At 39.3% G+C, this 144,179-nt stretch overlaps 2 protein-coding genes and 2 pseudogenes across 12 annotated transcripts; 2 read left to right on the top strand and 2 right to left on the bottom strand.

Annotated features, from left to right (window-relative positions):
* Positions 1–21,569: 21,569 nt before the first annotated feature.
* On the bottom strand, positions 21,570–22,249 carry LOC123836155 (small ribosomal subunit protein uS14m-like; annotated as a pseudogene).
* A 10,518-nt stretch (positions 22,250–32,767) lies between these two features.
* KLHL7 (kelch like family member 7) lies at positions 32,768–102,063 on the top strand. 6 transcript variants are annotated; one of them, XM_045864580.3, is made up of 12 exons: positions 32,819–33,187; positions 49,202–49,332; positions 53,827–53,929; positions 54,838–54,931; positions 55,206–55,330; positions 60,956–61,131; positions 64,061–64,235; positions 75,843–75,985; positions 91,382–91,622; positions 94,664–94,865; positions 100,301–100,398; positions 101,383–102,063. In XM_045864580.3, exons 3-12 carry the CDS (start codon positions 53,851–53,853, stop codon positions 101,664–101,666), a joined length of 1,617 nt encoding a protein of 538 aa, XP_045720536.1. In that variant the 5' UTR covers positions 32,819–33,187; positions 49,202–49,332; positions 53,827–53,850; the 3' UTR covers positions 101,667–102,063. The 6 variants fall into 6 exon arrangements, with proteins under 6 accessions (XP_045720534.1, XP_045720536.1, XP_045720533.1 ...); XM_045864579.3 differs by having other exon boundaries at positions 32,822–32,891; XM_064575171.1 differs by lacking the exon at positions 32,819–33,187 and adding an exon at positions 33,585–33,838.
* A 7,044-nt stretch (positions 102,064–109,107) lies between these two features.
* NUP42 (nucleoporin 42) lies at positions 109,108–136,912 on the top strand. Of its 6 annotated transcripts, none has more exons than XM_045864574.3 (7): positions 109,108–109,433; positions 112,099–112,327; positions 114,045–114,139; positions 119,370–119,446; positions 120,198–120,284; positions 123,707–123,791; positions 131,708–136,912. In XM_045864574.3, exons 1-7 carry the CDS (start codon positions 109,322–109,324, stop codon positions 132,283–132,285), a joined length of 1,263 nt encoding a protein of 420 aa, XP_045720530.1. In that variant the 5' UTR covers positions 109,108–109,321; the 3' UTR covers positions 132,286–136,912. The 6 variants fall into 6 exon arrangements, with proteins under 6 accessions (XP_045720530.1, XP_045720532.1, XP_064431244.1 ...); XM_045864576.3 differs by lacking the exon at positions 109,108–109,433 and adding an exon at positions 109,564–109,647; XM_064575174.1 differs by lacking the exon at positions 109,108–109,433 and adding an exon at positions 109,583–109,736.
* A 3,810-nt stretch (positions 136,913–140,722) lies between these two features.
* On the bottom strand, positions 140,723–141,069 carry LOC123835970 (large ribosomal subunit protein uL29-like; annotated as a pseudogene).
* Between the last annotated feature and the right edge of the window lie 3,110 nt (positions 141,070–144,179).

Below are 144,179 nucleotides of genomic sequence, written 5' to 3'. Positions count from 1 at the left end.
GGGAGAAGTGGGGAGGTGGGAGGGGAGAACCTGATTCATACTCCAAAGCCTACCTTGGTGACATGGACACAGAGTTGAGAGCCAGCAGCCTGCCTCGGGACATGCTGTGGCAGTGGGAGAGATGGTCCCACAGTAGAAGTATTCAGACAGTCTGGCCAGGGGCTAGATGGGGGGAGACTTGGAAAGGTCTACAGCCAGAGAGAGCTGAAATGGGGCCAAGCCAACAAGAAGAGTAATGAGACCCGACTGAACCAGGAAAAGATAGACAACTTTAGCAGCTACTGAAGTTTTTAGCCAAAACTTGGACAAACTGACCAGTACACAATCAAGAACCAGGACAAGGTCCTAGGGACCCCTCTCCCTACCCATACTGTAAGGATACAGTAAGCTCTACTCCTTCCACATATACTTTCAGAGAAGGGGCCCTATGTCCTCTCAGATAAGAGAGCAATGAGGAGTAAAAATGTGGGAAATCTAAGAATCTGAGAATCACCTAATGAGGTGGCTTAAATTACTGGATCACAATACACGCTAAACCAGATTAAACTGAGTTTGTTTGGTTTTGTTTTTATCTTTCCCACCACCTACCAGGCCACAAGACCAAATCGCTATAGACAGAATAAAGAAACTAAATCTCTTCTAAATTTCTATGTCAGGAGTAATTTTGCAATCCTGCTTCAAAAACAAAAAGATCAAATAATGTTATGTTCACATCATATTGCATTTGACCCCATAAAAATAAGTAATCATTCGCTACTCAGAACTTTGTTGTAGATAAAGTCTTTTATTTATGAGAGGCTTTTGTGCATGGAAAATGATAACTACTATTTGTGCTTTGGTTAGTATCCAATATTTTTATCTAATGTATGTATTAAGGGTGATTACATTATTTGCCCAGAATTTTCCTGCCCTCCCTCTTTTGCCACAGTTTACTGTAGGCAGAGCATTCTTCTCTACCTCTTTGATACTGGCCTTGGCCCTGTGACTTGCTTCAGACAACGGAATGCGGACAGAAAAGAGAGCCAGTCAGTTTTGAGCCAAGGAATTAAGGTAGTCACATGTTCCACTCTCCTCTCTTGCACTTCTGCCATCTGCCTTAAGAAAAGCCTTGAGTAGCCACTGGTCCCACAATAGAAACACATGGAACATGCCTAAACTCAACTCACAATCTGAAAGAGAGCCACACAGCCTGCCTGAAGGCCATGAATATGAAAGTAAGTGATTGGGGAGTTACATTTTATACATCAGTATTGCAGGAGAAAACTGACTGATGCGGGCACCTGGGTGGCTCAGTTGGTTGGGCGACTGCCTTCAGCTCAGGTCATGATCCTGGAGTCCCGGGATCGAGTCCCGCATCGGGCTCCCTGCTCGGCGGGGAGTCTGCTTCTCCCTCTGACCCTCCCCCCTCTCATGCTCTCTCTCTCTCAAATAAATAAATAAAATCTTTTAAAAAAAAGAAAAGAAAAGAAAACTGACTGATGCATTAAGCAATTAGCATTTATTTATTTTGTTTTAAAGATTTTATTTATTTATTTGACAGAGAGAGAGCACAAGCAGAAGAGAGGGGCAGAGTGAGAGGGAGAAGCAGACTCCCTGCTGAGCAGGGAGCCCAACACGGGGCTACATCCCAAGACCCTAAGATCATGACTTGAGCCGAAGGCAGACACTTAACTGACTGAGACACCCAGGTGCCCCTTAGCATTTCTTTAAATACTAAGTGACTAACATCATCCTAAACATTTACACACCATTCATAAAACTGCTAAACCAAATGACAGATGTAAGAAGTTAAAATTTCCCAGATATCCAAACATTGATTATAAACTTATTTAATTATACTCTCTAAAATTACTTAAAATCACAATTTTAACATATCAAGTTCTTATAAATGTTTTAAACAACTTAGAAACAAAACACACGCACAATATTTTTTTTTAAAGAATTTTATTTATTTATTTGAGAGAGAGAACGAGAGAGGGCATGAGAGGGAAGAGGGTCAGAGGGAGAAGCAGACTCCCCACTGAGCAGGGAGCCCGATACAGGACTCGATCCCGGGACTCCAGGATCATGACCTGAGCCGAAGGCAGTCGCTTAACCAACTGAGCCACCCAGGCGCCCCACACGCACAATATTATATTGATTACCAGCACTGCCGGGTTTGGGTGGTCAAGTGATTGCTTCTCAACTGGATTTGGACTCTGATCACAGTCCAAATGATTCTATCCCAAACGACTAGTTATTAAATTAAACCTCTATTATACAGGTCTTCTTCAACTTATGATGGGGTTACATCTCAAAATAGCATAAATCAAAAATGCATTTGATACACCTAACCTACCAAACATCAGAGCTTAGCCTAGCCTACTATAAACGTACTCAGAACAGGGGCTCCTATATGGCACAGTCGTTTAAGCATCTGACTCTTGGTTTCAGCTCAGGTTGTGATCTCAGGTTGTGATTTCAAGATTGTGGTCTTGGGGTCCTGAGATCAAGCTGGCATTAGGCTCGGTGCTCAGTGTGAAGTGGGCTTCAGATTCTCTTTCCCCCTGCCCCTCCCACTGGTGGTCTCTCTCTCTCAAATAAAGAAATAAATCTTTTTAAAAAACTAATCGTACTCATATTAGGAGTCAGTTGGACAGTTAGGTAATCAGGGCCAGGGTCCCCAACAAGAAAATATGGAGTCAGGACAGCTCAGATAAAACAGCACCGATATCCTGTTTTGCAGCGTAGACAGGACCGCACTAGCATTCTGTTTTGCAGCCTTTGCAGAAATGACTTCGGCAAAACGTCCAAAAATAAGACAGTTAACCACAAGGCATTTGTCCCTATTAGGGGAAAGGGGCAATTAAGATATCAGCCCCCAGATGTTAGCAAAAAAGACATCAGCACAAAGACATTAACCTAATAGGTAGACAGATACGTGACCTAAGCCCTGCTTGGCCCAACTCAGCACAACCTGACTGCTTAAGATAGTCCCTCAAAGGAGCTCATAAAAACCCCTAAACTTAGAAACTCCAACGGCAGCCCTCTCGGGTCCCCTCCCTCTCCGGGAGCTTTGTACCACTGCTCAATAAACTTTGCTGCCCACCACTCTTCGTCTGGTCTACCTCTTCATTCATTGAAGTGGTGTGACCAAGAACCGCGGACACTAAAGGCTGAGAAATCCTATAACACTCAGAACACCTCCATTAGCCTAAGGTTGGGCAAAATCATCCAATGCAGAGCCTATTTTATAATAAAGTGTTGCATGTCTCATGTAATGTATCAACAACTGTACTGAAAATGAAAAACAGAATGGCTGTATGAATGGTTCTAAGTGGATCAGCTGTTGTCCTTTGTGATTGGGTGGCTGACTGGGAGCTGCTGGGCGCTCCCACTGTCCAGCATCACAAGAGAGTATCAAACAGCATTGCTGGCCAAGGAAAAGATCAAAATTCAAAATTTGAAGTACAGTTTTTACTGAATGCATATCACTATTACACCATTGTGAAGTCAAAAAAATCGTAAGTCAAACTATCATTAAGTCAGTGACTATTTACAGTTAAAACTCACTTTTACTTTCAGTTAAATGCTTTACCTATGGACTTTAATTTTTTGATTCATAGTTTCTCTCTAGATTCTTTCATGTTTTCTGTGCTGGCAGTATCTCTAACCAATAGTCTTACCACTATGATAAAACAGTCTGGCCTAAAGATGTAATTGGAGACTTCTGTTTCATGAATATCTTATTATAATATCTAGATCAGGGTTTTGCAAACTTTATGGTGGATCACCTGTGAATCTTGTTAAAATACAGACTTTGGTATAGTGGGTCTGGAGTAGGACCTGAGATTCTGCATTTCTAATAAGCTTGCAAGTAAGGCTGTTGCTATTGGCCCTTGAACCATACTTTGCACAGCAAGGATGTAGAGTTATCTTCTCCTGGGTGGTGAGGGATTAAGCCTACATAGTTAATTCTCTTCTTTGGGATGATTTGGCTCCTTTATTTTCTTGGAATATGTTATCTTCCTGCATGGCTATTGTGTGTGCTGAAAAATGTCAAATCTCTATTCTGTTACTTCATGTAGCTGCTGTTTTGGGTCAGTTTTTCTCTTTCTAGGAACAATATCCACCTCTTCTGATGTTCCCTGCATACATTCTTTCCTGTATACTGTGTGAAAATTAACAATGGGAAACCTCACTAAAATAGAAACAGGAGCAAAAAAATAAAAATAAAATAATAAAATAAAGTAAAATAGAATGAGGAGCTTCCGTAGGGGAGCTCTCATGCCCTGTCACTAGTAGTCCATTGCAACTCCAACAGAAGGAGATGTACCTTACAAGCCAACGCTACTTTACTATCCCAGCAGGAGGGAAAAAGGCTTTCCTCCTCAGCCCAATAGCCCAGCCAATGAGAGACGGTCACAGCTCAGCCAATGAAAAGCCACTATACTTCAAACTCCTAATTCATTCCAGTGGACTTTTTGTTTATAACAGTCCTCTGAACTTCCCTCTTTCTTCTATAAAAGAGTATACTTTTTTGTTTGGCGGATCTGCCTATAGTTCTTGCCCTAGCTTGCTTGTCCTGGACTACAATTCTTTGCTTTTCCCAAATAAACCCATTTTTCCTGGAAAATCACCGGCAGTTTTATGTTTAAGGGTAACAGCCAACAGAGAAAAAAGGACATTTGTATACTTTATAAACAGACTCTCAGGAAAAATTGTGAAAGACTTTGAAGTAGGCAAAAAATAAAAATTGTTGGGCGCCTGGGTGGCTCAGTTGGTTAAGCGACTGCCTTTGGCTCAGGTCATGATCCTGGAGTCCTGGGATCGAGTCCCACATCGGGCTCCCTGCTCGGCAGGGGGTCTGCTTCTCCCTCTGACCCTCCTCCCTCTCATGCTCTCTGTCTCAAATAAATAAATAAAATCTTTAAAAAAAAAATAAATAAAAAAAATAAAAATTGTTGGCTGTCCTGTCTAGCACATTTTTCCAAGTTTCCTTGTCTTTGAACTTGATGGGGTTCAGGACACACTACCCCAAAATATGGCATCTTGACATATGGCATATTTTAAGCTGAAGGAATTTAAGAAATGGCGTGTGCAGGAAGGACTTTCTGACCTTCTCCTGAAGCAGGTCATAAAATCTTCATGTGAGAGGCTGTTCCCCACCCCCATACACTGAGGAAAGGAACATCCTTATCTCCAAGACTCCAAGAGGAATCTGAACAAACAAGTCTTCCTGTTTGTCACAGTTTACTACACTAAGCTCATACTCTTTTTTTGTCCTATCATGTTTTTCTGCTGCTCTCCACTCTTCATCAAACCTAGCACTAAAACCCTCAGGTATAACCATTTCTTCAGGCCTTCATTTTCTTATGAAGTCTCTCTTGTCACAAAGAATTTATAGTCAACAAATTCTTGCCAATGTCTTTTGTTACAGAGGTCCCAGCCGAGAACTTAGAGAGACAGAAGAATATATTTTTCCTCCACTACAAACTATTTTACAATTCTGTAAATTGCAGTGAACTAATAATAGTACAAATAATTTCTGTCCATGCAAATGCAAATTAACAGTTGAAGGCAATTTACTACTGCCTCGAAATAGACCCATTATGCATCTCTCTGTAAATTCATTTCAGCTTTCCTTATTGCCTGTAATACATGGTTCTTTGCATTCCCCTTTGACCAAGTGAGAACATAGGGCTGGTTCTCGCATTAATTAATGAGTTAAATAATACTTTCTCATAGATTTATGTATATCTACATGAGAAAATCGTATAGATATAATGCCCTCTTTTAAAAATTATCTTTTAGCAAGGCATAGAAATTGAAAAGAAAAACCTACCAACTGTCTTTACCAATTAATTTCAATAAAAAGTAAAAATTGAACAAATCTATTCATCTTCATCATTCTTTTACTCACCTTTTTTAACACTTACTTTAACCTTCTTTTGGGTATTATTACGAACTTAATAAAAATAATCATTTCATTTTTAATTTTTCAACATCTAATCCGTCGAACACCTTTAATTTGGCTCCTTTGCCCTTTCAGCACTGGCACAAATGTGGTTTTTAAAGAATCCTTGTTTTCTGCCAATAGAAGGATATCTCCTGACCCATTTAAATTTTTTTCCTGTCTCTAATCTTGGAAACTGCTGCAGTCCAAGGTCAAGTCTCCTTCTAGTGGAGAAAGTATCAAAGACACAAATCTGAGCATTTGTACACAGGAGAGTTGGTGAGTGAGCAAACACTACCACAGCTGGGGCATTTGAGAAGTCGCAGAGCTGAAAATACACAGCTTTTTAAAGTCTTGTGTTCGGGGCACCTGGGTGGCTCAGTCGGTTAGGCATGTGCCTTTGGCTAAAGTCATGATCTTGGGGTCCTAGGATTGAGTCCTGCATTGGGCTCTCAGCTCAGGGGGAGTCTGCTTCTCCCTTTCACTAGTCTCCCTCTGTGCTCTCTCCCCACCGCTCTCAAGTAAATAAATAAAATCTTTAAAAAAAAATAAAGTCTTGAGTTCATATTGATTTTCCCAAGTATATTAAGTTACTATGTCCTACTTTTCTTATAGGCCAGAGTTTTACTGACCTCTGAGACTTTCTACCATGTTTCTGCTGAGGAAAAGATGCTAACCCCATAGAAAAATACAGAAACATAGGTTTCCAGATACAAAGAGGAAGGGGTTGGGGGATGGCTGCAAAACAAAGATTTGCATTTTAATTGTCATTTATTTCCCTGCTCTACTCTTGCATGGATAGTTATTTACATACAACCAGAGAAGGGAAAAGGGCTTGGGAAAATTGCTTCAGAGACAAAATGAGGACAAGATATGAGCCATGATCAAGAACTCAAATATTCTGTCTCAATCTCCATTCTTCTGGGTTCAAACTGGGTCCCCAAACTAGATGAAGTATAATGTGCATTTTAACTTCTTCCTTAGCAATGACAAAGAAGTCAATGTTCTCTGAGGACATTCTAACTGTGGCTTGCAGACCCCTAGAGCTGTCTCTAAAGAAATATGACTTTTTTTTACACCGATGGGGATGGGGGGTGGAGAAAGGGAGGTTGAGCTTGCCTATGAAAATCAGGTATCACTTGATTCTAAAGAGTTTTCCTCATACCAGCTAATTCCCCACTGAGTTTCCTCCCCTTAGGTGCAGATTTCATCAGAACAAATTGCATCGTGCCCCACCCAGAGGGCAAGGAGCCATGACTAATGTGAGATTATGGGATGTAAGCATCAAATACAGCCACATCTGAGTTAGAGGGCTCAGCATCCTCACAGTTCTCTTGGAAGGCAGCCAGAGGGTGGAGAGAGGATACGGCTCCGGTACCATGGATTGGTTTTGCCTTAGCACAGAGCTCACATAACCTTAGCTGACCTTTCTCTAAAAATCTAGATTGTTCCTCAAACAGAAACAAACTCAACATTTAAATGCTCGCTCTCTCTCTCCCACGGACGTGTGCGTATGCGCGCGCAAACACACAAACTGGGTGAATGTGGTTGCGTTACAGTAAGATTCTTCCTAAGACTATGTCACAGATTACCCGGTAAAGAATGAACTCAAATGATTTTTACAAACTTTGCGGCAATACTATAGGGTCTACAATTTATATTATATTTCACTCTTGAAAAGGGCTTCTTCCCTGCTTGTCTGAAGCAAGTAGCAGTTAATGCCAAGCAAGTATGAAGCAACAAAGTGCTACATTCATACCTGATCACTGAGAAGTTAATATTGCACCCAAGGAAGAGAAGTTATCCTCTAAAAATCATAAATGAACCAAATTTGGGAACATATTTAAATTACTGTCTCTTCTAAAGCATTTATAAGGACAAAATTTTGAGTTATTTGGCCTTACAAATGCAGGAGGATGAATGTATAAAAGATTTTTCATAATGAGGGTGATGTTAATAGGATGGATACCTGACTGCCCTACTTTCTGAAAAGATATTGAAATTTGAACAGGTAATTTACAAACTTAATTTATCCATTTCATCACATTCCAGTATTGGATAAAATTCATGGACAGATCATAGTCATAGTCTAGTTAAGTTTGTATATGCTTACTTCATTTACCGAATGTCTACTACGTGCCAGACCCTATGTTAGGAGTAGGGATACAGAGGTAAGGAGGGGGGTGCCTGGGTGGCTTCCGTGGTGATATCAGGACTGTGGGATCCAGGCCTGAGTCGGGCTCTGCACTCAACATGGAGTCTGCTTGGGATTCTCCCTCTCCCTTTGCCCCTTCCCCCTGCTCATGCTCTCTTTCTCTCTCTCTCAAATAAAGAAATAATTAAAAAAAAAAAAAAGAAAGGTAAGTTGGAAAAATAAATCCCTGCCACCAGGGATTCATTGGTCTGGTCCTGGTTTTACAAACAGTCCTCTGGCTGTTGAACTGGAGAGAAGCAGTTGTAGTAGTAAAGACAGCTAGAAAAGAAACAGTCATTTTGCCTAAACAGACCTCAGTGAGGAATTAGCTGGTGAGCAAAAGAGGTTTCTGAGCAGCCAAAACTGATTTCACACATTCCAAATACTGAAAGTCATGGGTCAAAGCCCTAAACATGGCCCCTCCTATTTATTCCCCCTTTACACACAAGTCGGGCAAAGATGATGATGAGGGAGCAGAAGGCAGGCTGAGGACAAAGTACAAGCTGACACCCCGCAAACACCCCCCCCCCCCCCGCTCCGACCCCACCTCCTGGATAGGATCTGTGTGACCTTCCTCAGGCACCCCTGGCTGCCCTAAGGCTAAGGGAAGGAAAGAGCAAATGATTAACTAATAGAGATCACAGTCCTGCAGGACAGGAGTATCCATCAGTTTACCAATGTCTTAGTGACTTACAAGGAAAAAGCATTCTTACCAATAACCTAACTTTCAGAGACCCATAACTCAATTTCCTGGAGCTCTAACATCACCCTCGCTTCATGAGTGATGTGGGAAACAGAAGCATCAAGAAAGTAAACAAAGTTAAGTTTCTTTACGACCTGCAGCCTATTGACAAGGACTTGTAATAGAAGGAGGGTAACAGTCCTCCAGAAAGCTCCCAGCTGTCTTTGTGTGTTACTGTCTTACTAGAAGAAAAACAACCTTAACTGGGCAGTAGCCAGGCCTCCAATATCCTGCGAATCTTCTTTAGCCAAGAAAGTCCTTTTGAACACCTCCCTTTTTCCTTACCCCCACCCCCAACTCCCAAGTATATAATCAGCCCTTCCTCACAACCCCAGTGCAGCACCTCTTTCTGCCCATGGGTCCTGTCCCTGGGCTTTCATAAAATCACCTTCTTGCGCCAAAGACGTCTCAAGAATTCTTTCTTGGCCATCAGCTCCGGACCTCACCAACATTCCAAAACTGCATCATTGGCATTGGAAAATACTGGCTCCTTTACGAGGTAAATATCAAGAATGTTCACAGATAATACTAGAAGGAGACTCTCCAGAGGGAAGGTGGAGTGAAACCAGGCAGTCCTGCTTTACCCTCAACTGATTCTGGTGGCCATTGTAACTTTGTTTTCACAACGCAGAGTACTAACCACTATACAATCACGGCCGTAACTTTGTTTTCAAAGTATATTTGACTACTCACAACGGATGAAAGGGCAAATAGTGCTACAAGCCTTTAAAGGTTACCCTCGAAGGACTTGATAAGGTGTTATGTTTTATAGCCTTTAGAGAAATTAACCCTGAAGATGTTATGGTTTTATTGCCCTGTAGAATGTTAACCAGTTTTGTGTCTCAATTAGTAATGCCTTCTTTTGCTAACTGTGTAGACGTGTGTGTGTGTGTGTGTGTGTGTGAAAAGCACTAATGGAAATCAGCTCTTTTGCCTAATTGTCTAATTCCTGATTCCCTCATTAAGAATTTAAATTAAAAATAGACACATTCTGGGGCGCCTGCGTGGCTCAGTCGGTTAAGCGTCCGCCTTCGGCTCAGGTCATGATCCCAGGGTCCTGGGATCGAGTCCCGCATCGGGCTCCCTGCTCAGCGGGAAGCCTGCTTCTCCCTCTCCCTCTGCCCCTCTCTCCACTCATGTGCTCTCTCTTAAATAAATAAATAAATAAATAAATAAATAAATAAATAAATAAATAAATATCTTTTAAAAAAATTAAAATTAGACACATTCTGATAAACAACTGTCTGAGAATTTTGCTTTTAAAGCTCTGTATTGTTCCACACATTATCTGACATATTTACCTGCTTTTCCAGGACTGATAGAGGGGCTCCTGGGTAGCTCAGTCAAAGCATCTGATTCTTGCTTTTGGCTCAGGTCACGATCTCAGGGATGTGGGATAGAGCCCCACATCAGGCTTCATGCTCCTCAGGGAGTCTGCTTGAGATTCTCTCTCTCCATCTCCCTCTGCCCCACCCCCCCTGCTCTCTCGCTCGCGCTCTCTCTCTCTCGCTCTCTCTAAAATAACTAAACCTCTAAAAAAAAATCCTGACCGAGGTTCACAGGTACTTGACCTATGTCGTTTTCTTCTTAGCTCCTACCCTGTCTACGAAGAAGGGAACCATCTTAACAGTCACCCCAGAGTACTGCTTTCTTGAGAGCATCAGTGCCTTTGTGGTTGTGCCCAAAAGAGAGAAAGGTTTTGCTCACAGCAGCTCCCTGGACCTCTCCTTCCCAGCATCTCATCAGCTGACTGCCACCATGAAGGACTTGATCTGGACGATTTAGATAACCAGTATAACCATCTTACTATAATAAAATACCAAAGTCTTATTAAAATAAAATACCCAAGCTCTGTGGCAAGAGAAATGGGCCCAGGGGCCTTTTCTGAAAGAACTTGGCAACATTTTTAACTTCCTTGTATTTGCTATTTCTGTTATTACTTATTTGTTTTCCTAAAAGAAGTGGTAAAACTTAAAATAAGAGGAGCCTACACTGAGGAGTTATGAGAATATTTTTTCCTTTTTTATTTCTGTTCAATTATCTCTCATCTCCTGTATTTAAGCATTGTTAGCAGTTTGGTTTATCATTTGGTTTCCAGACAGATCTCCTATGTATTTTCAATATGTTCTGCTATCTTGCCATGTCAAGAGGCTGTCTTTTTGAACCATTTCCTCACAATAATGAAAGATTTTCCCAACAGACTTTGAATATTGGTAGAGCAATGCAATACCTGGGGATTGTATTCAACCTATTTGGGAATTTAGGAAATCATTGTCATTTTCCCATTTGTGTGCCTATTGTTGGAAAAGCTTGTGGAGTGTGGGGAGAGGTAGATGAAGTATGGAGAGGAAGAGGATAGAAAATAAACCTAAAGAAGCTGGAAAGGGTTACCTCAAAGTCTGGTCGACAAGGCCCCAGTGAGAAGGGAGTTGGGGGCAGAATTCCAATTGACTTTACAGGGCCACTCTCCTTTGTGTTTGTGAGGTAGACAGGAGGATATGAAGAAGAATGAAGATAAATCTAAGTGCAGGAGAACAACTATCCTGGGGGGTGGGGGAGGGGAGGGAGCACTGGGAGAAAGAGACAGCAGATGTATCTTCAAAATAAGCCAGACAAAGATGTTGAAGCTCAGGAGCAAGGAATTCAGAAGCATGTGTTTCTTCCACGCACTTGACCTGAGTTCTGAGACACAATTAAATGCCTTGGGCTGAAATCCTTTCATAGAAGGATCATCATGTTGTCTTCTTAACTAAAACAACCTTTCAATTACAAGCTACAGTTACAGTGAATTAGAGTGTGACCCACAGGCAAAACAATTAAGCAATTATAAGAAGTGTACCAATCTCCTTGGGTTTCCTCTGTGTTCCAAATCATTTCTTGAGTGTATTTGAGACATTTTCTTTCATCCCCACGTCTTTTTTACTAGAGCACCTATGTGTAAATTTCATATTTTTTAAAGTGAGGATGCGACTAAATTATACTTTTTCCCCCCCTCACATAGCTTGGAAGACTAAATATGTTTGGCACTTCAGTTGGAAAAAAAAGAACCACTATATTCCTGGGGCATGGCCACTTGAATTAACATATTGGCATATGGGCTGAAGACCACCACCTTGTCCATTTCCCATCACATTTGAAAGAACTTTGACTTAATTATACTTTCAATATCAAATTTTCTCTTTGAGATTTAGACCCAAAATAAATGGTTTTGAAAGACATTTTTTAGCCTTCTTGCCTAGATATTGATGTGGGAAACAAAAGCGAAGAAAAATTATTAAATTTCCTAACTACTTACAGCCCATTGACAAGTCCTTGAAACAGGCCGAGTGACAATTCTCTGGGACTCAACTGCCTCGATGTTAATACTTTACTAAGTGCAAAAGGCAATCTTAGCCCAATCCCCCAGGATCCTGTAAGTCTACTTTAATGTATAAAAATTCCCTTGGAAACCTCCTTTATCTCTATCCCCCAAGAGATATGTTGGCAATCATCCCCCAAGCATATGACCCACTGATATCCATCTGAAGGGTCTCATGACTAAGGTTTTATTAGACAGTAATAAATGACCTTTTCCCAACAATAGCTAGCCCCCTCAAGTTCCAGGGAACCTTGCTTCCAAAATTCCTTAGAGACTTACGCTATCCCTAACCCCCTCCCAACTTGAAAGTGTATAATGGCCCCTCCTCATGACCTCAGTACAGCTCTTTCTGCCCACAGGTCCTGTCCCTATGCTTTAATAAAACCACCTTTTTGCACCAAAGAGGTCTCAAGTATTCTTTCTTGGCTGTTGGCTTCAAACCCTAACACTTCTTCTACATCAGATATGAATTTTTTTTTTTGTAATATAACATCAGGAGAGTCAAGACAATCTAGCCACCCAGAAAACCTCAAATTTGAGATATGAAAAAAGAAAATAATGCTTGGCAATTGAATTACTCAGTTAAAAGTTCAGAGCAGAGCCCCATTCTTCTGGCTTGTTCTTTCATGTTCAAGGCTCTTTTTGATCAGATCTTGGCAAGAAGAGAGAATAAATAGATATAGAAGAAATGTGGGAAATAAGTACCCACTCCTCCAAAGCAAAGATCTTTTTGCAGTTGACAAAGTAATAATAACACACAATGCTTTTGATTACTTAATATGTGCCAACACCATACTCGGTGCTCTAATTCCCACAACAATCCTGCAAGACGTGGATTATCATCCCCACTTTCTAGCTGAAGAACCTCAGGTTCAGGGAGGTTAAGGAACATGCCTAGGATTACACAGCTAGCAAGAAGTGGAAGCTGGGATGGAATCAGATTAGCTTGATGCTATTATGCCACTTTGCTTCCTGAAAGTTAAGTGACAAAAAGTTTCTGCCTGAGATCAGGGATAGATCCAGGTTTTGGAGAGTCTAATGGTCATATAATTGGGGGGAGAAAACTTCTTTAAGAAAAACAATACAAAAATATCTTACTTTTGCAATTTTTACAAAAATATAAGAGCATGTGATTACATGGTAAGGGCCCTTCCTGTCACCTGGAAGGAGTACGGGCAAGTAACCCTCAAGCTTCATTAACATCATAGACAGCCCACCTTTGTTGGGAATTCAACATTGCAGGTTAACTTTGCCTGGTTAATAGTGAGAGAAGGTGTTTTGTAATGCCACAGGACACTTCAGTAGTACCCTCCCACCCCCAAAAGTATTCATTACTGTTGAAAACGGAGATGCTCCTGGGAAAGAGGATGTGTTGGTCAGAGCCCTCAACACATGAAGTACTTTTGGGAGGAATGGATGTGAGAGCTTGTTTGTTTTCCTCTCAAGTTCAAAAGAATCAAAATCATTTGATGGACTTGGACAGCCCAACCCAAATTAGGCAACAGGAAAAAGCAACAAGACCCCTAGGAGATAACTTACCGTGAGGATGGGGAAAGAAAGATAGATGAAGAGATGAGCTGGGAAAAGTCAATCCCGAATCTGGATTCATTCGTGAATGTGCCCCCAACACAGCCAGCTGGAGGCCGACTCGGGCCTGTGTGTACCATAAGCATTTGAAGGTGGTAAGGCGGGGCTATATTTGGTATAGATCCCATTTGACAATGAGTTGTGCACTTCTCCCCTGTACAGTGAGGAACAACCATGGTCTCGGCTAAGATCTACAATATCCTTGGTGGCATAATTAGAGCCACAGCTTGAGACACAGCTGTTTGGCTCGGCCAGGGTCAGCAGACAGCAATCCTGAGGTTCAGCTCCAGCAACAGTAGTGACGATGCAGATGGTCACTGGGCAACAGGAACATGGCCTAGTCAGGGCATGTCTTCAGACTGCTCTGATTCCAGAAAGCAGTATACCAGGCATCTTAGCCAACCCTGTAACAGCGGCACATTCTGGAGTTAGAGCATCAGGGCAGCTCTGTGCAATCCTCTAGCCTCAAGAGGGCACACTGACTTTGGGGTTTGCCAAGAAAAAAATAATACTTAGAATGACTAACATCTGGACATGAATCAGCTACCCTGGGGCTTCTTGAATATAGTTGAGAAAGAAGACTCAAAAAAGACGGGACTTCCTGCAGTCATGCATGCCACACTAAATTGTATTGTAAAAGGAAATGTGACTGGTAAGGATCATATAAGGACATGTTTTTCCAGGTCACTCTGAATACTTCTCTTTTGCCTCTGCAGGATGCTTTTTCTCTTTGAGCTATATGAATCAGTAATCTACTTTTGCTCATTTGAATTCTTTTCTTGGAGACTTCATCATGCGTCTTCAATGACTTACATTATCTCAAACTCAATTTGCCTAAAACCCACCTTAGCAGAAAATGCTTACAAAATCAAAAAACAAAAATGAACAAAGGACATAAATAGGCAATTCACGACAGAAAAAACACAAATGGCCAATAAACATATGAAAAGATGTTCAATCTCATTAGAAATGTTTTAAATAACACTGAAAAAACTTTTTTTTTTGCCTGTCATATTGGTAAAGGTTTCCCCAAAACCTAAGCTTGCACTGTCAAAATTCAGATCTAAAGCTCTTTTTAAAAAGGTGATCCCAAGGTCTACAAGCTTGTTACCAGTTTCCTCTGTCCACTTGGGACTCTTCTCTCTAGGTGAATGATCCCTCCATTCATCAGGTTTCTTCACAAAGGGATCAAAGGAGGTCTTCTGACATTTAGAAAAGCTAAGAAAACAGTATGGGTCCAACAAAATTAATTGTTTTTTTCTAAATGTTCATTTATTCACTCTCTCTGAGAGCAGCAGAAGATCTGGATAGATGAAAAGACATTCTTACAAACCTTTCACCTGACTCTTTTCATTTGCTACCATGATGCCTTTGATGCCTTCAGGTGTCTTGTAATCCTAATACAATCTAAGCTTTTGGGGGAGGTGGAAGGAGCCCAGAACCATGTTATAGTTCTTTGACTTCTGCTACTGTATTTCTCACACAGAAAATGTGAGATAAACATTCATTCATTTCTTGATTATCTTCCATACAGTATAAAAATTTCAATAATAAATTCAATTCAGAAAGGTGGGTAGCATGGTTGTTAAGTACCTGAACCCTAGCGTTGGGCAGATTTAATTTCCTATCTTGACATTGCTGTTTACTAGCTGTTTCTTGACTTTCCTAAGCCTTGTCTTCTTATCTGTAAAATGGGGAGATAGCGGTATGGTTCTTGACACAAGTATGCACTCAATAACGTTATATTTGAGAAATTATCTCGTAAACAAGCTGTAATATGTAAGCCTATTAAATCTTTAGATGCTTTTTTAAATAGCAGCAATGTCCACAATAGCCAAAAAATAGAAAGCACCCAGATGTCCATCGACAGATGAATGGGTAAAGAAGATGTTATACACACACACACACACACACACAGAGGAATATTACCCAGCCATCGAAAAGAATGAAATCTTGTCATTTGCAATGATGTGGAACTAGAAGGTATTATGCTAAGCTAAATAAATCAGTCAGAGAAAGACAAATATATGATTTCACTCATATGTATAATTAAAGAACATAGGGGAAGGGAAGGAAAAATAAAATAAGATGAAATCAGAGAGAGAGATAAACCATAAGAGACCCTTAACTATAGGAAACAAACTGAGGGTTGCTGGAGGGGAGGTAGGTAGGGGATGGGGTAACTGGGTAATGGGCATTAAGGAGGGCACATGACATACTGAGCACTGGGTGTTATATGCAACAGATAAATCACTGAACTCTACCTCTGAAACTAATAATACACTATATGTTAATTGATTGGTTTAAATTTTTAAAAAAATGAATGTGATTTTAAGTTGAAAAATAAAATACCAGGCAAAGCAGATGCCCACTACAAGAGGGAAAAAAAATCTTTGGATGCTTTTTTAAAAGTACTGAGCAGTGGGCGCCTGGGTGGCTCAGTTGGTTAAGCGACTGCCTTCGGCTCAGGTCATGATCCCGGAGTCCTGGGATCGAGTCCCGCATCGGGCTCCCTGCTCAGCGGGGAGTCTGCTTCTCCCTCTGCCCCTCCCCCCTCTCATGCTCTATCTCATTCTCTCTCTCAAATAAATAAATAAAATATAAAAATAAAAATAAATAAATAAATAAAAGTACTGAACAGTTCAAATAACAAAGTGTTTTTGCTCACATGTATATAAAATCTCCATGACCTCATAGTTGCTTTTTTTTAAAACAACTTCACTGAGGTGTAATGGGCATACAATAAGTTGCACATAAAGTATACAATTTGTTAATTTATATGTAATAATATTTGTAATAATAATATATATCACATTATGAACACTTAAGTTGTTTCCATATCTTGGCTATTGGGTTTAATGCTGCAGTGAATGTGGGAGTACAGATGTCTCTTTGAAATCTTGATTCATTTCCTTTGGATATATATGCAGAAGTGGGATTGCTGGATCATATGGTAGTTCTATTTTTAACTTTCTGAGGAACCTCCATACTGTTTTCTATTGTTGCTGTACATTCTCACCAATAGTGCAAAAGGATTCCTTTTTCTCACATCCTTACCACTTGTTATCTCTTGTCTTTTTGACGATATCCATTCCAAAAGGTGTGATGTGATCCTTCATTGTGGTTTTGATTTGCATTTTCCTAATGTTTTGTTGAGCACATTTTAATGTACCTATTAGCCATGTCTATGTCTTCTTTGGAAAAATGTCCATTTGGGTCCTCTACCCATTTAAAAATCTGATTGTTTTTTGCTATTGAGTTGTATGAGTTCCTTATATAGTTTGATTATTAACCCCTTATAAGCCAGTTTGTTTGCAAATATTTTCTCCCATTCCATAGATTGCCTTTTTATTTTGTTGATTCTTTTGCCGTGCTGAAGCATTTTATTTTTATGTAGTCCCACTTATATTTGCCTTGGTTGCTTGTTCTTTTGATATCATATCCAAAAAAGTCATTGTCAAGACCAATGTCATGGAGTCTTTGACCTATGTTTTCTAGGAGTTTTATAGTTTCTACTCTTATGTTTAATTACCTAATCCATCTTGAGTTAATTCTTATAAGTGGTGTAATTTAGGGATCCAATTTCACTCTTTTGCATGGGATTGTCCAGTTTTTCCAAGCCATTTATTATAGAGCCTATCTTTTCCCCATTGAGTTTTCTTAGCTCCTTTGTCAACTATTAGTTACCCTTACAGGCGAGGGCTTATTTTCAGACTCTCAATTCTATTCCATTGGTAGATGTGCCTATTTTATGCCAGTACCATACTGTTTTGACTATTATAGCTTTGTAGGATAGTTAAAATTGGGAAGTGTGGTGCCTCCAGTTTTGTTCTTCTTTCTCAACATTGCTTTGGTTATTCGGGGTCTTTTGTGGCTCCACAAAAATTTCAGGATTTTTTTTCCATTTCTATGAAAAATGCCATTGGAATTTTGATAAGGATTGCCTTGAATCTATAAATGGCTTTGGGTAGTAGGGACCTTTAACAATATTAATTTTTCTAATCCATGAATGTGGGCTATCTTTCCATTTGTTTGTGTACTTGTGGATTTTACAATTTTTCTGTTTATTTCTAGTTTCATATCACTGTGGTCAAAAAAGATACTTGGCATGATTTCAATCTTCTTAAATTTGCTAAGACTTGTTTTGTGACCTACCATATGATCTATCCTGGAGAACGTTCTGTGTATGCTCGAAAAGAATGTGTATTCTGCTGTTGCTGGATGGAATGTTCTGTGTATGCTGTATATGTTGTAAGGTCTATTTGTCTGTTTGGTCTAAAGTATAGTTTAAGTTCAACATCTTCTTTTTTGATGGTCTAGCTATTGTTGAAAGTAGGGTACTGAAGTCCCCTACTATCATTGTATTGTCTATTTTTCCCTTCAGATCTGTTAGTATTTGCTTAATATATTAGGTGCTCTAATGTTAAGTGCATGTGTATTTACAATCATTATATCCTCTGGATTAATTTTCTACTTTATCATTATATAATGACCTTCTTTGTCCCTTGTCATAGCTTTTGAGTTAAAATCTATTTTGTCTGGTATAAGTACAGCTATTCCTGCATTCTTCTGGCTTCCACCTGCACAGAATATTTTTTTTGTAACCCTTTCCTTTGAGCTTATGTGTGTCCTTAAAGATGAAGTGAGCCTCTTGTAGGCAGTATATTGTTGGGTCTTGCTTTTTTATCCATTCAGCCACTCTATGCCTTTTGATTAGATAATTTAGTCTACTTAAATTTAGAGTAATTATTGATACAGAAGACTTACTAATGCCATTTTACCCATTTTGTCTGGCTCTTTTATAGTTCTCTTATTCTTTTTTTTTTAAGATTTATTTATTCACTTGAGAGAGAGAGCAGGGGAGGGGCAGAGGGAGAGGGAGAGAGAATCCCAAGTAGAGCTCGGAGCCCAATGTGGGACTCAATCCCATGATTCCATGATCACACCCTGAGCCAAAATCAAAAGTTAGATGCACAACCAACCGAGCTGCCCAGGTGCCCCTGTAATTCTCTTGTTCTTTTCTTCTTCTCTCACTTTCTTCCTTTGTGAATTAATAATTCTCCATAGTGGTATGCTTTGACTCCCTCTCTGTCTTTTGTGTATGTACTATAGGTTTCTGCATTGTGGTTACCATGAGTCTATATAAAACATAGTATATTTATAGTATACTTTATATTGATAACAACTTAACTCTAATTGCATACCAAAACTCTACCTTTTACCCTTTTATGTTTTTGATGTCACATATTTCCCCCTTTTATATTGTTTATTCATTAACAAAATATTGTAGCTATAGTTATTTTTAATACTTTCATCCTTTACCTTTTTACTAAGGTTAAGTGGTAAACACATCACTATATTATCCCATTAGAATATTCTGAACTTTGACTACATACTTAACTTTACCTGTGTGTTGTATATTTTCATATGTTACCAAATAGCATCCTTTCATTTCATCTTGAAAAAATTCCTTGCAGCATTTCTTGCAAGGCAGGTCTAGTAATGATGAACTCCCTGTTTTTGTTTGTCTGGGAAAGTCTTTATCTCCTTCATTTCTAAAGGATGACTTTGCTGGATAAAGTATTCTTGGATGGCAGTTGTTTTTTTCTTTCAGCTCTTTGAATATATCATCCCACTTGCTATTCTAAGATTTCTGTTGAGAAATTGGCTGATCAACTTATGGGGGTTCCCTTGTAAGAGACAAGCTTCTTTTTTGCCTGCCACTTTTAAGCTATTTTTTTTGTCTTCAGTTTTTGACAGTTTTATTACACTGTGTCTTGGGGATCTTTTTTAATTGAATTCTTAGGGAGACCTATAAGCTTCATGAACTTGGATGGCCAAATCTCACCCCAGATTTGAGAAGTTCTTGGCCATTATTTCTTTAAATAAGACTTCTGCCCCCTTCTCCCTCTCTTCTCCTTCTCTTCTCCTTCTGTGCCTTCAGTAACTCGCAGGCCACTTCTTTTGATGGTATCTTATAGTTTGTGTAGGCTTTCTTCAATCTTTTTCATTCTTTTTTCTTTGTTCTCCTCGGACTGGATAATTGCAAACATCTTGTCTTCCGCTTCAGATTCTTTCTTCTGCTTGATCCATTCTGTTGTGGTTTTTTTTTTGAGGGGGGGGTCTTTTTATTAATTTAAATTCAATTAATTAACATCTAGTGTATTACTAGTTTCAGATGTAGAGTTCAGTGATTCATCAGTTGCATATAACACCTAGTGCTCAGTACATCATGTGGCCTCCTTAATGCCCATCATCCAGTTATCTCATTCACCTACCCCACGCCCCTCCAGCAAGCCTCAGTTTGTTTCCTATGATTAAGAGTCTCTTACGGTTTGTTTCCCTCTCTGATTTCATCTTGTTTTATTTTTCCAGGTTTGTTTCTTTTAGTAACGAGAATCATGCTGTTTGTATTGTTCTTTGATGTGCTTGTTGAGATGTTCTCAGCCTAGCACACTTCTTTTATCCAGTATATATTCCACAGCATTAGGTCACTATTTGGGTTGCTTCATTCTGCTGTTATAATTATGCCCACTTTTGTGAATAAACTTGAGCACAGGGGCTGGAATTTGAGGGGACGAGTGTCAGTTTTAGTCCTTGTCGATCTGAGGTGAAGACATGTTGACTTGGCATTGAGCAGGTGGCAGGCAGTGCGTGCTGACTTGGGCAGGAGGGCGGCTGGACTGTGGATTTGAGACCCACAGGTTGATGGAACTGTGTGTGATGGGGACATGTTTGGTTTTGCTTCTGGCCATGAATAACTTTAACTTTTGTTTTTCTAGGAAACTCTATCTCTCCTTCTATTCTGAATGAAAGCCTTACTGGATAGAGTATTCTTGGCTGCAGATTTTTTTCCCTTTTAGTACTTTGAATATACTGTGCCACTTTCTTCTGGCCTACAAAGTTTCTGCTGAAAAATCCATTGATAGCTTTAGGCGGTTTCCCTTGTATATAATTGCTCTCCTTTTTCTTGCTGCTTTTAAAATTCTCTCTTTATCACTACTTTTGGCCATCTTATTTACTTTCTGTCTTGGTGCAGACCTCCTTGGGTTGGTGGGCTCTCTGTGCCTCCCGGATCTGAATTTCTCTTTCCTTCCCCAGATTCAGGAAGTTTTCAGCTATTATTTCTTCAAATAAATCTTCTGCCCCCTTTTCTCTTTCTTCTCCTTCTGGGATCCCTATCATGCAACTGTTATGCTTGACAATGTCACCGAGTTCCCTGGGTCTATTCTCATTTTGTGTATTTTCTCCCCCTCTCATCTGCTCAGCTCGATTACTTTCCATTACTCTGTCCTCCAGGTTACTGATACGTTCTTCTGTTTCCTCTTTTTTTTTTTAATTTTCACAGAATATTTTTTATTACTCTACTCCTTGTACTATGTATGGAAACAGTATGGTTCTTTTTTTTTTTTTTTAAGATTTTATTTATTTATTTGACAGAGAGACACACAGCAAGGGAGGGAACACAGCAGGGGGAGTGTGAGAGGGAGAAGCAGGCTTCCCGTGGAGCAGGGAGCCTGATGCAGGGCTCGATCCCAGGACCTGGGATCATGACCTGAGCCGAAGGCAGACGCTTGACAACTGAGCCACCCAGGCACCCCAGTATGGTTCATTTTTAAGTCCAAGAGAAGAGATAATTCACAGATAGCCAGAATTCACTGACAGAATGAAACTTCTAAATTTCTTAATTTAAAATTAAAAAGTAATTTAACTACAGGCAGCATCAGCTAGACTAGACTCCCATACTGACCCCTATAAAACTAGGTTTTCGTCTATTAGAGAAGCCTCTTCTTGCCAGAACTGGTTTTCCTGCTCAGTAGGTTCCGGAGTGGGTCACCATATTGCTCGCTGGACCCCCGACAGCTGCCCATGGTCTGCTAAGTGACGGAAGACAATACAACTAAGCCTCCAGTGCCGCTTCACACCACGTGGACAGGACGTCATAACACACTGATTTCAGATTCTAACAGGACAGGTATCCCAGGGAAGGGCAGCAATTTCTCCATCAGCCACTTCCTGAAGATCTTTTGGCAAAATGGTATTCTTCCTGAGTAAATTGATCTGTAGCCTCTCATATGCATATTCATAGGCGATTTTTCATCTCTTCACATCAGGCAACATTTTCCAGTCTACCTAATAACCTTGAACTTGGCCTGAAGGTGATGAAGGAACCACCTGCCACACAGTCCACAGCAGAGAGCCCAGCATGGAAGCAGCCACGTTGTCTGCTTCTTCCTCTTTTTTGTTATTTATTCCAGGCAGTCTACTTTTAATTTCATTTAGTGAGTTCATGATCTCTAATTGGTTCTTTTTTAGATCTCCTATCTTTTTGTGGAGGCTCTCATGGAGGTCCTGCACTCCTTTCTCAATTTTAGTGAGTATCTTTATGAGCATTACTTTAAATTTGCTATCAGACATATTACTTATCTCCATTTTGTTTAGGTCTCTTGCTATGATTTTGTTCTGCTCTTTCATTTAGGACATATTCCTCTGTCTCCTCATTTTGTCTATTGCCGTGTCTGTTTCTAAGTGTTAGGAAAGTCAGCTATGTCTCCCACACTTGAAGGTAGTGGCTTGATGAAGAAGAGGTCCTGCAGTGCCCCCCAGTGCAATGTCTCCTTTTCACCAGAAAATGGTCTTCAGGGGTGTCTCCTATGTGTGTTGCTGCAGGGGTGTCCTGCCGTGGTGGCGGAGCTGTGTTTGCCTTCAGTCCAGCCTGCGGTGGCTCTCTGCCTGTTGTGGGCAGAGTCTGGTGCCTGCAGTGTTAGAGGGCCAGTCAGGGGCTGCCCTGGGCTTGAGCTGAGTCAGACCAGATGTTTGCCAGAGATGCTGCAGGGCACTTTCCCTGTGCTGTGCCCTGAGAAGCTTTTATTGGTGGGTGGGGTCTGCAGTCAGACCAGCTGCCTGCCCCCGCTCACTGCTGGGGTTGCAGTCAGACTGGTGTGTAGTTATCTTCCCTCTCCCTGGAGCAGGACTCACTTTGGAATGGTGCTGGCCCTTGTCAGGGCTGCTTGCACACTGCCAGGCTTGTGGCACCGCTTGGATGGGATCTTGCCAAGAGCATTATTGGAGGGGGTAGATCCACTGTGCTGTGGCCTCTTGTCTACGCCCAGCTGCACAGAGTCTCTTCTGCCAGTCTTCGGGTTGCTTTCTGGGTTATTTATGCTGATGTGGGTGTTCTCTAGGTGGCCACACTGCCCAGGGTGAGCCCAGCGTCCTCCTACTCCACCATCTTCCCAGCAGCCTCTGCTCCATTCTGTTGTTGATGTTCTCTGTTGCATTTTTTTCCCCCCACTCCATTCATTGTATTCTTCAGCTCCAGTGCTTCTGTTTGGTTCTTTTTTTATGATTTCTATCTGTTTGGTACACTTTTCATTTTGTTCGTGTACTGTTTTCTTAATTTCATTGAATTGTCCCTGTGTTTTCTGTTGGCTCATTGAGCTTCCTTAAAACAGTTATTTTGAATTCTTTATCAGGTAAATCACAGAGCTTCATGTCTTTGGGGTTGATTACTGAAAAATTGTTGTGAGGGGCGCTTGGGTGGCTGTGTCGGTTAAGTGCCCAACTCTTGATCTCAGCTCAGGTCTTGATCTCAGGGTTGTGGGCTCAAGCCCTGCATTGGGCTCCATGCTGGGCATGGAGCCTACCTTTAAAAAGGGGGGGGGTGCCTGGGTGACTCATTCAACTGAGTGTCCAACTCTTGATTTTGGCTCGGGTCATGGTCTCGGGGTTGTGAGATCAAGCCCTGCATCAAGCTCCATGCTCAGCTTTGAGTCTACTTAGGATTCTCTCCCTCTGCCTCTCCCCCTGCTTACTCTCTCTCTCTCAAATAAATAAGTCATCTTTAAAAAATTAAAAATAAAAAGAAATTGTGATCCTTTGGTGATGTCATGTTTCCTTGATTTTTCATGTTTCTTGAAGTCTCACGTTGCTATCTTTACATTTGTGTAGTAGTCACCTTCTCCAGTCTTTTCCTGACTGACTGGAAGAGCGATACCTCCCATCAGTCCTGCTAGGGCTTCTGAGGCTTTCTCAGACCTTCTATGAATATGCCTGCTTCACGCCTTTTGCTTTCTCTTGTGGCAGAATTCTTTTTTTTTTTTTTTAAAGATTTTATTCATTTTTTAGAGAGCGAGCGAGAGAGAAACAGCATGAGAGGGGAGAGGGTCAGAGGGAGAAGCAGGCTCCCCGCTGAGCCGGGAGCCCGATGTGGGACTCGATCCCAGGACCCTGGGATCATGACCTGAGCCGAAGGCAGACGCTTAACCATCTGAGCCACCCAGGCGCCCCATGTGGCAGAATTCTTAAACTCGTATGCCTTATCTGGGTCCTGCAAAGCACCAGGTCAAGTGCTGATAGCTTCCCTTTTGCCTTCCCAAAGGAGGTACTAAATTCTCAAGTTTGTGGTCTCTCCCAGGCTTACAGATTTGGGCTTTCTGCGTGTGCTCACTAGCTGTCTGCAAAAGCTCCCTCTCCCTGTCATTGGGAGTGTACACAGGGAGCTGGCCATGGGGTGGGAGTTTGTGTGGGTGAAGCACATAGAGTGCTGGGGGTACCTGTGGGCAATATTGAGGGGGATCCGCGTGCAAGGCATCCCCAGTGGCTCATGGGCAAGCCTCCCAGTGGAGTCCATGTCAGGGTTAGAGGATCTGTGTCCCTTACGCACAGTCATTCTGAGTCCTGGCTGCTATTCTCCCAGCTACGCACCACCTCTATCCCCTCACCCCTCCCACCCCACCCCCATCATGCAGCTCATGACTCAGTACTCTGGATTGTGATTAGAGAGAAATGGGCCTTTTGGGCAACATCCTGAACAGGTAGGAAAGTCAGGTGTTCATTCACATGCTTTTACTTTCTCCTATGGGAGAAATCATGAGCTGAGAAGGGCTCTCTTAGTACTGAGCTGGGCTGCCTTGTGGGAAGGTTGAAGCTGGTAGAGTCAAAGCATTCCTCTTACTCTCACCAGTGCATTCAGTCTTGAATTTTGTATGTTTGGGCTCCAGTGGTGTGCTGGATCTTATCTGCTGGACGCTTGGACTTCCACAAAGACTCTCTCATCTGTGGGTGATTGCCTAAATCAGTGTTCTCCAGGATCTCCTGGACTGTGGCTAAGAGAGACAGAAGCCAGTTCAAGGGCTACTTCAGGGTCCACAGCCTAGACTGAGGTCTGTATGTCTATTACTTGACCCACAAGTAGGCAAGTGCCCTCCAGATCCTGTGGTTTATGGGGCTGGTAGCAGAACCAAAGCCAAACAAGGCTGTACCTAAGTCTTAGGAGTATGAAGCTCTTTTGGGTCTAGGGCTGGAACTACAGTAGGTAGGTAGGTCAGCTGCCTGAATACAGGCCTGTCCTCCCAAACAGCTCTCCTAATTCTTGGACTGCACAGGAGTTTCACAATCTCCTAACTGAATCCTGTAGTTTCCACAAAGGCACTTTTGCTCATGGATGGATATCAAATGGTCGTTGTTGAGGAGAGAGTACAAGAAAGGGAGACCTTATTCAGCCATCTTGCTGACATCACCATTAGAGCTCCCCCAAATTTTTCTTCATGCCCCTTTGTAATCCTTCCCTTTTGTCCCTCCCTGACCCCAACCCATAGCCCAGGCAACCACTGATCTGCTTTCTATCAATACAGATTAGTTTGCATTGTCTAGAATTATATAAATGGACTCATACAATATGTACTATTTTTTGCCTGCCTTCTACTCAGCAAAAAATTATTTTAATATTCATCCATTTTTTGCATGTATCAGAGTTCATTCCTTTTTATTGATGCACAGTATTCCACTGTATGGATATATCACTTTCTTTTAATATCTTCACCTGTTGAACATAGAGTTGTTTCCAGCTTCACGCTATTACAAATAAGTCTTCTACAAACATTTTTTACAAATATTAGCAGGACATATACTTTCACTTCTTTGGAGGTAAATACCTATAAGTTGAATGACTGATTTATCTAGTGAGCATGTGCTTACTTTTAAGAAACTGCCAAACTGTGTTCCAAAGTGGTTATACATTTTATGTTCCCACTGGCCATGTGTGAGAGCATCAGTTTTTTCCGCATCCTCACACACTTGATGTGGTCAGTCTTTTTAACTTTAGACATTCTTTTGGGTATGAAGTGGTATCTTATTTGGTTTTAATTTGTATTTTCCGGATGGTTAATAATGCTTGTTTCCTATCTATAAATATATTTTTTGGTGAAATATCTGTTCAAATATTTTGCTTGGTTGTTTTTTTCTCCCCAAAATTGTTTCCTTTCTTCCTATTGAGTTTTGAGGGTTCTTTACATATTCTGGAAATGAGTCATTCATCAGATATGTGATTTGCAAATATTTTCTCCCAGTCTGTAGCTTGTCTTTTCATTCTCTTAACAATGACTTTTGAAGAGAAGTTCTTACTTTTTGTGAAGTCTGAATTATCAGTGCCTAGCTCACAGGGCCGTGAAGATGAAGGGAGTGATATAGAGAAAATATGTAACAGTGATTACAATATAGTAAGTTCTCATGAAATGTTAATTTTTGTTGACTTTATCGAAGGAAAAATGACTTCGATAATTAAGACTGATTGTCAGCTTAAGCCCCCCAGTTCCTTACCATTTATGATTATGAGCTGTGTAAACAAAAATTAGGGCTCTGAGTTTATTGAGCATGTATCCATTGCTGGCAAGAATATAATTTGGTACAACCACTTTGGAGAGCAATTTGATAAAACGTGGTAAAGTTGACAATGCATATTTCCTCTCTAAGCAATTCCACACCTGGACCTTACTTAGAATGTCACACATATACACAAGGAGATACATATTTATATATGAGTAGCTATGTTTGGGTGATAGAAAAAAGTCTAAACAACCTAAATGTCCCCTAATAGGAAAATGGATAAAGGATGGATATTGATACAGTAAAAAATCACATTGTAGTAAAAAAATGATACTTAAAGCTCTAAGTATTAACGTAGATGAGCTTCATAAACATAATATTGAAGAAAGAAAACAAGGTGCAGAAAAATACTCCTTGGATTACTGCAAGCCTTTAGCTAATTTTCAGCAATCTGAAAAAGCTGATTTTGACAATTTCCCAGTGTTCTTGTCACTTTTATGGGGAAATGGATTTTCAGAGGTCCTTACTCTGCCATTTTGCAAGTTGAGGTCACACTTGTAACTTACATGCTGTATTATAAAATATATGCATGGCAAGTATATTTATACCATTTTTGACTAGAATTCAATGAGTACTAAATCTTTTGCTTACAATTTTACACATCTGAAGATGTGAAAGAATTCTGCACAGATCAGCTCCTGGCTTTATATATTTCAAACTTGTTTCTCCTCTACTCCTTACACACTTTCAGTGTTGGGCACTGTAGGATATATTGTGGTAAGATCTCTGGCCCTACATCTTTGCATTGGCACAGTGGACACAGGGACCATTATTGGAAGTCACACATACATCAGAAGGGCTAAAAATAACCTAATTATATAGAAGTAACTATGATCCACAAAAGTATATGCTACTAACCCCCAACAAAATGTATCCCCAACTCAATTTGTTCTTAGTCAGTTCCCAAGAAGTCCTCATCCCTCCAATACCACTTTATAGTAAAAAAAATATGATAAGGCAAAATCAGAGTAGAATGAGACAACAGACTCAACCTATAATGGTTAGAATATCTTTTAGAAATTTTACAAAACCAAATGACCATATGAACACATTGCTAGGACCCCAAACTTGATAGGGGTCTATTAAAGTTAGAGATCCTGAATTTTAAGCTCAGTTAACCTCACTGTAGCTCTTTCTATCTCTATCTATCTCTGTCTCTATCTCTATCTCTATCTCTGTCTCTATCTCTCTCACACACACACACACACACACACACACACACACTCCACCTGGTCTCTCCTTTGACTTCTCTTTGGATTTCTGGTTTTGTTTTGCTTAGTCGTTTGTTTGTTTTTCTCTCTATGCAGTTCCTGCAGACTGCCTTTTTCTGCTTATTGATGCATATGACCCGGAGATGGCTGCCTGAGCCCCTTCTACATATTCCCTGTAGAAAGACTGTACTTTCAGGGATCATTTCTATAGTTTGTTACATATTCCCTGTAGAATTGCTAAGTGCCAGCTCACTAACATCTATCTGTCCATTTTCCAGAGAGAAGCTAATTGCTCTTCCTTCCACTTTATTAATTGGCTATCTTTGATTCGGGTGTTCAACTGTGATCCAATAAGCTGTACCAAGTATAAGTCCCACAGAACAAGAGCCTCTTTAGGCCCCATACTACTACACGTGGATAAAGGATTGAATAATCCATGGAAAATAGGAATGGGCTAACCTGATACCTCAAAAGGCAGTATACTACGGCAAATTGGTAGGTTCAAGCAATAGGTACAGCAGCCCTCGCCAAACACTTCATATGCAAATATATTGTGGATTTTCTCTAAGAACATATATCTTATTTCCCAAATTTGTAATCACAGGGATCCTATTTCAGGGGGAGGTAGGGGAGGTGGGGATCCTATTTCAGTGGTTCATAGCCCTAGAATTCTGAGGAACACATTTTGGGGAATTCTGGATTAAATAATAGTAGTGAAATTATTAACTGAGTGAAGTAATATTGTTTGTCTCAGGGTGACACCAATCTAAGCATTTTTGTAATCCTTATATCAGTTACATGTGGCAGGTTCTATTCTTATAAATAAAGAGACTGAGGCATGAGAGAAGTTGAGCAATTTGCCCAAAGTTGAACAACTAAAGAGTGGGGGTGCTTGACTGGCATCAGGCAAAGTTTCATGCTTAACCTCTCTGCATTATACTGAAGACTATTAAGTGTGAAATAGCATTATATATTAAAAAAACAAGGTACATACCCTAATTTAAAAAAAATTATTGCTAAAAATTGCTAATCATTATCTGAACTTTCAGTGAGCTGTAATCTTTCTGCTGGTGGAGGGTTTTGCCTCAGTGTTGATGGTTGCTGACTGGTCAGGACGGTGGTTGCTGAAGGCTGGGGTGGCTGGGCAATTTCTTAAAATAAGACAACAGTGAAGTTTGCTGCCTCAATAGACTCTTCCTTTCACAGCTAATTTCTCTGTACCATGTGATGATCTTTAATAGCATTTTACTCATAGTAGAATTTCTTTCAAAATTGGAGTCAAGCCTCTCAAACCTTGCCACCGCTTTGTCAACTAAGTTTATGTAATATTACAAATCCTTTGTTGTCATTTAAACCATCTGCACAATATCTTCACCAGGAGTAGATTCCATCTCAAGAAACCAACTTCCTTTGCTCATCCATGAAAAGCAATTCCTTATCCATTAAAGTTTTATCATGAGATTGCAGCAATTCAATCACATCTTCAGCCTCCACTTCTTTTTTTTTAAGATTTCTTTCTTTCTTTTTTTAAGATTTTTTATTTATTTTAGAGAGAGGAAGAGCACAGGGGAGGGGCAGACGGAGAGAATCTTCAAGCAGACTCCCCACTGAGCAGGGAGCCTGACGTGGGGTTTGATCTCACAACCCATGAGATCACAACCTGAGTCGAAACCAAGAGCCAGACGGTTAAGTGACTTAGGTACCCACGCACCCCCAGGATCTACTCTTGCTGTTTTCACCACATCAACAGTTCTGTCCTTCACCGAAGTCTTGAACCCCTCCAGGTCATCCATGAGGATTGGAATCAATTTCTTCCCAATTCCCATTAATGTTGACATCTTGGCCTCTTCCATGAGTTACAAATGTTCTTAATGACATCTAAAATGGTGAATCCGTTCCAGAAGATTTTCAATTTACTGTGCTCAGATTCATCAGAGGAATCACTATCTATGGCTATAGCCCTATGAAATGTATTTCTTAAATAATAAGACCTGAAAGTCAAAATTACTCTTTGATCCGTGGGCTGCAGAATGGATGCTGTGTTAGCAGGCATGAAAACATCCTGCTGTGTTAGCAGGCATGAAAACATTTCACATCTCCGTTAGAGCTCTTGAGTGACCAGGAGTATTGTCAATGAGCAATCATATTTTGAAAGGAATCCTTTTTTTCTGAGCAGATCTCGACAGTGGGACTAAAATATTAAGTAAACCATGTTGTAAACAGATGTGCCATCACCCAGGCTTTGTTGTTCCATGTATAGTGCAGACAGAGTAAATCTAGCATAATTCTTAAGGGCCCTAGGAGTTTTGGAATGGTAAATGAGCATTGGTTTCAACTTAAAGTCACCAGCTTCATTAGTCCCTAACAGGAGAATAACCCTGTCTTTGACACTTTAAAACCAGGCATTGATTTTTCTTCTCTAGCTATGGAAGTCCTAAATGGCGTCTTCTTTCAATAGAAGACGGTTTCACCTATATTGAAAATCTGTTGTTTGGTGTAGCCACCCTCATTAATTATCTTAGCTAGATCTTCTAAATAATTTACTACAGCTTCTACATCATCACTGCTTCACCTTGCACTTTTACATTATAGAAACGACTTCTTTCCTTAAACCTCATGAACCAACCTCTGCTAGCTTAAAATTTCTGTAGCTCCCTCACCTCTCTCAGCCTTCACAGAATTGAAGAGAGTTAGGACCTTGCTCTGGTTTAGGCTTTGGCTTAAGGCAATGCTGTGACTTGTTTGATCTTCTATCTAGACCACTAGAACTTTCTCCATATAAGCAGTAGGGCTGTTTCACTTTCTTATCATTTGTGTGTTCACTGGAGTAACACTTTTGATTTCCCTCAAGAACTTTTCCTTTGCATTCACAAGTTGGCCCACAGTGTGGTACCTAACTTTGGTACCTAGTTTGGAGACCTAGCTTTGAGCCTATCTCATGTCTTCCTCTACTTTCAACATGTCTTCCTCACTAAGCTTAATCACTTATAGCTTTTGACTTAAAGTGACACAGACCTGCAACTCTTCCTTCTGCTTGAACACTTAGAGACCATTATAGGGTTATTAATTGACCTACTTCCCATACTGATGTGTCTCAGGGAATATGGAGGTCTGAGGAGAGAGAGACAGGGAAACAGCTGGTTGGTGGAACAGTCAGAACACACATTTATTAAGTTCACCATCTTACATAGGGGCAGTTTGTGGCACCCCAAAACAATTGGTTTGGTAACATCAAAGATCACTGATCAAGAGCACCATAACAAATATAATAAAAAATATGAAATACTGCTAGAATTCCAAAATGTGACAGACACAAAGTGAGCAAATGCTGTTGGAAAAATTGTGCTGATAGACTGGCTTAGCACAGTGTTGCCACAAACCTTTAAATTGTAAAAAAAAAAAAAAAAAAAAGCAATACTGCAAAGTGCAATGAAATGAAGCACAATAAAATGAGGTATATTCTGCAACATGTGAAATAACTGTTTCAGTATCAAGTAGGATGATTGCCGTTCCTTGTTTCTTTTGCTTTGTTACAGAATAGTATTCCATCTCATCACCTGCATTTTTGCCTTTGAATCCTGCATCCTTAGTGTCTCCCAAGGCCTTAGAGTTAAAAGACGGGTTTCCACTTTCTTTCAATGAAAAGAAATGTTTCATTTCTTTTTTTTTAAGATTTTATTTATTTATTTGACAGAGCGAGATAGCAAGAGCAGGAACACAAGCAGGGGGAGTGGGAGAGGGAGAAGCAGGCTTCCCGTGGAGCAGGGAGCCCAGTGCGAGGCTAGTCCCGGGACCCTGGGATCATGACCTGAGCTGAAGGCAGGCTTAATAACTGAGCTACCCAGGCAGCCCAATGAAAAGAAATGCTTACATACACTCTTATTCTTCAGTGTTCTGGGTCATTTAATAAACAAAATTTTCCTTGTTTCTCATTTCATGAGGAACAAATCGTTTCTCTTGCCAGGGTCCACTCTAGAACCTCAAATTACTGAAATAGAAGATCCGAGAACCTCTAGATTAACAGAAGAAAGATAAAGTGCACATAGGCATAAATGCCTTACTCTTTCATAAAAATGGAGGCTTATATGCCACCTGCTCTTTCATTTGAGTTATTGTATATTGTTTGTCCTCAAGAGAAAGTATGCTTCAATACTGTTATTTTCCATGAACTATGTCTCCGTGTATGCCTATATAGACCTAGGTAGAAAATTAAAAGGATACGTAGAAAATTTTCAGAATGTAAAATAATGTACCATTTCAAATAATCTTGTATTATTAGCATACACTCGAAAGAACAGATTATTATAGTTAAAAAAAAAAAAAATCCTCATGAGTTCCGTGACTGAGTTTCGTGTCACGGTAGAATACCTGGGGAAGACTAACTGGACTGAGGATTTCTGGAGCTGATACCTGATCTGCTTTCAAACACTGCGTAAACCGGCCTAAGTAAGCAGGCATTCCACATCCAGGAGACACCAACGGGATCGTGTGTTTTTGCTTTACGAATACCAAGCAAATAACTCTTGTGTTCCATGCACGATGCCTTTCCCTTGCAGTCCGTGATAATCTTTCATCATTTAAAAATATATGTTGAGGGCGCCTGAGTGGCTCAGTCGGTTGAGCGACTGCCTTCGGCTCAGGTCATGATCCTGGAGTCCCAGGATCGAGTCCCGCGTCGGGCTCCCTGCTCGGCGGGGAGTCTGCTTCTCCCTCTGACCCTCCTCCCTCTCATGCTGTCTCTCATTCTCTCTGTCTCAAATAAATAAATAAAATCTTTAAAAAAAAATATATATATATATATATATATGTTGAGCGTCTACAGTTTGCCAGTCTGTGATGCTGCAGGGAGGAGAACGCCAACCCGGTTCCTATGGCGCTTACACCGACAGGAGGTACCGCCTACCTATCCCAAAAAAGAAAACCTCACCCCATAATCTAAATTTGTGAAACCTGACTCGGGGGAACGGAAGGGCACGCACGCCCCTGCAGCGGCTGGAAGCGAAAACGCGCCGGCGGCCGGCGGCGACAAAGGCAGCCGGCCCGCACCCCGTCGCTGGGAGCGGCGCGCCGCTGTGACGCGCAGGCCTCGCCCCCTGCTCCCTTCAGCGCGCGCCCGCCCCCGCGAGCGAAGTGCGCAGACTCCCCGGCCCGGCTCCGGTTCTGTCGGGACGCCGCCGAGCCCGCGACGTCGCCTCCCGGTGAGTGTCTGAGGGGGCCGCCAGGCCTTGTCCTTCCGCAGTGGCCGCGCCGGCAGCAGGGCGCTGCAGCCGAGTCCCGGCCGCGCTGTTTGGTAAACAGAAGCCCCAGCGTGCCCGGCGCGTGCAAGCCCTCGCTCGGCCCGGCCAGCCCCGGGCGTGAACCGAGCTGACGGAGGATGGCAGCCTCCGGGGTGGAGAAGAGCAGCAAGAAGAAGACCGAGAAGAAACTTGCTGCTCGAGAAGAAGCTAAATTGTTGGCGGGCTTCATGGGCGTCATGAATAACATGCGGAAACAGGTACCGCCTTTGTGGGAGCGACGGACGCCAGGGGGGAGGGGGTCCGGGACTCGCGCCCCTGGCTCCCTGGGCCGAAACCGCGCCCGGTGGCTCGCGGCTCTTCCTCGGTCCTCGCCCTTCCTCCCATTTTCGCACGCTGGTCAAGCTGCTGTTCAGTGGAGGGTCGCGCGTTAAACCGTTCTCGAGCAGCCGCGTCGCCGCGTCTGCGGATGCTGGGGCTCCCAGGTCACACTCCTGGGGGACTCCCCGGGCTGGCGTTCGGCGTCGCGTCTCGGTTGTGTAACAGCTCTGCCCTAGTTATCCCTTTGTGAGGCGAGGATCCCTCCACTGGCGAGCCGCTTTAAGGTGTCGTGAGATCTTGTGCGAAGAAGCCCATTGGCACAGCCCAAGCCGAAGCCTCCAGAGAGGGGAGCAGCGGTGCTGGCCTGAAGTCAGCTGCTCTAAATAACGATCCCCGCCCCTCCTCTGCGTTAGCCGGGTGGAGCTAGTTGAAGACAGATCCTCCTGTGCGTGTTAATTTAGAGCAGAAACAGTCACCGATGAATGCCGCGCAGTCTTTTAAGGCCCCTGTGCGCCTCTGTTATTAAGACGAGCCCTTTGTTCTGTCTTTGATGTGTGGCGCATTAATGAAAGTCTTCACGTCGGCGAAAGGTGGGTTATGAAAAGAATGGATTTTAACACGGAGAATGTAGACTAGAGAGGTTTTTTGTTTTGTTTTTTTTTAATTCCATAACATCTTATACCAAAGAGCATAGAAAAGCCACTTGGTTACTTTTTTTATTCCGTAAGCTTTATTCTAAAAAATACGCATCTAAGGAGATGCGGGAATGTTTCTGTTTTGTAACCGTGGTTCTGTTTTTAAAGAAGACAAAAGCAGGATGTATGAATAATAGCAAAACCTCGTTTGCTTATCTAGTGGTTCTGATGAGAATATGGAAAACAGTACAGGAATTTAAGATTTGTATGAAGATACTAGCTTCTGGTTTCTTTAAGCAAACTCTGACTGCCGGGATCGTCTTTGTTCATCAGCTCCTGGCGTGGTGCGTGAATGCAGTAGATACCTGTCCGAATGCCTTTAAATCTTTCCTGGCTTTTGTGCTGAAGTAGCTGTGAACGTCTGAATTCAGTATTATGTGTAACTTACTTTCATGTATCTATTTCCATGTATACATTCAAGTTCCTTTCGTGTAAACCTTTTTATATTTACACCACCAGTGACTTCATATTACTGGTGCATTTAACAAGTGTCTGCTTATAAAGGGTGAACCGCCTTCACCAGTGCTCAAATTTGTTTCCAACAGCCCTCTCACTCCCCCTAGATATGTGGTTTTGTCTATGAACGCCAGCATGGTGAAGCATTGCCTCATTCCTTATGTAGATAGGGTGCAGCTGGGTTGCAGTATCAGTTGTTTACTTGAGGAAGAGGGGATTTTTCTGAAACTGTATGTTCAGCTCTTTGGGTTTAAAAATTGATTCATATCCCGTCCTTAGACTCAGCTTTAGACTATATTAACATCTGTTTATTTACTGTTAAGCTAGAAATAAAGTTAACTGAACAATCAGGATGCTGTTACTGTTACTTAGTAGGAAGGGGAAAATAGATGCTGGGTGGAACAACCAGGGATCTCTTCCACAGTGGTTAACTGACCTTAATCTGTTAGATTCTCTCTTTGTCAATGGCTTTACATGTTATTCGGGTATTCTCCAATAGAACTTTTACCAACTTCATGGAATCCTGCATCTTTTGCAAGATGTGCAGTTTCACTCTGCAGTTGATTTACGTTGTACTCGTATTGTTCTGTATAACATCTTAACACAAGAGAGACTCGCCAAGAATGACTGACAAGGGCAGTTGATGGGAATTAGCAGAAATAGAAACCCATCTGGGCCAGCGGAAGAATGTTTGAGTGAGAACCAATTTTATAAGTGTTCTTGTTCTTTAGTGAATATTATGTTGTGACTATTTTTGCTTCCCCATATGACCTCATTACTTTGGGGATCAGAATAATGAGTGCCTGGATGACAAGGACCCCTCTGTACATACCCAGAAACATTCTTACAGGAAGTTGAGAATGCGGTGAAATTAGAATGTCTGAATTCCAGTTCCTGCTCTACCGTTAATTAGTTTTGTGATCTTAGATAAATATGATTTAGGTCATTTCATCTCTCGCCAGCCTAGCAACCAACTCCATACATAGTGGGCCAGCGGGGGTTCTTCAGAGCCAGCAGCCTCAGCTTCTTATGGAGCCTTTTCCTTCATCATCCTTGCAGTCATTTCTAGCCTTTTGTTTTTAAAGTCAGCTTTCCAATGAAGTATAGGATTCATTAAAGGATACAAATCATAAACATGCATCTCAATGAATTATTACAAAATAGACATACCACTGCCAACAAGAAAAAGAACATGAAGAGTACACTAGAGGTCCCCCTTTACACTCTTCTCAATCACTAGCCACCCCCCAAAGGTAACCACTGTTTTAACTTCTATCACCATAGATTTGTTTTTTCCTGTTTTAAAATGTATATAAATGGAATCATACAGTATATACTCCTGAGTCTTGGTTTCAGAAAGCTTAACATTATTTTTGTGAGATTTATGATGATGTTCTATGTAGCTCTAGTACATCCTCATTGTATTTAGTATTCATTGTAGAAATATACCACAGTTTATCCATTCTATCATTATGGACATTTGAATTATTTCTAGTTTAGCACTATGAAGAATAGTACTACTTTGAACATTTTTGTATATTTTGTACATGTCTTTAGATGTGCACATGTATGCATTTCTGTTGGGAAATACCTAAGAGTGGAGTTGTGGAGTCATAGATTATGCTACACTCAGCTTTAATAGATACTGTCCTACAGTTTCCAAGGTTGTGCCAGTTTATGCTCATGCCAGCCATGTATTAGGTTTTTACTCTACCTCCTTATCAACACTTGGTATTGTCAGTCTTTATAATGTTAGCCATTCTAATGGGTATATAGTAGCATCTTATTTAATTAGGTTGAGCACCTCTTTATTTTCCTAACTTTTTGTTTAGATTAATTTTATTACTTGATACCCTACAGAGGAGCTCTACAAAGCAGGGCTAGGTCATAGTCACTACTGCTCATATCTAATTGCTTTTGCTCTTGTGTTAATGAAGTCTAGGAGACCCTTAACATTTTAGGGATATGTTTTGAGACCTTCCTTAGTACCACTACAGTTTACAGTTTCTTTGTGTTAAGTGAATTAAAGCATAATTAGAATTTAGAAGCTTATGTTAAAGACCTACTGAGAATTATGTGAGAGAACCAAAACTGATTTAAGGAATGGATGCTGAGCAGTCAGCTGGGCTTACTAACTAAAAATGAATCAACTTCTGTACACTCACCTCTTCAAGATTGTAAGTTACTACTAGTCATTAATCTTTAGGGTCTCTTGTGAATAATCTGTACCCTCTGCATTAAATCCTCAGTAACAGAAACACTTCTTGAGCATTTCTTTTCTACCAGCCATTGTGCAATGTGTTTTACATGCTTTGTCTCATTTAATTCCGCCAACAGCTCTCATTGTCATCTCCCATCATCCAGACCTTCCTATTTTTAACTCTCTGCTGTCTTCTCCTTTTGTCTGTCCAGTTTAGGAGATAATCATCTCTCTTCACTCCCTTTCCAATGCCCCAGGCTTTCTTGACCTTCCATTCTTTTTTCACATCCGTCTGGTAAAAAGCATCGATGACTATTTACCTTTTTTGTGCAAGGTTTCCAAGCACAGCTGGAAAATATCCCATTACTGGGCAGTTCTTTGCCAGGTAAGTCCTGATTTCAACTCAGCTGTCAGTACTGGTGATCTCCATTATTTTACTGTTTTCCTCTAAAATGAGTCCTGTCTCTGTATCTTCACTTTCAATAGATCACCCCCTTTTGATATCATAAATAAATAAAAGACATTATTTTGGTACTATCTAACTTTTAAATTTCCACCACCATATCTATACACCTATTTTGACAGTTTTTAATTTTGCTACAGTGAAGAAGCTGCCTCCTTTCCATCTAAAGCCAGTACTTTCCCTTGGGCTTTGGCTCCCTCAGTATTAGCCTAGTCAGAAAAGTTATATTGTTGGTTATTCCATCTCTGTTGAGCATCTTTAACTTCTCCTTCTCTACCTGAGTCTAGCATTTAGGCATGTTTTAATTTCTCTAGCTTTTAAACCAACCATCCAAACCAGTCCACCTATTCTTAATCTCAACATTCCTCTATAAATAATAACTCTCTCCCCGCTATTAAAACCAGAGGATGGGTAGATTCACTGCTTCCCCCCCCCCTTTTTTTGGCTCATTGTTGACTTACTCCTCTAGCTCAGTTTGGCTTTCTAACTCATCCATTTGGATGAATACTTACTGAGACCCACTGCATGCTAGGCGTTTTGCTAGATTCTATAGTTGCAGTGATGAGCAAAACCAGACAGTCCTTACTCTCATGTAGTTTTAGTCTAGTAGGAGAGTGAGACATTAGTCAAGCAGTCACAGAAAAGAAATGTAAAATTGCAACAGTGGTAGGTATTATTAAAGAGAAGAACGTGATACAGTGAGGGGTATGATTGGATGATTTGACCATCAAATCAGGAAGATTTTCCCAAGGAACTGGTAAATGGCCTGAGAGCTGAAATAAGAGTACGTGTTAATTAGGCACCTTAAGGAAGAGCTTCTTAGGTCAATGAACAGCAGATGCAGAGGCCCTGAGTCAGAGACCTACTTACCATAGAATGGCAAGTTCAGGAGGCTGATTAAAGGCCAGTATGACTGGAGCACAGAACATAAGGGGGAGGATGGTGTAATATGAAACTGGAGAAGTAGCTAGAGACCTGCCCATGCACAGCCTCCTAAGTCAAGTTAGGAGGATTTGCCTTTATTCTAAAACCCCTTCAGATGTGTGTTGTGCGAGAGAAAAAGGGGGAGAGAGAGAGAGGAGGGATCTGCAGGTATTTGTTTTTCTTTTGAAAAAGATAGTTCCTGATCTGTGGCAAATGAGGGAGTTCTCAGAGTGGTTGTTGGCAAACCAAACAGGAAGTTGTTCAGTAGCTCAGTGAGATGGTCCCTTGAACTAAGGTGGTAGCAGCAGTAGCAATGAAGAAAAGGTGACATATTCAAGAAATTTAGGAGGTAAAATTGACAGCACTTGGTGATAACTTCCACATGTGGGTGTGATGACTAAATTAGATAACCAAATTAAGATAACTTGAAACAGGATCTGATAAGTTCACAATAAATGTTGGCTATTTTTGTTGCTATTATGATAGTGATGGTTGACTGGATGCTGAGGGATTCGATACAAGTTTTCGGTTGTGACCTCTAGGATTCTAGAATGCATAACTAGGTAGATGGTGACACTAGGAGATACTGGAAAAGGATCAAGGCTTTGAGGAAAGGATTATAGTTTGTATTTTAGATATGTTCAGTTTACAGTGCCCATGAGACATTAAGGTACATATGGTGAATTGACAGGTCTGGAGAGTTACAGGTTAAAAGTGTAAATTCGTGGGGCACCTGGCTGGCTCAGTCATACCTTGTGCAACTCTTGATCTCAGGGTTGTGAGTTCGAGCCCCATGTTGGTGGTAGAGTTTACTTAAAAAAATTTGCGGTGGGGGAGGCGCGCCTGGGTGGCTCATATGGTTAAGCGTCTGCCTTTGGCTCAGGTCATGATCTCCAGGTCCTGGGATCGAGCCCCACATCGGGCTCCCAGCTCAGCGGGGAGTCTGCCTTTCTTTCTCCCTCTTCCTCTCCCCCCTGCTCATGTGCTCTGTCTCTCTCTCAAATGAATAAATAAAATCTTTTTTAAAAAATTTTATTTTAGGGGCACCTGGGTGGCTCAGTAGGTTAAGCATGTGACTCTGGATTTTGACTCAGGTCACGATCTCACAGTCCTGAGATCAAGTCCCTTGTCGGGCTTGAGCTCAGTGGAGAGTCTGCTTAAGATTATCTCTCTCCCTCTCCCTCTGCCCCTCCTCCCGCTTTCTCTCTCTAAAATAAATAAATCTTTTTAAAAAAGGAAAAAAAGGGCACCTGGGTGGCTCAGTCAGTTAAGTGTCTGCCTTCGGCTCAGGTCATGATCCTGGGGTCCTGGGTTGGAGCCCCATGTAAGGCTCCCTGCTCATGGGAGTCTGTTTCCCTCTCCCTTTTCCCTTTCCTCCCACTTGTGTGTGTGCACGCACGCACTCACTCTCTCTCTGTCTCTCAAATAAATAAAATCTTTAAAAAAAATTAAAGTGTGGGGCGCCTGGGTGGCTCAGATGGTTAAGCCTCTGCCTTCGGCTCAGGTCATGATCCCAGAGTTCTGGGATCGAGCCCCGCATTGGGCTCCCTGCCCCAAGGGAAGCCTGCTTCTCCCTCTCCCACTCCCCCTGCTTGTGTTCCTGCTCTCGCTCTGTCAAATAAATAAATAAATAATCTTAAAAAATAAAAATAAAAATAAATAAAATTTAAGTGTTAATTTGTGATTATCTGCAGATGGAAGATAACTTCTTTGTTGAAACCATGGCGAGTCAAGAATAAGGAATGAGCCTATAAGGAGGCCCCTCCCCCCCAAAAAAATGGCCAGAAGAGTAAGAGGAAAATGAGAGTTTTCAGAATCTGAGAAGAAATTGTTTCAGAAGGAGCATGGCAAATTTTGAAGCCTATGAGAAATCAGAATATAGCAACACAGGAGAGCTAATTGACTGTAGTGAGTGTTGTTTTGATAGGGAGACAGATGGAAGTCAGATTATCTTGAGTAAGATATGAGACAATTGAAACAGCTTTATTGGAGAAATTTGGCCCTGAAGGAAGTAGGGGAGTCAAATGAAGTTCATTTGGTTTTATTTGTTTAAATTGGAGAGATATAAGTGTGCTTAAAAATCACTAAATTCTAACTCTGAAACTGATAATACAGTATATGTTAATTCAGTTGAATTTAAATTAAAAATTTTTTTAAAAAGAATTCATTTGAGGTGTAGAGCTTGAATGTATATGAGACAGAATGGATAATTGATAGATGATTCCTGAGATGAGATCTAAAGTAAAGGTAATTAATCTCTCTTGGGAGGAGGACAGTTTCTCTTCCATAAGAGTGGGAAGGAAGAGAGATTAGTATATAGTTGTGTTTGGAATCAGGAGAATAAAGGAGTTTCTGTCCAGAGGCCTTTGTTCTCTCTGAAAAGTAGGAGATGAGATCATCCACTAAAATGAAGGAGGAAGATGAAGCTAGAGGTTGAGGAAAGTAATTTTTGTGAAGAGTAGAATTGGTATGATGGCTGGCAGTATTTTTGAGGTTAATTATCATGGATTTGTAATGAATATTTATTCTTAACCAGGTCTTCGCAGCCCTGATATAATCCCAACCTGTTTCAGTCAGATCACCACTTTTCTCTTAGCCATTTCACTCCAGGCACCTGTCTTCCTTCAGAGCCTGAAATGTTGTAACAATGCCTGTTAACTCTCTTTCTCTCCTACTCATGCTTGCCACTTCCTCCCTGAATGCCCTATATTATGTCAAGAGCCTCTATTATATATATTCCATTCCTTTCGTTCACGCACTGATCATCTATATAAAGGCAAGAATGACTCCTTATTTTAAAGTATGTCTTCGCTGCTAGGCTCTAAGCTTCATGAGGGCAGGGACACTGTCTTATTCAGTGCTATATTGCCAACAGCTACAATATAGGTGCTCAAATATTTGTTCCGTAAATAGATGTCATACGTATGGTTGATAACACCTAGAGGTTGAGGGCAGAGTAAGAAGGAAAGTGGACAGAAGATAAAACTCTGGGGGAGCACCAGCATTTTAAAGGATAGGAAGAAAAGTGCATTGGAGATTAAGGTATGGAAGGAAGAAAGACAGCAGGGAATAATGTCATTCAAACCAAGATACAAGTTACAAAGAAGAGACAGTCAGGAGTATCAAATGTATTAGGGAGGCTAAAAAAGATAAAGTGTCCCCTGGATTTGAAAATTGGTGGTTTTAGCAAGTTAAGTTTTAATGGAGTGGTGGGGGAGGGGGCAGATTTTACAGGACAAAGGAGGGACAAAGTGGTGAGTAGATGGAGAGGGACCTGCCTTCTGTATGGCCTAGGCTTTTCAGGATGGGATTAATGTTGTTTAAATTCCAATAGTATATACCCAAAGAATATAAAAATACTAATTCAAAGTGTTTATAGCATCATTATCTACAGTAGCCAAACTATGGAAACAACCCAAGTGCTCATTGACTGATGAATGGATAAAGATGTTGTGTGTACACACACACACACAAATATTACCCAGTCATAAAAAAGAGTGAAATCTTGCCATTTGCAACAACATGGATGGAGCTAGAGGGTATTATGTTAAGCAAAATAAGTAAGAGAAAGACAAATATAATTTCCCTCGTTCATGGAATTTAAGAAACAAAATAAATGAGCAGAGGGGAAAAGGGGGGGCAAACCAAGAAATAGACTCTTAATAATAGAGAACAAACTGATGGTTACCAGAAGGGAGGTGGGGGGAATGGGTTAAATAGGTGAAGGGGATTAAGGAGGGCACTTGTGATGAGCACCAGTTGATGTATGGAAGAGTTGAATCATTGTACGCTTGAAACTAATATTCCATGGCACATTAACTAACTGGAATTTAAATAAAAACTAAACATATATTGATCTCCGCATTTAAAAAAATAAACTCCAGTAGTATAAAGTGCATACTACCATCATGACACTTACCCTACGTGTGTTGAATGAATGAATACAGAAGTGTATCTTAAGGGAGACATGATTGTATTAAAATTCCTTCTGAAGAGAAAGACAGTCAAGATTTGGGAGATGCAAGAACTCTTCATGCCAACCCCAAAGGCCTCTAGCCTTTGGGACACTGCCTTCGTTGGACTTCAGCTGTAACTACCACTAATTGTTTCTCTTTCAGAGTTTCAAATCCTGGATAGAGAGGATCTGATAGACCTAGCTTGGGTGGAGTGTTAACCCTTTGAATCAATTATCTGTGCTAAGGAGAACAAGGTCATGTAGCACAAACATGTCTTGAAAGACTCATTTTATGTACTGAGGCCATTTCCTGAGAGGGGAGAATTATAAGTCAGGTAGCTACTCCAGTGAAAAACCACTACAAAAATTTGTATCTTTGAAACAGCCAGCATATTAAATATTTTAGTACATAATAATACAGCATGTAATTTAGTTACATTCTGTTAAACTGTCAAAAATGTGGTTGATTAATATTTAAGAGAGACATTCTTAATGCCATCTATGCTAAATATCATAAATTCTATACTTAATATCAGGTTAACCTACTGGAAAATGGTATGCCAGGAGTAAATGAGTTCTTTTTTAGAACTTCTCTTTGAATTGCACTTAAATCGAATCACAGTTTAATATTATACTGTAAGCGTTCATCATGAAAAATTATTCTAAAGTGGCTTGTGGGGCACCTGAGTGGCTCGGTCAGTTAAGCATCTGCCTGCAGCTCAGGTCATAATCCCGGGGTGCTTGGATCAAGCCCCGCATCGGACTCCCTGCTCAGCAGGAAGCCTGCTTCTCCCTCTGACCCTTCTCACTGCTTGTGCTCTCTCTCTCTGTGAAATAAATAAAATTTAAAAAAATAAAGTGGCTTTGTATCTTCTATAAAACTTCTTTTAGTAGTGTTGCCTTTAGTCACTCATTGCTATGGGAAACAGTATGCTATAGTGGAGATAAGATGGATTTTGGAATCATATAGATCTGGGTTTGAATCCTAGCTCTGTCTTCTTACTAATTGTGTGACATTGGGCAAGTCACAACTTCTTTAGCCTTTTATGTTTGTACCTGCACAACAATGATCATAATATTATATTGACCTCACTTTCTGATGTTGGGGATAGTGAGACAGAGAATGTAAAAACTTTTTTTTTTTTTTAAGATTTTATTTATTTGAGAGAGAGCACAAGAGCGGGGTGAGGGGAAGAGGGAAAAGCAGACCCCGCTGGACAGGGAGCCCAATGCTCGATCCCAGGACCCTGGGATCACGACCTGAGCTGAAGGCAGATGCTTAACCAACTGAGCCACCCAGGTGCCCCTGAAAACTCTTGATAAATTATTCAGCATTATCAAATATTGTTGGTATTGCTGTTATCACAGTGAATCTCCTGGAATTATTGGTTACCAGGCAACCAAAAGATGTTCTCTCTTAAGTCAAAATAATGTATTGCAAGAACATCAGGAACTTAACATATTGACCACAGGCTGGAAGATGAGCAGGCATGGCAGACAAGCAGAAACCCTGGCATTCTGTGTTAGCTAGGCTTCAGAGACTCTGGAGTCAGTTAGAGGGCAGGGGCGGGCAGTCTTGACTGCTTGCCGCAGCTGCCGCTGCCGCAAAGACAGTTCTTCCTCCCTCTTTCTATTATTTGCTCAAAATTAAAAATCCTGAAAGTAGGTATATAATTGGCTGGCCTTAGATTGTTTGCCAGATTTGGGCTCTGCTGAGTGAACAGAAGAAATAACTGACTTTTATCTTCCATAATGAGAGGCGAGCTCTGAGAATTGCCCTCTCACCAACGTAGTTCATAATGAGGAATTTTTGGGAAATGGGAGCTTGGGGTTCTAATAGGCAGGAAACTGGATGCTAGATTGCCAGAATCCATTAAAAAAAGTCATCAAGTTTCATCATTTCAAGATTCTAAGGCCTAAGTCTTAGTAGATTCTTTATATGATTGTGGAGGGAAAAGTTTCATAGTTAAAACTTATATAAATATAAGAGCAAGGATGAAAATAAAAATAGAAGCCACATTCATTGCTTATGATTTATTTGTTAATGTTTTTATTATTCGTGATTTCTTCCTTCACTGCCTATTCCTATTCTTGGTCTTTAGCCAACTCCTCAAGATTCTTTATCTGATGGGGTGACCTAATCCTTTATTCCTAGGTGCCTTGAACCTTTGGTCTTGCCTGTATAGGGTCACTTTAGTCTTTTATTAACATTTATTACTAGATTTAGCAGTACCAGCAAAGGGCCTGGGATTTGATTTTATGGTATTTATAAGCTGATTAGTTAGCCTATTGCTGTTTAATGGATGCTGGCAGAAGACATGAGACTCCTAGGTTAGAGACAACAGACTTGATTACTCACAGCACAGCATCATGGGCATCCACATGTATGTGTCAGTTCCCCTCGCCCCACAAGTACTGAGGGTGACCCATTGGGGCCCAGATGGGTGTTATACACACAGTGGGTTTGTGTTGTAGCTACAGAATGAACACTGAGCTTAAGGAATCTGCCATATTATAGCAAACAGTAAGCAAGCCTATTCCCTATTCTTATGGGGAAGACTATCACATCCCTTATGATTCCTTGCTGCCAACATAACCCTGAGAAATGGTGCCCCAGGTAAAAAGTGTCAGGGCCTTGCCTTCTTGGCATGTCCAGGAAGATATGTAGGAATTTAAGAGAACCATAGAGGACTCCTCTTTCCCAACGACAAGAAGGTACCCAAGGGGATCCCCTGAGCTCCAGCTGTCTTCTGTCCCATAGAGAACAGAAATCTTTTTTTTTTTTTCCTTCATGGCCAGGTTCAGGCACCTAACCAAATGTAATAACTTTTGTTCTTTTTACCCAGTGCCAGGAGGATGCCAAAATTCCCAGGTTGTAGTCTTAACTGATAATTCTGTAAAAACATTTCTCTGTCACTTGGTTGAAGCATTCTTCTTTTGGGTCCTCATATCTTTAAACTGGCAGAATCCACCTCCAGAAAGACTAATTGCTGAGATCAGAAGCAAAATATTTGTGAGTGAATCATTAAGCTTAACAGTGAGGGGAGCTTCTTCCATCCCTTGGTTGCCAGGCTAAGTCTGACTATATAGAAACCATTTTGTCTCTGTAAATTTTTTTAAATGTTTATTTTTTTATTTTTTTAAAGATTCTATTTATTGATTTGACAGAGAGAAAGAGAGCACAAACCGGGAGAGGCAGAGGGAGAGGGAGAAGCAGGCTCCCCACTGAGCAAGGAGCCCGATGTGGAACACTATCCCAGGACCTGGAGGTCATGACCTGAGCCAAACCATCTGCCCCTTGTCTCTGTATATTATGTGAAATCACATCATTTGAAAATGGATTCTGCTGGTGGCGCCTGGGTGGCTCAATCGTTAAGTGTCTGCCTTCGGCTCAGGTCATGATCCCAGGGTCGTGGGATCGAGCCCTGCATCGGGCTCCCTGCTCCGCAGGAAGCCTGCTTCTCCCTCTCCCACTTCCCCTGCTTGTGTTCCCTCTCTCGCTGTGTCTCTGTCAAATAAGTAAACAAAATCTTTAAAAAAAAAAAAAATGGATTCTGCTGCTTAAAAAGTTTGAAAACCCCTGTTATAAGGCTTTTCCCTGAAAGGAGGAGAATGAGTACACACACACACACACACACATTTATATATGTGTGTGAGTTTGTCTCTGTATGTGGTGTGGGGAACAGAGGGTGCTGGGGCTGGGAAAATATGTCTGACCTTCACCTCACCCAAAGGAAAGGAAATGACGTATATTGAGCTCATCTCTCTCTCCTACAAGTTTTGCCCAATGAGAGAGAGGTTGTAATCTAATGAAGCTAGAAGTTAAGACTCTGCTGTTTTATTAATGGTGTGATTATTCTTTTGAGATTCACATCTACTTAAGATCTCCATCAGCTAAGGAGAATAGGTAAGGTATGTCTTATGGTGGACTCTATAAGCTGGATTTGGGCCCCGCCGTCTCTTATTCCCCACTACAGGACATATGAATATGCAAATTCCAAAATTTAGATTATTGGGGTATATGGGTGTGAGTAGATGGGGATTACCAGGTACTCACACATTTATCAATAGTGTGTTTTTTTAATATATATAATTTTTAAAAGATTTTCTTTATTTGAGAGAGAGAGTACATACACATGAGTCCAGGGAAGGGGCTGAGGGAGAAGCAGGCTCCCTGCTGAGCAGGGAGCCCAGTGCTGAGCCCCAGGGATCATGACCTGAGCTGAAGGCAGATGCTTAACCAACGGAGCCACTCAGGCGCCCCAGTAGTGTGTTTTATTATGTCTCGCTTGGCTATTAATCTTTATGTAAACTCCCTGATGAGAATCTCAGAGGGCTGAATAGTAGACCAGGAACCAAAGCCCTATCCCAACTCCCAACAGACACTAACTGGACCGAGTAAGTAAGAATTTATTTCCAAGTTTGTTTGTTTTTTTTAAGGTTTTCTGTTTGGTTTTTGTTGGTGGTGTTTTACCTGCACAGGGAGCATTTTGTTCTATCTTAAAGGCATCCTCTACAATAACTGTTCTGTGTATCCTCTGTAGACCCACTTAGAAAGGTTATTTAATTTTTTTACTCCAGAAAGCTTTTAAATGGGTAATCTATTAACTCCATACTGGAAATTCACTTCTATTTCCCATCTCAAATTTTTCTCGACCAAAATTTCATTCTTAGCTCTCCAGATTATCTGCAGTGAACAACCAAATGACAGCTTAAAACACTCCATCTAATTCCGTACTAGCAATGTAAAATCTGCTAAATTTGACTCTTATGAACCCCTTCATTGTTAAATTCCCACATCTGTGATCTTCCTGTGAGTTAAAATTAAAGGCCGTTCCAAATATGTGCTCTCCCTGGTTTCTTACACTGCTCAGTCTCAGCCAGAAAGCATTTGCTTAAGTGTTTGGGTAGATTCTGGGAAGCTTTCTTCAGCAGCTGCAGCCTGGGCTATCTTCCATTGGAATATATTTAGTTAGTTTAGCAACTCCAAAGGTGAATTTCTCCAATTTCAAGGTAGTTGGTGCCACGTGTTTTCAGAGTGTTGAAGGGCCCTAGCACCTTAGCACAGCATCATCTCCGCCCCCAGAAACCTGGAAAGATACAAGCAAATCTCCCATCTCTACAATAAATAGTGCAGATGTTGACACCTCACGATAAAGTCCTAACCCACTGTATTGTTCCCAGACTAAAACACAGAAACTTCAGTTTCTAGGGAACAGAGAATCTTCAAAGAAAACATAAGGATGTTGGGGCGCCTGGGTGGCTCAGTTGGTTAAGCGACTGCCTTCGGCTCAGGTCATGATCCTGGAGTCCCGGGATCGAGTCCCGCATCGGGCTCCCTGCTTGGCGGGGAGTCTGCTTCTCCCTCTGACCCTCCCCCCTCTCATGTGCTCTCTCTCTCATTCTCTCTGTCTCAAATAAATAAATAAAAATAAAAGAAAACATAAGGATGTCTGGGCTTTTTGCTTGCACAGGTTGCCAGTCTGTGTTGGCTGTCTGTAATTTGCAGACTCTAAACTCAGGTGAGAGGAATCACTTATCAAGAGGCTAATAGGACACTTTACCGAATAGGGAAGGAATTTCATCTATGTGTAATAATGCTTCACTGACCGGATACCTTGCTCTTGGAAAAATTTGCCAGGGGGATTTACCCAGCTGCCAGGTCTTCTAGAGTCTCCCTTTTTTCCCTGTTGTCTGTCCTGCACATTTAAATCTTAATTTTTATTTCTCTTTTGAACCTTATGTTGTTGGCAGTTGAGTTCTGTGTAGTGACGAAGTATTTTGAGAGAAGAATGATCCACATTTGTAGCAGGCAGTCGTGCAGAGCAGTTTGTGGCCTTGCGTTCTCTACAGTTCTGATCCAACTAGTTGTTCTGTACCCCATGTCCCCATTATGATCCTATCCTGCTGTGAAATTCCTTGTTTCTACTACTAATCCTATCTCTTGGAGGGGTCTTTTTTCCTTTCCATTTATCTCAGCTGGAGAATGACCTTTGATTCCTCTAAAGCCTGTTGGTCGCATAGGGACCAACATGGCCTTGACAGTGTGCTCCTCAAAACCTTGCCATTCCTCATTATTTGAGTCTTCCAGGCTTTGGAAACTCAGTGGTAGCAGACATACTCCTTTTTGTTACCTGTATGTGTCAAAATAGGCTATGACTCTGTTGTCTGTTTGTTCCTTTCAGGCATCCCCAGCGGAGTTGTTAACCTGTCAAGTTGAATCCTTTTCTTCCTACATAGTATAGAGCTAACACTGTTTAGATAAGAATACCTTCCTTCCTTTTCCTTTCCTTTTGATTTTGGGCCCAAATGTTTGTTTTGCTGCTTCTTCCGTTAGTGCCTTTCTTATAGACACCATCACAGTGGAAATGAAGAGGTCCATGTGTTCAGGATTGGTTCAGCTGCTGCCAATCTTCACCACCCTCAGTAAAGTAATTACAGCTATGGACAGGTTCAGCATCTAACTTAGGCTTGGATTATGTCTGGGTTATTTGGCTTCCCTTTAATGTGACCTAGTACTCTCCCTTAGAGTCTTTTTTCCACAGACTTCCCAGATATGTTCTACTATAGTATGTAGCATTCCTGTCTTTCCACCCATATCACATTGCAAATTACATAATGGATGAACTATTTTATTGCTGATCTTCCTTTTCCAAAACTTTACAAATCTGAATTTAATGTAATCACCTGTTACAACTGTCTCAGTCTTTAAGTATAGTCCTCTAATTACGTGTTTGATTTCTTTAGCTTTAAGAGAGCTCTTAACAAAAATTTCTTCGATCCAGGCTTTTTCTGAGAACTGTTTTAGACTACTGCTGAATTTTACTTTTCTTCTTCCGTATATCTCTTTGGCTTATATCACCTTACTTGAATAAATAACAGCAAAAATAACTTTTTTTTCCCCCTAGCCTCATCTTTTAAAGAGCAGTTATATCAAACTGTATTTCCTCTGCCTTTTAAAGCTGTTTGACCTAACTTGTCATGTTTCCCTTAAGGAAGAAATCTGCTTTTCCTCTATTAATCTGGGTGTCTAACTTTGTTTTTCTTTTACTTTCCCACTTGCCTTATTGTGATTATGTGTCTTTAAATCCAGTGCTATTTTTCTTGCTTTTCTGAGCAAATAAGATTCCTAAGGCCTTCTTAATTTTTCTCTTAGCTTTTGAGTTTATTATGGCTTTGTTGAGGCTTTTCTAGTATCTCAATCCAAGAAGATGATTTACCCCCATATAATAAGGGCTTCATTTCCCTTTATCTTTTCAGTGATTTAAATCCACCACCCAACTATAGTTGAATCTACAGTCTACTCAGGGATTTATACCCAGGGCCAACTTGAAATCACGCTGGGCGGGACTGATTGCAGAACCTTGTTGACAAGCTACATAAATCCGAAGGTTAGTCATTCCTCAGTCCTCTTCTTGGGATACGATGAAGGATAGAATTTGGGAATAGAATTAGCTGATTGCATGCCTTAGTAATGCCAGCACATATTGTTAAAAGTTAGAGCCTCGCACAGTGCTGTGGAGCTTACGTGGAGCCTACTGCCTTTTGCAGTCCTACCTGGCAAACACGTAAAGAGAGCAGAAGGTCATTCTACCAACACTTGCCTGAAATTCTTGCCTGTTTTGAAGTGAAATCTTTCCTAACCAAAGGACTGTTCCTGCAGAAGTCCCTAATAATTATAGGCACTAAAGCATCGCCTAAGTTTCTGTCTGCAGTGCATTGAATGTCTCTGCATACGGATTTCAGCAGCTCTCTTCCACTCTTGGTTCCCAACATTTGAAATGAGTTATGTTCCATTTTGGGACAGACTTATAGAAGAAAGTGAACCAGAAGGCCTGGCAATGTGTGGTCCGTGACCTCTACTTTATTCGTGCTCATCCTATAGAACCTCTTCCACAAGTGACAGGGGAGAAAAGGACTGAACCTTCCTTCCCAGTACTTAACTTGCCCCAGAGAAGAAACACTATGGTATGAGAGAGAAATCTAATGTTTCCCCTCAGTGGGTAACAGTTATACTAATACTATTTTTTCAGTTATCCATTCTCTCATCACATTTTTAAAATTAATAGACTTTGCTTTTTAGAGTAGTTTTAGGTTTACCAAAAAATTGAACAGAAAGTACAGAGTTTCCATTTTCCCTCTCCCCCTCCCAGTTTCCCCTACTATTAACATCTTGCTAACACAAGTATGATACATTTGTTAAAATTGATGAGCCAATATTGTTACATTGTTATTAACCATAGTTTACATTAGGGTTTATTCTCTGTGTTGTACATTCTGTGGATGTTGACAGATGTATACTATACATGTATCCTGTTACAGTATCATAGGAAATAGTTTCACTGCCCTAAACATTGCGGGTACTCCAGCTTCTTACCACATTTTTGAAATAGTATCTTTATCTATATTAAATTGCTATTTAATGTAGATCCCTCACATTTCTTAAGTTTATTTCTCAACATTTAATTATTTTGTTGCTGCTATGCGAGGTTGTTGGATTTTTATTTTTTCCTCATTTGTGTTTCTTTGTGGCTTACTGCTCACATATAGGTTAGCTAATTGCTTTTTCATATTCATCTTACTTTTTATTTAGTTCTGTAAGTATTAAGTTTATTTATTTTCTTACTGATTTTGTTACCTAAAAACCCAAGTCAGCTGCTCATTGCTCAAAAAGCCAGTACTTAAGAGACGAATTTTGATTGGAAAGGAATATGAGCTTTATTCAGGAGGCGGGCCACCTGGGAAGAAGGCAGACTTTTGTTTAAAAACCAACTCTAAGGTTTTTGCCTGGCCCAAAGATTTTTAAAGGAACTTTAGGGCAGTTAATCAGTGAAGGGGAGCACAGTGGTCTATAACACTTCTTGATTGCATGCAGACTCAATGGTACCAGCTACAGACATTATAGCTGTGCTTGAAAGTTGTGTATTGGTGCCCCGGGCTGGGGGGGGAGGTTGTGCGAGAGAGTTTGGTTCCTATACAAAGAAAGGTTTAGTTAATCAGGAGGGCTAAAGATGCTTGCTAAACTTAGAGACTGGTAAGTTGGCCAAAGGGGCCGAGGCAGAGGCAATTTTCAATTTGGCTAAAATTTTCAGATTTCAGATTATTCAATAATTGAATAATAGTAGTGACAGCGTTATGTGTCTCTTCTCAAACTTAAATGAGAATGCTTCTTTTGTGTCACTATTAAATGTGATGTTTGCTTTTGAGTCAAAACACCTTCAGCATACAGATACATCATTTTCTTTATGAAAGAGTATAAAAGGAAATGAATTTTTAATTTTGCCATCTATTGAAGTTTTTCTCTTTTAACCTGTGAATATGCTGATTATATTAAAGAATTATTGTTCTGGAAGCCTCCTTGCATTCCTAGAACAATATTTGAGTAATAACCCTGCTGAATTCACTTTGCAAATATTTGACAGATCTGTAAGTAAGTCCCTAAAAGAAGAAAAAAGTGCAAAAGTGCAAAGAAAATGTGACTAAAATACCACCTGGTAGTTAAAAAAGAAGACAGCAAGGAAGCATAATAAATTGTGTAAAAGAAGATGGCCTATGGAGGAGGAAACATAAGTTATCAGTAATAAATATGAAGGATCTAAATCCTACTAAAAGTAATTTTAGATGGTGAGATTTTCAGATTAAGTCACACAAATCTATGCAATATCTAAGAGACTAAAAATTCAAAAACTGAAAATAATATAAAGATATAACAAATATGGGGGGATATAAACAGAAGTTGCCAGGGTTTTTTTTTTCTTGTTTTATCCAGTAAACCTGTATTGTTCAGAAGGTAGTTTTGTTTAAGTTTCTCTTCAATTCACATAGGACTTGTTACCTTTCATATTCTCCAGTGTAACCCAGATCTCTGTCTCTTCCCATTTTCTATCTGCAGATACACTCTTCCTGAGCAGAGCCTCTCTCTTTAAGTCAGTCCCATCTCCTGTTGAAACCTGTTAAGTTAGTGTAGTACAGTCACATGTACCATTTGGATACAAAAGGTTCCTCCCATTCCGTCCATAACATTAATATCCAGCTGGAGATTATTCTTAGAGAAGACTAAATTGCTGTGCAGAGATCTGTCTGATTTCTTTAACTTCCTAAAGTGCCTATAAATTCATGGCATTAAAAATCCCTATTGCTGAGTGTATATTTTGGAAAGGTTTTTCGCTGCATTTCAGTGTAGTTGTACATCTTCTGGAACTTTCTGTCAGCAGCCATAGAACCCCTCCCTTATCTGACTTGCTTGTTCTTCTGTCCGAATTCTTTTTCTTCCTTCCTTCTTTCCGCCTTTTTCTTTCTTTCTCTGGAGCAACTAGATCAGCTTGTTTTGGTGGTAACCAAATAGTTGACCTGGTTTTGCTACCTGGTATTTTTGGTATGGTATGTGGCAAAATCCATAAGAACTATGCCTACTCTGTACCTCCCCCACCAAATTAAAGGAAATAAAAATTTAAAAATTCAAGACACTATTGGGATAACAATGGCTTTAACTATAAGTAATCTGCATGTAATTCTAAGCAGTAGTCCATAGGCCTTACCAAAAAAATCTTCACATGGCTGTTAAAATGAAATTTTGTTCATCTTTTAGCCCACTATAAAATAAAAATAAAGCCCATTTCCTTTCTTGTACTGAGCAGTACCATCTCACTTGGATTTTTATTTGTGGAGTAATAAAGTAGAATATAGTGACTTACCTATCCAAAATTGTATTAGTAGTTTTATTTTTTTAAGGATTTTATTTATTTATTTGAGAGAGGGAGTGAGAGCACAAGCAGGAGGGAGGCGGAGAGGGAGAAGCAGACTCCCTGCTGAGCAGAGAGCCCAACAGGGGACTCAATCCCAGGACCCTGAGATCATGACCTGAGCCAAAGGCAGATGCTTAACTGACTGAGACACCCAGGTGCCCTGTATTAATAGTTTTAGTAAATACTTAAAATTTACAAAATGCCATATCGTCTGAGCTACTAAGCCAATATTTAGATTTGTGATAGATTTTTTTTACTCTGAAAGTATTATTTGCCTCATATTCCCAGTGCTAAAAGAGTGCCTAACATACCACAAGCTGCAGATTTTCTGAGACTAACCTGTACATTATATCTTTAACTTCATTAAGAAATTGAAATTTTGTTTGACAAAAAAGGTATTCTTTCTTCTTGAAATTCATCTTTAAGCGTTCCAGTAAACCTTAAATTTTTTCATTAATATTTCATTTCGTCAGCATTGTAAGTATTTAACTCTGCCTTCTTTTAGGAACCTAGGGTGACACCACTTTGGCCTTGGTCAGAAATCACAATTTAAAAGTGGTTGCTATCCAGCTCCTATCAGACATACATTTGAGAGAAGTGTTATAAGGAAAGAGTGCTGAATAGTCATTTGGTTTGTCCACTCTATTCTGAATTGTTTTTGTTTCAAGTTAGATCTGTGTAAGCTACTTTCTTGGGAAATACAGTGTGTACTTTGGAACTTATTAAGAATAGATAATTTTTTAAAAACCCAGATTGCTATGTTTGAAAAACCATCAAGGACATTGCTCTTATTTCATTTAATGTTCCCATAAAATCTCACCATGAGAAATACCTTGAATTTGTGTCAGAAAAAAAATTGGTTTCCCTAAAGGATAAGTAGACTTCTGATTATAAAGATCTTTTCTTTTTTCCCCCTGTTTTTACTGCTGGGAAGCTCAGTACCACATTTTGATACAGCAAATCATGATAGCAACTCTGTAAGTCCTTTCTAAATGTGTCTGATGAACAGATTCTGTGCTGGACAAAGACTGGATTTGAATAGAAAATAGAGATAAAGCATTTGTCAAGGACCGGTTTTGTATGTTTGCTGAGCCGGACCAGTGAGCCCCTTTTAATTTCATTTATTTCTCTCTTGACTAGAAAACATTGTGTGATGTGATCCTTATGGTCCAGGAAAGAAAGATACCTGCTCATCGAGTTGTCCTTGCAGCAGCCAGTCATTTTTTTAACTTAATGTTCACAAGTAAGTATCTTAAAGTAAAACATAATATTTTTTCCGTGAGAATGAGGTAGAGTCTAAATGAAAATATCTTCCTAGTTTTTAAAGCACTTAAGAAATTAAGGCCATAAAACAATGAAGAGATTGAAAAGTGGTTATGATGAGGATTGAGCAAAAGAAAAATGTCCTTTCATTAGCCGTACAGGCCCAAGACTTTTATGGATGAAGATACAGTTTCTACTTGAATGCCCAGTTTTCTTCTTAACCTTAGATGGAAAGGCAAAGAAGAAAATAAATGTTAGGATAATTTATCTAGCAAGTTAAACTAAATAAAAGTGAAATATGAAATATAGCATATCATACTAGAAAAAACTCAGATTTAGAGTTGAGAACTGCGTCCAAGTCCTGGTTCCTTTGCTTAGTACTGTTTTATGAGCTTGATCAGGTTATGTAATACATCTGCCTCAAGCTTTCTCTTTGGTGCTCTGGCTACCTATGAGGTTTTTGGTAAAGAATGAGCTTTGCTAGCTATAACTTACTGTATATATAATTGTCATTATTCTTGTAGATGTTTGCCAGCTACATCAGATGTAGTTTTGCTCATAGCAATTTAGAAGAGTGCTACCAAATTATTTTAGGACTTGGGGAAATACTGAATCTATTTTTATGTATATGTTTACTTGGCCTTTTTTTTTTTTAAAGAAATATACTAATTAACTAATTTCTTAGCTTATTTTAATTTAAGACACATCTCAAGTATGGAGAATTACTTTGCATTTATTATAGGAATATTGGGCTTTCTGGGTATTTTTTTCCAGAGAGATCTCTGTCCTATTATTCTTTTCCATATTTAACATGGCCTGGAATGATCTGGTCCTCAGTTAAACTGGTAATAGTACTCATGCCATTTATATTTCTGCTCTTCATTTTAGCTAACATGCTCGAATCAAAGTCCTTTGAAGTTGAACTCAAAGATGCTGAACCTGACATTATCGAACAACTTGTGGAATTTGCTTATACTGCTAGGTAAGTTAAGGAGGATCATTTCTGTTGTAGAGAAGAAAGGTTGGGATCTACCATGGCAGAATATTGTGGTGACAAATTGATGTCCTCCGAATTCTTCAACATGAAAAACTACAAGGATGGGGAAGTTTGAGGAACCTACACCATACTGATGCAAGGACTGAAAAGTTTTAATTTTCTGTCTAATTTCAGGGGCTAGTAGGATACATTTTACAATAGCATTATTGAAATAATAAAACATTGTAGGAAATTAATATTCACTTTAACTTCTTTGCAGAATTTCTGTGAATAGCAACAACGTTCAGTCTTTGTTAGATGCAGCAAACCAGTACCAGATTGAACCTGTGAAGAAAATGTGTGTTGATTTTTTGAAAGAACAAGTTGATGCTTCAAATTGTCTTGGTAAGAAATCAGATTCGTAACTTAAAATAAAAACAAAAACAAACTTTAATGTGTATTTTAATTTTAAAAAGTATGGTTATAAGTATCCTCATTTAATTTTAAAGACATTGTCCACTAGAAAATACACTTAAAATGCATTTTAAGAGACACTTAGGGAGGTGCCTATTAACCTGCGCAGCAAGAAGCCCATTAAATACTGTATTAACATTTTATAAAATATAAAATAACTTTAATAATGAGTTTTAATGAATCTGGAATGGAGAGTAAGGATTGCATCTGGTGGTGGTGTGATATATGATATCATAAGTATGAATGTTCACCATTGAAGCACTTAAGATTGCTGAAGTCTGTCTTGAATGAGAAAACAGGTTGTATATATTGCCTGAGGTCTTATAGTTAGTATATGGAGGTGCTGAGGTTGGAATTAAAATAATCTTGTTCTTAACTACTACACCCTGTTGCCTCTCCACATTGTCAGATATGCTAGCTATTGTATACTAGAAGACTTAAAAATCCTAGACTATAAATTAAGATACTAATTAAGGGACTGCTGAAGGGGCACCTGGGTGGCTCAGTCAGTTAAGCATCCAACTTCATTTCAGCTCAGGTCATGATCTCGGGGTCTTGAGATCGAGCCCCATGTTGGGCTCCACACTCAGCACAGAGTCTGCTTGTCCCTCTCCCTCTGTTCCTCTCCCCACTCGTGCAATTCTTTCTCTCAAGTAAATAAATAAATACATTCTTTAAAAAGACCAGACCATATACATAAAAAGATTTTAATCTCACCTGTGCAACAGAGACATTCTGGAATGAGTCTGTTTCTCTGAGCCATAGTTTGGGGCTCCATTCATCAATAAGATTAATGTTCCTGAGATTTTACTTATTTCTCCTTACATAAATATTCTCACAAAATTTATTGTAAAAAGGGAATTCAGAGAAGTTTTTGGAAGATGATGACTTAAGTATTTTTCCCTAACTCCCTACTGCTCTAAATTTCCAACCAGGTGATTCAACTAAAAACCAGCCAGAGTAGGGAGTGGATATGGTGGTACAAAGCATACTGTGGAACCTGGAGCAAGTTTGTGCTAACCACATCTTAGGCTTTGGGCTTCTGAGGAGACCATTTAGGAGTTTTACTTCTGGATGCCTTCTGTCATCATTGTTTTCAAAGCTGAGAGGAAGGACAGCATAGCAGCCTAGAAGGGAGCCTGATTCTCTGGCTAATCCTGGGGCAAATATAGTGGCCCACCCAGTTGAGCCAGTATACTGTCAGTATCCAAAGGAACTCCTTCAGCCTGTTTCTATTTAGCCCTGAGTATGGCTCTCCCTGTGAGCTGATCAGAGAACTCTGTCTTTGTTTTTACCACTTGTCAATTCTCTGCTGCCCAGAAGACCCCAACAAGCTGATTTCCATGAATACTAAAGGAACTCATGGCACCTAATGGAATTGGGCAAAGATTGTACTAGATTAAAGTAGTCCCCCCAGTAGTTTGGAGGACAGAATATCAAGCTAAACAGCCAAAATGAATGTTTCCTGTAGACAAATTTAATGTAAGAAGTGGAGAACTTAAAATAGAAAGGATGCATATGAAGGGGTGGCGGGAAGCTGTGATTTTCCATGAAATGCAATTGAATTGAAAAATAGAATGGATATTCCTAAAAATCAAACTAAAGAAGATCAGAGAAAACTGTCTTATGATAACAAAACAGAAATGCAAAGAAATGGAAATCATTAGTGAAAACATAAAAGACATGGAAGGAAGATAAAGGGACACTGATATGAGGTAGGAAGTCCAGAAGGAACAAATAGAGGAAAAGCAGTATCAAAGAAGTAATAAAAGAAAAACTTATTTGAGCTTAAAAAGACTTTACCTTTCACACTAAACTAAGTACCAGACCTGATGAAGTAAGATATTCCTCTCCTAGGGGCACCCAGGTGGCTCAGTCGTTAAGCATCTGCCTTTGGCTCAGGTCATGATCCCAGGGTTCTGGGATAGAGCCCCGCATCAGGCTCCCTGCTCCGTGAGAGGCCTGCTTCTCCCACTCCCCCTGCTTGTGTTCCCTATTTCGCTGTGTGTCTCTCTCTGTCAAATAAATAAATAAAATCTTTAAAAAAAAGAAAGATATGGGCGCCTGGGTGGCTCAGTTGGTTAAGCGACTGCCTTCGGCTCAGGTCATGATCCTGGAGTCCCTGGATCGAGTCCCGCATCGGGCTCCCTGCTCAGCGGGGAGTCTCCTTCTCCCTCTGACCCTCCCCACTCTCATGCTCTCTCTATCTCATTCTCTCTCTCAAATAAATAAATAAAATCTTAAAAAAAAAAAAAAGATATTCCTCTCCTCGATGTATCCTAGTGATATTTTTTGCCTCCAAAATCAAGAGAGAACTTCTGTTTGGGGTGTTAAAAATGCTCTGGCACTAGATAGTGGTGACGGTGGTACAACATGGTGAATAAACTAAATGTCACTAATGGTAAGTTTTATGTTGCATGTGTTTTACCATATTTAAAAAAAATCAATATAAAAAGAATTTATAAGCTTTTAGAGAGAAAGAGTATGGTAGGTTAGCCAGAAATTGGCCACAAATTCTTTCCGTCCCTATATGCATAAGCCTTTATATATGTGACTTTGTAGCTTTCCATCAAGAGGTAGAGAGTCTTTTCCCTGTGTAGTCTAGACTTGGCCATGTAGTATGCTTTAGCCCGTGGGACATTGGCAAATGTGACATGAGCAAAGGCTTAAAAAATGATTGTGCATTGGGGCTTGCCCTTCTTTGCTGCTGGGGACTCTTCTGCCATCATGAAAAGATTAGAGACCATTTGGGGCACAGATGAGCTGTACTAGCTGATGTCTGTACCAACCAGCTTACTTGTTACTAGATAAGTAAATGAGGCCAATCTAGACCATCCAGTCCCCAGCTGAGCAACCAGCTAACTACAGAGATTAGCTAAACCAGCCCAGTTCAAAAGAACCACCCACTTGACTCACAGAATTCCAAGAAATAATACATTTTTGTTAGGTTGAGCCACTAAGTTCTGGGGTTGTTTATCCTGCATCAGTAGATAACTGGGGCACCTGGGTAGCTCAGTCAGTTAAGCATCTACCTTCGGCTCAGGTCATGATCTCAGGGTCTTGGGATCAAGCCCTACGTCGGGCTCCCTGCTCAGCTGGAAGTCTGCTTCTCCCTCTTTCTGTCCCTCTGTGATCTCTCTTGCTCTCACTCTCTCTCTCAAATAAATAAAATCTTAAAAAAAATAACTATTATAAAAGTTTACTTAGAAAAGAAAGAGAATCAGAGTGATAATTTATCTGCAACAGGAAGTTAGAAGGTAGTAAGTAGCATAAGATATGCAAATGGTGGAGGGAGGGAAAAAAAAGAATTACATTTTAAAACATCATTCACTGGAGACATTGCAAAGACACAATGTATAATCCACCTAGGGGCGCCTGGGTGGCTCAGTCGTTAAGCGTCTGCCTTTGGCTCAGGTCATGATCCCAGGGTCCTGGGATCGAGCCCCGCATCGGGCTCCCTGCTCCACGGGAAGCCTGCTTCTCCCTCTCCCCCTCCCCCTGCTTGTGTTCCCTCTCTCGCTGTGTCTCTCTCTGTCAAATAAATAAATAAAATCTTTAAAAAAAAAAAAATCCACCTATAGCCTTCTGAGAAAAGTATTAGGGGAAGTACTACAGCAAAGTAAGAGGTAAAGATCTCAAGATAGGGATGTGCTGGTCAACTTCCTTTGTTACAAGCAAAATAAACTGACTTGCTGGCTTAAACAGAAAAGGAATTTATTGAATGCTTTTGAGCTACTCATAGAACTACCTACAGGGGCGCCTGGCCAGCTCAGTTGGGGGAGCCTGTGAGTCTTGATCTCAGGGTTGTGAATTCAAGCCCCACATGTGACGGGGAGTTTACTTAAAATAAAAAATTAAACACACCAAAGAATTGCCTAGAAATCTCAAAAATAAAGCTTAGGAAAAGTGTAAGGATTTGAACAACACAAAGTTGTTTAGATATCACAGAATCTTTTACCCAATAATCAGAGAACACCAATAGTTTTCGGGCACCCTTGGAGTGTTTACAAATACAAATTCTGTTTACAAAAACAAAATCTGGAGCACCTAAAAGAGACACAGGCTACATCTGCTGATTACAGCGCAATAAAGCTGTGAACTAACCTCCATAGGAGAGCTATTTTCTCCCGCTCCATTCTGAACACTTAGATACTTAACTGAAGAATTATTTAAATAGGCATTTATAAAGAGGTATTAAAAATGAACTCAGGCTGTATAGAAATATATGACAGTAAAGCACAGAATAAATCAAAACCTTTGGAATGTGACTGAAGTATTTCTTTAAAGAAAATTTGTAGTCTTAAATATTTCCAAATAAATGCATTTATTTTTATCTTGACTGAGTGTTGTACTCAAGGAGGTAGGGAAAAAAATTTTTGACACCTAATGAAAGTAGAAGAAAATACCTTTTAAAGTAAAATTAATAAAATAGAAAAATAACACTAATAGACTATAGATTGGCCAGAGAAAGAAAAGCTATTTCAAAGAATGGTATAAAATAGTTAACAAGTCTAAACAAGAAGGAAAGATGAGGGGCACCTGGGTGGCTCCGGTTGAGCATCCAGCTCTTGGTTTCGCCTCAGGTCATGGTCTCAGGGTCCTGGGGTCAAGCCCCCCTCCCCCACCCCCATTAGGCAAATTGAATCCATCGATGAATGTATTTTTAAAAATAATGCTTTACTGGGCTCCTGGGTGGCTCAGTTGGTTAAGCGACTGCCTTCAGCTCAGGTCATGATCCTGGAGTCCCGGGATCGAGTCCCGCATCGGGCTCCCTGCTCAGCAGGGAGTCTGCTTCTCCCTCTGACCCTCCCCCCTCTCATGTACTCGCTCTCATTCTCTCTCTCTCAAATAAATAAATAAAAATTTTTTTTTAAGATTTTATTTATTTATTTGACAGAGAGAGACACAGCGAGAGAGGGAACACAAGCAGGGGGAGCAGGAGAGGGAGAAGCAGGCTTCCCGCCAAGCAGGGAACCCGATGTAGGGCTCCATCCCAGGACCCTGGGATCACGACCTGAGTCGAAGGCAGACACCTAACGACTGAGCCACCCAGACGCCTCAATAAATAAAATCTTTAAAAAAAAAAAATGCTTTACCAAAAAAAAATAATAATAATAATACTTTGCCACCCTGGTGTGAGGTGTTGGTAATGGAGGAAGTTGTTCATGTGTGGAACAAGAGTATGTGGGAACTCTACTTCCTATTAAATTTTGCTTTGAACCTAAAACAGCTGTAGAACTTAAAATCGTATCAGGATTTTTTACAGTAGAATGTTGTAAACTTATTTTAAAATTTATTTGCAAGAGAAAGTGTTTAACACTAGCCAAGAAAAATGTGAAAAAGCATTGAAGGGGCTTTTCCTACAAAGTATCAAAATCGGCCAAACTTAAGTCAGTATGCTAATTGGCATAAGAATAAACAAATCAGTAGAACAGAAAAGGATCCGAATTTATGAAATTCATTCAGCCTCATATTTCTGAAGTCATACTTGTCTTCAGTGTATGTTTGGGGTTTTTTGAAGTTATTTTCTATTCATTTATTTTCTTCTGTATTTAGGTATAAGTGTGCTAGCAGAGTGTCTGGATTGTCCTGAATTGAAAGCAACTGCAGATGACTTCATTCATCAGCACTTTACTGAAGTTTACAAAACTGATGAATTTCTGCAACTTGATGTCAAGCGAGTTACACATCTCCTCAACCAGGACACACTGACTGTGAGAGCAGAGGATCAGGTGACTAAATTGTCTTCTCACGTTTTATCCTTTTTTATTTCTTATGTTTCATGTTTGGATACATGACAAGGAAAAGAATCCTATTAGGAGAGAATCTGTTCTTTACATCAAACAGAGTATTCCAAAATCTGTTTCATAGGAAAAGTAAATCTTGGGTGCCTATAAGGGCTTTCTATTTGAGAGGCCATTTGGTAGAAATAAAGCTATTGGATACCATGGTAGGAAGAACAATGCTTCCCCTCCAAAGATGTCCACATCCTAATACCCAGAACCAATGAGTATGTTACCTTACATGGTGGCAAGTGGGACTTTGCAGATGTGGTTAAATTAAAGATCTTTGAGGTCTTTAACCTCAGGTGGGCCCAGTGTAATCACGAGGGTCCTTAAATGTGGAAGAGGGAGGCAGAAGAGTCAGTGTCAGAGTGATGCAATGTGAGAAAGACTTGGCCAGTGATTGCTGGCTTTGAAGATGGAGGAAGAGGCCACAAGCCAAGGAATGCAGGCAGCTGTTAGATTCTGGAAAAAGCAAGGAAATGCTTTCTCCTCTAGAGCCTTCAGGCAGCCCTGCTGACACATTGATTTTAACCCAGTGTGACCCATTTTGGACTCAACCTCCAGAACTGTCAAATAAACTGTCAGAGGTGTAAGCTGGGTGCAGGCATTTGGGAGCTAGATGGACTAACAGTAACACTTTGATATGCAGACATTCAGTTAATCCCTCTTTTCAGTCCTACACCTTTCTCTGTATTTGAAGCCAGTAAATTTGTGATAATTGGTTACATCAGCAATAGAAAACTAATAGAGATACTGTAAGATCATATGCTTTGAGTTACTTTTGTTCTAAAGATAAAAGATTTGCACTGAGCCATTTTTTGTCTGGTCTTCTTAATGGCCCCAGGTCATAAGTTATATTAGTCTGCAAGTTGACAACTTGGACCTGGAAGACCTGACTAGGTAAAAACAAAAAACAAACAAACAAAAATCCTCAGTTCTGAGACCAAAATTAACTGACTTATATGCATTATGGAAAGGGAATTTAAAAGTAACTTTAGTCTGAAGAAAACCTGGCAAACAGTACCTACAGATCATCAAACCTGATGAGCACTACTTATAGGTTAATATTTTGAGTGATGTCATGTTGATATCATGCACCCTTAATATAATGTAAGGAGAATGGCATGGCAACTCTGTGGTCTTCCTCCTAAAAAACTGTAATCCTGGTCTAATCATGAGAAAAACATCAGACAAACCCAAATTGAAGGACATTTTACAGAATACCTGACCAGCACTCAAAACTGTCAAAGTGATCAGAAACAAGGAAAGTCTGGGAAACTGTCATAGTCTAGAAGATCCTAAGGTGACATAATGGGTAAATGTGATGTGGTATCTTTTATGGGATTATGGGACAGAGAAAAAAATTAGACAAAAAAACTAAAGTTTTAGAAGTATGGACTTTAGGGGCACCTGGGTGGCTCAGTCGTTAAGCGTCTGCCTTCGGCTCAGGTCATGATCCCAGGGTCCTGGGATCGAGTCCCACATCGGGCTCCCTGCTCAGCGGGGAGCCTGCTTCTCCCTCTCCTACTCCCCCTGCTTGTGTTCCTGCTCTCACTATCTCTCTCTCTCTCTGTCAAATAAATAAATAAATAAATAAAATCTTTACAAAAAAAAAAAAAGAAGTATGGACTTTAGTTAATAATTGATTCATTAGTTGTGATAAGAGTGTCATGCTAATGTAACATTTTAACAACTGGGTGCAGGGTATATGAGGACTCTGCACTATCTTTGCAACTTTTCTGTAAATCTAAAACTTTTCCAAAATTAAAAGTTTATTTAAAAAAAAATAAGCCAGTTCCCATAAAAAATTAATTCATATGGAGATCAGAACTTAGGCCATATTAACACCAACCCCAAATTAACCAATTTAAGTAGCTCAAACATGTATGTGGTAGATGTGTATGTTTATGAAATAATAGGTGTGTTTTCAGTGTGTCTAAACTCATGATTTGTGGGGCACTTGGCTGGTTCATGGGACTCTTGATCTCAGGGCTATGAGCTCAAGCTTCACGTTGGGCGTGGAGCCTACTTTATTTTTTTTAAAAAGATTTATTTATTTGAGAGAGCACGAGCAGGAAGAGCAGAGGGAGAGAATCTCACGCAGACTCTGCACGAAACGCAGAGCCAACTCAGGGCTTTATCTCACAACCAAGAGTCATATGCTTAACTGACGGTGCCACTCAGGGGCCCCTGGGCATGCAGCCTACTTTAAAAAAAAAAAAAAAAACCCTAATAATTTATAAATCAAATTGTGTTGATAAACTTGGACTTGTTTGGTAAAGATAAATGAGTGCTACAGTACTACTTTGAAAACAGTTCTTACATAAATATCCTTTAATGTATTTTTTTAAATATAGAATTTTTATATCGTAAAGTTTCTGGAAAACAGGTAAGTCTATCAATTCATAATTCAGGAATATCGTATTGAAATAAAATCATAGATGACCTTCATATCTCTTGGGATGGAAGCCCCCTGAGGAAATTAGCCTGTTTTCTTGGTACCGAGTGAACATGTATTAAAACTACCATTGACCAGTAGATTTCTTTCAGTAGAAATGTACATCATAGCTCCTTCTGAAAAGAAGTTATATTTTGTTTCAAAAAATCATAAATTCAATATCCTCCCTGTGATTACATTATATAGTAGTAATTAGTTCTAAAAATATTTCTCTACAAGAATCATTAGAGCAGTGGGTAAACTGTTGTGAAGTACTGGCAAGTGTCTGGGAATGAAAGAAAATAGCTGAATAAAATATTGGGAATAAGTGGTTGTGTCTTCATGAGATCCTCCCCCAACCTTCAATATGAGAGTAAATAGGTAATTGGAAATGTTGCTGCCTTCTAAGAACTTTACTATGCTGTTTTCCCCCCTTAGGTTTATGATGCTGCTGTCAGATGGTTGAAATATGATGAACCTAATCGCCAGCCATTTATGGTTGATATCCTTGCTAAAGTCAGGTTTCCTCTTATATCAAAGAATTTCTTAAGTAAAACGGTACAAGCTGAACCACTTATTCAAGACAATCCTGAATGCCTTAAGATGGTGATAAGTAAGTTGCCTTGCTGTCCATTTATAACCTGATCCTGTAGCCAGTTTCTCTTGAGCTTAAACCCTTTAGAACGGATCAGACTCCGCACCAGGGAGAAACATTCAAGACTTAGCTCTTTTAGATAATTAATCCACTGGGGTTGTCAGCTGTCTACTTGGAGAAGACTTAGCCCCAGCCCTTATTTTATAGGGACACGTGTGGTAGAGGGTAAAAATTACTTATGCCTTGTTTTCTTTTGTGTGTGATAGCTTTCTTGCACTTCCTTTCTGGTGTTTCCTTTTTTATTTTATTCAACCAAATAGTGTACTGTGATCACTTTTTTTTTTTTTTTGGCCTGGAACTAATAGCTGCCATATTTTTTCATTTACTTAGTTTTTCTTGACTTGCAGGCTACGTCCCAACCCCTCTGGAAAATGCTCCTTAATAAAATTGTACAATTAGACAATCTGTTGCTTTTCTTTTATTTCCTGGAAACATCCTTCATAGAGCCTTCCTTCTACATATTCCTATATGGACTGTTTGCACTCTGATGCTAAGGCACACTTGTCTTGGACTTCCCTTCTCTGCCATCCTGGGATGTCCTTTCACTCCTAAGTTAGACCCACTGTCTCCTGGAACCCAGGTCTTCCCTTTTCATAATTCTCTCTATTGAATGGAATGTATCCCCTGAAAGGTTCCTGAGAAAGTGTATAGGATAGTAAATATTTGGAGACTGATGAATCTCATATCTTTATTTTACTATAAAACATTGAAGGATTCTTAAACGGGGTATGGAATTATGTTGAAAATCATTTTCAGTTAGAATTTTGAAGGCATTGCTCCATTATTAACTAGCTTCTAGTGTTATTTTTGAGAAATATGATGTCGGTCTGATCCTTTTATTTTTTATTCCTCTTTGTAAGCATTTAAAATCTTTGGGGGTGCTCCTGGGTGGCTCAGTCGGTTAAGTGTCTGACTCTTGGTTTTGGCCCAGGTAAGTGTCTGACTCTTGATTTCAGCTCAGGTCATGATCTCCGGCTCTGATCTGAGATCAAGCCTGGCCCCAGGCTCTGCACTCAGCCGGGAGTCCGCTTGAAGATCATCTCCCTCTGCCCCTCCCCCACTTGTGTGTGCACATGCACGCGCACACGCGTTCTCTCTCTCAAATAAATAAATATTTATTTATTTAAGATTTTATTTATTTGAGAGAGAGTGCACAAAATGGGGGAGGGTCAGAGGGCAGAAGCAGACTCCCTGCTGAGCAGGGACCCCAATGCGGGGCTCCATTGTGGGACTCCAGGATCATGACCTGAGCCGAAGGCAGTCGCTTAACCAACTGAGCCACCCAGGCGCCCGCAAATAAATAAATCTTTAAAAAAATAAAATCTTTTTTCATATCCCTGATGTTCTGGAAGTTCACAATAATGTAACTTGGTGTGCCTCTTTCTTTTTTTTTTTTTGAAGTTATGTTGGGCATTTTCTATCTTTTCAACGGATTTCTTCGTTCTCTATCATTGGTATTGTGATTCTTCAGCAGTTGAGTCTCTAATCTTTTCTTGTCTCTCTTGTTATCCATCTTTCCCTCTTTGTTCTATCTTCTGGGAGATAGCCTTAATTTTTCTATCAACACTTATTTCAGCTCTTTTTAATTTCTGTGAGCTTTTATTTATTCTCTAATTTCTTATTTCATGGCTATAATATCTTATTCTGAAGTAGCATTGTAGTGCCTTTCATGCTTTCTTGTCTGTATTGTCTATATTACCTTTGAATTTTTTCTCTTTTTGTTGCTATTGGAAGCTTTTCTTAAATGTTTGGTGTCATCTGTGAGTTATATTTGTAAGACTTAAGTTATTATAAAACCAGTAGATAAGGCTGTATATGTGAATGGGCTTCTCACCTCTTGGGCTGAACTGTAGGGTAATCAGTGTAACACAGTTTTTTAATTGAGGAGCCCTCAAATGTCAGTATCTGTAGATATTTTCTCAGATAGCTGGGTACAGGCATTTGAAACCTGGGTAGGGAATATTTTGATCCTGTAAACTTTCATTTAATCCTTGTCTTCAGGCTCATATCCTTCTCTGTGTTATTCCTTGAGACTAGAATATCTCCAAAGACCAGTCCTCATATATCCTACAGTGGAGAAGGCATGGCAGGTTACCTGACTGTGTAGGAGACCTGGCAGTTCAAATGTTGTTGGTTCAGAATTTTACAGTTCTCTTGTTTTCATCGCCACCCCACTTTCTGGGATACTTCCTATCTCCAATTATGACTCTTTCCAGTGTTCTGCAGGATAATTTGGCTTGCTTCTCATTGGCCTCTTCTTCCACATCCATTTTGGTTTAGCATTCTATCTGCTACCTGTCTTCATTAACTGAGTTTTAGGGTTACATATCTTCTATTATCAAAGGTAGAGTTTGTGTTTGTTTCTTGCTTCCTTGTTGTCTGGGATGGCTTTTAAGAGAAGAGGGGGGGAAAAAAGGTCTTAAAATGGCACATTCAATCTCAAGTTCTTTTATATTGTTAAATCTGAATCTGGCTCTAGGGTGTAGTTGGAAATATCTTCCTTATTCCAAGATGATTTTTTTTTAATTTTATAAATTCTTCTCATGCACTTAATAGATTTCTTCTTTTCTCCTTTTTTTTTTTAATTTTAAACCTTATACCCAACTGAAATTTATTTGAATAAATAAGAATCTAGGGGTTTTTTTCCTGTAAAAGTGGCAAGATGACCCAGTATCATTATTGAATAATTCATCTTTTCCCACTGATTTGAAACATCATAAACTAAATTCCCACTTATTTATACATACACAAAAATCAGTTTCTCTTCCATTTCATTCTAGTACCTTTTAATTATTGTTACCTCGTTTAAATTCTATATTCTGGACAATTTATAATTTTCTTTTTATAACTTCTACACTTAAACATTTTTTTTTAGATATCTTTGTTGCTATTATGAATTGTATCTTTTTCTTTATATTAGTCATTACTGATCCCTTTTAAAACTTTTTCAGTTGATTTCTCTTTTTCTAGGGCTTTATTCCTTTATCTGCTAATAATGATAATTTTAGCTTTTCCCCTCTATTATTTTATTACATTGCCTTATTACATTAAATGGCTTTTTCATGACAGTGTTCAATTAACTAATAATGGTGAGTAATGGCAGCCTTGTCTTTTCCTTACTTTAATGGGAATACCTGTAGTCCTAGTGGTGTGGACTTGGGTTTTGACTGGTTGGCTATATGTGTGTGGTACATAGGTGGATATGAGTAGAGTGGGTAGGAGGTATCTATAATTAAGAAAGTACTTTGCCTAAATCTTAAACTTGAATAAACACCTATAAAAGTTAATTATTTTTTTCCTGAGTTTGAGGATTTTGGCAAATATTGCTATAGTGTTGTTATTCTAAAATTTGGTATGCATATTTAAGCTGTACAGAAAGGTGTAAAAATAATGCAGATATTCCTGAACTTATGTAGCACCTTGAGAAATCAGTACAGCTGAAGCATCCAGTGTACTCCTCCCAATGACAGCTCCCATTCTTCCACCTGAAACAGCCCTGAATATGGTGTTTGATTACCATACAGTTCTTTAAACAGTTACCATATATGTATGCAACATCCGGTATTGTTTTGCATGTTTCTAAACTCTACATAAATGGTACACTGTGTGTATTCTTCTGCAACTTGCTTTTAAAAATACTTTGTAATTTCCATTATGTTTTCTCTTGTGACCAGTAAGTTTAGTAGAAGTAAGATTTTAAATCAGCCTTTGGTTATAGATTTTTAACTTAATTGCAGTGTGGTCCAGGAACATCGTGATCAGATACTAGTTCTTTAATAATTATTGAAAGTTGTCAATTTTTGTAAAATTGTCATTTGTGTCTTTTATGACCTAATTTTTTGGTCTAGTTAATTTATCACTTACTGACAAAGTTGTATTATATTCACCCACTATAGTAGATTTCTCAGTTTCTTCTGTAATTCTATTAATTTTTCTTTTATATATTTTGAGGGCTTATCAATATGAGTTTAGAAATGTTATCTTCAGGGGCTCCTGGGTGGCTCAGTCGTTAGGCGTCTGCCTTCAGCTCAGGTCATGATCCCAGGGTCCTGGGATCGAGCCCCGCATCGGGCTTCCCTGCTCCACGGGAAGCCTGCTTCTCCCTCTCCCAGTCCCCCTGCTTGTGTTCCCTCTCTCGCTGTGTCTCTGTCAAATAAATAAATAAAATCTTTAAAAAAAGAAAAAAAGAAATTGTTATCTTCCTAGTGAATGGAACCTTTTATCATCATGTAGTGATCTACTTTTTCCCTAATAATGATTGTTGCCTTTCTGTTTTATTAGCTATTTATATAACTAACCTGCCTTTTTATCTGGTTAGTGTTTTCCTGGCTTATCTTCATCCTTTTGTGTCTTTTCAAACATTTTGTGTCCTTATGTTTTAGTTAGATCTTTTTCAAAACAGCATATAGCTTAATTTTCTTTTTTAAACTCTTTCTGATTATCTTTTAGCAGGTAAATTATATTCCATTTAATTTATTGTAAGTACTACTTATTTGAATTATTTCTAATACCTTATTTTGCACTTTCTGTTCATCTCAATTTTTCTATGCTTCTCTCTTCTCTCCTTCTGGGTTGAGATTTTTTTGCCTACATTTTTTTCCTTCTACTGTTTGAGAACTTTTATACTCTGTGTTATCCTTTCTATTTTAATATATGTGCCTTAGACATTAATATTTCTACCCTCCTCCAGAAGAAAACAAGGATCTTAGGACACTTTATTTATTTTTAAAGATTTTATTTAGTTATTTGACAGAGAGAGAGGCAGTGAGAGAGGGAACATAAGCAGGGGGAGTGGGAGAGGGAGAAGCAGGCTTCCCGCCAAGCATGGAGCCTGATGTGGGACTCGATCCCAGAACCCTGGGATCATGACCTGAGCCGAAGGCAGACGCTTAACGACTGAGCCACCCAGGCGCCCTCTTAGGACACTTCAATTCAATTTATGTATTTATATGTTTAGTTCTGTACTTTAGTTCTCTTTTTTTAACTTTGCAAATGGGACATGATAATTTTTTTATAATTTTTAAAAAATATAGTGAGTGTTTAGATTTATTCATGTTTGCCAGTTTCTTTCCCCACCATTTCTTCTTGTATCTTAGACCTTCCTTCTGAGATAATTTTCCATATTTCTAGAGAACATCTTTTACAAAGTTCATACATTTATAGTCTATTTGTTGTAAATTGTTTTAGTTATCTTGAACTGTCTTTTTTTTTCCCCACGCTGTTCTTAAATGAAAGGTTAACTAGGCATGTAATTCTAGATCGAATACTTTGAAGGTATTTCATCTTGCCTTCATCATTACTGTTGGTCCCTGCTGTTAGTCTAGTTGTCATTCTTTGTAGACAATCTGAATCTTTCTGTGGCTTTTTACAAGAGCTTTTCTTTACTTTTGATGTTTAACACCAAATGTGTATGGACATTCATTTCTTTGGTTTATCCTTCTTGGTATTTGTTTTGTTTCCTGAATCCAGCGATCTGTGTTTTTCGTCATTTAGAAAATCCTCAGCCATTTTTCTTCAAATAATGCCACTGCTTCAGGAATTCTAATGAGAAATGTTGGCAAGTCTTTCCTTTGTGATTTCTAAACTTTTCATTCATCTTTGTCTCTTTGTGTTGCATTTGGGATAATTGTTGAAATCTATATTACAGTTCACTAATTCTTCTTTCATCTGTCTCTATTTTGATCAGTTGTTTAACTTATCCTTTGAGTTTTGAATATTAACTAAATATTTCATTTTTTCAGAGCAGCCTGGTCATTTTTGATGGTCTTTGCTCATGTTTTCAGTTCTTTCATTTCTGTAAACATTTTAAATGTAGTTATTTTGTGTTTTGTGTTTGATGATGCCAATATCTGAAGTCTTTAAAGACCAAATGCTGCTATTTTTTGTTTCTTTTGACTTATTCCTGGTGGCTTAATTCCTTATGTGTTTTGTAATTTTGGATTGTGAGTTTATATTTTTTTTATCTTGATTTCCAAGAATATTGGGAGGCCTGGGATATATTACTGTGGGTCTTCCCTGCTCTCCTCAAAAGGAGAATGGTGTTTGCTTTTGCCAGGTGCCCTGGGGCACTAAAAACCAAGACTACTTTGAATCTTTCTTGACTTATGGTTTCCCTAGACTTGCAAGTAGGTAAATTCAAACCTCAAACCTGCACAGGGGCAGGGCCATCATTATAAATTCTTAAAGGAAACTTTACCTCACCTGGAGCTGAAATTTAAATAGGCAAATTACTATTTATGTCTTTTGCCATAAGGCAGTTTGGTTTTTTGCCCCCTTTTTTTTTAGCTCATCTTTTCATTAAAGGTATAACAATCGAAGTGATCTGGCTTTAAACAAAGATCTCAATTCCAACATCTTACTTGTATAAATCCAAGACCTTATTGTCTCTCCCTCATATAGCCAGTAAGATAAATTTCTAGGTTTCCAATATTATCAAAAGCCCTCAGAGTAGCACCATTAGTGCTTGCCATTCTAGAGGTCTCTTAATGCTTACCATTCTAGAGCTTAGTTTTCTCATTTTTCACCCTCTGATCTTAGCTGTACATTTACTTTGCCACTTTAACCATTTTATTTTGTTTTGTTTTGTTTTAAGTAATCTCTACCCAATAATGTGGGGCTCGAACTCAAAACCCAGGAATCAGGAGAGTCGCATACCCTACTGACTGAGCCAGCCAGGTGCCCCTTAACTGTGCATTTAAAAGAATGTGGGGGGTAGTGGCACCTGGGTGGCTCAGTCGGCTAAGTGCCTGCCTTTGACTCAGGTCATGATCCCGGGGTCCTGGGATCGAGCCCCGCATCAGCTCCCTGCTCAGTGGGGAATCTGCTCAAGGATTTTCTTTCTCAGATATCTCTCTCTCGTTCTCTCTTGTTCCCTCTGCCCCTCCCACCACTCATGCTTATTTGCTCTTTCAAAAAAAAAAAAAAAAGAATATGGGTTTTTTTTTTCTTTTTAAGATTTATTTATTTTATTTTATTCTTTACAAGATTTTATTTATTTGAGAAAGAAAGGGTACGAGCCAGGGGAATGGCAGCGGGAGAGGGAGAAGCAGGCTCCCCACTGAGCAGGGAGCCCAGTGCAAGGCTCGATCCCAGAACCTCATGACCTGAGCCAAAGGCAGGCGCTTAACCAACTGAGCCACCCAGGCATCCCTATTTATTTATTTTAGAGAGAGAGAGCACAAGCAGGAGGGGCAAAGAGAGGGAGAGAGAATCTCCAGCAGACTCTGCACTGAACACAGAGCCTGATGTGGGGTTTGTTCTCACGACAGAGCCGAAACCAAGAGTTGGATACTAAAGCAACTGTGCCACCCAGGCACCCCTAAAACAATGTTTTAATGTTCATTCTTTCCAGCATTATAGTTATTTTGTACCGGGAAGTGTTTGTGAAAGTCTGAACTGTCCTACTCCTGTAAAGTTTAGCTTATTCTTTAAAAAGGCATGAAATATGCAGTGTACTGACTGTAACGTGCTGAGTTAAGTAGACTCCTGCTAACTCTCCTGGGCTCTTGAATTCCCATTCATCTTAAACCAAAAAACCACATAGACAGTATCTACAAATGGAACCAGCAGTTTGATTTCAATTAATGTGATGAGCAAGAAAGCCTCTCATAGAAGGTAGTTGGAACCTATTTTGAACCATTAAGTTGTTTTTGGTACCTCATCTGGACATTTCATTTAAGGTATAGCTGGTTTCAGTCACAAAGTTGAGGAAATAATTGAAAGAGAAATGAGCATTTTCCCTCCTGCCTAAGACATCTTTCTCAAGAGTGGCCTTAAGTTCGAATGTCCTAGTTATTAAATTGTATCACTTGCCTCTTATTTGGAAGTTAAGTAAAATTTTCATTAAACACCTACTACTTAATAATATTGTTGTGATTTTAGGTATGTTGACCCAATATTGTCCCTTAAATTGGAAAAATATCATGATATATTCATACAATGGAATGCTTTGTATTTACTAAAAATATTTTAAATGAATAATTCAGAAATTTCTCATAATTGGCAAAAGCATAAAACAGTATATGGTATAATATCTTTCTGTTAAATGAAAATAAAAAATTTTTTAAAAGACTAGGAATATTTTAATCCAGTTAAAATGTCAAGGGAAAAAGAGAAGAGGGTATAAGTCAAGGACATATTTTTGTGAATACCTACATTTAAGCAGTGCTAGGAGGAAAAGAACCAGGAAAGAAGAGTGTACTAAACTACTTGAACTGAAGTCCAGTGTCTTGAAAACCAAGGTACAAGGAGAGTTTTAAGAAGTGGAGCATGGGTGGCCCCTAGTCTCTTAAGTTCAGAGAGATGAATGAAAATGGGGACCAAAAAGATGCATTTAGATTACAGCTTTCACCTTTTGGATTTCATACATGTTAATATGAGGTTTTTTGTCATGCCTCCATTCCCAAACCGTGTGTTGTATTTCTGGTTTCATTGACAAAGAGCTGCACCTGTTTCTTCATACTGTAAAGCTGAAGAAAGACAACTATCCAATCTCAGTCAAGTGCAGTATTTAATTCTTATGTGAATTGTGAATTGATTTAGAAACAGGATAGCAGGATTGTTCCAGAAATCCAACCAAGTACAGGGATTCCAGAAAGCCAATAAGGCTCTTGAGCAGGAAACTCTGTTGTTTATTACATTTTTTTTCCCTTTTCTCTTTTTAAATAAAGACAGTAGGTTATTCTAAAATTCCTTGACTGGCACAAGCAGCTGAGAATCTTCTTGACTTTGGGACCTGAGCAGAGCTAAATGGGGGAAAGAAGACCTCCAGCCTCCCTTCTTAAGGTCATCAGTTAGTTAACCTCCCTACCATCTGTGTTAGAGCTGTCTTTTGAGAGTGGAAGCAAAACAGAAAGACAGTAGAAAGATAGAGTTTTTATAACTAAAAGAAAATGAGTTATAAAATAAAAATGAAAAACACAGTCAAAGCCACCACAAAGGGCCAGACCAACTTCTTACTCAAAATTTGCAAATGACAAGACCTGACTCTCAAAGGAATAACTCCTAAAGCAATAAGCCTAAGAAACAAAGAGCTCCTCAGGGAAAGATGTCAGAATGTTTGTCCCCAACCCTGTCCTTGGAGAGAAAAAGCCTATCAGTGAAGCCCCAGCTTATGCTTCCTTCAGGGGTCAACACCATTGGCCACAGTCTACCACTTTTACCCAGTGACCTGCCTGGAAACAGTTCCCTCCTGTCTCTCTCCTTCTTTGCTACCTGTCTTCTCTGGTTGGGAGTATCCACAGTGCACTTGTGGCCTTTGTGGAGCCCTCCTAAGAGCAGTAGCTCTCAAACCCTAGCATTTCTGATTTCGGAGTCTGGGGTAGTGTACAGTAATCTGGATTTTTAACAAGTTTTCAGGTGCCATTGCTGCTGGTGGTGGTCAGGGAAGCACATTTTAAGAACTGCTGTCTTAGACCTGGAGTGGGAGGGCTGAAGGGGAGGTCAGCAAACTACATGCCACAGGCTGTAGCTAGCCCTGAGTAAAAAGTGGTTTTTGCATTTATAAAGGATTATAAAAACAAACAAATGGAGAGTGTGTGACAGAAACCGTATGTGGCCTGCAAAGCCTAAAATATTTACTATCTGGCCCTTTCCAGAAAAAGTCAGACCCCTGACCTAGATCATGCACCAGAGCCTTAGCTGCAAAGGTTGCCTGCTGGTCTAATACGAAGTGCTTTTACCCAAACTCCGAAACGAAGGAAATGCTAAATACTGATACTGATTTTCATTCGCTCGCAAACTTCTCCAACCTGTCTCTCTTTTATAAAGGCCCAACGTATATAGCCTCATGAACAAAGTGTTTTGCATGTGTTAAGAATTGTTGACATTATTTTATTTTTGGATCAGTAATACACATCATATATAGTTCAAAGATACAAAAGGGTATATAGTGAAAAGAAAGTCTCTCCAATACCCCTGCTCCCTACCCCCTCATCCCCTCATGCTGGAGGTACTATTACTATCTTATATATCCTTCCATAGATAGTCTACATACGCATTTACTTACATATACTTGTATAAATTGTGTATATAACTATATGTATAAAATACAAAGTTTTAAAACACAAATGGCATCATACTGTGTATTCGGCTACATACTGCTTTTTTTCATCCCACATTAGTTTTTGGAGATCATTTCATGGGTATATACTACCCTTTTTCACTTTTCTTAAAAGCCACGTATAATATTCCATTGTATGAATATACAGTAATTTTTAACCACTTCCCTGACTGAACTTTACGTTGATAAACTCCTAGAAGAATTACTGACTAAAGAGTGTGTGCATTTGTAATTTTGGGGAGATCATAATATATTGCTCTGCATATAGTTTGTACTTGCCCACATCCCCACCAGCAACGTGTAGGAATCAGCATGTGTTTCCCCACACCTATATTATACTCTGTGTCCCAGACAGTTTGATCATGGCCAATCTGATAAGTGAAAAAGTATGATTTAATTTGTATTTCTCTAGAACACTTGAGCATCGTTTCATATGTTTAAGAGTTGTTTGTAGTTCTTTTTCTGTGAACTGTGTTCTGTTACTTAATGGAATTTCTTTTAGTAACTGGTTTTAATTTTATTAATTGGGTATCTTTCCAATTGGTCTGTTATATGATTAATAAATATTTTCCTAGTTTGTCATTGTCTTTTTTTTTTTCTGCCATGCAGCAATTTAACTTAAAATTTTATGTAGTTAAGTCTGAATTTTTTTTCATGGCTTCTGTGTTTTTTGCCTTGGGTCCCCATTTGGGGCCCTTTTTTTTTTCCTTTTTTAAAGATTTATTTATTTATTTTAGAGGGAGAGAGAGCACAAGCTGGAGGATCAGAGGGAGAAAGAAGAAAGAATCTCCAGCAGACTCCATGCTGAGCGTGGAGTCGGATGCTGGGCTTGATCTCACAACCCTGAGATCAAGACCTGAGCCAGAACCAGGAGTTGGTCGCTTAACTCCTCCACTTGATCCCCCTCTCTCTCTCAAATAAATAAATCTTCAAAAAAAAAAATCATCTAAGGCATCTACTTCTCAAAGTTTTATGTGCATCTAAATTACCTTGGGATTTTGTTAAATATGTAGATTCTGAGGTTCAGTAGTTCTAACAAACTCCCAGATGCGAAGCTGCTGGCCTTTGAACCACATTTTAAGTGTCAGTACTAGTACCTGGACCAACCAACAGAATTTTTTATTTGATAGGTCTGTAGTAGTTTCAGAGATATCCTAGGTGATTCTCATGTACAGGTAAGATTGAGAACTGCTAGGTTAGGAGATCTGAATTTCAGTCATTATTATTTTGGCAGCCATTGTTTGAAGAGCCAGATAATTCACTGGTATGTAATAAGTGGATGGGGCATTCTTAGCATAAAAGTGATTGCTAAGAATAACAAATTGGTTGGGACTCAGATCCTTACACATTTTCCTGCCTCTTCCCCCCTCACTCTTTGCTTAAATGCTATAGAGGGATAGTAGAAAAAGTTACAGAAATAAAAGCACTATGATATTTGGTTATTTCCTCTTCAAAGCATTAAAGTGCCTGAAGTTCTTGAAAAGTTGCCATGTGTTTTTCTACAGGTGGAATGAGGTATCATCTGCTGTCTCCAGAGGATCGAGAGGAGTTGGTAGAAGGCACGAGGCCCAGAAGAAAGAAACATGACTATCGCATAGCCCTATTTGGAGGCTCCCAGCCACAGTCTTGTAGATATTTTAACCCAAAGGTAACTAATTTTTGTTTTTGCCTTTGAAAGCCTTGAGCACATATACACTCACCTGCCATTAGTAATAATAGCTCATGCCTTTAGAGAAGTTGCAGTTTATTTGTTCTTTCATGTATCTTTTGAGATACACAGTTCTCTTTGTTTAACAAATAAGGAAATTGAAGCTTAGTCAGATTTTAAATGTTTCCATAATTGCTCTGGAGCACTGCATAGTAATCACTATCAGAGAAAATGGAAAACTAGTTCTCCTATCTTATCTCATTTTGTTAGCAACTCCTTGCTTTCCTTATGTGTAATCTTCAGTGAAAATATTCTGGAGCTGTATGTGGGGTTTTTTTTTTAGTAGTTATGTTTTTTTGTTTTTTTTTTTTAAACATTTTTTTTTCAAAGATTTTATTTTATTTATTTGACAGAGAGAGACATAGCGAGAGAGGGAACACAGCGGGGGGAGTGGGAGAGGGAGAAGCAGGCTTCCCACGGAGCAGGGAGCCTGATGTGGGGCTTGATCCCAGGACCCTGGGATCATGACCTGAGCCAAAGGCAGACGCTTAACGACTGAGCCACCCAGGCGCCCCAGTAGTTATGTTTTAATGTAAAATAATACATAGTAATTCTAGAAAATTTGGAAAACCAAGAAAATAAGAAAGAAAAAAGATAAAGTTACCTTTAACTCAACCATCTAGAAATGATCGCCAATTTTAATGTGTTTTCTGGTATATGTTATGCCATTTGGGCCAGCAAAGCCTGAGTCTTAGGTCTAGAAACACAATTTTTCTTAATAGATTATTAGTTAAAACCTTGAGAAGAGAGTACACTCACATTTCTACCCCTTGTTTCTTAGACCTATGTGTTTTGGCTATGGAAGAGATAATATTGTATTTTGCTAGTTCTGTATGTATTTCTGTGTTATTTCTGCCAATACCACAGTCATAAAAGATATCACCTATAACTGGTATTGAATCTAAGCATATAATGGTCTATTTTATCATTTTGTTGGCCCATTTTTGGTTGATGATAGATACCTGATGAGTGAAGCATCCTCTTGACTTCAGGATACTTATCTGATACTCATTTCTTTGGAGCTGTTTTATGTAATACTGTAGAGGTGATGAACAAAGCATTTGTAAAAACGCATATAGTGATGTTGTCAAGAGTGCAAAACATAGTGAAGATCAATCCAAGTCTAGAATCAGTATCAATTCCAATGAGAGCAGGGCATTGTCCCTTTAACAGTGGAGGGGTCCCAGTGCAGTTAGCCTGGCATTAGGTAACTAACTGGTTCCCCAAGGTTTGGTAACAAATCAAGGGCTTAGGATTGGTCCATATTCCTGACAAAATGGGTGCTGTCCAGTAGTGGATAGCCGCTTGACCTTAGGGAGAGGAAGTACATTAGCTTCCAAAGCTGCTGGCTTATGCAGCTTCTATCACTGCCCCTGTGGTCACTCATAAACCCACTGAGCAAGCCTCAGATTGGAGAGGGAAGATAGAGATGCAGTCCTATCCATGTGATTAAAATTATTAAGAGACTTTGCTGAAGTTGTGGGTACTCTGGTAAGAATTCATATGGGATACAAATTTGTGTCCTTTCTAAAGGGTCATCTACATTATCCTTCCTCAAATCTTTTTGTCAATAATCTTACATTGTTACTTATTTCAGGTCTACATCCATCTAGGTAAACCATTAGCTACTGTCAAGAATTGATAAAAACTGACCTTAGCCTTTCCCTCCTGAAGGGCATAATGGAAAATAAAAGGAACTACTTAAGATTCTGCCAGATCAGAAGGTTTCTTCTGAATTGTCCTTCAGGTACCATTTCTGAAGGGACTATAATGCTTTAGCAGTCTACTGTTGGCTAGTACTGTCATAAATGAACCAAGCTCAGGTCTCTCAAATTTATCAGCTGATTTATACGGACCACCTCTATGGAGACAGAACCCTGGTTGACGGAGAAGGCCTCCTAGGAAAGGGTTGTAATTAGCTCATTTGGGTATTCTGTGCGTTTGAAACCTCTGTAAGCCCAGGGCTATGTTTAAATACCAAATTATTGGTCGAAGGCATGCTATTTGTGATTTGGTAGATTAGGTAAAACTGTTCAAAATGTGTTAATGGTATGGTTACCTGGTTTTCCTTGATGTCAGACATTTGCTGTCTGTCAAGACCTAGTGGCCAGCCAGGAGCTATTTCCTGAAAAAAATGATACCTGCTTAAAGAAGGTTGACCTAGCTCCAGAATCCCAGGATCATGCTCTGTGGTCATACTGGAACATGATCCAAACTATAAGCAGCATCCTTTTTTTTTTTTTTTTTTTAAAGATTTTTTATTTATTTATTTGACAGAGAGAGACACAGTGAGAGAGGGAACACAAGCAGGGGGAGTGGGAGAGGGAGAAGCAGGCTCCCCGCAGAGCAGGGAGCCTGATGCGGGACTCGATCCCAGGACCCCGGGATCATGACCTGAGCTGAAGGCAGTCGCTTAACCGACTGAGCCACCCAGGCGCCCTTTTTTTTTTTTTTTTAAGATTTTATTTATTTATTTGACAGAGAGACAGCAAGAGAGGGAACACAAGCAGGGGGAGTGGGAGAGGGAGAAGCAGGCTTCCCGCGGAGCAGGGAGCCCGATGCGGGGCTCGATCCCAGGACCCTGGGATCATGACCTGAGCTGAGGCAGATGCTTAACGACTGAGCCACCCAGGCGCCCCTATAAGCAGCATCCTGGTCAGTATCCTCATGCCCCAGGATCACAAAGTAATCTAAGCAGCCAAGCCATTTTACTGTAGCCTGTCCCATTTAGAAAGCTGTCTCCTGCTCTAGCTTTTACTTGCAACTGGCGGGGATTTTTGGTTTACCCAGTTAAAGTATTTAAATGGAACACTCAATCACAGGATATGCCATCTATAATATGTGGGAGATAGTTGGGGCAGCAAGGTGTATCCTTTGTTTCTAAGGAGCTGTACCAACCTACTGTAGGTCAGAACTTGACAAACTTTTTTTCTGTAAAAGACCAGAAAATAAATATTTTCCGTTTTTTTTTTCATACATGAACAAATGGGCATGGCTGTGTTCCAATAAAACATTATTTACAAAACAGCAGTGGGCTAGAGTTGGTGTGTAGGCCATAGTTTGCCAACCCCTGCTCTACACCTGTAGACAGCTAGGAACTTTGTAGTGACCACCACTGTATTCTAGGATCAACTTCTGTCAAGCACTTGTCTTACCATGTCCTGTTCCCCAGACCTGATCAGTATTATGGGCATCAATATACGAGACCGTGTGTGACTACCTTTGGTAAAGTGAGATAGACCAAGGCTCCTGCAGCTTAGATTACAGCATACAGAGAGTCAGGAGATCCTTGGGGTCAGACCATGAAATCATTTTGTTTTCCCTGCCAGCTGAAAAGAAATCCCATCTAATTGTCTGAGTAGACAGTAACAGAAATACACATTAGCCAAAGTGTTAGCTATATGCCGAGTTTTAGTAGTTGCTTCAGTCTGGTCCAGGAAGAAGACCACACCTGGCCCTGCCACAACTATTAGAGGCACTGGTCTTGGCAGGTCCTACAAAGCAGTAGTTCCTCCTCTATTTTGGTAGCGAAGGAGGTCTTACCAAAGAAGGCTCCTCCTGCTTACTGTAATACTTAACACCATGATTCATAGAACAGATATGCTGTCAGGTAGCAAAAAGACCTCTCCAAGTATGGAGGATCAGAATTGGATTGGTTAAACACCATCATATTTGGACTGTCCCTGTTGGGCTGCTCTCAGCTCATCCATCTGTGTCTGGCCCATTCCTCTGTCTCCAGAATATAAGCTGATCTTCTTACAAAGACATCTGGCTTCCTTTCTCAGTAAAGACTGGGTGTCCGGCAGGTACCACAAGGCTTCCTGGCCTATGCAGTACACTCCAATAAGCACAATGGCATTGTGCTTAAGAGACTGATACACCTACCCATCTGTTTCACACCAGGTAAGGTTAAGAGTCTTGACATACCAGTGCCTGTTTAATTTCAGTGCTTTTTGACTTTTCAGGATCCTTTTGATTCAAGAGCAGGAAATTTATAAATATGGTGTTTTTTTCCAAGCAAAAATTGAAATCATAGGACTTTATAATTCTATGAATTGCAGCTTTCGGGTGTTGATCATAATCCCCTCTTGTTTTCCAAAGCCTAACTATGGTATTGGTTTACGGTTAAAAGCAAAAAACCTAGCTACACTTACGAGGAGAGCATGACATACAAACTTGTCGAATGTTGTACACCTGAAACTAGTGTCACGTTGTGTGTCAACTATACTTCAGTTTTTTAAAAAGGCAATTAAGCTACATTTTGGTAGAAAATATTTTATATTAAAATAAAGGAGGTGGCTATTTTGATGTACAAAGGGATAGGAGAACCCTGATTTCATTTAGGAGACAGTAAGCATTGTTTGTAGTATATGGCAAACGTGGAATGACTCTTAGCACTCTATTTTGGTCTGTAGTCCTAACACTTTGCTTGATTCTTTTTTTTATTGGACAGTTGAAAAGAAACACGTATTCTCCACAAGCCTGGAAATGATGACTGTAACTTCAGAATTCTTATTTGCTCTTATCAGTGGCCCATACATACTTAACTGCTCTTTTGTATAGTCATCCACAAATTTTTAGACTTTCAATGGAAAAATTCAAATAATTGAGGAAATAACTACCAATAAAAATATCCTCATTCTATCAATTATCTCTTATGCCCTGAAGCTAACACCATTAGAATCCCACTTCAATGTTTATTAAATGTGTCTGTTAGAAGTACCAGGCCCTCCCTTCTTTTTACTATAAAACTTTATCTTGAGGAACTTTCACCCATTACTATTTTTTGTATATAATATTTTAATATAAGTTGATAAATCATTATTCTAATAAAATGAGAAGGCTGATTTCATTATTATTTATCTTGAATCTGCCTAAGTGAACATTATTTCATTATTCGATTCAAATAGATTGCTTAATGAAAAGTACTATACAGGAATTACTTTAAAATTCTTGAACTTAGAATTCAGAATTCAGAAATTCAGAATTGACCTTCATTAAGTGGGACCCATTTGTATGTCCTGTACTAGCCAAAAATTTATCATTTTCAGAATTGATCTCCTTCAAAGGGGGCAATTGAAGCAGTATTACTTAATCAAATTATCCAGAATTAAGACAGTATCCCTAAAAACTATTGTCTTTAGATTTTTCCTTGGATGTCCTTGGTGAGAGGAGGCAAATATTTGTATTAATTGCTGACTGAAAAATGATAAAGAAAATCTTAATTTTCTTTCCTGAGTATTAATAGAAAAAAGTCTTGGGTTGCTCTATCAAATTGAAATTATATAATTCTTGTTATGGTCCTTTTATAAAGCTTGTTAAGCCTCCCTTTCCCCACCTGTACCTGTTTTTAAAGTTTTCAAGTGCTTAGTGATTACTGAAAGTTGTTTATATGTAACCAGTGCTCTGTTCTCTTAGTATTGGTATTCTCTAATTGTAGAATGAGAATGTCTTATGATATTGATGCCTAAATAAAAGTTGACTTAATGGACCAGTTTTTCTTTGGACTCTTCCTACTGGTAAAACGATGAGCTCTGAAGGGCTTAGAACTTTGTGAAGTGGCTCACCACTTTAATATGGTGGAGAAATAGGAGACTGTGCCCTAGAGAAAAAGGGATTCTGCATATTCCCTGCCAAAAACAAGTAAGGACTAGGACCAGTAGGGTAAGTAAGGGCCAGAGCCTATAAATTACAAAGGCAGAAAACCATATGGTGCTGTATCACATGGAACCATCAGGTTCAGAAGGTTTACCCTGAGTACATTTTCTTATTCAGAACTCTTAAGTAAACCCATCACTGAGCTTAGTGTCTGGCCCAATGTGGATACTCAAGTTCAAAAGGATGAATAAAGCAGTATAACTTTATATAACATTTCACAAGCAATTTTGTCAGTTGGCTTTATAGGACTGGATTTAAATATAGTGGGCCCTAAATTTAAAAAAATGAAATTACCTTCAACTTAGAACACATTTTCCTGTTGGAAATATTGTTTAATATAGGTATTGCAGTGCTTTTTCTCACAGTATTGTAGCCACCTTACCTCTTAAAACAGCCCTCTCCTGAGGAGATGGTCCCACTCTGTGATCAGGGTGGAAATGGGCAGTTGTACATTGCATATGATTGTGAAAGATGTGTGCATAAAGAAGTGTAAACCTTAAATTAAAAAACTAACAAGGCTTTTTATAAGAGTCCATCAGTAGTGCTTGCTACCAGCAAAAGAGTGCTGTAGAAGCAGTACACCGAGGTAAAAGGGTGAGCACTGCTAAAATGATCAGGAGCACCTACAGGAACAAAATATCCAGCATGGGCAGCAGTCATCCCAAGTGGATTGGTCCTATAGCTTCGTGCCCAGGGGCTGACATTGTTGGAATGCAAGTGTGGGTCATCATGGGTATCCCTTAAGCTTCCTTAGTTGTCGTTATAATAGGCACCCAGTGGTAACAGTGTCCTCTGCAATTTGTGCAGAGTAAGTGTTCCTCAAGCTTGATTGTTTGCAGGCAGTTTGGTTAGACAAGTGGTCCCTCACGTTCATGTGGAAGAGACTGGAACATATTCTGAAGTAAATTCTCAGCAGAGTGCTCTGCCTCCCTAGAATGTCTTCCAAGATATTGAGAGCCTCTGTTCTTCTCTTTTCAAGCACCACACAGTTTTGTGGTTTTGTTCTAAAATCAAACTAACAGCCCGTTGTGTCCCATGAAGTTCCCACTTCAGGGATCTGGTTCCTTTTGTCACTGCATCTGCAAGAAACCCCAGGGAAATATGACTAACCACGGGAGTGATGATGTCAGACTCATTGTCTTTAATTATCATAAATTAACAGATCAGTCCCCTAAAAAACCTCGGAGAGAGCAGAAATAGAGCTGTAGGTGTTTGAGTGAGGGCTGTAAGTGGGAAGGAATGAGGAAACTAAAAATGATATCTGTGTGTGGTGGTATTTTAAAGGACTCCAGCCATCCTAGGATTAGCTGGAGAGTAGTGGGCATATGAATACAGGGCTACAGGGGTAAGGGTCAGGCTGAGGGTAACCAACAGAGAAGGAGATAAATTATCACTATTTACTATACCATGTCACTTAAAAAATTTCTGTTGGCTACCTTGGTAATTGTTCATATGATGACCCAGAGGCACAGTCAGATCTGTCATCCTAGGAGTATTAAAACATGTCCGAATAGATTTGGTGTGATTATTTTCTTTGAATATTGATGATCAGGTATAAGAGATAATTATCCTCAGCTGTTAGAAACAACAGAGCACATTGTATGGAATATGTACAGAAGCATAAAGCAGTTAGAGGTTGAGGTCAGTGAGGTGACCACTGAACATAGCCATTTAAAAGTCCCAATATGGGGGGCGCCTGCGTGGCTCAGTTGGTTAAGTGTCCAGCTGTTGATCTCAGCTCAGGTCTTGATCTCAGGGTTGTGAGTTCAAGCCCTATGTTGGGCTCCATGCCCAGGGTGGAGGCTACTTAAAAAAAAAAAGAAAGAAAGAAAAAGTTCCAATATGGGACAGGCAGAAACAGCCTTATTGATTTGAAGAGCTCCCCCTGAATTGGATTTGTCCATGGAAGCTTCATGGAGATTTTCTTGAGGGAAACTTATTGGTAGAGTTTGGATAGGAAGAAAGAGAAAAGACAATAATATATTGACTCCTAAGTATGAATGCATCTTTTTGGCTTGATAAGTATGGTTATTAAAATTTTTCATACAAGCTTCCAAAGCATTACTTAACTGAATGGAATCTAACAACTTTGTGCTTTAAAAAAAAGAAATTAGACAGGTGGAAAAACTGAAGGACTAGGCCACTGGTCTTTTTTTTTTTTTTTTTTTTGGTGAGGCTTTTTTTTTGTAAAGGAAAGCAGCTCTTTTATATAGAAAGCATTTCAGGTTTAGGTATATGAGCTTAGGCAAATCAGCTAGTCTTTCTAAACTTCAGTTTTCTGGTCTTTTAACAAATAAAAGTTGAAATCTTCTCAGGATTTGTGTGAATTTCAATTATGTTCATTTGACTCCATCTTTTCTTTGATCTTCATGCACTCAGTTTCTCCCTGCCATCTTTCGGATTCCTCACTTTCCATATTTAAATGTAAGTTTTGAGATTTGAGATAATCATTTAAAGGGTAATATGCCTTCCTGTGCCAAGATTTAAAATAACATATCAGGGTTCATCTCAAGGCAAATCTTCTGTTGAGATAATTGGCAGAGTGCCAGCACAGGGATATTTCCCTCCTATTTCATTTATTTTCTACGCAAAGGACAAGCCATATTATTGAGCATAATATCCTTCTCGGGTTTCACTTTTGGATTGAGTTTCATTTCATATTTAAATTTCTAAGTAGTTTAGGTTTGAGTTTTTGGGTTTTGGTGGTACAGTTTTCATCTGAGAGTGAAAGGAAGAACATTTTGTGACTTTATAAAACAGCAGTTATTCTGAATCAGTGATTCCCTTTAAACTGGTCTCTGGCCTTACTTCAGTCTCCTTGCTAATGTTTAACAATCATTAACAGCTGAAAAATGACCACTTAACAGGTTTGCTGTTCCTCATTTTATCTAGCAGTTTACAACGGCACAATCACGCCCCTCCTACCCCACCCAGCACCCACAGTGGAAGCCATTTTTCAACTACAATGCTGTATTTCTTGAAGAACTTAGATTACAAGAGTGGTTTCTCCTAATGGCTGATTATTAAACCCCTTTCTGGACTTTAAGAGTTTAATATGTATCCAGAAATATTTGTGTGACCGTGTTGAAAATGAGTGTATTTCAAAATGGGTACAACCTATGAAATTACTTGGCATGATCAAGTGTTTTCTTCTGAAAACCAGAGTGCCCTAGTAACTGTGCTGTTTGGAAGGAAGGCAAAGACTGTTTTTTATCTGTCCTGTAGTTGAAATGCAGCCTCATAGTATAGTAGCTGTTAAGTTTTTCAGTTCTTAAAACCTTAAATTAGTTTTACTTTCACTTTTTTGTTAAAACATTTAGCACTGTTACAAGCATTTGCTCTGAGAAGTTGTTTTTCCTTGTACCATATTTTTGGTACCATTTGCCTGGTTGTTGTATTTACTTTTTCTGTTTAAAAAAAAAAACAAAACAGTGGTGCCTGGGTGGCTCAATTGGTTAAGTGTCTGCCTTCGGCTCAGCTCATGACCCCAGGATCCTGGGATTGAACCCTGCATCGGAGCAGGGGGTCCGCTTCTCTCTCTCCCTCTGCCTCTCCCCCAGGGCTTGTGCTCTCTCTCTCCCTCACTCTCTCTCAAATAAATAAATAAAATCTTAAAAAAAAAAAAAAAAGAATAAACACATGCTCACTGTAGAAAATTCAAATTTAGCAAGATATAAAAGAGAAAGCCCAGGCACTCCCAATATCAAAAGACAGTCATCAGTAGCTAGTGAACATCATTCCAGTCTTCTCATTTTACATATATGAGATCATACTATATGTGCTGTCTTGCAGAAACTGTTTTCACTCTTTCAGCATTTATATTGTGGAGGAGTCAATCTAATGAAAATATCATCCTTTTGAAGAGCTACAGAGTATTCCATCATAAGGATATAGCATAATTTATCTAAATCTAAGGATATACCATAATTTGTTTAATGCTTATCTTCTTCATGCACAATTGGCCTATTTCCTCTTTTTCCCTGTTAAAATACCCCTGCAGTGAAACATCTTGTATATGCCAACTTTGTACACTGTCCCAATTTTTTCAATAGGGTAAATTCCTGGGAGAAGAATTGCTCTAGCAAAGGATAAAGATGGAAACTATTTTGATTTACCAAAAAAGTAAAGAAAAGCCTGGTTTCTAACATCGGGTACTGTTTGTTGGTTGTCACTGGTTTTCTGTCCCTCAGTAGTGCAGCCACCAAACGACCAGGGGCCAGAGTGACAAGATGCATCCTGGAGTCAGTATAATTTAAAGGCAGCACTGCAGTGCTAGGAGCCCTGTGCAGGATCTGTAGTCTTGGACCTTTAGAAAGTATGAAATGAAGATGGCTCAGCTGGATGAGACATACTTTTCCATAACTGTGGCCTAACACTCAATAGAAATATTCCCTTCGGTGTGCTAAGCCCTGGGCTAAATACCATACAAAGACAGGGGGAAAATCCCCGTTTTCAGAGGAGCTCTGGTTTTAGTGCTTAAGCATTGCTTTTCTAAGTGATAAGATATGGAGGCTGTGCAGGAGGACCTCACAGCCATCCTGCCAACTTCCTGATTTGTATGATTTGTAGATGAGGCTGGTTCAGGTCCTTTGATGTCAAGTCAGATACCTGGAGTGACTTAGCTAGAAATATAACAGGAACAGGAAGAACCCAGATTACTCCATTCCCAGTCCAGTGTTCTTTCTAGGAGGCCCTGTAATAAGATTTTTAGAGAAGCAGGGCAGTGTAGGGGTTAAGAGTGCAGTTTTGGAGTCTGACAAATTTGAACTTAAATCTTGGGTTCACCACTTTCTAACTCCGTAACATTGGACATGGTACTTAACTCTCTGAGGTTTTGTTATCTGTTAGATAAGGTTCTTACCTCATAGGATTATTGAGGAAATTAAATAAAATAATGTTTTAAGATATTTCAGCATAGTTCCTGGAAAGGGAAGTGCTTGATAATGAATAAATTAGTAGCTCTTTGTTCAGCGATGCTTTTCTAAATCATTTGGACCTTAAGATCATTGGATTTTAGGCCTGAAAGGGGGGGAGGGCTCTAAGCTCATCTAGTTCAGTCTTTTTGTTTCACGGGGAAGGGAGCTAACATCCCTGAAAAGTGAAGTGACTCCATGCGACCCATAGCTTCTCCACAGCCTAGCTCAGTGCCCGCCTTTCCCAGCTCCCTAGAGCTGCATTCTTTGTGATCTTGTGAAATGAATGAAGCCAGAAGTGTTTTTATGCATTTTTCATGAAAACTACTTCTAGGGATGTTCTTGCATCTGGCATAAACCTGCTTTCTATATAGATTGTTGCCATAGTTATGTGATTATTTTTTGAACAGCTCTTAGAAACTAAAATTAGGGGCACCTGGGTGGCTCAGTCAGTTAAGCATCTGCCTTCGGCTCAGGTCATGATCCTAGGTTCCTGGGATCGAGCCCCACACTGGGCTCCTTGATCAGGGAGGAGTCTGCTTCTCCCTCTGCCTCTGCCCCTCCCCCTGCTCGTGCTCGCTCGCTCTCTTTCTCTCTTTCAAATAAATACAATCTTTAAAAAAAAAAAACTAAAATTAGATAAATGGCTTAACAGAAAGTGCTTATAATTTGGTCATCTTAAACTCAGATTAGATTGACTCCTTGAAGTTTCTGCAAGAAATCTTAAGGTTTTACATTTTGTTAATTTTGCTTTCCTTTTTTCTAAGATCTGTCTTCCCTGCTTTTGCTTGGTTTCCTCTCAAAATGATCCAAATAAAATTCTCAAGTCTTACAAATAAATAGTATTTCTTTTATTTTGGATTTTGGTTGTCTTGGTTATTAAAATCTACATCTGTGGTATCTCTATTATTTGAAGATTCATGTGTTTTCAGAATACAGATTAGTATAAAATCAGTCCTTACTCTCAAGGAAAATAGCAGGCTGATGTTTTTGCCTGGAGGGATTTAGAGAAGCTGTTACAGCCCCTCACCTCAAGAAGCATCTCACTGTCGGGGCGCCTGGGTGGCTCAGTCGGTTAAGCGTCTGCCTTCGGCTCAGGTCATAATCCCAGGGTCCTGGGATCGAGCCCCACATCGGGCTCCCTACTCGGTGGGAAGCCTGCTTCTCCCTCTCCCACTCCCCCTGCTTGTGTTCCCTCTCTCACTGTCTCTCTCTGTCAAATAAATAAATAAAAATCTTTAAAAAAAAAAAAAAAAAAGAAGCATCTCAGTGTCTGTAGCATCGCACTACTACTGCTGGAGAATCACCCAGGGCAAGATGTAATGGAGCAGAGCACTCAGTCATCAAGCCCAGACTTTAGTGTGGTGGGGATTCAGAACAAGGCAGTCAGGGAAGCCTACAAAAAGGAAAGGAGCCTCGACCTTGAGCTTGAAAAAAGTCTAGAATGTGGTGTATCACAGCAGGGACAAGAAAGGCTAACTAGGACGAGGGAAGACAGGACTTTATACATGAATATGTATGTGTGTGGATGCATAGATGTGTGATCTGTCAAAACTTCCTTCTACCTTTGTCTTTTCCAGGCTTTCCAATTTTCCCATTTTCATATCTTCTCCTCAGCCAAGCACAGAACCTTGCATGAAATAGATATTCAATAAAACTTAACTGAATTAAATTATGTTTCTAGAGTAACAATTCTCTGCCCACACACATACACTGTAACTCTACTGCTATGTATCTATCTTATTGCTGACAGAAAAGCTGCATGTCCCTCTAGCTTGACCTGTAGCCTAAGAGCTCAGGGAGCCTTAAGCAACCCCTCCTCTACCTGCAGGCCCCATGTTGGGAGTAGTCCCATCACTAACATAATACCTGGCATTCATATCTATGGAGCCTGTAAGTCTGACGTCTCATCTATATTTTTACTTTCTCTGCTTGTTTCCTCAACTACACATGTTACCTCCTAGGCAGTATAACAAGTTATTAAAGGGCAAACATCAAATCACCTTCTTAGTATTCTGTTTTGGATAAGGTATAGATTGGGAAAATTAGACTTTCCAGTGAGATCTACCCATACACACACATGGGAAAAAAGCTTCCCTCCATACATGGATACAGCCAAAGCCAGGTGTTTTCAAACACAGGTGCATTTAACACCTGACGGGTATATTTAATGAGCTCAAATGTAAAACATTAAATTTTAGCTGAAATGAAATCGTACTTGCATTCTAGGTAAAATTCTTGCAAAGGTCATTTCATCTGCCTAGAAGGTAAACTTAGGCAGAATATTAAATATAGTCAGTATTGATCAAACTTAGTGTCTAACATGTACTTTAACCAATGACAGTATTTGGAGAGTTGAAAAAGATTTAAAAACTTGAGGATAGGGGCGCCTGGGTGGCTCAGTCGTTAAGCGTCTGCCTTCGGCTCAGGTCATGATCCCAGGGTCCTAGGATCGAGCCCCGCATCAGGCTCCCTGCTCTGCGGGAAGCCTGCTTCTCCCTCTCCCACTCCCCCTGCTTGTGTTTCCTCTCTCACTGTGTCTCTGTCAAATAAATAAACTAAAATCTATTAATAAAAAAATTTAAAAAAAACTTAAGGATATTAAAAAAAAAACGAGGATATTTAAGGAAATCAGAGCCCATATTATAAGTAGATAGAAGCATGTGCCTTTCTTGTCCCACGTGCGTGCACACACACATACACACAAACACTGGCTAATCATTTCTCCTTTGGGCTTATAGTTCCAAGAGAGCAATTTATTTTTAATTCTTAAATCTGAAGCCTAAGCCCTGTATGACAGGGACATATGAGTACTCATTTATTCCTTACTCAAACCCTTGAGTAGTACTAGAAAATTAGAACTGTTCTGTTACCAAACTCTTGGGTATTATTTCCCCCTTTTTTTTGGAACTTCATACCCTAGTGCCTAAATGTTCATTTAGCTAAAAGAAAACGTATTTTGTGTTTTTAATCCCAGCTCCTACATGGGCAGTTATTTTTTTTTTTTTTTAAGATTTTATTTTTTTGACAGAGACACAGCGAGAGAGGGAACACAAGCAGGAGGAGCAGGTGAGGGAGAAGCAGGCTTCCTGCAGAGCAGGGAGCCCAATGCACGGCTCGATCCCAGGACCCTGGGATCACGACCTGAGCCGAAGGCAGACGCTTAACGACTGAGCCACCCAGGCACCCCTGGGCAGTTAATTTGAAGAGTAGCATGTCTTAAAGATCATTCAAAAGAATATATCCTTGGATGTGCCAAACATAGTAAGGAAACTAAATGAACCTGTGAACAGCCCTTGTTGTGAAATACTGATACATGCTCACTTCTAATCATCAGGAAGAGAAAAGTGAGTTTCCAGACTAGTCAAAACATTACTCAAGGATTTCATAGTAAATATCACAGCCTTAAGAGTCCTGAATAAACTGGCTCAACTGAATATTTTGTAAAAATTTATTATCACAGAAGTCTACAAAATATCTTCTAGCTTTAGACATCAGTAGGATAACAGCAGTTTAAGCTTCATATTATCCAGTGATTCTTTTTTTTTTTAGATATTATTTGTTGATTGAGAGAGAGTAAGTATGTGTGTGAGCTGGAGGAGGGGCAGAGGGAGAGAGAGAATCTCAAGCAATCTTCTCACCGACTGTGGAGCTATACTTGAGGCCAGATGCCACAACCCAAGATCATGACCTGAGCTGAAATCAACAGTCCAACATGCCTAACCAACTGAGCCACCCAGGCGCCCCTCCAATGATTTTTTTTTTTTAAAGATTTTTATTTATTTGTCGGAGAGAGAGAGAGCACAAGCAGGGGGAGCAGCAGAGGGAGATGGAGAAGCAGACTCCCCGCTGAGCAGGGAGCCCGATGTGGGACTTGGTCCCAGGACCCTGGGATCATGACCTGAGCCGAAGGCAGACGCTTAACGACTGAGCCACCCAGGCGTCCCCCCTCCAATGATTCTTTAAACCACTCTATATATCTGGCAGGGAAGGGATGGGTATGTTTGCATTTGGGGTTTTTTTGTTGTTCTTGTTTACTTTTCTTAATTTTTTTTTTTAATTTATTTGAGAATGAGAGAGAGAAAGAGAGCATGAGCAGGGGGGAGGGGCAGAGGCAGAGGGAGAACTAAACTCCCCGCTGAGCAGGGAGCCCGATGCGGGGCTCAGTCCCAGGACCCTGGGATCATGATCTGAGCTGAAGGCAGACGCTTAACGACTGAGCCACCCAGGTGCCCCTGTTGTTGTTTTTAAAGATTTATTTATTTATTTGAGAGAGTGTGTGCGAGCAGGGGGAGGGGCAGAGAGAGAGAATCTTAAGCAGACTCCCCGCTGAGCACAGAGCCCCACATGGGGCTCCATCCCACGACGCCAAGACCATGACCTGAGCCAAAATCAAGAGTCAGGCACTCAACCAACTGAGCTACCCAGGTGCCCCTATTTACATTTGAAAGAAGTTTTTTTCTAAATACAAAACTACTTTAGAAGACTGGTGGTAGTGATACATCCAAATATATTAGAGTTTAATCTGGAGCGGGAAAACACCCAAAGCAGTCACCATCTTCCTCTTGCCCTCTGCCCCAGCTAACCAACATTCTGAGGAAATCACACAAGATTAAATTAGATCCTGTCTCAAGCCAAACATTGTTATATGTACTCTAGCAAATTAACATACTCATACTTTGTATTTTCTCAACTATATCTTTGCCTCATCTGTATCAATTGTATTTTTACATTACTGACTGCTTCCTGTCCTTTCCTTTTATAGGATTATAGCTGGACAGACATCCGCTGCCCCTTTGAAAAACGAAGAGATGCAGCATGTGTGTTTTGGGACAATGTAGTATACATTTTGGGTGGCTCTCAGCTTTTCCCCATAAAACGAATGGATTGCTATAATGTCGTGAAGGATAGCTGGTATTCCAAACTGGGCCCTCCGACACCTCGAGACAGCCTTGCTGCCTGTGCTGCAGAAGGCAAAATTTACACATCTGGAGGTTCCGAAGTTGGTAAGGACTGACTCGGTATTTTTCTTTGGGGAAGGTGTTTTACCAAATATGTTTCTTGGCTTTCATATTTACATAAACAGTTGATGTTGTCTTTTTGAGATAATTTAAATACATATCTGTCACATTTTAGAGCCCATTTTCCTGAAGGTTTACCTTACTTTTCTTAAAAAAATCCTTTTACAAGAACTTCAGCTTCCTCGATTATGTTAATTGTCCCATTTTTTTCTCACACCATCTGGATTTTAGTTCTACCTAGATTAGTTTTATTTTTTTATTTTTATTTTTTTAAGATTTTATTTATTTGCGAGAGAGAGAATGAGAGAGAACATGAGAGGGAGGAGGGTCAGAGGGAAAAGCAGACTCCCTGCTGAGCAGGGAGCCTGATGTGGGACTCGATCCCGAGACTCCAGGATCATGACCTGAGCCAAAGGCAGTCGCTTAACCAACTGAGCCACCCAGGCGCCCTTTTTTAAAGATTTTATTTGTATTTATTTGTGAGAGAGAGGAAAAAGCGGGGGGGGGGGGAGGGGCAGAGAGAGAGGGAGAAGCAGACTCCCCGCAGAACCGGGAGCCCGACATGTGGATCGATCCCAGGACCCTGGGATCACGACCTGAGCCGAAGGCAGACGCTTAACTAACTGAGTCACCCAGACACCCCTAGATTAGTTTTAGATACCTAATATTAATTTGCTTTTAAGATTTCAGAGTTTGGGGGCGCCTGGGTGGCTCAGTTGGTTAAGCGACTGCCTTCGGCTCAGGTCGTGATCCTGGAGTCCCGGGATTGAGTCCCGCATCAGGCTCCCTGCTCGGCAGGGAGTCTGCTTCTCCCTCTGACCCTCCCCCCTCTCATACTCTATCTCATTCTCTCTCTCAAATAAATAAATAAAATCTTAAAAAAAAAAAAAAGATTTCAGAGTTTGGCTCACTCCACAGACCCTTTAAAATCTCTTTATTACATTCACACTTTTAAAATCTGTTATACCTTATTACCTTTTCTTTCTTTGTATTTGAAAAAAGTAAGAATGATCTTTCTCATTTGCTTTTATTCTTTAACTATGTAATATAATGGCTGGTAGTGGTGTTTTATGCTCACTGAGCAGAACAGGGTATGGGTTTGTGTGTAAAAAATCTTTCTCGTCAATGGGTAATTTGTTTGTGTCCAGTGGTGGTCTTTTTCTAAATGAATAAGTTTTCTAAATGGATATTCTAGGTACAGACTAGATTAATAATAGCTTTAACCTTTTCAAATAATTTCTTTAGCTAAATAATGGGCTTATAAAGAAAACTAGGAAGACCAAGTAAACCTAAGGTGTGGAATTCAAATGTTAATTAAGTCCTTATTTTCTTTGAGATTTTTATATTAGGCCAAAGAATGTTTTACTTTTGGTCAGCATATTTATCTGTTTTAAGTTTTTACTCTCCCACAAAATATCAAATGAATATTAGAAAAATTAAAGATTTTTTAAAATGTGACTTAAGAAATTACCTTCCCCCCAAAAGCATTTTTTAGAGAATGTCTAATACAGCATATTTCAAATACAATAAATCCTAAAGATAATAGAAAGTAACTGTTCTATAGAAACACTTTTTGTAGAAAGTAGAGTAGGTAACTTCATATCTTCAGCAATTACTAAGTTTTTTACTTAAGTAGTAGTTTCTCATGTCTGCCATACACTGTGTATTTCCCCTTAATATCAACCAACTGAATCTCATTGAAAATATTTTAAAAGTTAAAAAGAAATTATTGTTAATTGGGACCATTGCTTCTTCCATTTGTTACTCCCTGAACTTTGCTTTCTGTAGACTTTGACTGTGATTGAGAATTTTAGGGGTGGTGGTGTTTTTGACTATTAGCAAGAACTCCAGGAGTGGGAGATGAGATACGATTTGGTTAAATTTTAATTTTTTTTCTCGGGAAGGAAAAAAGCACTTGTTGCTTTATTAGTATCATTTCTAAAACTCTTTATTGAGCCCCTATAATGAGACAGGATGTATATGTTTTGCTGTTAAAATGTGTAATCAAGGGGCACCTGGGTGGTTCAGTCAGTTAAGCATCTGCTTTCCACTCAGGTCATAATCCCGGGGTCCTGGGATCGAGCCCCACATTGGGCTCCCTGCTCAGCAGGGAGCCTGCTTCTCCCTCTCCCTGTGCAGCTCCCCCCACTTGTGCTTGTGTGCGCTCTCTCTCTTTCTCTCTCTCCCAAATAAATAAATAAAATCTTTGGGGAAAAAAAGTGTAATCAAAGCACACCAGAGACATACAGTGATACCTTGAGAGTATAGTCAAAAATGGGCCAGCATGACTTCAGGGCTTACTCACACAGCCACTGAGAGTAGTCAGGAAAAATAGTTTTGTTAATGGTGCAGTGACTACTATAGAATGTTAAATGATAAACTTTAGAATATTATCAGATAGTAGTTTTCAGAGTCTAAGTATGGATTTACCATCTATAAATAGCTATGCTTTTCTCCTCTATAAGCATTTAAAGTTTGAATAATTCCCACCATGCATAACTGGGCACGAAAACATATGTAATGTTATTTAATTTTTCTTCTGAAATCAAACCAATTTCCAATTACCAATAAATAAGTCTCTCCAGCAGATCCTTTTTAAAAATATTTTTCTAAGGTCCATACAAAAAGGTTTAGCTTTTTCTTAAGTTATTCCTCCATTTTGCTGTTACTGTTAACTTTAGAAAAGACTACAACTTTGGGGGTGCCTGGGTGGCTCAGTCAGTTAAGTGTCTGCCTTCGGCTCAGGTCGTGATCCCAGGGTCCTGGGATCGAGCCCCACGTCGGGCTCCCTGCTCCGCGGGGAGTGTGCTTCTCCTTCTCCCACTCCCCTTGCTCGTGTTCCCTCTCTCGCTGTGTCTCTCTCTGTCAAATAAATAAAATATTTAAAAAAAAAAAAAAAAAGGGAAGAAAAGACTACAACTTTAAATTCTTCCCTCCAGTAACTAATGACCCAGCTCTACCGTCAGCTCACTCCAAACCCACACATATACTAAGTGAGGCATGATGGAGCCCTTTTTCTTTTACAGGGAACTCAGCTTTGTATTTATTTGAGTGCTACGACACGAGAACGGAAAGCTGGCACACGAAGCCCAGCATGCTGACTCAGCGCTGCAGCCACGGCATGGTGGAAGCCAATGGCCTGATCTATGTTTGTGGTGGAAGTTTAGGGAACAATGTTTCTGGGCGAGTGCTGAATTCCTGTGAGGTGTATGATCCTGCCACAGAAACGTATGTATCCATTTAAAAGTCTTATTTTAAAATTATCTGGGAATAGACCTGTTCTTAACTCAGTGAAATTATGCTGTGTATAATTTGTCTTTCAAGTAACTTCTTTCTTTATTTAGATATGTGTTTGTAAACTTATATGTAGAAGTGTATGGGAATAACCTTATGCATAACTCATTAAAACTACACTGTGTATAAAACAAAAAACAAAAAAAGTCTTATCTCACAGTTAATTATATTCTAAAAGCTCAGAGGAAGAAGGTGGCAAAAAGTAGAAGGAACCCAACAGAAGAATTTAGTTCTTATATTAAGAATGTGTACACACTTTTGAATGAGCTAGGTTCGGGACATGTTTATGTCCTGGACCCTTCCTCTGTGCTTTAAGAAATGACTTGACCTTATTTACCCTGTGGGAGCCCCTCTCTTTCTGTTCCTGTTTGTGCAATAAATGCCTATGAATGAGACAAGTTTGACTAATTCATCAAATTCATAAAATATTTTTGTTTGAAGTCAGGAAATGTAGGGGAGATGGAAGAAATTTACAGTCAGTAGTAACTTTGCCTTTATTTTTTTTTTTAAGATTTTATTTATTTATTTGAGAGAGAGCGAGCAAGCACAAGCCAGGGGAGAGGCAGAGGGAGAGGGAGAAGCAGGCTCCCCACGGAGCAGGGAGCCCGATGCGGGGCTCGATCCCAGGACCCCGGGATCATGACCTGAGCCGAAGGCAGACGCTTAACTGACTGAGCCACCCAGGTGCCCCATAAATTTGCCTTTAATTGGAAACATTATATATTGATTTGTGTCATCATATCCCTAGGTATAATGTCTTAATTCTGAGTTCATGCTTACTAAAGTATGTTTCGATACATATTTATTCATTACGATTATTCTTAAATCTGGGAAGTAAATAACTGCTTTTTAAAAGGCAAAATCCAGGGGTGCCTGGGTGGCTCAGTCATTAAGCGTCTGCCTTCGGCTCAGGGTCATAATCCCGGGGTCCTGGGATCGAGCCCCATATTGGACTCCCTGCTCCAAGGGAGGCCTGCTTCTCCCTCTCCCACTCCCCTTGCTTGTGTTCCCTCTCTCGCTGTCTCTCTCTCTGTAAAATAAATAAATAAAATCTTTAAAAAATAATAATAATAAAAGGCAAAATCCTAAAGAAATAAATAGCCAGTTTTTCTGACCTTGTAATTAGTGATGGAACCTGTTCAATGTAGCCAAATGTAATGTGCCAATTACTGAAGGGGTTGGGGGTGATAAGTAGAGTGACTTTAATAAAGAAATGACCACAGGTAATATCCCTGTCAGACCGTTTGTCTGATACTCAGAACATCCAAGGAGATTTGATAAGAAAAGTTATTTATTGATTTGAAAAGATTGTTCTTCCTTTACCAGAACAAATTATTGGGTAAATATGTTCAACTTAAATGTTATGCCAAAGAGCTGCACCAAGTCTTATGCTCAAGTTTGATATTTAGGAAATATTGCCAGATTACAAAACATAGAAGTCTTCCACTCCAGCTGTTGTTTTTTTTTAATGAAAAGTAAGAATTACAAAATATGATTAACCATGTGCAATTATTTATTTATGCTTCCCACCTATTTTTAAAGGATTTAAAATATAAAGAACTCTCCTAGGGGCACCTGGGTGGCTCAGTCGTTAAGCGTCTGCCTTCGGCTCAGGTCATGATCCCAGGGTCCTGGGATCGAGCCCCGCATCGGGCTCCCTGCTCAGCGGGAAGCCTGCTTCTCCCTCTCCCACTCCGCCTGCTTGTGTTCCCTCTCTCGCTTTGTCTCTGTCTGCCAAATAAATAAAATTTTTTAAAAAAAGAAAGAAATAGAATTGAAAACAACTTATCTTGAAACACCTTTTGCTAAAGTGTTGAGACTAGAGACGTCTGGGTGGCTCAGTGGGGTAAGCCTCCAACTCTTGATTTCAGCTCAGGTCATGATCTCAGGGTCATGAGATCCAGCTTCACATTGGGCTCCATGCTCAGCAGGTGGTCTGTTGGAGATTCTCCCTCTGCCCCTACCCCTTGTTCTCTCTCTCCCTCTCTTCTTCTCTAAAATAAATAAATCTTTAAAAAAAAAAAAAATGTTGAGACTAGAAATAGAAAATCTCTTTGAGATCATCAAATTTACTACTTCTCAGTGTTTTTCAAAATGTATCTTTGTACTTAACCTGGGCACTCTGGGGATACCCCTTATCTCATTCTATCATCCATCACTTGAGCTATCTGCCCCATCTTGTCCCAGACTATAAGAGGGGGGTGTATACCAACTCTCTTCCCTCTTATATCAGTCTCTACTTTACCTCCCAGACACCTTATGCTCAAAAAGTATTACAGCATACTAATTGGAAAACTGTGGTCTCATTATCTTGCTTCCTAATTATTTTTTCATTTCTAAAAAATCTCTCAAAGTAGAACCCATACTAGATAAACTCCAGGATTCTAAATTTTGAGATCTTTATTCAGGCACTATGAGTGTAAATCAGTATATTCTTATTCATAGTAGCAGGGGAAAGGTATAAAGGAATTCTGCAACCTCAATATTTTTTAAAACTAGGTGGATATATTTAGTTTGGGGAATATCTTAAAACTCACACAAGTTAGCATTTCTTTTGTACATATTGAGCTTATGCATGAAACTTGAATATTCTATATTCTCTTCAATGCCCTTAAATTTTCCTAAGTGAAAAGCTAGTGTGACTATAATTATCCAGATCTCAAAATGAAAAGTTATGTGCTACAATGATTTCCTTTTTTTAATATGTGATCTATCCATCTAAGTTATTTTTTATAAGAATTCTTTCCAATTTTTACAGTTTTCTTAGGTGTTTTGTAACTACAGTGGTTTAACTGGAAGCGAAGAATTGAAGCCTTATGGATATGACATGACACAGTTGCTGCAGTCAGAATTTTAAGAAAAACTTCTAAACACTAAAGTCCAGGTTGGGGAGAGCAAGCACCTAGTACATACTCTGCATGTGAAGTTACAGGAAGAAGAAAGTATATTTTGTGAAACTTCCTAACTCTAAACCTTCAGGAGACTTAGCTACACAGATCTTCTTCCACTTACAGTGGGGTTACATCCTGATAAACCCACTGTAAGTTGAAAGTACTGTTACCTTGAAAATGGCATTTAATACAGCTAACGTACTGAACATCATAGCTTAGCCTAACCTACCTTAAACATGCTCAGAACACTTACGTTAGCCTACAGTTGGGCAAAATCATCTAACACAGAAACTGCTTTGTAATAAAGTGTTGAATACCTCATGTAATGTATTGACTACTGTACTGAAAGTGAAAAACAGAATGGCTGTGTGGGTACAGAATGGTTGTAAGTGTATCACTTCTTTACCCTCGTGATCCCATGACTGAGTGGGAACTGCAGCTCACTGCGGCTGCCCAGCATCATGAGAGAGTATCATATAGCGAGCCCAGGAAAAGATCAAAACTCAAAATGTGAAGTACAGTTTCTACTGTATGTGTTTCACTTTTGCATTATCATAAAGTCAGAAAATCCTAAGTTGAACCATTGTAAGTCAAGGACCACCCTACATAAAAATGTGCTCTTATTTTATATCATGGACATGTGTGGAGAAGAAAGGGGTATATATTTTGAATTTTTCCAAGTCAGATACTATGTTTAATACACGTTGACAGTCGCTTTGTGCGGCTCACTGCATGGAGAGGGAGTGGAGGGCCAGTACTGGCTCCCACCTCTGAGCTGAATGCTGGTCTTTTCACCTGGAAGAGCATGTGTGTTTACCCTGGCTGGGGGGGGAAAGGAACGGTGTTGCCCACCTCACCTTACAGAGTGCTCTGAAAATGAATGTGGCAACTGTCAAACCACTTTTAAAACAAAACAATTTTATGAATATAATTATGGCAACAAGTTAATATTTCAGAGTTAATCATTACGTCCTAATTATATTTTGAAAAGTTAAATTTAGTAAATTATTTAAAAGAAGAGAAATAACGAAATTAAAGAGTTACACTTATGTCAGATTACCTTTTCTTGTTGCTTGGACACTTTTGGTTTTTGTTAGCTATTGAGACACAAGCCTGTGTGCCAGGACCACCTTCACAATCACAGACGTCAGTCGTATGTGTGGGATTGTATGCAAAAGGAGGAATTGCGTCTCACAGAAAAAAGTAACACACGTCTGTGTGTATGAGGCTGCTACCTATGAATTAGTGTTCTCAACACTTGTGTCCACATTTATGTTCTCAGTCTTGTTATTTTTTTTTAAGATTTTATTATTTATTAGAATGAGAGAGAGAGAGAGCACGAGAGGGAGGAGGGTCAGAGGGAGAAGCAGACTCCCTGCCGAGCAGGGAGCCCGATGCGGGACTCGATCCCGGGACTCCAGGATCATGACCTGAGCCGAAGGCAGTCGCTTAACCAACTGAGCCACCCAGGCACCCCTCTTGTTATTTTTTTTTTTAAGATTTTATTTATTTAGTTATTTGACAGAGAGAGAGAGCACAAGAGAGCACAAGCAGGGGGAGCAGCGGAGGGAGAGGGAGAAGCAGACCCCCCTGCTGAGCAGGGAGCCGATGTGGGACTTGATCCTAGGACCCTGGGATCATGACCTGAGCTGAAGGCAGACGCTTAACTGACTGAGCCACCCAGGCGCCCCTCAATCTCATTATTTATAGTAGTGGCCATGAACAAAACAACATGCTAATAAGCTATTAAATTTGACAGAATGACAGTACTTCTGTTACTAGTGCTGCCTAAAGTTCTAAATGTACATTTGAAGGTGGACATATGAAAAGTAACAGATACTTCTAATTTGCTGATTGCTAGAGCCCAATGTTAAATTTGTGTTTGACTCCTACATAAATATTAATTAAAACCCTATGTGACGGGTGCCTGGTGGCTCAGTTGGTTAAGCGACTGCCTTCTTCGGCTCAGGTCATGATCCTGGAGTCCTGGGATCAAGGCCCGCATTCCTGCTCAGCAGGGAGTCTGCTTTTCCCTCTGACCCTCCCCCTCATGCTCTCTCTCTCTCAAATAAAATCTTTTCTTAAAAAAAAATTCTTTAAAAAACCATATGTGACAATATTGGTATTTTATATTTTCTTAAGTATCCTCCCTTTCTTTTTTGTTACCATTTTAACAAGTTACTGTGAACTAGGAAATGGATTTCTTCCGAAGATGTGTTACTCTCCAGATATTCTCTCTTTCTCATATTTTGTTGGAGTTGAAAGGAATAAAATCCCTGTTTACCCCACCTGTAAATAAAGTACTCAAAACCACATTAAACCTTTGTTTTCTAGTCTTTCAGGTGTGTGTGTGGGGGTGTGAACACACGTGAGTACTAAATGAGCACTTAACTGGGATAACAGACCTTTCTTTTAAAGTAGTATGAGTACTTTACTTCCTGTGAACAAGTACTCTAAAAGCTTTCTCTTATTTTTCAGATGGACTGAGCTGTGTCCAATGATTGAGGCCAGGAAGAATCATGGACTGGTATTTGTAAAAGACAAGATATTTGCTGTAGGTGGTCAGAATGGCTTGGGTATGTGACATTAATTCACTGTTCAACTTTCCCAGTGAGTTTGCTGATAGCTCCTTCTCATAAATTTTTGAAACATTTCTTAAAATCTAAATACAAGCATTTAAAAATATATATAAAAAAAACAAATACAAGCATTTATCATATATATTATTATACTTATAGTTTCTGAGAACTAATATATTTTAAGAAACATTGCAGTACATTTAACATCCCTGTAATTGCCATCAGTCATTGTGACAGTCTCAGCTTCACACATTTCCAAACACCCTCTGGGTAATAGTGTCACACTAGCTAAAGAACTATTAAGTGACAAACATTTGAATTTTTACAAACTTTTAAATACAACTTTTAAGACTTGAATTACAGGCCCTGAATTGCAAAGTTTCCTTAACATTTTTAAACATTGCATGAAAATACCAATATTACTATTTTTTAAATGAGTAAATTTGACTTTTTCTTAAATTTGTAGTAAAAAATCTGAAATTATTTCTTTAAATAAATGGAGAATCTGGACTGAATCTATAGTCCACAAACTTCATTTTAGTCAGTACCTTTAAGCATTACCTAAGTATAACAAAGAAATACCTTCTTCCCTTCTCCTGTCTCTTGCCATTGCTGTTTTCCATAAACTGCTAAAAGATAAATGGCGGAAGGATAAAAGACTTTTGAGTAATTATAGTCAAAGTTAATCAGAAGGAAAATCCACTGACCTGTTTGCTTTCCCAGAACAGATAGAACATTTATAATTTTGTAAAAATAAATATACATATTTTAGGATTCAAGTAACAAGTTAAATTTTTATTGTGTTAAAGTAAAAATAAGAATAGATGGTAGATATACGGGCATTCACTGTAAGATTCTTAACTGTTTTGCATATTTGGAAAATGTTCATAATAAAATGATGGGAAGATGCAAGGAATTATTACATTAAGAGATCTTAGAATTGTTAATTGTAGTTGTTCATGTTATTTTATTCTTTTGAAGGTGGTCTGGACAACGTGGAATATTACGATATTAAATTAAATGAATGGAAGATGGTCTCACCAATGCCATGGAAAGGTGTAACAGTGAAGTGTGCAGCAGTTGGCTCTATAGTTTATGTCTTGGCTGGTTTCCAAGGTGTGGGTCGATTAGGACACATCCTTGAATATAATACTGAGACAGACAAATGGGTCGCCAACTCCAAAGTCCGAGCTTTTCCAGTAACAAGTTGTTTAATTTGTGTTGTTGATACTTGTGGAGCAAATGAAGAAACACTTGAAACATGAAAAGGGAATGGACTTCAAGATTTATCGGAGACTCAAAAATATGGCCACCAGTGCTTTGTTCCAAGAGTTTGGTTACAAAGTTTTAGTTGGGTGTTTTGTTTTTTTAAAGGAAATTTCAAGTAAAGTAAGATCGCTATAAAATAGATGTTTCTTTTATATGAATTTCCTTAATTCAAAGACCATATATTAGCTGGCCACTTAACCATGACATATCTAGCAAGAAAACTTGAAAAATCATAAGCATTTGGTGAAAATACGAATTCTTGAATGAATTACACATTTGTAACTATGATTATGCAGAGTGGGGGATTGGCTCATCAGTGAAGCGGTCTCATCTTAGCTCTAGATTCTATTTTCATACATCATAGAAGTGCTCTGTAGTTAGGTCTATTTGTTTCTCTTCGGTCAAAAACTAAGAAATAGTAAGAATTGTAAGTCAAGACAGGCAATTCTGATGAAGCATCTTAGTCTCACCTAATTTTGCTTGTCTTCATTTGTTCCATATAGTGCCAAATTTATTTCATTTTAAAAGCAAGCCAGAGTGAGTCAACGCATACACGTATTCTCTCACAGAACTTTCATAAACACATTTTGGGCTTAAAAATGTACCCAAGTCCTCATGAAATATATTCAGTCCAATTAAATATATTCCATCTTTGAAACACAAAATGTCAAGCTTAGCACCCTCTTTAATTTATAGTACTGTTTTACCCAGTGGTTAAAAAATGATTATGCCTCTTCAGTCCTCACTGTTAAATAAAATAAAATCATAGTAAGAATGATTAGCAAAAGATAAAGCTATTTATAGCAAATTTCTAGGTTACTAGAATAGCACTGATAGTTACACAATATCACTGTTGACTTTGAACTTCTTATGGATTAAAAAGATACATGATTTCTTTTCCTTAGCAGGACACATCAGAGAGATTTGACCCAGTTATCTCCTAAAAGTTTTGTAATAATTTGAGTTCAATGTTGTCATCTCGTATTAATTGCTTTTATCTGGTCAATAAATCTTTTACAAACCCAACTACTCATTTCTTTCCTAGTAATGTTTTGCCCTTTTACATTACGGAATGTATGGGATGAGCCATGTAAAGCTGTCACCATTGGTGTTTTTATCCAATAATATTAAATATTTTTTAACTTAAAATAGACTAAGTTTTATTCATCCTTCATTTTAAATGTATTAGGCAGTGGTTGTTTTTAAAATTTGTGAAGCTGTGTTTCTAATTTTCATTGCTTTATTTATATGGGGGTTATAATCTTAAATCCTAAAAATGTTTAAATGAAAGAGATTATAAAAAGCATAATGATAGGGGCACCTGCATTGCACAATCGGGTTAAGCATCCGACTTTTGGTTTCAGCTCAGGTCGTGATCTCAGGGTTATGAGATCAGCCCCGTGTGGGGCTCCTCTGCTGCTTAAGACTTTCCTTTTCCCTCTGCCCCTTTCCCCTGTGCTCGCGCACGTATGCTCTCTAGAAAATAAATCTTTTTTTAAAAAGTATAATATTTTTATTTAGGACTTTTTACGCATGTAACAGCTTTATTGAAATATAAATCACATTACACAATTCACCCATTTAAAGTGTATCATTCAGTGGTCTTTAACATATTCACAGAGTTGTGTAATCATCATCACAATTTTGGAACATTCTTATTACCACAGAAAGAAAGCCCATACTCATTAGCAGTCACTCCCCCATTTTCCCCCGTATTAGTTTCCTTTGGCTCCTGTAATGAATTACCACAAAGTTGGTGACTTAAAACAACAGAAACTTATTCTTTCACAGCTCAGGAAGCCAGAAGTCCTAAATCAGGGTGTTGGCAGGGTTGTCTCCTTCTGGAGTTCTAAGGCAAAAATTGCCCACCTCCCCCGCCCAGCTTCTGGTGGTTGCTGGCAGTCCTTGGCATTCATTGACTTATAACTGTGCCACTTCACTCACTGCCTCTAGCTTCACATGTCCTTCTTTCCTTTGTGTCCCTTGTGTCTTCATATGGTGTGATAAGGACAGCAGTCATTGGATTTAGCCAACCCTCCTCCCAATCTAGCATGACCTTATCTTAACTAAGGACATCTGCAAAGAACCTGTTTCCAGATAAGGTCACATACTGAAATTCCAAGTGGACATGAATTTTGGGGGGACATTATCCAACCCATTTACATCCCCCAGATAGACCTAGACAACCATTAAATCTTCCTGTCTCTAGATTTGCCTATCTTGAACATTTTTATGTTGGGTTTTCAATTCTGTACTCCACTGGGGAAAAAAAATGTCCAGTTTTTTTGGAGAAAAGAACATCCATTTGTCATATTACAATTTACTTATATTACTTAATTTAATACTCCCCCATATGGAATGTGCAGCACTGTTTGAAATATTCTAAATGAATTAGCCTTTTCTTTAGGCTGTATCAACTGACTAGAACACACCGTTATAAGTATGTAGACAGGTTTGATGTAGATTAAACGTGGGTTTGGGGGTTTTTTAGGGGAGGTGGTGTTAGTAAGTAATTACTAATTAGTACCTATTTTCTGCCTTGGAAATATTCTATGAAATTGTCAATGCCAGGATAATGGCACAATATATTGGCAAGGGTTTTTTGGGGTTGTTTTTTTTTTAAGATTTATTTACTTGAGGCAGGGAGGGGCAGGAGAGACTCCTCAAGCAGACCCTCTGCCAAGCATGGAGTTAGAGGCGGGGCTCTATCCCCAGACTCCGAGATCCTGACCCAAGCCAAAACCAAAAGTTGGACACCCCAGCAAGTATTTTTTCTATTCCTTTTATCCCCCACAAAATTCCTGTCCTTCATATAAAGGGCTCAGTTTTCTTCTTAGTAAACATGGGATATGTTAATGTTCCATCCTTTGCAGTGACACTATTTTGATGACATAGCAGTTTTTAGTTTATACTTTTAAAAATGACAACTTGAACATGAAAGTTTAATGGCTTGAAAAAAAATGTTGCTATAAAAAACAGTACTTAATTACAATTGTGACCTAGCTTCAAAAACCTGACATACAATCTTACAGGAAATTTTGATTCACAAAAATGAGCCATGTAATAATTATTAACCAAGCAGTCTATATTCCTTTTGCCTTATAGACTATTAACAGCAAAAAACTGAGATTTGCTGCCTAGGCCAGGATAAAGGAGTATTTGAAGGAAATGTTGCCTTTAAAAAAAAAAAAAGTGGGGGAGGGGCAGAGAGAGAGAGGGAGAGAATCTTAAGCAGGCTCCATGCCCAGCTCAGAACCCGACTTGGGGCTCGATCCCACAACCCTGAGATGATGACCTGAGCCAAAATCAAGAGTTGGACACTTAACTGACTGAGCCACCCAGGTGCCCCAGAAATTTTGCTTTTTAAGGGTGACACCATTAACATACCCCAACAATGTCAGAAAATTCAATCCACTCCAACATGGCACCAAACTAAGTCCCAATAATTTGGTAATATGAAGAGACATTTTCAGGTTGCATCCTTCAACATGTGATAAATCCTTTAAATACTCCTCTTACATTTGCCTCAAAAGACCTAAAAGCTTGAATTTACTTTCATCTTCCTAACTTCCTCCTTCTCAAGGCTATTCAAACTACTTTGGGAGAAATAAAAATTTAAGTTTGTGGTGGGAAACTGAAATGTTACTAACTAGAAAGATTTTACTTTCCAGAGCTTTACGCCTCTGGTCTTTATTAGGATTGAAACTTAGTCCTTAAAAGTATCACAAGATGCTGACCCCCTCCCTTTCCTTCCCTTCCCTCTTTTAGGACTGTTCATCTGACCCTTAATAACAGCTATAATATGGGTTCAGGATCTGATTTGTTCAATTCTTGCAGGGGATTTCTCTGATTTTATCTTCCAACCATCTGTTGAATTTGTTTCCACTACCCATGTTTAATTTCTAAGAATACTTTTTTAAAAATAATTATTTCATATAGCATTGTTAGTGTTATCCTCTCTGAAGATACTTTAACATTTTCTATACACTTGGTGTGTGTCTGTTTATTTTTTCTGTTTGCTTTGTCTTTTCTGGTCCCTGGCTGCACATTTATATTTATTTTTTTATCAATATATATTTAAGTTTTTATTGCACATTTATATTTAAAATGAGACACTGAGTAAGTTGATAATTTTTGTGTGCAAAGGTGGGCCTAATTATCAGTGAGCTTCATCATATGATGAGGGAATGGCCACCTATTTTTGTTGGGAATCCATCAGATCTATAGATACTTTTCTGGGATGTTTGATTGTCAAAAAAATAATCTTCCAAACCCCTACACCTTGGGTGTGTAGGGCAAGTTGGGAAAAAGGGGACTCTAAGGCTGGCTACAGAATTTCTAGACTTTACGCAAAGAGGACTGTACTTCACCATTCAATAAACATAGCTTGCATTGTCAGTACCATAACTTCCCCTCTGTACTTGATGTCTTGGACTCGAAGCCTCTCTTGTCCCCACCCCACCCCCTTTTTTTTTTTTTCAAGGAAAAAACCTATCTCCCATCAGGTAGGGATAGCTGCCTAACTGGGTGGATTTATGGAGCTAGATTCTAACTGCACCCATAGAGATTTTCAGTCTACCTTTCTACAGTAACTGGTGCCTCTTAATTTCTGAGGCTTTTCAGACTTCCCTAGGGACATCAGGGTGCACCTTTCAGGAATGGGACTTTCCTCCTCTCTTCTAGGTAATTTACTATTCCTCCATGTGCATTCAGTCCTCACAAATTGTGGTTTGAGATTATGGTTATCTCCTAGTATAATCAAAGATGATGTCTTTGCTTGTTTTCTCTTACTTTGAGATGATTTTCAAGAGGAAAGGGGGGCAGAACTATTTTTACTGTGCCATTTTGAAATTAGAAGTTTCCTTCCTGTGACCCCACTCTTGATTTCCACCTACCCCTACCCTAACTGATCACTACTGAATTCTGCATGCCTCAGCCCTAGGCTCCCATTGTCTCCCATTGTCTCATCAGCACTCCACCTAGATGATCTCAATTGGGATCTGGCCTTGCCTACCTCTCCACTTTCACACAGCACCATGCCCACTCTCATTTAAGCTTCAGCCACCACTGGCATTATTTTAGGTCTTTGATCCCAGCATTGTCCTTACACATGTTGGTCTTTGCATAGACAAGAAGTCAGTGGCCACAATGAGAAACTGGCTAATACAAGGGAATTGCTCAAAATAAGTATGAATAGTGGGAACCAAGTTTCTCACTATCAAAGGAGGAAGTTAGAAATACAGGAGGAAAATAAATTCTGTGGTCTTGGGATCGAACTGGAGGTTATTAGCATAAACTCATAGTTTCTAATACATATACAGAAATATGTACTGATGTAAATGTATGTCTATAGTATATATTTCCTAGCAATGCTCACGAAAGGGCTTGGGAGCAAAGACCTCACAACAGCAATGAGAAAATTCAAAGCTCAGATCTTGGCCTCTAAGTACCATTAAAGACCCAGAACTCCTGGGAGAAATGGTTGATTCTAGGACTAGATCAGGGAAAGTGTAAGACTGAGCCTAGAGCATCTTTTGGGCCAAGGAGTAAAGAAGTGTTCAAAGAATTAATGGGATATGTCAAAAAACAAAGGAGATTACAGGTCTCTCACTGGTCAAATTGAGGATGATTTGAACCTCAAAATAATGACAGTAATAGATTATAACCCAGTGAATAAAAACAGAATATTGGAGGCCACACTGATAGGAATAAATAAATGAAAGAACCAAAAAGCTTGGGGAGGAATGGCATTTTTATACTTTCAAAGTATCTCCTCAAAATATTCTTATTAATAACAAAGGCGAAAAGAGTCATTGTAGTAGCTCAGCAGACACCACCTTAACCAGGTGATCAAACTGAACACCTCAGGTAATGGGACAAGCTGAAATTGTACACAACCTGAGAGGTGCAATGTGAAAACCATGGCATCACTTCCGCAATAATCCTGCCAAAGATGCTTAATCTGAATCCAATCACAAGAAAACATCAGCTAAATCTGCATTGAGGAATTTCTACAAAATAACTAGCTGTAATCTTTAATAGTGTGAAGGTCTTGAAAGTCAAGAAAAGACTGAGGAAGTGTTCCAGGATGAAGGAGACTAAAGAAATAAGAGTAAGGCTAAATAAATAAAAGAAATATGAGTAAGGCAACAATAACTCTAAACTGGATCTTTTTCTTTTAAAGACACTGGGACATTTGGCAAAACATGAACAGAATCTAAGGATTAGATAAACGTTCTGATTTTGGTGATTGTACTGTGGTTATGTAGGAGAATGTATTTGTAGGAAATAAAGTATTTGGGTGATGGGGTATCAGGTCTGCAATACAGTCTCTTATTCTGTATTTGTAAATCTTCAATACGTTTCAAAATAAGTAAATTGATTTTTTTTTTTAAGTAAGCTCTGCACCCAACGTGGGACTTGAACTCATGATCCTGAGATCAAGAGTTGCATGCTCTACTGCCAGAGCCAGCCAGGGGCCCCATATATATATATACATACTAGGTTTAAATAAACTTGGGAGTAGAGATTACTTAAAAACTTTAAACTACGTTGTAGCAACGTTGTAGCAGTTATTCCCAGTGCTCCTGTAGATTCCACTGTACTCAAAATCCAAAGATGTGAGCAAGAACAATGGCCAATCATCTTAAACCACCAGGGACAAACCTGTAATCCGACAAAGTCATACTTATTGCCTCCTGGCAACCAAGGAGACTGCGAACCAGAGCAACAGTAGGGTGCCTCACCATACAAAGGAAAAGACAACTGTAAGATTTGTGAGCTAAGTAGATTTTAGGTACAATTTTATAAGCTCAAAGCAAAGCAGAGCTGTGTGTAAGGGCACCAACATCGGATCTGGACTGAGAAGTGGATGTAGGATCGTGTTTCCTTGGAAACTACAAAATTAAGAAAAATACGGAATGTTTTTTTCAGGAACGCCTTATCGAAAGCTCTGTACCTGGGAAGAAATTGATACTGCTTCTCTGTGTCAAAGTGTCTTAGCTCCTCCAGGCAAGAGTGGTATGTTTCATTCTTATTGATACAATTTCAAACAGCGGCGTGTACGTGGACTTTAAAGAACTAGCTTTCTCAGAGTGTAAGAATGTAGTGTTTATCCAAAGATGGGGTTATGATACTTTTCAGTTGCAGGATGTCCTTGAAGGAAACACTGTTTCCTGTTTACCTTATAACTGGCTTTATCTGTTATCCACCTGATGAATGGCGGCGCGGATTTTTTCTTTCTCAACAGTACAAATGAAAAATACAACTCGGTCTCTCAAACCGCAACTATTCCTCCCCTCCAGGGCCTTGCTGAAAATCTAAATTTCCTTAACCTGCTCTCCTCTCATTCCGGACCCTCAGGCTTTCCTTGAAGCCCGAAGCCCTGCCCCACGCGAAAACGCGCCTTTTCCTCCACGTTAACCATTCAAGGACTCCGCTTTCCCAAGCCCAACTCAGTGAGAGCGGGGGGGTCGCCCCGCTCTTCTCAAATCCTATTGGGTAAAACCTACGCCTCTCATCCCAGGGCAGGACAAGGGGGGGGGCGCGAGAAAATGACGTCACGGTAGCAGGGAGGGACCTTCGGTTGCTTTGGGCTCTCCGTCCGCTGAGGGTGCTGACTGAAGACCGTTCCGTGGGCGACGCCGTCGCAATGACCATTTGTCAGTTCTTCCTTCAAGGCCGGTGCCGCTTTGGAGACCGGTGCTGGAACGAACATCCCGGCGCCGGGGGTGCGGGCGGAGGACGGCAGCAACAGCCCTCAGGTGACGTTCTCCTCCATCCTCCGCCGCTAGTGGAGCAGGGGAAGGCCTGGCGCCAGGGCCGTCGGGCTGAGAACTGGCGTCCGGCGTAGGGCCCGCCGCTCGGCGCAGCGCGGCGGCGCATCAGTCAGGTGACGCTGACGTGCTCTCGTTGTCCTCTTTTCGGCCCCGCCCACCGGGCCCGGCACAGGTTTTCTACAATGCTCCTCTCCGCTGTGTAGGCATTTGGCTGTTTGTGGTTGAGGGGATGGAGACAGGGACTTGGCCTTTGGTACTAATGCGAAACAATGAGTTTTTAGGTCAGAAGTACGTGTCAAAACTACCTTGTCTGTGGGTGGTAATGGTGCGGAGAATTGGTGTAGCTCGACCCAGACGCCTCCTTGCTTTACTACCCTTCAGCGTACTGTTTTTTTTCCCTTGATACCCTAAATATAATTGTTACTAAACTTTTTTCGAGAGAAGGGCTAGCAGCTGGGATCAAAGCCTGGATGCTTAACGTTGGGGAAGTAGCAGACGCCTTTGGAAAATCTAATAGAGCTGCAAAGCTCTACCTTAGGCGAATGTACATGCTCATAACATTGGAGGTAAAACTGGATGGGTGGGTTGCCCAGTTAAGAACTCTGAGTTGTGGGGCGCCTGGGTGGCTCAGTCGTTAAGCGGCTGCCTTCGGCTCAGGTTGTGATCCCAGGGTCCTGGGATCGAGCCCCAGAGCCCCACATCGGGCTCCCTGCTCGGCGGGAAGCCTGCTTCTCCCTCTCCCACTCCCCCTGCTTGTGTTCCTTCTCTCGCTGTGTCTGTCAAAGAAATAAAATCTTTTAAAAATAAATAAACCTATTTAAAAAAAAACAACAACTCCGAGCTGTGAGGGAAGGGGGTGTGGAGGACCGCGTTGACCTACTTCCTGGGTCTAAGTCATTGTCAAAGTTTTTGGAATACTTAAGCCAATTGTAGATGATGTGAAAGGACTGTGTTCAAGGAGAGGCGGGATCAGAAATGAAACCCAACACAAGGTTTTAAAGGTCAGATGAATAGTTAGGTCTTTATTAGGATTGAAACTTAGTCCTTAAAAGTATCTTAAGATGCTGACCCCCTCCCTTTCCTTTCCTTCCCTTCCCTCTTTTAGGACTGTTCATCTGACCCTTAATCTGTGTTGCATATTGGTTTCACGTCTGATCCCTCTTCTTGAAGACAGTCCTTTTGCATCACCCCCAATTAGTCCTGTGAAATATTCCAAACCAAAAATTAGGACTCGGGGTCTGATATTTGTGAGTGTATTTCCTGGAAAAACGTTACTTAATATTTGACATTCTGTGGAGACTCACTATAGACGTAGTAATTAGAAAATAAATATTGAATGGGTTGATGGATGAAGAAAGCATAAATAAAACTCATCAAGTAAACAGTATTAATCTCCCAGAAATGAATGTTTCTATAATTAATAAGTGAAGGCCAAAAGCTATATAGAAAAGAAAGAATGAACTTCTTCAGTTGTGTCATTCCCCCAAAGGATTTGGAACTTCAGAAAAATAAAATACCACTAACCCTTAAATAAGGGATCTGGCCCAGCAATCTGTTCCCTTTTCTCTTTGGTTTTATTAAGTAGTTTTAAAGTTGTGAGATGAATTTTCATGAAGGAATAGATCTCCCATCATTCCAGTTTTTAATATATTTCATGGCATATCTCTTAATTCAGTCAGAAACAAGGCAAATTATCTTGGCCCCAACTAGGAAGTGATGAGTAAATGAGGTAGTTTAAGTGACAAAATTTTTTATTTTTTTTTTTACTTTATTTAAGATTTTATTTATTTATTTATTTATTTATTTATTTGACAGAGAGCACAAGCAGGGGGAGCAGCAGGCAGAGGAAGAGGGAGAAGCAGGCTCCCTGCTTAGCAGGGAACCTGATGTGGGCTTGATGCGGGGCTCAATCCCAGGACCCTGGGATCATGATTTGAGCCAAAGGCAGACGCTTAACCGACTGAGCCACCCAGGCACCCCAAGATTTTTTAAAATACAGATACAGGGGAAGAGAGTCCTGTTGGCTTATTGTGATAATTATGAAATATTAGAATCTGCTGATAATAGAACTGAATACATTTTATTCACATGTAAATTATAACCTCCCTGTGAAAGATAGGTGGGTAGATCTTGTTTTCCCAGAGGTAAGACTGAGTCAAATAGATTTAGGCATCTATTCAAGGACAGAGGGTAGAATCTAATTTTTTATATTCAACAAACTTTTTAGTACATTGTCCATTTTTCGAACATTACCGTTATATAGGACCCAGTAGGAGAGCAAAGAATGATAAAGACAGCTTTTTATCCTGAAGGAGCTTATGATTTAGGATACATCCTAAATCTACTATCAAGGGATTGTTTACTTAATAAGGTTATATCAGCTGAACTTACTAATATATCATTTTTCTATGGATTTGCTGTCCTCTCAATCTTGTTAAACAAAAAATGCCATTAGACCATTACATGATTTGTTGGTTACAAGTAACTACAAATAAGTAAAAAATGAAGAGTTTTGTGATTTAAAATGAGTGGAAAGGTGGTGCTTGTTGAATCTTTACATAATGTCTGCACATAGTAAGATAATATAATGAAATTTTTAGAGATTTAAAAGAGGAATTGCCAATAAAATCGTTTTATTGTTTATTTTCAGGTAGTTACAGACGTGGATGGAATACCACCAGCCAAAGATATTCCAGCGTTATCCAGCCATCCAGCTTCTCCAAATCAACACCATGGGGGGGCAGCAGAGATCAAGAAAAGTCATCTTTCAGTTCCTTCGATTCTGGAGCTTCAACTAGCAGGAACAGAGGGTTTGGATTGTCCCAGAATCCATTTGCTTCACCCAGCTCTGATGGGCAGAAAGATGATAAGAAACTTCTGTAAGTGGAAGCCTTCAGAGAAATTACTACCCATTTGCTTATTTTTTTCAAAAGTACCTACAATATTTTCTTTAAAAAAGAAGTGATACATTATTAAAAAATCAGAATAAGCAAAAAGAAGAAAATGCACCCATGATCCTATCACTCAGAGATAACCACTATTTTGCATATGTCAGAGTATACTTTATTTCAATTAAAAATATGTCACCTTTCCATACCAGCACAGTGACTTCTCAGGGCTAATTATGCTTTTTCCATTTTTCTATTGATAACACTATATTGTGAATATCTTCCTAAGATAGTTTTGCTTAAGTTTGTTGTATAATATTAGTTCTTTACAAAGTATGAGGTAATTTAAAGCAGTTTGTACTTTTGGTGGTCCCTTACAGCAGCTGGTATATTTCTTCCTAAAACTTTTGGTTCAGCTACTCCATTGAAACTGGTTTCATTTGATTTCCTTCACTACTGTGAAGATTCCCTATTATTTCCTGATCATGGTAGAATGTGTGACTGGTGTCCCTGGTTTTCTGTAACTGTTGCCTCAGGTCCCAGGACAGAACTTAAAAGTCATTAGTCTTTTATTTCCCATAATAAATTAGAATGAGTGGAAAAGATTTTGAGCCATGTATCATATACAATTGATTTTTTTTTAAAAGGTAAAAGAGCAAATAAAGCCCTCGTTCCTATATTTGATGTTGTAAAAATCCTGAATTTAATACAATATCTCTGTGGTAGCTATCATTTTATTAATTATAGCATTCTGGATGGGGGAGGGAAACATTGAATTTAGAGTCAAATCTATCCATCGCTTTGCCAATAAATTAACTATATGGGCATGGGTCTGTTGTCCCCTTTTGCAAACATGAGAATTAGACAAAATGATCTCCAAAGTCCTACCCAGTTTAAAAATTTTATGGTTCTATATTGCGTGGTGCTTTCTGTCTTTTTCCAGTTAAATGATCATTGATGTTTATGATAATGAACAAAGAAAGATTAAAGTTAGTATTGTACATTTTATTTTAGTTCTTTAAAATATGTATAGTTTAATAGTTTCACTTACCAAATCTATTGACTAATAGTTTAGTTTACTGGAAAACCAAAACTGTGAACTTCTTTGATACTGTAATAGTTAAAATCATGAAATATAGTTCTTAGTTCATAAATTCTGCTTTAAAGAATAGTCTTCAGGGGCACCTGGGTGGCTCATTTGGTTAAGTGGCTGCCTTCGGCTCAGATTATGATCCCAGGATCCTGGGGTCAAGCCCTGCATCGGGCTCCCTGCTCAGCAGAGAACCTGCTTCTCCCTCTCCCTCTGCTTGCCTCTCTGCCTACTTGTGCTCTCTATCTCTCTGTCAAATAAAGTCTTAAAAAAAAAATAGTCTTCAGAAAATACAATGGAAAAAATCTAGGGGCGCCTGTGGCTCAGTGCGTTAAGCATCCAACTCTTGATTTCAGCTCAGGTCGTGATCTCAGGGTCCTAAGATTGAGCCCCGTGTCAGGCTCCACCCTCAGCGAGGAGTCTGCTTCTCCCTCTCCCTCTCCATCTGCATCTCCCTTTGTACGTGTACTCTCTCTCTAAACTAAATAAAATCTTTTTTAAAAAAAATATATAAAATTATATATTTACTACAATTTAAAATTTCAGTCATTGAAAATTATAAACAATAAATTTTAATAAGCAAATGAAAAAGATCCTTTGCTCTTTTTTTTCCCCCAGGGAAGGAATTATAAAAGATATGGAAATTTGGGAATCATCAGGGCAGTGGATGTTTTCTGTTTATTCGCCAATGAAAAAGAAACCTAATATTTCAGGTAATTGAGAAATTGTATGTTTTTAAAATATGTTTTATAACTCTTATTTTCTAAAACCAAGACCATGCCAAGTAAACTAACCACACACTTAGCTACAGCTAGGAAAGTTTGGACATTGTTTGAAGTATCCCAGTATTCTGGCAGAACTTCATAATTCAGAATAAAGATTAGAAGATACAGTTCTTTTTTTTTTTTTTTTTAGAAGATACAGTTCTTTTAAGATACGTAGTTCTCATGAGAAAATACTGAAATCAGCACCCACCACAATTCCAATTCTGTAAGCCCTCGAAGAGTCTCTGCTTTCTTGGTTGCCTATAGGTACAACTTCAGAACCTCTTAGCTGCCTGCAGTGAATAGAAGATTCACACATTCTATTTGCCATTAAGGCCTTGGCTGCCTGATTCTGTTCTCCCTTTCTTCCCTATATATTCTTCTAAAGATCGTTATTTTTCATAAGGCATGCTGAGATCTATCCTGGAGATAATGTGTGAAGGTAAAGAGCTTTAGCTGGGCTACAGGGATAGCATTTTTTTAGAACGCCCTTTTCCCTTCTGTTTTCTTTGGTCCATAGTCCCTAAGCCCTTTCTGAGCTGAAACCTAGAGCACCACATTTTCTAATCCCACTTTGGATGGTCCTGGGCCTCTGCCCTATTGAGTAAACAGCAAGTACCTAGCAGATGAGAACCCTTGCAGTCCCTCAGAACTCTGGGATCCCTGCTCTGTCTCAGCTCTACCTGCTCATTCCTGTGAGCATTGGTGTCACACCAGTCCTAAGTTACTTATTCACTCAATCATTCAAGAAAATACTTACAGAATTTCTTTTGTGCCAGGCCCTATTCTAAGCTCTAAGGATATAGTGATGAGCAAGACAGATAAGGTCCCTCCCTTAACAGAGCTTATGTTCTTGAGGGAGACCGTAAGTAATACAAATAAATAAGATAATTTCACTAGTGGTTTTTTTTTTTTTTAAGATTTATTTATTTATTCCAGAGGGAGAGAGAGACAGAGTGCACAAGCCAGGGGAGTGGCAGAGGGAGAGAAAAAGGGGGGAGCAGACTCCCTGCTGAGCGGGGAGCCCAACACAGGGCTCTGTCCCACAACCCATGAGATTAAGATCTGAGCTGAAACCAAGAGTTAGACGCTTAGCCAACTGAACCACTCAGGCTCCCCTAAGAAATAATATTTTTAGTATCTGAATATTCCATGTAATGTTTCGGACATACTTATACTAAAGTATTTGTTATATATCTGAAATTCAAGTTTAACTGGGCATCCTGTATTATTATTTGCTATATCTGGCAATCCTATTCCTGAGACCCTTTTAAAGGCTCAAAATTCAATTTTCATAATAGTACTAAGACATTAATTGCCATTTTCACTCTGTTGACATTTGCAGTGTTGTTGCAAAAACATTGATGAGTAAAACTCCTTGTATCTTAGCATGAGTCAAGGCAGAGGCAACCTACTGTACTAGCAGACTATAGTAGTCAATACAAAAAAAAATTTTTTTTTAAGTTTTATTTATTTAAGTAATCTCTATAACCAGTGTGGGGCTCAAATTCACAACCCCGAGTCAAGAGTCACATGCTCTTCTGACCGAGCCAGCCAGGCACCCCAATAAAAAAAAATTTTTTAATGCCATTTTTCACTTAAAATTTTTGATAAAGAGGTAAAAATACTGATTTTATTAATTTTGACCCTTGAGGGCACACCTTTTTGATCTGTGTGACAAAAATGGGAAGTGCACAGAAAGTGCTTCTGCCACATACTCACATCTGATGGTTATCTGGAGGGAAGGCACTGAAGTTATCATTTGAGTTGTGAACTGAACTAGCCACTTTTCTCACAGACAATTTTTACTTAAAAGAAGGACTGATCACTGTGGTTATCTAGACTTAGGTATTTGGCAACATTTCCTAAAAAAACTAATGAAGTGAGCCTGTCACTTAAAAGAAAACAACTGATTGTTTATTGCCAGTGACAAAATTCAAGCTTTCAAGTGAAAATTATGCATGGCTGAAAAATCCATCCTAAGTGCAAGATAAACCACTGGATTTAATATAATAGTACAAAAGGTTAATTAATATGGTTTGCGTTTGCATTATAGCTAACCTTTAAGAAACTACAACCTATCAAGTTTTGATGTAGTGTCAAAGAAAAATATCCACAATTACGTGAAAAAGCTATTTAAGTCCTCCATTTCCAAATACTTATCTGTGTTAGAACAGACTTTCTTCATATACTTCAGGCAATATATTGCAACAGATTGAATGTAGAAGCAGATATAATAATCCAGCAGTCTTCTATTAAAGTCAAACATTGAAAAAACTTACAAACAGACCCTCCATCAGCAAAAAGCTGATGACTCGCTGAAAGTTCAGAAGAGGGTTAACATTTTTTAGCAATAAAATATTTTTAAATTAAGGTATATAAAAAAAAATTTACAAACATAAGACAATGCTGCTCATCTCACTAAATTTTTACTTTTTGCTTTGAAAAATAGTCTTTTCATTTATGTTGATATGTAATTGGTTCCTCTTTTTTTAAGATTTATTTATTTATTTGAGAGAGAGAGAGTACATGTAGGGGGAGGGGCAGAGGAAGAGGGAGAGAGAGAGAATCTCAAGTAGACTCCAAGCCCAGCGTGGAGCCCAACACAGGGCTCTATCCCACGACCCGGAGCTCACAACCTGAGCCGAAATGAAGAGTTGGACGCTCAAAACCGACTGTACCACCAAGGCGCCCCTGGTTTCTTATTTTTATGTGAATTAACAAATAATGTTCTATATATTTTTTTTTTAAGATTTTATTTATTTATTTGAGAGAGAGAGAATGAGGGAGAGCACATGAGAGTGGGGAGGGTCAGAGGGAGAAGCAGACTCCCTGCCGAGCAGGGAGCCCGATGCGGGACTCGATCCCGGGACTCCAGGATCATGACCTGAGCCGAAGGCAGTCGTTTAACCAACTGAGCCACCCAGGCGCCTTATGTTCTATATTTCTTATTTTTCATTTTAAATATGGTAAATATTGATATATATAACCTATGTAAGCAGAAGCTTTTTGGGATTGTTTAATGATTTTTAAGAACCTATTTGGGTCTTGAGACTAAAAAGGTGGAGAACTGCTGTCCTTATTTTTTTTTTAAGATTTATTTATTTGAGAGAGAGTGTGAGAGAGAGAGAGACAGATCAAGAGCAGGGGGGAGAGGTAGAGGGAGAAGCAGGTTCCCTGCTGAACAGGGAGCCCAATGTGGGGCTCGATCCCAGGAGCCTGGGATCATGACCTGAGCCAAAGGCAGACACTTAACCTCCTGAGCTGCCCAGGTACCCAACTGCTGTCCTTAGACTTCATTTTAACCTCCTGAGCTGCCCAGGTACCCAACTGCTGTCCTTAGACTTCAATTATAATGAATGAACTTTTCCTATGCATCTAAAATGATACTACTTTCATACCACCCTTGAGAGAATTGAGAAAATACTCACTCACATAATTTTCCGTGTCCTGTGGTTCAGAGGAGGCTGGAAGGAGGAGAAAGTAACTAGAGGGACAGTTTCCTTTAGCTAGAGTGGTTATCCATTCTTAGGAGACAGTACTGAAGCTGATGCTAAGTGAAAAGAAGGTGTCACAGGAATATTTGAGGAAAACATTCCTGACAATAGGAGTAACTAGTGCATACACCCTTATAGGAACAAGGTTGGCAAGTTTGAGGACTAGTGAGGCCTGAACCACTGGAGGAGAGTGAACGAGGGAAAGCGTCATAGGACGTAAGGTCATGGAGTCAGCCAGGAGCCAGGTCATGTTGGGCCTAATTGTACTAGGTAGCCATGTGGAGCTTTAAGCAGGAGAAGGACATGATCTGATTAGAAAAAACTCACTTGGACTGTTGTATGAAAAGAAATGGTGTGTAGGGAGTGGTAGGGGGTGGGAAGCAAAATAGAGGCAAGGAGATGAGTTAGGGGACAAATGCTCGTGACTGACTGGGTTATAGTTACTAGCAGTGGAGACAGAATTGGTTAAATCCATTTGGAGTTAGAACTGGCAGGATGCTGATTAATTAGATGTGAGGAAAGAGAAAGGCAAGGGGATTCCTAGGTTTTTTGGCCTGAACAGTTAATAAAGATGGCATAAAGATAAGTTGTTAGAAGAATCCAAGGTTCTAATTTGAACATTTAGTCTTATATTTATTCTGGGGTGTAGGGGTCCATGGAGTTAATGATATCTGGGTTACAAGTAATTCTCTGTAGAAAATATCCTGAACATTCTGAACTTTCTTAAAAAGTTTTCCTAATTATAAATTTATGGCTGTTGTCATAGAAAACTTGAAAAACACGGAAATATGTAAATAAAATAAAGATCACCTGATCTCATAGAGATAACAACTATAACATTTTAGAGTCTTTCAGAATACACACACACAACCATATTTCCTGTATACATATAAATATATGAAATTAGAATCGTAATCTAGTTTTGTATCCTACTTTGTTTTCAGTTGGTCTCTACTAAAAATACTAGAATGATCATCTTCATACATTAAACTCTTTGTTTATATGTCTAATTAATGCCTGAGGTTAAATCCTAGAAATTCTATTAAGGACAGAAGGTGTGAACATATTTAAGGCATTTAACGCTTATTGACAGTTGTTCTCCCAGAAAAATACCTTTTTAATTCCCTTAAAGGCAATTTAGGAGAATATCCATTTTACCACACCCTTAATAACAATAAATACCATCCATTTTTAATTTTTGCCATTAAATAAAGCATTGGGTGTTTATTATCTTTGCCCATATTAACTTATTTTTCTTAATGATTTGTAAGTACTATTTATACATTGACATTAGCTCTTCTCCTGTCATATATGTTGCAGTCACGGTTTTCTCAGTTTACCATTTGCCTTTTAATTTTGCCTATTATAGTTTCTGGCATACTGAATATTTTTTAGACCAGTTTGAATGTATATGTGGTCAACCCTTTCTTTTCTTTGTTATCCCTTCCAGTCCATTTATCTTTAGAAAATTTCCCCCTTTGAAAATCACATATCCAATTATATTTTATTCTAATTTTATACTTTGTTCAACATTAGAGTATAGGCTTTGAAATTTTTCCTTATGATTATGAAAATTTTCTTATCAACATCGGCATATTTTCTTGTCTAGCACTTCTAGCTTTACTATACTATTAAAAGTATTGGTATTTATTTTAAAGATTCCAATTGATTCCTCACTTCAGGTTTTACAGACATTTCACCAGAGGAGTTGAGGCTTGAATACCATAACTTCTTAACCAGCAATAACTTACAGAGTTATGTAAGTTTGTTTCCTATTCATCTACCTTGATACCAGATTAGCTGTTAATTACTGTCTTCTCTGTTTATAGTGGCTTGCTTGTATGTTGGCAAAGTGGATGAGGTCTATAATTTTTCTCAAGACAAGGCTATTGTTATTTTTATTTCTAAATTACTTTCTTTGAAATTGGTTGGTTATCTAAAATGGTAATAATATATTTTGACTATATAACTAGGAATGTCACTATTTTTATTACAAATTATCCAGCGATCAGTCCAAAAAATTCAGACCCTTTCATCATTTGACATTTATGGAACGTCTCTTAGGTGCAAACACCATGATGAATGCTAGAAAAACAAAGTGAAAAAAGACACAGTCTATTTATACATATTAACATTCTCATGTATCAGATGTCAAAAAATAAAAAAGCTGGGCTTGAATAAGTTTGGTGCCTAAAGGAAATGACATAAACTGTATTTTTGTGTTGTCTACAGTCATGATCAAACATTTCAACTACTACACATGTTTGCCTCCCATCCCGATATAACCCTCTCTCTGCTGCCACATACTTGAGATTCTGAACCAGGTGACACCAGGAGTTGGAGAACAGGGAGGGAGCTACAGCTGGAACATCTTGGGCAAATTGTACAAGTTATGGGCCATAAAAATGTCTTATCAACTTTTTGTGATTTTGACAAACCACGTGAAGTTGTTGGAGAAACAAACTTAAACACTCAAAATTGACTCATTTTTTTCTGTCTTCTCTCTTCAGCTAAATTCCCTCCAACAGTTAATAAATCAATGGAGAAACAGAATAAATGAATTGAAGAGTCTAAATACATCAACTAACATAGCCTTGGTGAGTATTGGAGAGTTTTCTATGGAAGTATCTTATCTGTTGCTTTTTTGCAGAGAATTTCACTTTGGATTTGGAAAGCAAAACTAAAATCCTCTGTCAGGAATTATGATACACACATTCTCAATACTGTATCATCTTTTAAAGTCCTGAAATTGCTTTCTCTCTGATCCTTAGTCAGAAAAGCACAGATAACTTTGCTTTCCTAAAACTATTTTTAGGGTAAAGTTTTTTACTTCAGTGGTCTAGTTTTGAAAATATTACATAAATTCAAGTATATAAGGTTATCAGCATTTACAAAGAAATTGCTCTGAAAAATGATCTGAATATACATTTAGACTAATGTATACTTTTGTGACTGAAAAAACACTCACCATATGTTCCCTGACTTATATAGAAATGCCTTTAGTAGATATATACCCATTTGTCTCCACAGATACAGGGTCCTGACTGTAGCATATTCATTATCTCTGTCAATAAAGATACAATGTTTTGGGGCGCCTGGGTGGCTCAGTCGTTAAGCGTCTGCCTTCGGCTCAGGTCATGATCCCAGAGTCCTGGGATCGAGCCCCGCATCTGGCTCCCTGCTCGGCGGGAAGCCTGCTTCTCCCTCTCCCACTCCCCCTGCTTGTGTTCCCTCTCTCGCTGTGTCTCTGTCAAATAAATAAATAAAATCTTTAAAAAAAAAAAAATTAAAAAGAAAAATAAAGATACAATGTTTTATTCCCATAAAAACTTAAGAACCTTATTTTGAAATAAGATATTTACAGTTTCTCAGGTGATGTTTCTACTTTCTGAAAAGGATATAAGAGTTGTGGTTGCCTAACTTAGTAAATGACTATGTGACCATTCCAGCACCCCACCCCTTTCTTAAATATGTACTTCCTAAACAGTGAGACTCTTGGGTAAGCTCATTTCTTCACTGTTTAGTTGTTATGATGCCATTAATTTTAGTAGGACTTCTTGGAAGTATTCTTCCTGTGTGAGAGGTGGCCCACCATCACCACTGCTAATGCAGAAGGGATAACTGAGTCCAAAGAACTGCAGAACTTCCCTTGGGGTTAGAACTTCCTTACTCTTTGCCAGCTGCCTAGGGGCCCCTCCATAGATGAGGGTCTTGGACAGTCCACCCACAAGGGGCTTAGCATGTATCAGTAGTTCATTCTTTATGCCAAGTAGCTCATTCTTTGTTCTTTTAATCCAGTGTATGTATATGTTTATCTATTTACCCGTTAATGAATATTACACTAAGGGAGAGAAGCTAGAAAAACATCAAAAAAAAAGTACATACTATGTGATTTCATTTATATCAAAAACTAAAGAAAACAAACTTCATCAGGGCGCCTGGGTGGCTCAGTTAAGTGTCTGATTCTTGATTTCAGCTCAGGTCATGATCTCAGGGTGGAGATTGGGCCCTGCATTGTCTCTGTGCTCAGTGCAGAGTCTGCTTCATATTCTCTCTCCCTCTCCCTCCTGCTCACTCTCTCTCTCAAATAAATAAATTTTTAAAACTCTTTGGGTCGGGACGCCTGGGTGGCTCAGTTGGTTAAGCGACTGCCTTCGGCTCAGGTCATGATCCTGGAGTCCCAGGACCGAGTCCCGCATCGGGCTCTCTGCTCAGCAGGGAGTCTGCTTCTCCCTCTGACCCTCCCCCCTCTCATGCTCTATCTCATTCTCTCTCTCAAATAAATAAATAAAAAGAAAAAAAAAATCTTTGGGGGCGCCTGGCTGGCTCAGTCATTGGGGTCTGCCTTTGGCTCGAGTCATGATCCCAAGGTCCTGGGATCGAGCCCCGCATCGGGCTCCCTGCTACGCGGGAAGCCTGCTTCTCTCTCCCCCACTCCCCCTGCTTGTGTTCCCTCTCTCGCTGTCTCTCTCTCTGTGTCAAATAAATAAATAAATAATCTTCAAAAAAAATAAAATAAATAAAAATCTTTGGAAAAAAGAAAATAAACCTCATCTATAGTGATAGGAAGGAGATGAGTGGCTCACTGTACCTAGGGTTTGGGAGAGGCTTGACTGAGAAGGAACACAAAGGATCTTTTAGGGGTAATGGAAATGTTTTAAATCTTGATTGTGGTGGTAGCTATTAAGTTTGTCAAAACTCATTGAAATCCATATGTATGTGTGACGGATGCATTTTATTGCATACAAACCATACCTCAATGAAATTGATTTTTGAAAAATGCTATTGAGGCTTCCAAATGAGAGAAATTTGTATCTGTTTGAGTTGATTAGGAAAAGGTTCTTGGAGGTAAGGAGTAAGGGAAAGTTCCTCAAAAGGGAGATTAAAGGGGCACCTGGGTGGCTCAGTCAGTTGGGCGTCTGCCTTTGGCTCAGGTCATGATCTCAGGATCCTGGGATCGAGCCCCACATCGGGCTCCCTGCTCAGCGGGGAGTCTGCAACTTCCTCTGCCCCTAACCCCCCGCTCGTGCTTTTTCTCTCAAATAAATAAATAAAATCTTAAAAAAAAAAAGAAAGGGAGATTAAGATTTCACTATGCAGAGATGAAAGACATTTCTAGAGTAGAACATAGCAAGAACAAAGTATTCTCAGGGAATAGGAAATGTTTACTAGATTTTAATAGTAAGCTTTTAATGTAATTGTGAATCAACTTCAGTTCAAGTATTAGAGTAAGCAGATTGGGTAGCCTCTAAAGGCCTTTTACATGAAATCTAGGGGTTTTTTTAAGTTTTTTTTTTTTTTTTTTTTTTTGACAGAGAGCAAGAGCAGGAACACGAGCAGGGGGAGTGGGAGAAGGAGAAGCAGGCTTCCTACAGAGCAGGGAGCCCGATGCGGGGCTCGATCCCAGGACCCTGGGATCATGACCTGAGCTAAAGGCAGATGCTTAACAACTGAGCCACCCAGGTGCCCCGAAATCTAGGTTTCTTGATAATGAACCTATAGACAATGAAATGTATTATTAAAATTTTTTTTCATTTTAATACATATTCATTGAAGAAATTTAGAAAATATTTTAGAAGCATAAATAAAATTAAAATCACCCATAATTCATCAGCCAGTTGCTCTTACCTCATTGAGATTGGTCCATCTTTTTCTGTGCATATTCATATTATGGGCATTTTTCTATGTTAAACATATTTTTAAGTGTACGGGGTTTTTTTTGTTTTTTCTGTTTTTAAGATTTTATTTATTTGTCAGAGAGAGAGACAGAGAGCACAACTAGGAGAGCAGCAGGGGGAGAAGCAGGCTCCCCACTGAGCAGGGAGCCTGATGTGGAGCTCGATCAGGACTCTGGGATCATGACCTGAGCCGAAGGCAGCCGCTTAACTGACTGAGCCACCCAGGTGCCCCTAAGAATACGTTTTTAAAATTGAATTTAGCTGTAAAGTATATAGAAAAGGTAATTAAGAATTATTCATCAATTACTTTATTATTTGCCTACTTTTTTTTTTTTTTAAAGCTCTCAGCTGTAAAGGATGGAGTAAATCAAGCAGCACCTGCATTTGGATTTGGCAGTACACAAGCAGTAACATTTGGATCACCAGGTAAATGATAAAGTAATGCAAAACTTCGTCAATTTTAGAAACATAGGATTTTAGAGGTTTTATTTTATTTTATTTTAAAGATTTTATTCATTTATTTGACAGAGAGAGAGAGAGAACAAGTAGGCAGAGAGGCAGGCAGAGGGAGAGGGAGAAGCAGGCTTCCTGCTGAGCAGGGAGCCCAATGCGGGGCTTGATCCCAGGACCCCGGGATCATGACCTGAGCTGAAGGCAGCAGCTTAACCGACTGAGCCACCCAGGTGCTCCAGGATTTTAGAGGTTTTAGATCATAAAGTCTGAAGGTGTGTTAAGTGGCATTTTATTTTTTTTAATATTTTTATTTTTTAAAATTTAGATTCATTTAGTTAACATACAGTGTATTATTAGTTTCAGAGGTAGAGTTCAGTGATTCATCAGTTGCATACAACACCCAGTGCTCATTACATCACATGCCCTCCTTAATGCCCATCACCCAGTTACCCCATCCCCCTGACCCCCTCCCCTCCAGCAACCCTCAGTTTGTTTCCTATGATTAAGATTCTCTTATGGTTTGTCTCCCTCTGATTTCATTGTTTTATTTTTCCCTCCCTCCCACTATGCTCCTCTGTTTTGTTTCTTAAATTCCACATATGAGTGAAATCATGATAATTGTCTTTCTCTGATTGACTTTTTTTTTTGATTGACTTATTTCACTTAGCATAATACCCTCTAGTTCCATCCATGTCATTGCAAATGGCAAGATTTCTTTTTTTTTTTTTGATGGCTGAATAATAGTCCATCTTCTTTATCCATTCATCTGTCAATGGACATCTGGGCTCTTTCATAGTTTGGCTATTGTGGACTTTGCTGCTATAAACATTGGAGTGCATGTGCCCCTTCGAATCCCTGTGTTTGTATCCTTTGGATAAATACCTAGTTGTGCAGTTGCTGGGTCATAGGATAGCTCTGTTTTTAACTTTTGAGGAACCTCCATATTGTTGTCCAGAGTGGCTGCACCAGTTTGCATTCCCACCAACAGTGTAAGAGGGTTCCCCTTTCTCCACATCCTCGCCAACGTTTGTCATTTCCTGTCTTATTAATTTTAGCCATTCTAACTGGTGTAAGGTGGTATCTCAATGTGGTTTTGATCTGAATTTCCTGATGGCAAGTGATGTGGAGCATTTATTCATATGTCTGTTAGCCATTTGTATGTCCTCTTTGCAGAAATGTCTGTTCATGTCTTCTGCCCATTTCTTGATTGGATTATTTGTTCTTTGGGTGTTGAGTTTGATAAGTTCTTTATAGATTTTAACTACTAGCCTTTTTTCTGATAAGACATTTGCAAGTATCTTCTCCCATTCTGTCAGTTGTCTTTTGGTTTTGTTGACTGTTTCCTTTGCTGTGCAAATCTTTTTATCTTGATGGAGTCCCAATAGTTCGTTTTTGCCTTCGATTCCCTTGCCTTTGGAGACGTGTCTAGCAAGAAATTTCTGTGGCCAAGGTCACAGAGGTTGCTGCATGTGTTTTCCTTTAGGATTTTGATGGATTCCTGTGTCACATTTAGGTCTTTCATCCATTTTCAGTCTATTTTTGTGTATGGTGTAAGGAAATGGTCCAGTTTCATTCTTCTGCATGTGGCTGTCCAATTTTCCAAGACCATCTGTTGAAGAGACTGTCTTTTTTCCATTGGATACTCTTCCTACTTTGTCAAAGATTAGTTGACCATAGATTTGAGGGCCCATTTCTGGGTTTTCTATTCTGTTCCATTGATCTGTGTGTCTGTTTTGTTCCTTTGGCTATTCAGGGTCTTTTCTGGTTCCATACAATTTTTAGAGTTATTTGTTCCAATTCTGTGAAAAAAGTTGATGGTCTTTTGATAAGGATTGCATTAAATATATAGATTACTCTAGGTAGCATAGACATTTTAACAATATTTGTTCTTCCAATCCATGCTCATGGAACATTTTTCCATTTCTTTGTGTCTTCCTCATTTTCTTTCATGAGTATTCTATAGTTTTCTGAGTACAGATCCTTTGCCTCTTTGGTTAGGTTTACTCCTAGGTGTGTCATGGTTTTTGGTGCATTTGTAAGTGGGATTGACTCCTTAATTTCTCTTTCTTGTGTCTCATTGTTAGTATATAGAAATACAGCTGATTTCTGTGCATTGATTTTATATCCTGCCACTTTGCTGAGTTCCTGTATGAGTTCTAGAAGTTTTGGGGTTGAGTCTTCTGGGTTTGCCACATAGAGTATCATGTCATCTGCAAAGAGTGAGAGTTTAACTTCTTTTTTGCTGATTCAGATGCCTTTTATTTCTTTTTGTTATCTCATTTCTGGAGCTAGGACTTCTTTGTTGAATAATAGTGGTGATAGCAGACAGCCCTGTCATGTTCCTGACCTTAGGGGAAAAGCTCTCAGTTTTTCCCCATTGAGAATGATATTCACTGTGGGTTTTTCATAGATGGCTTTTATGATATTGAGGTATGTTCCATCTATCCCTACACTGTGAAGAGTTTTAATCAAGAGAGGATGCTGTACTTTGTTAGATGCTTTTTCTGCATCTATTGAGAGGATCATATGGTTCTTGTCCTTTATTTTATTAATGTACTGTATCACATTGATTGATTTGTGGATGTTGAACCACCCTGGCAGCCCAGGAAAAAATCCCACTCAGTCATGGTGAATAATCCTTTTAATGTACTGTTGGATCCTATTGGCTAGTATCTTGGTGAGAATTTTTACATCCATGTTCACTGGGGATATTGATCTGTAATTCTCCTTTTTGGTGGGGTCAGGGTATTACTGGCCTCACAGAAAGCATTTGGAAGTTTTCCTTCCATTTCTATTTTTTGAAACAGCTTCAGAAAATAGGTATTCATTCTTCTTTAAATGTTTGGTAGAAAAAAAATAATAATAAAAAATAAAAAATAAATGTTTGCTAGAATTCCCCTGGGAAGCCATCCGGCCCTGGACTCTTGTTTGTTGGGAGATTTTGGTGACTGCTTCAATTTCCTTGCTGGTTATGGGTCTGTTTAGGTTTTTATTTTTCCTGTTTCAGTTTTGGTAGTTTATGGGTCTCTAGGAATGCATCCATTTCTTCCAGGTTGCCTAATTTGTTGGCATATAGTTGCTCATAATATGTTCTTATAATTGTTTGTATTTCTTTGGTGTTGGTTGTGATCTCCCCTCTTTCGTTCATGATTTTATTTATTTGGGTCCTTTCTCTTTTCTTTTTGGTAAGTCTGGCCAGGAGTTTATTGATCTTATTAATTCTTTCAAAGAACCAGCTCATAGTTTCATTGATCTGTTCTATTATTTTGGTTTCTATTTCATTGATTTCTGCTCTAATCTTTATTAATTTTCTTCTTCTGCTGGGTTTAGGCTTTGTTTGCTGTTTTTTCTCCAGCTCCTTTAGATGTAAGGTTAAGTTCTCTATTTGGGACCTTTCTTGTTTCTTGAGAAAGGCCTGTATTGCTATATACTTTCATGTTAGGACTGCCTTTGCTGCATCCCAAAGGTTTTGAACAGTTGTGTTTTCCTTTTCATTTGTTTCCGTGAGTTTTTTTAAATTCTTCTTTGGTTTCCTAGTTGACCCATTCATTCTTTAGTAGGATGCTCTTTAGCCTCCATGTGTTTGAGTTCTTTCTGACTTTCCTCTTGTGGTTGAGTTCTAGTTTCAAAGCACTGTAGTCCAAAAATATGCAGGGAATGATCCCAATCTTTTGGTACCAGTTAAGACCTGATTTGTGACCCAGGATGTGATCTATTCTGGAGAATGTTCCATGTGCACTAGAGAAGAATGTGTATTCTGTTGCTTTGGGATGGAATGTTCTGACTATATCTGTGAAGTCCATCTGGTCCAGTGTGTCACTTAAAGCACTTATTTCCTTGTTGATATTCTGCTCAGATGATCTGTCCATTACAGTGAGTGGGGTGTTAAAGTCCCCTACTCTTATTGTATTATTGTTGATATGTTTCTTTAATTTTGTTATTAATTGGTTTATGTATAAATGGCTGCTCCCATGTTAGGGGCATAAATAGTTACAATTGTTAGGTCTTCTTGTTGGATGGACCCTTTAATTATGATATAGTGTCCTTCCTTATCTCTTATTTCAGTCTTTGGTTTAAAATCTAATTTGTTTGATATAAGGATTGACACCCCAGCTTTCTTTTGATGTCCATTAGCATGATAAATGGTTTTCCACCCCCTCACTTTCAATCAGGAGGTGTCTTTGGGTCTAAAATGAATCTCTTGCAGACAGCATATGGATGGGTCTTGCTTTTTTAACAATCTGATACCCTGTGTCCTTTGATTGAGGCATTTAGTCCATTTACATTCAGAGTAACTATTGAAAAATATGAATTTAGTGCCGTTTTATTACCTATAAAGTCACTGTTTCTATATATTGTCTCTGTTCCTTTCTGGTCTTTGTTACTTTGGGGCTCTCAATTTGCCTAAAGGATCCTCTTCAATATTTCTTGTAGGGCTGGTTTAGTGATCACAAATTCTTTTAGTTTCTGTTTGTCCTGGAAGCTCTTTATCTCTCCTTCTATTCTGAATGACAGCCTTATCGGATAAAGTATTCTTGGCTGTATATTTTTCTCAGTTAGCACCCTGAATATATCATGCCAGTCCTGTCTGGCCTGCCAGGTCTCTGTGGCTAGGTCTGCTGCCACTCAAATGTTTCTACCCTCTTAGGTTAAGGACCTCTTGTCCTGAGTTGCTTTCAGGATTTTCTCTTTGTCTCTGAAGTTTGCAAGCTTCACTACTATATGTCGAAGTGTTGACCTATTTTTATTGATATTGAGGGGGGTTCTCTGTGCCTCCTGGACTTGAATGCCTGTTTCCTTCCCCAGATTAGGGAAGTTCTCCGCTATAATTTGCTCCAGTATACCTTCTGCCCCCCTCTCTCTCTTTCCTCTTCTGGGATCCCAATTATTCTAATATTGTTTCACTTTATGGTATCACTTATCTCTCGACTTCTCCTCTCGTGATCCAGTAGTTGTTTATCTCTCTTTTTCTCAGCTTCTTTAGTCTCCATCATTTTGTCTTCTATATCACTAATTATCTCTTCTGACTCATTTATCCTAATAGTTAGAGCCTCCATTTTTTATTGCATTCTTTGATAGCCTTTTTGATTTCGACTCGATTGGATTTTAGTTCTTTTATTTCTCCAGAAAGGGACTCTCTAGTGTCGTCTATGCTTTTTTCCAAGCCCAACTAGTGTCTCTGTAATCGTTATTCTGAACTCTAGTTCCGACATTTTACTTATATCCATAGTAATTAGGTCCCTGGCAGTCAGTACTGCCTCTTGTTCTCTTTTTTGAGGTGAGTTTTTATGTCTTGTCATTCTGTCCATAGAGGAATAGATGAATGAGAGAACAAAAGGCTAAAATAGCAACAACAACCCCAGAGAAATATACAGTGAACAAATCGGAAGAGGCCAGAAACTGAAAAGAAAATTAAAAAGAGAAAGAGAGAATATAATTAGACAAATGAACAGAACAGAGCAATACAAGAGATCCTGGGTGTATTTTGGTCTGTTTGTTAGAAAACTAGATCCTAAAGTTGTAAAGAACGAAAAACTTATGTATGTACAAAAATAAAATTAAATACAGTGAAAGGATAGAATGTAACTGTAAAAATGAAAATAAAAAAGACTTAAAAGAATTGATAAAATAAGAAATTGGTTGAAAAGGAAAAGGGAAAAAAAGTTAAATTGAAAGACTGTAGGGCGCCTGGGTGGCTCAGTTAAGTGTCTGCCTTTGGCTCAGGTCATGACCCCAGCATCCTGGGCTCGAGCCTCACATCAGGCTCCCTGCTCTGCAGGAAGCCTGCTTTTCCCTCTGCCTGCCCCTCCCCCTGCTTGTGCACTCTCTCTCTCTTTCTGTCAAATAAATAAATAAAGTATTTTTTTTTTAAATTGAAAGACTGAAGAATCATGATAAAATACCACAAATACTATATACTATTTTCCCCTAGCGCTGAAGTTTTGCAGTTCTCTGTGATCAGTAAACTTGGTCATAGCCGGATGTTCTTGGTGATCTTCTGGGGGAAGGGCCGATTGCACTGATTCTCATGTGTCTTTGTCCTGGGTGGAATTGCACTGCCCTTGCCAGGGGGCCGTGCTAAGTGCAAGCACTCCAGATTGCTCTATGTGGCTTTTGTTCCCTGACGGCTTTCCATGCTGCGTTAGAGGATGAGAATCAAAATGGCGGTCTCCCCCCAGTCTCTAACCCTGGAGCTGAAGGCTCACACCCCGCCCCCTCCCCCCCCCCCCCCCCACTCCTTAGTGCACCCTCAGGGAAAAGCTGTCTCCCTGATCTGTCAGCACTCTGTGCTCACCCAGCCTGTGACCAAGTGTTTGTATCTCAGGCACGCAACTCTGTTTCAAGTCTCCAAACCCTGCAGACTCCTGCAGCTCACACCTGCACCCCTCCTCCCTGGGGGAAAAAGGAGGGTCTCGCAACAGTTCTCCCACTTGCTGGGCCCCTGCTCAGAAAATGGTTGCCCGACCACACCACGGTTCGCATTTTATGGGAACACTAAGCAGAAAGCCCACTCCTGAGCTCGCTGTTTGCAGCCAGCTTCCTGGCTCTGATGCTTGGGAACTCTGCCACACACAGGCCCCCCTGGTCTTCCTTTGCCCTCTGGGATCCTGAGATCACACTGTCCCACCTAGGATTCTGCCCTGCTTCACCACCTGAGCGCCTTTCAGGCAGGGATGTCCCTCACCTGAGCAGACTTCTGCAAGTTCCCACTTTGCGCTCCGCTGCTGTATTACTTTCTGGTAGCTGGCTTGCAGAGGCTCCCCCCCACCCCCCAAGGTTTATCTTTGGATACATCACCTCGGATTCACCTCTCTGCATCTCCTACCTTGCAGAAAGTGGTCGCTTTTCTATTTGTAGAATTGCAGCAATTTTTTTCTTAGATCTCCAGTTGAGTTCACAGGTGTTCAGAATGATTTTATAGCTATCTAGCTGAATTCCAGGGACCAGAGAAAACTAAGGTCTCCTACTCCTCCACCATCTTCCTCCCTCTCTTTAAGTGATTTTTAAATCATCCTTGCAGATTCTCCTACCTTCTATAACGGAGCTTCAAAGAATTTGGCTCATCAGTCATTTGTAAAATAGGGGTCAGACTGGGCATGTTTTTTTGAAAGACCCTATGGCTCAGGCTTTCAAAGTATATTTTAGGAATGGGTTTTCAAAAGTTTTATAGGAATACATAATAGCTATGGTAGCAGCACCTTGAGGACCTTATTCTGACTGTGTATAATAGTATAGTATTCTCAAGTGACAATACTGCGTCACTTTGTTGTTTTTTTTTTTAGTTTAAAAGAAAAATTGTTTTAAGTTAGGATACGAGGTAACCCAGTGGTTCTCAGAGACAAAAAGGCAAATTAGGACTGAGGAGTTTGAATGGTCATAAAAAGTATAAAAATAAAAATGGCAACTCAGGAAAAATTTTAGCCAAAAACTAGAGATGTCAATCATTAGAGTAGGATTTCATCAGATTCATCTTAGTTGAGAGCTGGAAGGGGCTTGAGAATCACTCCATTTATACAGGAGAAAACTGAGATGAAGTGACCACTCTACATTTGCTTAAACGAATATAGCTAAGGAAAGAGTTACTTCTTTGATAATGGATGTAGCTGATTTATTTGGAGTTGAGACAGAAAGTGAAAGTCCACCCCCTAATCCCAGAGGTTTCTCAAAGCTGTCTCCATGAGTGAGGATGATAAATGAGATCAGTACAGCAGAAAGGACAACAGGGTTTAGCGGGTTTGTTCTAGCTTCTTATTTTCACTTTTCCTTCCACCCAATAAGCTTCTCAACATTCAAATGTGGCAGAAATAAGAAAAAAAGGGAGGGGTGGTTAATATGGCTACATTTTCTGACTATAACAGGTTATTTTTTCCTTTTTCTGGTTTTTGTAGGTTTTGCAGTGAATAACAGCAGCAGTGCTAATGCTCAGAATTTTAGTTTTAAACCAAGCTCTGGATTTGCCTCTGCCCCTTCTGGAAGTCCTCCTGTGTTCGGGAATACTCCAGCATTTGGAGCTGCATCCTCTGCCAGTTCTGCCATCACTACTTCTGTTCCAACGTTTGGATTTGGGAAGCCTGCAGTCACATCTGCTGCTTCATTTTCTTTTAAAAGTCCTGCAGCTTCTGGTTTTGGATCACCTGGATTTTCAGGATTTCCAGCTTCCATGGCAGCAGGCTCTTTTGGAGCTCCAGGGGCCCCAGCCTTTGGAAGTGGCACTTCTGTGGCTGGTTTTGGTAGTCTAGGCTCACATTCTCACACTGCTTTTTCCAAGTCATCTAGTGACACCTTTGGAAATAGTAGCATATCCACCTCTCTCCCAGTCTCAAATGGCAGCACCACCACAGATAATGAATTATTCACACCCAGGGATCAATTAACAGCAGAAGAACTAGAACAATTTCAGTCCAAGAAATTTACTCTGGGAAAAATTCCTTTAAAGCCACCACCTGCAGAACTTCTAAATATTTGAAAGGACAATTTTAAATACAGAAAAGAACAGCTCTTAAAATTGTTTTGAGTGGTTTGTATAAAATTGCTTTGAGTAGTTCAAATATATACGTATGTATGTATATATGTACATATATACTAATAAGGAATATAAGCTTTCATTAATAACTTTAGGGATCTTGAAATTCAATATTTTTTTCTAAGTAAAGCATAAAAAATACTCGCAAGAGGTTTTTTTTTTTTTTTACTTATGAATGGAAGTGAAAAAAACTGTCAGTGTGCACTGAATAAAGTGCATTTCCATCTATATAACTTTACTATATAACTTTACCCTTTAAAGGTTTACCTTTAAACTTTTTTTTTTTTTTTTTTTTTAGGAAGGAGATCATTTCTAAAGCCATTAGGGGAAAAAATGCTTAAGTATTTAGCTTACTTACCAAATAAACATCAGTAGCATGACTATCCTTCATGTTAAAGAAAATTCTGTTAGAGATAACAGTTTTTAAACTTCTTTTTATTTTTCAGACCTACAAAAGGCATTTTCCCTTCATAATTTTGTTACCCTCCAATTTTGACTCTCTCATGGACCACCATTTGAGTTTTCAACAATTTTAGACTGATTTTTTTTTTTTTAAGATTTTATTTATTCATTTGAGACACAGAGATACAGAGAGAGAGAGAGCATGAGCAGTGGGAGAGGCAGAGGGAGAGGAAGAAGCAGACTCCCTGCTGAGTCAGGAGCCCGATGTGGGACTCGATCCCAGGACCCTGGGATCATGACCTGAGCCGAAGGCAGACGCTTAACCATCTGAGCCACCCAGGCGCCCTTTAGACTGATTTTTATCAGGGCCTAACTTTTGTATAAATTCTATTTATTCCTCATATTATCCCATCAAGTTGGCAGATTTTAAGAGGAATGGAAATTGTGGTCTCACATGAATAAATAGTGTATGTGGTGGGGTCAGGATTCACCAGCTCTGGTGAGCTTCTATTAGAATTCTCAGACATGTTTCGATTTCCCTGGGCCCTCAGATAGAAAGAGTAATATCTTGTATATCTTATATATAGTTGATCCAAGAAGCCAAAGACTTGTCATGAGTTGAGGCTTATGTGTCAGAGTTCTGTTCTCCCCTCTCAAGCCTCTATAATGACATAGCTCACACTACAGAACAGTTACCTGACATAGATCTGGGATTGAGCTGACTTTTTAATGTGAAAATAGAATCTTCCCTAATAAAAGATATGCACCCCAAATGATTTTAGTGTTTATGCAAAGAATTCAGTCCTCAGAAGATCCAGATTCTACGTTACTTCTTTCAAAGAACTGTAAGACTCCCAGCTAACACTTATGGAAACCCCAAATTTGGGATGGAATCTGTAGCCCAGGGGTGTATGTTTGAAACCATCCTTGGTGTAGAAAGAGTAAAAAGATCCTAAGTTCCTGCTTTGGTCTCAAGCTCTAAAGACTTTCCAATGTTTATTCCAACTTACAGTTCACTCCTAGGATTTTCCTACATGATGGAATAAACCCTATGCTACCAGGCTTACCAGTCTCCTGTGGGTCCCAGTTGAACTTCCCAGTGTCCCGGAGGCTCTGAGGATGCAAATTTAGGATGTAGGGTTTCTAAATTTCCCTGATTATGAGCATTTCATGGGTATTTGTTAAATTACATATCCAGAATAATATATCCACTAGGCTAGGCCTGGGGATGTGTTTTTTACCAAGTGTTTCATGAGATTCTATAAGCAAGTTCGGGAAACAGGAGCCTATCTAGCTGCATTTAGGCCACTTAGTAATATGTGATTTGGGAGTTTTGTTGTAATTGTTGAAGCCTATTTTATGTGCTTGTGTGCGTACACGCACACACACACACAATGTGGTGAACTTAGATCCAAGGTGGTCAAATAGTGCTGTTGTCAAAAAGCACAAGTAAGTGCTATGGGTTACCTTAAAGTGTGAGAAACTAAAGCAAAGGAGTTCACAAAGTAGAAACCAGCAGTATGCATGCATACCGGTATCAGGAGTCCAAGAAGGCCTGAACTCCTAGACCTAGCTAAGGGGCAGCAGGGCTTCAGAGAATCAGAAACAGGTACCAGTGAGGTGGTGGCCAGGTAGACTGAGTGGAAGGGGGAAAAAGCAACCACAAGATTGGGTGCCACCATCTGGATTTATTCAGTGAGGCAAGAACCAGTTCTGGGAGAGCAGGTCTAACTGGAAAGTCTACCCCCAAATAAGCAAAAACCGCCTCCCTTAGCATCTGCTGCAACAGCTGTTTACCTAGAATGGGAGCAAATGACAGAACTGCAAACAAGGTTTTATTACAAGTAAACTGATTTAGCTAGCTTGGTTATCTCGTCAGAGATTAGAAGGGAAGGAGTGTAATAGCTGAGAGCTGACTAGAAGAGGAGAGAGAAAACAGCTGGTATTAACACTATTTAAAAGGCCTAGCATGAGTTAGCTACACAATATTATTCATAGAGATAAAATAATTCAATCTAGTGTCTGGCAACAGGAAATCCTTTAATTGTGGTAGATTCATATATTGGAATACTAGACAACCTTTCTAAATGACCAAAAAGAATAGGGAATAACTTGGAAAAGCTTTTATTCTGTAGTCATTGGGCAAAAGTGTGTTATAAAATTGTACGTACAATGTGGTCCAATTTGGGGGGAAAGTGTATATTCATAGGGAAAGGAAAGCCTAAAAGGCAATAATAGCTCAAAATTTTTTACTGTAAAAAATACCCCACATAACATTAAGTTTACCATCTTAATTATTTTTAAGTGTATAGTTTAGTAGTGTTAAGTAGTGTGTACATTCACATTGTTGTGTTACAGATCTCTAGAACTACATCTTGCTACACTGAAACTATTCCATTGTCTGGATGAACCACATTTTCTTTATCCATTCATCTGTCGGTGGAATTTGGGTTGTTTGCACCTCTCAGCAACTGTAAATAATGCTGCAGTGAACATGGTGTGCAAATATCTCATTGATATCCTGCTTTGAATTCTTTTGGATATATACCCAGAAGTGGGATTGCTGAGTCAGTGGCAACTCTTATGTTTAGTGTGTTGAACCTATATGCCACTTTTCATAGCAGCTGCACCATTTTACATAGCTATCAACATGGTTCCAATTTCTCCGGGTCCTCCCCAGCACTCATTTCCTTGTTTTGATAGTAGCCATCCTAGTGGGTGTGAGGTGATATCTCGTTGATTTGATTTGCATTTCTCTTACAATCAGTGATGTTAAGCATCTTTTCAATTGCTTATTGGCCATTTGTATATTTTCCTTGGAGAACAGTCTATTGAAGTTCTTTGCCTATTTTTAATTTTTTTTAAAGATTTATTTAGAGGCACTTGGTGGCTCAGTCAGTCAGGCATCTGCCTTTGGCTCAGGTCATGATCCTAGGCCCTGGGATCAAGCCCCACATCAGGCTCCCTGCTCAGCGGGGGCTCTGCTTGCCCCTGTCCCTCTGCCTCTCCCCTGGCTTGTGTTCTCTCTCACTCAGTCTCTCTCAAATAAATAATAAATCGTTTACTTATTTATTTATTTTAAAGATTGTATTTATTTATTTGACAGAGAGAGACACAGTGAGAGAGGGAACACAAGCAGGGGGAGTGGGAGAGGGAGAAGCAGGCTTCCCGCGGAGCAGGGAGCCTGATGTGGGGCTCGATCCCAGGACCCTGGAATCATGACCTGAGCCGAAAGCAGATGCTTAATGACTGAGCCACCCAGGCGCCCCTTTTATGTATTTTTTAAAAAAGATTTTTATGTATTTTTATTTGAGAGGGAGAGCATGAGCCAGGGGAGAGCCAAAAGGAGAGAGAGAATCCACAAGCAGACTCCCCACTGAGCATGGACCCTGACGCACTCTATCAGAACAGGGCTCTATCCCAGGACCCTGAGATCATGACCTGAGCCAAAACCAAGTGTCGACTACTTAACCGACTGAGACACCCAGGCGCCCCCTTTGCCTATTTTTTAATCCAGTTATTTGTTTTCTTGTTGAGTTGTAGAAATTCTCTGTATAGTTTGGATATTAATCCTTTATCAGATATATGATTTACAAATATTTTCTCTTATTTCATAGACTGCCTCTTCACTCTGATTGTTTCCTTTGACATATAGACGTTTTTAGGTTTGATGTAGGTTATTTTTGTTTCTGTTGATTGTAATTTTGGTATCATATTCAAGAAATCATTGCCAACTCCAATGTCTTGCTTTTTTCCTGTTTTCTTCTAGGAAGTGTATAGCTTTAGGTCTTACATTTAGGTCTTTAATCCATTTTAATTTATGTATATGGTGTAAGGTAAGAGTCCAACTCCTTTTTTTTTGCATGTGGATATCCAGGTATCCCAATACTATTTGTTGAAGAGACTGTCCTTTCCCCATTTTCTAGTCTTGGCAACTTGGTCAAAAATTACTAGGGTATATATGCACAGGTTTGTTCCTGGGCTCTATTCTGTTTTGTTGGTCTATACATCTGCCTTTATACCAGTACCACACTGTCTTAATTAGTGTTTCATTGTATTATGTTTTGAAATCAGGAATTGTGAGGCTGCCAATTTTGTTCTTTTTCAAGATTGTTTTGGATACTTGGGATATTTTAAGATTCCATATAAATTTTGGACTTTTTTCCCACTTCTGTAGAAAAAAAATACCACTGGGATTTAATATGGATTGCACTGAATCTTTACATCGTTTTGAATAGTGTACATATTTAACAATATTAAGTCTCCCAACCCATAAGGAGAGGATATCTCCATTCATTTGTATCCTCTTTCTTTTTTTTTTTTTTTTTAAGATTTTATTTATTTATTTGAGAGAGAGAATGAGAGACAGTACGAGAGGGAAGAGGGCAGAGGGAGAAGCAGACCCCCTGCCGAGCAGGGAGCCCGATGCGGGACTCGATCCCGGGACTCCAGGATCATGACCTGAGCCGAAGGCAGTCGCCCAACCATCTGAGCCACCCAGGCGCCCTCCTCTTTCTTTTCTTTTAGCAATGCTTTATAGTTTTCAGTGTACAAGTCTTTCACCTCCTTGGTTGTGTTTATTCCTAAATATTTTACCCATTTTGATGCTATAGTAAATGGGATTATTTTCTTAATTTCCTTTTTGGATTAATTATTGGTAGTGTATATAAGTGTAACTGATTTTTGTGTGTTGACTTTGTATCCTGCTACTTTGCTAAAATTATTAATTGTAACCTTGTGTTTGTGTGTGTGTGTGTGTGTGTTGAGTCTTTAAGGTTTTGTACATAAAAGATCATATAATCTGTGATCAGAGATAATTTTGCTTCCTTTCCAATTTAGGTGCTTTTTAATTTCTTTCTCTTGTCTAATTGCTCTGGCTAAGAATTCTAGTACTCTGTTGAATAGTAGTGATAAAAGGAGGCATCCTCACCTTGTTTCTGATCTTAGAATAAAAACTTTCAGCCTTTCATAGTTGAGTATAATGTCAGCTGTGGGGTTTTCATATATATATATGTATTTAATGTTAAGGCAGTTTCCTTCTATTCCTAGTTTGTTGAGTGCTTTTATCATGAAAGAGTGTTATATTTTGTCAAGTGTTTTTCTGCATCAACTGAGATAATCATGTGGATTTTGTCCTATATTTGTTAATGTGGAGTGTTCTATTGATTTTTTTCATTATTGAACCATCCTTGCATTCTAAGTGTAAATCCCATTTGATCATGGTGTATAATCCTTTTAGTGTGCTGTTTCGTTCAGTTTACTAGTATTTTGTTGAGGATTTTTACACTGTTACTCATTAGGAATATTTTTCTACAGTTTTATTTTCTTGTGTCTTTATCTAGTTTTAGTATCAAGATAATGCTGGCTTCACAGAATGAGTTTGGAAGTGTTCCTTCTTCAATTCTTTGGAAGATTGTGAGGAGGATTGGTGTTAATTCTTTAAATGTTGGGTAGAATCCTTCAATGAGTCATCTGGTCCTAGTTGGAAGGTGTTTGATTACTGCTTCAATCTCCTTACCAGTTATAAATCTGTCCAGATTTTTTATTTCTTTATGATTCAGTCTTGATAAGTTGTATATTTCTGGGAATTTATCCAATTCTTCTAGGTTATCCAATTTGTTATTATAGAATTGTTCATAGTAGTCTCTTATAATCCTTTTAATTTCTGTGATATTAGCTGTAATATGCACTGATTCAATTCTAGTTTTAGTTATTTGAGTCTTCTGCCTCTTTTTCTTAGTCTAACTAGGGCATTGTCAATTTTGTCAATCTTTTCAAAAAAGTGTCTTAGTCTGCTCAAGCTACCATTAAATATCATAGACTGGGTGGCTTAAAAAACAGATATTTATTTCTCACAGTTCTGGAGGCTGAAAGTCCGAGATCAGGGTGCCAGCATGGTCAGGTGCTGGTGAGAACCCTCTGCCTGGCTTGCGGATAGCTGCCTTCTTGCTGTGTGCTCACACGGCCTTCTCTTGGTGCATCTGCTTGAAGACAGAGATTTCTCTCTCTCTCCCTCTTGTTATATGGGCATTAATCCCAACTTGAGGTTCCAACCCTCAAGACTTCATCTAAACCTAATTATCCCTCAAAGGCCCCACCTCCAAATACTATCACATTGCGGATTAGGGCTTTAATATATTAATTTGGGGGAAAACACAAACATTCAGTCCATAACACCAACTCTTGATTTTGTTGATTTTTTTATTGTTTTTCTATTCTCTAATTCATTTACCTCTGCTCTAATCTTCATTATTCCTTTCCTTCAAAATTTGGGTTTAGTTTGTTCTTTTTTCATCTCCTCAAGATGTAGAGTTAGATTATGGATTTGAGATCTTTTTTTTTTTTTTAAGAATTTTATTTATTTATTTGACAGAGACACAGTGAGAGAGGGAACACAAGCAGGGGGGGAGTGGGAGAGGGAGCAGGGAACCCAATGCAGGGCTCGATCCCAGGACCCTGAGATCATGACCTGAGCCGAAGGCAGACGCTTAACGACTGAGCCACCCAGGCGCCCCGAGATCTTTTTAATGTAAGCACTTACCACTATAAAATTCCCTCTTAGTATTGCTTTTGCTGCATCACATAAGCTTTGGCATATTGTGTTTGTTTTCATTTGTCTCTAGGTATTTTCTAAGTTCCTTTGTGATTTCTTCTTTAACCCATTGGTTAAGAGCGTGTTGTTTAATTTCCACATATTTGTGGATTTTCCTTCTTTTACTGATTTCTATTTTTATTCCATTGTGGTCAGAGAAGATACTTTGTATAATTTCAATCTTCTTAAATTTGTTAAGACTTATTTTGTGACCTAACCTGTGGTCTACCTTAGAGAATGTCCATGTGCACTTCAGAAGAATATGTATTCTACTGTTGGGTTAAGTGTTCTATATATATCTGTTAAGTTTAATTGGTCTATATATAGTGTTGTTCAATTCCTCTATTTTCTTCTGTCTGGTTATTCTAGCCATAAATGAAATCAGAATATTGAAGTCTCCTACAATTATTGTCTTGCTGTCTATTTCTCCCTTCAGTTCTGTCGGTGTTTGCTTCATATATTTGGGAGCCCTAATATTAGGTGCATATATATTATAATTGTTATATCTTTCTGGTGAATTGACCCTGTTATCATTATATAATGTCCTTCTTTGTCTCATGTGACAGTTTTTGTCTTAAAGTCTATTTTGTCTAAATATGGCCTCCCCTCCTCTTTTCAGGTTCCTGTTTGCATAAAATATCTTTTTCCATGCTTTCACTTTTAGCCTATGTGTGTCTTTAGATATAAAATGAATCTCTTTAGACAGTATATTAGTTGGATATTGTTTTTTATCCATTCAACCAATCTGTGTCTTTCAGTTGGTACATTTAAAATCCATTTACTTATGAAGTAATTGCTGACAGGTAAGGATTTACTATTGCCACTTTATTCATTGTTTTCTGTATATCTTATAGCTCTTTTGTCCCTCTTTTCTTCCTACTACCTTATCTTATGTTTCATTAATTTTTTAACTTTTTGTAGTGACATATTTTTATTCCTTTCTCATTTTCCCTTTGCATATATTCTATAGTTTCTTTGTGGTTATCATTGCAATTACATAAAACATCTTAAAGTTGTAACAATATATCTTAAGCCGTTAACAGCTTAACTTCAATCACATATAAAAACTCTGCCCCTTTACATAAACTCTGTACCCCCCACTTTGTTACTGTGGTGCAAATTACCTCTTTTTATATCACATCCCTCAGCATATATTTATATATAATTACTTTTTGTGCTTTTGTTTTTAAAATTCTATACTAGAAAGTGATATATGCACCTACATTATAACACTACATAATTATACATTTATATATTTACCTTTACCACAGGAGCTTTATATTTTTATATGGCTTTGGTTGCTGTTTATTATCCTTTCACTTCAACTTGAAAGACTCCCTTCAGCATTTCTTTTTATTCCCAGCCAGTTTATGGACACTGCAGTGCTCAGGCTTCGACCACGTACACTCACAGCGGTCACAACAGTTTCTTCCACTGCTGCTTCTTAGTCTTCAGGTTCTCCTCGGGTTTGCTGAGCCAGCCGCACATGGCACAAATTTTCTTGGACTACTTGCCCTTGTAGAATTTTCCAAGATTCTCTTTCTGAGTCTAGTTAATGTGGTGAAAACACAGGTGATGGATTTGTGAACAACCTGGATCTTGGACAGCTTGGATGCCACTCTGCCTGTCACATTGGAGAGATGCATCTGGGATAACTTCACCTTCCAGTTTTCCAGCTCTTTCAACAGTTCCTTCTCCTTACCTTGAAGGTCTTGAGACTTAATATTGGCCATGGCTGCACAAGCCACCATGTCTGCCACCTGCTCCAAGGGAAAGAGCCCATCAGCATTTCTTATAGGGCAGGTCTAGTGATGAGAAACTCTCTCAGCTTTTGTTTATCTGGAAAAATCTAAATTTCTCCTTTGTTTTTGAAGGATAGTTTTGCTGGATATGGTATTCTTAGTTGGCACTTGTTTCTTCCAGTATTTTTAATATATCATCCTACTCCCTTCTAGTCCACAGTGTTTCTGCTGATAAATCTTTTGATAATCTAGTAGGAGCTCCCTTGTACATAACAAGTCACTTTTCTCTTTCTGCTTTCAATATTCTCTTTGTGACTTTTGACAGTTTGATTATGATATGCCTTGGTGTAATTCTCTTTAGATTTATCTTAGTTGGAGTTTTTTTAATTTCATGAATTTGTATGTCCATTTCTAGTCTCAGGTTTAGGGAATTTGAGGCCATTAATTATTACTCAATTAGGCTCTGAACTCCTTTCTCTCTTTCTTCTTCTTCTGAGACTTCCATAATGTATGTGTTGTTCTGCTTTATGGTGTCCCACAAGTCACTTAGGCTCTCTTCATCTTTCTTCAATCTTTTTTCTGTTTGCTCCTCTGCCTAAGTAATTTTGAAAGTCCTGTCTTTGAGTTCACTGATCCTTTCTTCTGCCTTGTCAAGTCTGATGTTGAATAGTGAGTTTTTCAGTACAGTTATTATTGTTTTCATTTTCAGAATTTCTGTTTCGTTCTTCATAGTTCTATCTCATCATTGATATTCTCATGTTGTTCATGCATTGTTTTCCTGATTTTGTTTGGTTGTCTATCAGTGCTCTCTTTTAATTTATTGAACATTTATGATGAGTAACTCATAAGTCTCCATTTATTTAGGGTCAGTTTCAGGAGATTTAATTTTTCCTTTAAAAGGGCCACATTTCCCTGTTTCCTTGTATGTCTTGTTATCTACTGTTGGGATTTTGGCATTTGAAAAATCAGCCATCCCTCCCCAACATCGCAGTCTGGTTTTGTACAGGAATGACATTTTCAACTCAGCGCTGCTAGAGATTCTGGAGACCTCAAGCCTTTTCTGGGGATGTGTCCTTTTTGGGCTTGTGTGTAACCTAATTGAAGAGGTTTGCCTATTTCTACTCAGTAGTCCCCATCGGTATCTGCCCGCGCCACTGTGGCCTCGCTGGTGCTGTAGTACGCCATGGCACTGGAGCGCCACCTAGTGTCTATCTGCGGGACTGCAGACTCTGGTGCATGTCGGTCACTTTGTTCTCAGAGGCCAAGCTCCCAACCTGGCTCCTGGTTGTCAGACAAGATGTAAGCCAGTCCCTTCAACAGTCCACCTAAAAGAATGTTGGGCATACATTCTATTCCTTTCATCCCCAGGAAGAAGATGGGAGTTAGGTGTTTCCTCCTAGTAGCACTGCACTGGGTCAGAGGGAGGGGCTCGGCAAGAGAAAGCGCCATGAACTTTCCTACCAGGCTTTAATGTGGTTGGCTTTGTGCTCACCTAGAGTGCAGGAACCTCTTGACTGGGTTCTAGATTTTTCAGACAATTAGTCCATGCATTGCTGTTAAATCTGTGTCTCCATGGGGGAAAGGAGGGTGGAGGGCTTCCTATTCTACCATCTTGCTAATGTCCCTTCCAATAGCTCTAGTTTTTATGACCTTTTGCAATGTTTCAGACAATGTCTTAAGTACTTTACATCTATTAGCTAATTTAATCCTCACAACCCTATGATCTTAGGTGCTATTATCATGATCCTCATTTTCGAACTAGCAAATGGTTAAATTGGAATTCAAACGCAGGATTTAGAAGTGCATGCCTTTAACTACCATGCTATACTAGATATTAGATTATGGGTTTGTTTGTTTGTTTCCTCCTTGCTTTTTTTTTCTACAATACACGTGCATTACCTTTGCAATACATGTATCTCCCATTTTTCTTATAGGCATGTAATTTGTAGGATGGAGCTTAACATTTTTAGATGGGAAAGGCTTAATTTTAGCAGGATTAGTTATTTCAGTTAAATTCATTCCCCTAAAATTCAAGATTAATGAAGTACTCAGAAGGTACAGACTTCTTTCCCCTTTCTCCCTCCATAAGCCTCCAATTCTATTTCTCTTACCATCAGCCAAGGAAGAGTGTAGGAAAAAGCATAAGACCTTCTTCCAGCGGAGTGATGGTAGGTGCTTCTCCTTACCCCCTTCCAGCCCCGTTCTTTCAGTTCTGCCTTTTCCACTTCTGTTTCCAGTACTTTAAAAAAAGAAAACTTGAAGTCTTTAAAAATGTGAGGGAATGTATAAGAAGGATACTTTAAAGTATGAAACAGGTGAATGAAGACATTTTCTTGGCCCCAAATATTAGTTTATGTTGAGAATTATTACAGAAAAAGAAACTCAAGTGGTCCAACTTCAAAAATATTCATGAAAGACAATACACAAGATACCACCTCATGCCCACCAAATTGGCAGAAATTAAAGTCTGGTAAAAACAGGTGTTGAAGATGTAATATCATGGAGACTCTGTGAGCTGTTAATACAAGTGTGGAATTTGGCAATATCTAGTAATGCTGAAGATGCACATCCCTTACAACCTAGCAGTTCCACTTCTCCATAAGACCATTGCTCCTCAAAGTGTGGTCCTAGGACCAGCAGTATCAATACCACTTGGGAACTTAAGGCAAATGCAGAATCTCAGGCCCCATCCTAAACCTACTGAATCAGAGTTTGCCTGTTAACAAGATTTACCAGATGATTGAATGCACCTGAATATATGAGAAACAATTGTATGTGGGAAAAGACATGTGCAAATCTATACATAGTATTGTTTGTAGTAGGAAAACATTGAAAACAACCGGAAGTCCATCCACAGGATAACAGATATTTCGTAAAACAGGATATATCTCTACAACAATTTGAGTTACATGTATAAACAACCAAAAAGTACAGGTGCAAAATGATACGTATGGTATACCATTTAAAGTTCAAAATGCAAAACAATATCATATATTATTTGTGAAGATATGAACATAGTAAGGGAATGACAGCATGAGAATGATAAGCACCAAATTCAGAATAGAGTTTGCTTAGGGAGGGAACAAAAGGAATGAGATTTT

Source organism: Mirounga angustirostris, unplaced genomic scaffold, assembly GCF_029215605.1.
Source record: "Mirounga angustirostris isolate CCGP_5_RB_7025 unplaced genomic scaffold, mMirAng1.0.hap1 SCAF_12, whole genome shotgun sequence".
NCBI classification, from domain to species: Eukaryota; Metazoa; Chordata; class Mammalia; order Carnivora; family Phocidae; genus Mirounga; species Mirounga angustirostris.
This window is presented reverse-complemented; position numbering and strand designations above follow the sequence as displayed.

Coding starts and splice junctions, on each gene's coding strand:
- KLHL7 (XM_045864577.3), top strand. CDS start 33,068: ATGGCAGCCTCCGGGGTGGAGAAGAGCAGCAAGAAGAAGACCGAGAAG. Junction 54,932..55,205: donor GAATTTGCTTATACTGCTAG/GTAAGTTAAGGA, acceptor ACTTCTTTGCAG/AATTTCTGTGAATAGCAACA. Junction 55,331..60,955: donor TGATGCTTCAAATTGTCTTG/GTAAGAAATCAG, acceptor TTCTGTATTTAG/GTATAAGTGTGCTAGCAGAG.
- NUP42 (XM_045864574.3), top strand. CDS start 109,322: ATGACCATTTGTCAGTTCTTCCTTCAAGGCCGGTGCCGCTTTGGAGAC. Junction 109,434..112,098: donor ACGGCAGCAACAGCCCTCAG/GTGACGTTCTCC, acceptor GTTTATTTTCAG/GTAGTTACAGACGTGGATGG. Junction 114,140..119,369: donor AAAGAAACCTAATATTTCAG/GTAATTGAGAAA, acceptor TCCTCACTTCAG/GTTTTACAGACATTTCACCA.